A 144,179-nucleotide genomic window follows, 5' to 3' on the forward strand; every position below is an offset into this window, starting at 1 on the left:
ATAACATATCACATGAAGGCATTCATTGAAGTTACAACTGTAAGGTCACTGAAACAAAAACCACTGAACATGCTCAATCACAACAATGGTACATGTGTAAAGGTAATTATTTTGTCATCAGTGCAGTATAAATTCTGATTAGGTAATTTCCACCATATGTGTTTGTTGATTAGTCAATGACGAAAAGTCATTAGTAAGCCTTAAGTAAACATACACGAACACAGGATGGTTGTGGATGTTCAGTATTGAGCAAGCAAAGCTGCTGAATAACTTCCTCTGAAGTCAAATGATTCATTGTTCCAGCCACGCTCACTACGACACGTCCTGTGGCTCTGATCTGGATCGTTAACCGGATCACTTTAATCAGAAGTCCAACGCTGCCTTAGCAATTTCTTTCAACTGCACATTCCAGGAAGATGATCTGGAGGCTGCAGCGAGCAGTAGGCATGGCTCTCTCTAAAAAAAGGACGTGTTGCTCTGCACATAATTGGTCCTATCCTCTCATTTCCCAAGAAGATGGATTAGGCCATTTCCGAAGAGTCCGGCCTTCAGTTGGGAACATAAGTGCGCCCTGTTACTCACTTTAACTGACTCAGATTATTTAATCGATAACAGTGACCCTTCTCTAGCAGTCTGCTGACCACATGAAAGCATGCAGGGTTCTGGTAATCAAGGGCCCTGAAGGCCATTCCTGCCTTGGATTCAAACGATGCCCTCTTTGCCTTGGGCTGTGGGAAGTGACACCAGACAGAGGCGCACTGTCACTGCTGCTCTCTAAAGCTGTGGCTGCCTGTCCTCCTGAAGTTTCATTACAGACAACTGATACTAGAGAGGAGGCAGCTTCAGCATTCCTTCATCGTGTCTCACAGCTCAATGCAAAGATGTGTATTATACCAAAAGAGAGTGGAACACAGGTATCACACGGAGCGATCATGGACGTGTGTCTACAGCCACTCTCATCTCATCAATTTCTGAACTATCTTCAAATACGTTCACACCTTACATCCAGACAGATTTTTTTTTCAAAGATGGAAATGGTGTCTTCTGAAAAGGTGTCGGGAACCCACATGAGTTTGAATGGACACGCTTGCAGGATCATGAATGGTTCTTATCAGTCATTGTGTATCACAAGCATGATGCCAAAACAACAACAACAACAAAAACTGACATTGGCTTTGTCTATCAGCGGTTAATTGAGCGCGGAGAATGAATTACAGGGGTTGGAGTTGTTCCTGCGGAAAAGCAAGAAAACTCAGAGGGACTCAACATCTGTGAAATAACAAAAATGGATGAACGAGGACTAACGTAGCTTTACGTTGTAGTAACATACCTAAGCAGGGAGTGAGGACTCATCATCAGTCATCATCCGATGAAGCCCTCAACATCTTTCTGGGCCCAGATTACCTGAAAGTGAAAGATGTTTTTGTCATCGTCTTCCACAAATCACATGCTACCTCACGCTGTCTTTTATGATTTCATCCCTCATGCGTATTTTCTGCTCTTTTCCTCGTTCAAACCGCGAGCGATTGAACCATCGATGTCCCATCATGATGAGAGCATGAGAATATGCGTTTGCTTCAGTACATAAAGGCACTCGGTGCACGATTGGTGACAGTTCCATCAACAGTCCAAGCAGCAAAGTCTCTAGTCTCACTTTTCCTCTGTAGTATTTTCTGCAACTGACCACAAAAGTAGAATGTTTCCTGTTTGCACCAGTGCGTGCATAACCAGAATACCTGAACAGTCATGTGATTTCAGGTGTGTTACCACGGACGGAGGTTAATTCTTGAGTGGTGCTAAAGAGTGTGTTAGTTTTATTAGTTTATTAGTGTTGATGTAGCCCTCAGCTGCCCAGCCACTGTGATATCACCGGGGAGGAGCGAGGATTGAATATAGTTGTCTATGCTGAGGTTGACATATTTGAAAAGAAAATTTCATCTTGTGGTTTGGAGTTAACAGGCACCAGGTACACATTCAGCAGAGCTGCAGATGGTGGGGCCCGAGTCTGGCAGCTTGTGGTTCACTCCCCAAATGAGATTTACAACGTGTCTGACCAATATAGGCTATAAATACCATGTTCTCATGATAAACTGTGATTTTCCAAATATTCCATTGAATCAATATGGTAAACCAGAAAATTAGATAATACCATCTGTGGGATTTTAATAACACATTTAGAGAGCAGCAGTGCATGGACGGCACAGATAAATGTGAGCTTAATTATTGCTGCTGCGATCCCCCATGAGGAGTGTTGATTAGTTTTGACAGTAATAGTGTTTTAATTGAAGCCAGTCCCGACCACATGTATGTACGCCTGCTGGTATACATGCTATGTCTGGCTCATGTATGCACTCAGCAGTTCGGCCTCAAGTGCTGCAGTAATAGTGTGCAATTTTTGGTTTGTAACTCACAGGGTCGTCTGTGGATGTCCACTAAGTGTGTTTGCTGCTACTTTGACCAATAGCTGTTTCAGCAACTTCACTTCTTTTTTTTCCTTTTTTTTTTTTTTTTTTTTTTTTACAAGGGACAGACAATATGCTGTTTATGTGGAAAAGTACTCTGCAGGCGTTCTGTAGACAGGCCTGCTAAGTACGTTGATAGAAATGAAAAGTACATCCTAAAATGTGTCTGCCACAGATCTTAAATAGATTAGAAATGGAATTATACAGTAACGTAACCAGAGAAGTGTTTTACCAACAGAAAGTATGTGAAATGACCACAAAACCTCACCATGGCAGCACCATGGAATCAACGCCGACGGACGTCTTCTTCATGGTGGCCGCACAAGATCTCTAGTTCAGACAAACAACTGTTGAAAGAACCTTTGTATGGAGGAGCCCAGCACTATACAGTAGTAGGTTTCCAATTTATCTGCAATAAAGTTCCATAGTCATGGGCAGCACAGTGGTGCGGTGGTTAGCAGTTTGTGCAGTTTGAATGGTGGACAGTACCTTTGAGTTTTAGTCTAGTCCTGCGACCACCATCTTTTATAAACGTTGAGCAAGGGATTTTTTGTACTGGACTGTTAGTTTGGTTTTTGAAATTTCCTATTTTCTGCTATGGATGATCACCAGCTTTGATTTGTCCGTTGAGGATAATTCAAAAAAATCGATTGTGGATTGGGATGAAATTTGGGTAGGATGCTAGAGTTTAGACTGAGGAATAATCTATTTGATTTTGGACGCCAGATCATGGCTATTGCCATGGTGGAGGTATTTGCCCTGCAACTGCCCCCTTTCATGTTTTCATGGATTTAAGTCTATTTTTAGAGTCTATCGGTAGTTGCCTGTTAAGCGCATGTTAGCTCACAACAAAAACACTGATTGTTTTCCTTTTTCTTCATGAAAACTATTCCTGTGTATTATGACTCCCTCTAATTGAGTGTATTATACCACCCAGATTGTGTATTGTATCACCGAGGTCATAATCTGTGTCAGTGGATCAGAAACGAATCAATTTTTTTTTTTTTAATGAACAAAAAAACGATTACATGATTTAGGATTACAGAGGTTTAGCATCTTTCAGTTTATTGTTTTGGTTCTGTCTCACTAATCTCAGTGATAAAACAGATATATTTCCAAATGTCTCGGATGTAAAAAAAAAAAAAAATCAGCACAGCAACAAGTCAAGGTGAATATGTAATTTACATTCACCAAGAGTGAAGAAACACAACATAGGAGCAAGGACTAGAGGCTAACAGTGCTGTCAGTCCTGCTGCCCTCCGAGTGAGCAAGTTAATGCAGGTTTAAGGTTTAGTCAACAGAATGCTTAGCAACTGAGTGATGAATCTTTGTTACATAAGACTGTTGAAGCTGAACCTAAATTTGATACGCTGATTTGATGGAGAAAATGCCTCTGAACCCTGGACACAGTTCACATGCAATTCTGAGAAATGTAGTGCCATGTAATGTGTGTGTGTGTGTGTGTGTGTGTGTGTGTGTGTGTGTGTGTGTGTGTGAGTGAGAGAGAGAGAGATTTGGGACTCTCAAACTCCAAGTTCCCTTCTGGCTTTAATCTGACTGAAGATCTGCCCATCCTAAAAGGTACTTCTTTGTTGTTCCTGCAAGCCACTGTGGTGACATCATTTTTCTGTGATCACTAACTATCAGTGTTTCTGCGTCGTAGTGGATTGAATGACTGCCACACAATGCTCCATTGTCCCCAAACCTGTGATGTTGGTGCACAGGGAATCACGGAGGTGGACCTCTTTGTACATTTCAAGCATGGGTTTCTCTCAGAGTAATTCCCTCTCAGATCTTTTCATCCCTGCGACGTTTGTGACCACTCAGCCTGTCCAGCACCGAGGCTTCCCGAGTTGTTTTAATTCCTTCCACTTAATGCGAAACCGTTCTCGAGACGTCACGGGATTGATTTTTATTCAGTGTATTACTCTTTTTTCCACTCACTATTCGGTGGATGGAATCATTCAGTGTGATAAGATAAGGGAGCTACTTCTGTATATCAAACATCAACAATTTCACAACCGATATCTGAGTATTTAGATTATTTTTAAGTGCCATCCTGCTGTTCCAGACAAGTTCCCCCAATAATTTCCTAAAAAAGAGACAGCCAGTCAACAGACTGTCTTATTGTGTGATCCTACGTAGTGAATTAGGTAGAACAATGCTCTCTTTCTCTAGAACGTGATGTTACATTCTTACATTCACAATAACTGGGGATGAAACTACCTGGATGAAACTACAAATCTGGACTGGAAATTACATTTTACACTCATAACCAGATCAGCTCATTTCTGATGATCTGATTTATGACATCATCAAGCATGACTATGTAATCGAACAGAGGATCATGAAATATGAACTGTGACTTTCGTATTGGGACACTTTTGATATTTCGATTTCGATACCACATATATGCTACACTCTGCAAGCGTGTTTATTGTTCTCAATAAAATCTGACACAGATCGTGAATAATCTTTGCCTCACACCTGTGTTGCACATCAGTAAACAGACGATCACAGACGTCTGTAGCAATCACTTCCCACTCCTGTGGAAATGCATAAACATATTAATGTTGAGAGTAAAAATTGTTCTATTCCAACAACCTGTATCATTCATCCTTCATGTATTTGTTTGGACATGATAAAGCAACACAGGTCAAGCAGGAGGTAAATCCGTGCGCTCCGGGCTCTCTGGGTGTTGGGCAGTTCAGCTGTGTGAATTATTGGCCCCTGAAGGCCTGTTATCTCTCTGGACACCCACTTTTCTTAATAAAATAATCCTGCTGGAATGTTTCTCAAGCAGTGGGCCTCTAAAATTATCACAACCTTTCACCTTTTTTGCATCAGCAATATCCCACAGGCCCAGGACTTGGACAACCTCTGGAGGCCGTCCACGCTGCGGCGGTGTCAAATATTATACATCACAGATGAACGGCGTGTTTTTTATTACTGTCGTCCATCCTGGTTCGTGGTCTTTTTATCAGTTTGATGTGATGGGGCCAGATGTGTCTAGGTGTTAACTTTGACCTGGTGACACTTATTTGGTCTTGGTGCCCACAAGCCCCCTGCTGCTGCTGCTAAAAAAAAAAAAAAAAATCCTTTACATGGTAAAAGAAAAGATGAAGCTCATTCAAGTATGTTTCCAATTTATCTGCAATAAAGTTCCAAAGTGATTTGTATGCATTAACGGTGATAAGTAAAGCCTGGAAACTTTTGAAAGGCCATCTTTTGAGGAACGCTTCCTTTCATGTGTCTGCGGCTCATTACTGTACACTGTACACTCAGGGACGTTTCCGGGACAACAAGAAAATAAGGGACAGCAGTCTTGTTTCAAAGCCACCTGTTCAATTAGCTGAAGGCTTATCTTGGCAGCGCATGATCTCATCACTGGAAAATGATGCTTTATGACCATGTGGTGAGGTGCACCCTCTCCACTTACAGTGTATAATCATTTGCTCCTTTGTGCTGGACGGCTGTTTACAGTACATTTTCAGCATCCTCCTCCTCCTCCTCTTCTCGCCCTCCGACAAGCAGCTTTAGAGGAAACAGCAACCAAAAAACAAGAATATTCAAACCACAAAAATGTTTTAATTGAGCATCAACCGCAAGCTTCAAATCTTAATCAGACAACATTCTCAGATATTCAAAAATCAGGATTCCATGATATATGGAAGCTGTCATTCTTTGGCTTAGGAACATTTTTGTCTCCCCGTTGGGAAAATGGATTTGGAGGACCAGTGGCTTCTGTCTTTTCAATTATCCAAAGTCTTTCCTAGCAATGATGAGAGATGGAGCAGTGTTTTATGGTATATTGTTCTCAGTCCTTTTGATGCATTTATGCCTCCCTTCTTTGTCTCAGTTCTCTCCTTCGATCAAACATCTCGCCCGTGTTCTTGTTACTTGTTTGAATGAGGATTGGTCGGCAGTGACCGCAGGTGAAACATTCCTAACTCAAACAAAAGTTCAGCTAGTCGTGTAAAAGTAGAAGTACTGATTCAACCTGCTTACTCAAGTGGAAGTAAAAACGTAAAGGCTCTTCAATACATTCAAAAGTATTGAACACCAAGTCCGTTTACACTTTCTACACTCAGAAACATGCAGGAAAAACTGCCAAAACCAAGATTAAATAGCATAAAATAACATATAGAGCTGTGTCCAACAGCGCCTTTGCAGTTGCTCTGAATCTGCTCTGGGTGAACATTTGGTGAACGTCTTCTCCTTAACATTCACGCGTATGAGAGTGACCAAGTTATCCGCTGAATTAAATCAAACTCACATCCGTTTCTCTTATGTCTTTTATGTTGTTTTTGTCTGTTGTGCATCAGAACTAAAGTAACAAACCTGAAGTGAAAGGAGTAGAAAGTCTGCACTCTACTGCGAAATGCAGAGTAAAGAGAAAAAGAAGAAAGGCACACTTGAAATGAATAAAAAAAAAAGTACAGCTCTCATCCCTGCTATAGTGTCCCAGCTGATGTTTGCTCATTGCTTAGTTTTCTCGAATGACCTTCCAAAACAAGACAGTCATGTAAACAAACCTTCCCTCGCCTGCTACTACTGGACTAACGCGCACATGTGCTACTTCCACAGTGACTCACAGCTTGGTGCATGTAAACAAATCTGCTGTAAACAAACAAACAGGCAGCTAGTTGAGTTAACTGGAACCTGTCCTCCAGAGCAGATCTACCTCTACAATTAGCAACAATAATACCAGATCCTAATCCATTTCTGTTCACACTCTCCAGACTCTAGAATCCAAAAGATGGAAAGAGGAAAAATGCTGCGTTCATGTGATGTTGGAGGGTCTGAGTTCCTCTCAAACTCATTCCTCTGATTTTTTTTCTGTCACAATGTGGAGACAACATGGAAAATGAGCTGTATTTTAATTCTCACCAGATATTCGTGATTGCTGTAGCGTTATATTCTGTTTGAAGTGAAATATCGCTTTGAATGACTTGTTAATGCCAATGAATAACATTTAGTAAAGTCAGTCGAGCACACTTTACATGGACCACATTATACAAAGTCCTATTCAATATGAGAATTCATTTAAATAAAAAAAAACTATAAATCAGAAGTTGAATTTTGTCCACCATGTTTCCACATGGATGATTTTTAACTTGACATGTTGTGTTATGAAATTATCTCCGGGGTGGTTTTCTGTCAGGAGGGTCTGCTTATGTTAATTTTCCCAATAAGAAATTTATTATTCCCATTAGTCCAATATCATATAAATGCAGGATCATTTCAAGGTTGAAAAATACCAGAATTTTCTCTGAAGCTTGTTACAGACTCGGCGTGTAAAGTGCGTTCAATGAGGTTTCTGTGCTCACTTATAAAAGTCAAGGCCAAAACACTTGTCGCTTCCAGTAACGCCACTGGTTTCAAACAATGTGTCACTGACAAAAAAGACCTAATAGGGGAAAGAAAAAATGAACCCAAGATTCAAGATGAAAAGACTTGTAGACTTTGATTTACAAATAAGATCCACGTGCAAGACAGGAAGCTATGACAACGATGACTATACAATCTCTGTGATGCGGCGTGTTTATCACTGGCTCGCTGTCCATGTGTGAATCCAGCGTGGCGTCTAATAGATACCAGGTGTCCAGTCGCTGTCACATAGAAGAATAATAGAGAGTAAAAGACCAGATAGGGGGGGTGTGAGAAATGAGAAAATAAGCTAGCGGTGGACGAGCGTTGCTGCAGTGATGTGAGGCTGGTTAACATTTTTATGAGACGGCTTCTGTGACTGCATGAGAGGACGCCACAACACGATGAGTGATGTGAAGCGCAGCCGTGTGGGGGCAAGTGTAGAGGAGCAGATGTTGGACTTCGTGGAGGTCTGCTACTTGAAAAGACCACTGATTTACACAAACTGTCTCAAAAACATTAGAAAGCCTCTGAAAAGCACTGAATCAAATCGATGGTTTTGTTGCCAGCGGGAGCTCAGTCAAAGACAGTCAACTTCAATTTGTATTTCTAGCCAGCGTGCCATGAATGCACTGGAGTTCCCTGCAATATTTGCTACAATTTCAGTTGGCTCTAAATACGGAGCGGAACCAATTTTTCATGGTGGTTTCAAAAATGTTCCAAAGGGGTCTTGGGTTTTGTTTTGTTTTTTGAGAGGCATGTTGACCCATTGACACGCTGAGAAGCTGCTGGAGACAGATGCAATAATGTTTTCTACCACGCGTGTTGGACTGTTGCTTTTAAAAGGTGAATAAAGCATCACAACAAAGAGAAGATCAGCCCAAGACCTCAAGTCCACTCATTTGCACGTAAATGACCAAATATTCCCCCTTTATTCGTAATAGCTTCAGGCCATGAGAAATGGACTGAAGCTTCAAAAATCAGTGTTGCTGGGATAAAACTAAACTAAACTAAAGCATATAAATGTTCATGGTGTGTACATTACATCTGCTTACCATTTATTTGCCAAACCTTTTTAAATCAAGTCTTGCACAAGAGCCAATTATGAAATCCTTTATCCATTCATTTCAGTTGATACCAAACAAATATCATTAATTTGATTTTCATTGTAATTTTGAGGTGACGTGCATGTGAAGGCGTTCGTATCAATTACAGTGTCAAAGCGCCTGTGTGACCCAGTACAGCTCAACAGGTGAGTCTCATCCTCAACCACAAATCCAGAATATCATTTTGCATCAGCTGTCAGTTCATGTAAAGGTAGAAGCAGATTACAGGGATGATGTGTAAAATCTAGCTGCACATTCATTTTAAGAGAGGATAAAGTGTCAGCGTTGCGGTGAGGATGTTACACGGCGGTGTATTTAGGAGCTTCAGACAGTACGGGAAATTGATTTGGAAGTTTCTTTCTTGTAAAAAGATGAAATGCCTTTTCCAGGAAACACTTGAGAGGAATCCAAGTTTTCCATCCTGGTGGAAACATGCCAGTGAAGAAAGTGATGTATGTGGTGGTTCGTTAGCGGAATGGAAGGATTTGAGTCATTTCGATGGAAGCACAGGAAATAAGATTCAATTTTGGATCAGAGAATGTACAGCTATTGGCTGCATTTTATTTGGACATGTAATTGAGAGATTTTGATCAAGTGACTTGAATCCTTGTGAAATGGTTTAAAGAACATTTTGGCCTCTGGAAATCATCTTGATAGTGTTCTGATCTGGGATCCAGAGGAGCTACATTTGATTTTTAACGGCCCATTAAGCAGAAAAAATTTGAGCATAATTTCACAATGCCATGATTTTAATTAGAAAAATAAGTATTGATATCCCGGAGATGGTACGGATCGTGATCTGGATCAGTGATCTATAGGACCTATTTTTGGCAGTTGACAAGAAAATGTAAGAACAGATGACATCTAGTCTTGTTATACTGACTGAATTGTGTTGCAACTGAAGAGCGTTTTAATTCTTTTGTTTGTTTTTAAAGAAATAAATGTGATTTCCTTGCGTAAAACCAAAAGTTAAAAAAAAGTAACCATGCAGTTCAATCTTGAAAAGCCACCTGTGAGGAAGTGTCCTTGCTGAGCGCCAAACTCTCTTTGCTGAGCTGCGCGCACGCGTGTGTGCGTGCGTGGCGTTGCATGTTATTGTTCTCTTGCTATAACGTCATAAGTAATCATGTTGTCACATCAATTTGTTGGTTCGGAGAAATGTTCTTTCAAAAGCCAATGAGTGAGCGCAAGCATGTATTTTCATATCGTCAAGTTAAAAGGGAAACGATTATTCCTCCTATGAAAGGCTGACATGTTGGACAAGCAGCATTTTAGTTGTCAGCAACAACATTGGAACGCTTGTTATTGTCATTTCATCAGTAGTGTTTGGTTACCCCGCTCACTCAAAGTACTCACACTGGGCCCGTAATTTAGCTCACTACATCCTTCTGGTTTGTCGTTGTTTATTGTGAGGAATGGCCTTCTAACTTATAGCCAACTGAACACAGGAGGACTCTTTAAAATGCTCCGATAATAGAACACAAAGAAACGTCAACATGGCAAAGGAATGTTTGACGTACATCCTTGGAAATTCATTTTAGAAAAGAAAATATCAGTCCCTGCATGTTTAATATTTTTATAACATATCACAATACACTGACACATTTATGACCACAAAATCAATTAATTTGATCCAGATGGTCAAATTAGAAGCAACGAGAGCCGGTAAGTTGAGCTGTTACAGAGGGAATATGGTCGGAGTACTTACCATGGTCGATTTACCACAAACCAGCCATTCAGCGCATTAAACTCATGTCCACAGGCCTAAAGGAGTTTGACAGTTGGTGTAAATAAACATATTCACTTCCATGTTCAAAGAAAACATGAAGTCTATTCACTGAAGTCACAATTCTTATCACTAATGTTTGGCAGCGCCCGTCGTTACTGGTGGTAGTAACGTATTAAACCGTTGTTAGTCTCCTTCCTCGTCGCTCTGGGAGCAATTATAATCATTTTTTGTCCAACTTTAAAGAGCTCTAATCAGGACAAACGTGGATTGCGCAGAGCAAGAACTCCACCAATCAACATCATCATTGCTAAGTATTCTTGAGTAGTCGGTCCCCAATGATCCACACTGAACTGGAGAGGACGGCTGTCTCGGGTTCTGCTCCTTCCCCATTTGAATTTGTTGCAAAGGGACTTTGATGGCAGTTGAACAGATAAAAATAAATAATGTAGCAAAGAGGGCACAACTTTTTTTTTAATGAAAAAAAAGGAACTATCACTTCAATTTTTTAAATAAAAATTGTGAAAATGGTGCTTAACTCTGTGGCTTCTTTGGATCTGCATGGGTGCAGGTAGGTCTGTAATACAGGCTTTCCCTAGAAGGCAAGGTTCTGGTGTCCTGTGTGTTGTCAATCTGCTGCCAAATTTTGAAATATATCTATATAAAAAATCATTATTGTTATCGTTATTAGACATCTTTTCTATTAAAACAAAGAGAATAAAGCAGTCTGACCTTTAAAACCCCGACATTGACAGTGATTTTCATATTTTATTTGATTAGCTTATATTTCAGTACAGCAGGTATTAAAAATTTAATCATTCTTATTTTTATTCTACATCTGGCAGGTCAAATGTGGCCCCTGGGCCTCACTTTGAGCACCTGTGCTACAGAAACTACCATAAAAGGCTTTTTACTATTGTTGTAAGAAGCTTGTTACTACTACTACTTGTTACTTGGGGGGGGGGGGGTGTCAGTGGTGTCACTACCATCCTCCTCTATCGCCTGGAGAGAGGGGGATGCATGGTGGGGATCATGGACCATCAATCATCAGTGTTTCCTGGGTGTTTGTGGACCAGCAGCAGCAGACTGGGTGTTCATCCACTGGAGGTCTTATCCTCAGGCTAGCGCGGGGTAATATTATAATGTTGACATACTGCTGTTACACAACTGAGGATTGATGGAGCAAAATGAGCCTGAAGCAAAATACTCCCTCCACACAGAGCCAGATCAATGCTTTCTTTAGTGGAAAATAGTAAACAGAATCAGAAGTTTACACATGAACTTCCCAGTATACTGGAATTCATTTTAAAGCGGTTTAGAACATTTAGCTTTCGCGTCAAGCACTTTGCCTAATTTGTCCATGACTATATACCAGTTAAACAATATTTGGTATAAAATGCATTTATTGAATTTACGTGTTAGCTATGGTCCCCGTGCTTGTATATATAGGAGATGTAAAAGGTATCGTTTTAATGCAGGATTATCATCTGCAGCTCTTTGCAGGTATAGCTACAGGTTTTGTAGCATCTTACAGATCGTCGTCGTAATTCACAGACCTCGGCAGTTCTCGGCCATCCGAGAACGCCTTTCGTGATAACAAAATTCAACTTTCCTCACCAAAGTGCTGAACCTTACATTACAGTGAGAACACGATTGTCCTTCTCGCCACTCATGTGGTAACAGGCAAAGACAGAGTCCTGATCTGTGCGAACACTAAATCCCAGACCTGTCAAGAGTATTTATGTTAACCAGCAGTGTTCACTTGCAGAAGACAGTGAACAAACCATCGTGAGGTGGATCATTACACGTTGGCATCTGAAAATACCACATCATAAAGTAAAGACCTCCCTCAGGATACACATTTGATACTGTTGGTGGGTGCATGTTTCTCTCGTTGTGCACAAAGAGAGTGTTGCTCAATTCACTGTGAGCTGAAATCCCATTCAGTCTTGTTTACGTTCAAAATAAACTCTTAGAGGTACTGGAAAAGATTTATTCTGTCAACAGTCATTTAATTTTGAGGTTGGGTTATAGTAGAGTGTATTAAATACTTCAATAGTTCAGAAAGGACATAAACTGGACATCTCATCTCAAGCTAATATGCTTGGAATTTGGTTTGAAATTCCTGGAATTATTATGTTCCCCAGATTACCATTTTCCACTTTGGGCTCAAATCCCAGTATCAATGGTCAAATCCCAGTCATATTTCTGACATTGAATCAGTGTCTGTCTCAGCATGAGGTGGAATGACAAATATCAGTGGTATAATTTGGACTTCTCAGCATGGGCCGCCCGTTGACCGGTTCTGGGTCAGTCACATCCACTTTTCATCAGGTTGTTGTCGCCTTTTCTTTTTTCTTTTTTTTTAGACACGTGGTAAAGCCTAGCAGTTATTTTTGCAATTGTCTTTAAGAAACAGCTGACTTTGGAGAATAAGAATGACCCCCGAGAGCTCAACACATACACACACTCACACAGGCATCCGCAGAAAACACATGCAAGTTGACAAAACACAAGGAAAATTAGATCATCTTCATTAAATTTGACAACAAACATCCCAAAACACTCAGTAAATTTCATTCGATGACAAAAGGCTTGTTCCCAGAGGACACTTAAAAGGGATGAACACATCTGGATCAGTCACAATGTTAAAATAAACCAATAACATTTTCCAATAGCACTGATGGTGAGATGTATTCAATCAAAAGAGGTGAGCTCTGGTCACATACTCTGGTGAAAAATAGAAAAAATAAAGACCAATCATCGTTGCCTTCTGGAAAAACAATTGCAATTTTTGCTTAATGGAGTTTGCGGTGTTCCCTGCAACGTGCTGTGTGTTAGCTGCATTTTTTTTCTAACCGCTGCCCATGAGTTGTTAAATCAATTATGCTTTCTTAACGTGTGTGTGTCTGTGTGTGTGCGTGTGTGTGTGTGTGTGTGTGTGTGTATTTTTTGCCTTTCACCTATAGTAAGTCTGGTGATTTGTTTTAGCAGCAGAGCGACCACCGGGCTGTTAACAAACCTACGGCCAGGCACACATCGCCCTCGATTCTTGACATAGCAAATCATTTTGTAGATCGGAGAAAACAGAAGAAGTTGACGGACAGATGAGTCATGATTGTGTTTGCTTGTTCGATGATTGTGTTTCATCAACAAACTCTGAAGGAGATTTCTTTGGTGACCGCGACTGGAACGTCCTGCACCGCACATGTTGCTGTTACACGTAGGTACGTATTTAATGATACACAACATCTGCCACACGTAAGATTTTGGATTGGTTTATGCAAAGCAGGGATTTTTTTTTTCTTATTGTTTCCACCAACTTTTAGGAACTAAACATGAAAGATTGTTCTCAGACTCTATGAATGAAGCATTTAGAGACGGACCGGTGAGCTTGCATGTTTTCATGCCTCCTTCTCAGCCAACCACGTATTTGGATTATCTGTCTGTACTGTGTGTCCATCCCATTGTTGTTGAAGTGATATCTTAGGAATGACGTCAGGGAGGTTTCAAGTGTGGCCCAAATGTCCACTGGAATGCACAGATGAACCTTTGGTTGTCAAAGGTCAAAGAACAAGGTCAGTGCCAACTCTGTGCCTGCAATATCTGTCCAATGATTGGTAATATCAATATCTCAGGAACACCATGAGGGAAATTCTTGAAGTATGGTTGAAATGTACTCTGGGACCCAAAGATGAACTTTCTGAGGGTCAAAGGTCAAAGATAATCTCATCTGAAAACAATGTATCAGGAATGACACTTCCGTCAAATATTGTACCTCCTAACATCCTCTGGCACTCAAGGATGAACTCAGGGCATCTCCATCTTGATTTCAATCTCTCAAGTGCAATTTTGAATCCAACTTTCTTTTTTCGTTGCTTCATTATTGCGTTATTGTATCTTGTACCCTTATCGGTGTTTTTCAAGCTTTTTAATGATGCTCATCTATTCTACGCATATTTTCTTGTGAGATAGTTACAGGTTATTCTTTGAAATTCAATGTTCAACCATGTTCACCAGAACCTCCTTGAGAACAGTAAATGCATCTTTGGCTCAAAAACATGTATCCAGCATCCTCAGAAGCTTTATGGTTATAAATAGAGAATTTTGGGAATGTCTGTACCATATTTTTGGATAACCACGCTGAGGTTCCCGCCATGGCCTTGTGTTTAATTCCCAGAGAGGGAGATTTATGATATTCCAGGAAGTAGCAGCGTAGTATGACAAGAATTCTAATTACAAATTTTTAGCACGGCATGCAGTCGGAATTCAAACATGTTTGTTTCCTGTTGAGGGGAATCGAGAAAACGCACCATATTTGTGTGAAGTAGATGAAAGGCCATATGGCAAGTGGGGGGTTAAATGTGTGGCCCCTGTACTATTCAGGGACCGAAATTAGTCACACAGCCGGTTGTTAGTCCTGATTGCTGCTGTTTTCCAGACTCCATAATGAACAATTCCCCAGTCAGGTCTCAAGTTCTGCTCATGTATTTATTTGTGCTTAGAAACAGGATCAAGGATAAAAGGATCGAGGAGGCTTAGGAGGAGTCAGAAAAAGGTTTGGTTCAGTTACTGGGAACACCGTGTTTAGTTAGCACATTCGGCCTGAAGTGATCCGCCGCTAAGTGGCTGCACACTAGTAGCTGAGCAACAAAGTGCAGGATGAAAAACATAAAGGCTGCATTTAATCAGGCTATTCATCCTCTCACCAGCGCTCCCACATACTCTAGGCCTCTGTGTCAGTGTTTGTGTACACACCGGCTTCTCCTGTTCCATGCATTGTTTCCACAGGGAAGGATAAGGCCCGGAGTAATTACTGCAATTTATGATCAAAGCTAGAACAATGTCCAAGACAAATACAATTGTGGCATCGGATAGCAGTACATCTGATGATATGGGGGAACTTGAGATAGCCTGAATGAGCTGTGCCAGGGAGAGGCTGAAACCGCATCACCACACTTTTTGTGAGTAAAAGCGGCTGGAAGTCAATCACAGGTAGTCATTATGTCTTCATGTATAAGTCGACCTTGTGAACTCAACGTGAACTGCAGCATATGATTTATTACACCCTGAATTTGATAGGGAAACCAGCATATGGATTGTGGATTGTGCAAACCAGCTGCCATATAGAAAATATGAGAGGAAAATGTGTCAACATGTGGAGAAAATGCAAGTCTTTTTAACTACAAAATTACAAATAACTACGAATCTCTATTGCACATAAGTGGGTTGTCGTGCACAGCGCTAATTGTTATATTTACATATTAATACGCATTTTGTCAGGTTTTTTTTCCCCCTACATTGCACAATCACATGTTGCAAGATGACATGAAATGAGGAGTGAAAGATGATCACATACGATAAATGCAGGCGTGGTTGTTTGTTCCTCGCTGGCACCTTAAAGTGATATTTTACCCTAAAAGTGTATTTTGCCTTTCAAGTACTCACTAATAGGTGTCGTGACTTCACAAAGGCTTTTTTTTCCCTCCACTGTATCACTTCTTTGTGACCCCAGATTGCCGGTACACTTTGCCACATATATTTAGCTTGAAACTAATGTTGCCCCGTGGCCACCAACCACAAACAAAAGCAAAACTCTCCATTAGTATCCTCTGACAAACATGCTCATTCACGTTCGGTCAGACCAGAAGAGTGACAGCTTGTTTTAGCTTAAATCGATGTGTTTGGTGGATGACTGAGGGTACAACTGGATAAAGAAGACGTGAATAATACTTGACTACGCACTTCAGAGTTTGCAAACAGATGTTTTGGACAGTTTTTCTGTAGTTTGGTGGCTGTTGGGCGCCATTAGCTTCGAGCTAAATGTTTGTGTCAGGTTCTCTCTGCATTCTGGAGTAACAAAGAAGTAGTAAAAAAAAAAAAAAATTTTTTTTTAGAATGCAAAAGATACAATATGGGTGACGCCTCTTTTAAAGCCCACTTGCACATCATTACATTGTTCAAAAGCGATTTACAGTTTATAACGAAACACAATCGTAATGGCAGGAGGGGCAACCTCTTGTAACATCAGTTTCAGTGCATGTGATGTTTTTGTCTCTGCTGCATTTCAACTGTCATTTCATAATGAAAGACCACCAGTGTCCAGACCTGTGACATCATTGACCTGAGTGATGCATGTCAACAATTAGCTGATCAGCTGATATCTCCAAGGCCTCCAGTGATAAATGAAAGCAGCTAATAAGCTTGCGTCATTGTTTGAAGTAACTTTAGCTTTACAGTTTAGCAAACAATGAATTTTCCATTTGATTTATATGTAAACAAGTTCTTCGTAAATCTTATAAGACCAGTTAAATGTAAATAACAATAAAAATAATTCCTTGACGTTCATGTTATGTCGTCAGCGATCCGTCTCCAGCACTTCAGCCGCTTGGCTACAAAGTAACATTCCTGAGCATCAGCTGGGCTGGTTTTAGCCATTAATCTTGAAAAATCTACTTCAGAAACAAAGGCAACCTTTATCTGGATTATACTTGTCTTTGTTGAGTATTTTTTCATGATTCCTGTGTAGAGCTACAGCGTTAAATCCTCGCTGACAAAGACATTCTCTCTATGATTTCATTGTAAATGAGCAGAGAAGGAAGGAAATTTTACTCTCGGGCACAAAAAGGGGGGAAAAAATAATAACAGCAAATTGACAGCAGTGACAAATACATTTCCAAAATGGAGATGGCAGTATGTTTTGATTTACAAACTTTGATGTTGCTCTTGAATACATAGCAACATCATAAACACCACACGGGGAGCGAGGAAATCTAGAAGGGTTGCGCTTCTTAGCAAAACAAAAGAGTGGAGGATTGTGCCAACAGCAGCAAACATCTGCATACGGTGAATGACAGTGGGAGGATTTTTCACCAGATCAGCACAGTGAGATCGGACGGGCGTGGCTGGCAGTCTGTCAGCTGACTCAGCATGGTGTGATACATAACAATATGTCCTGCCAGAAAATATTCATTTAGTGCTGACAAATAATGCAAAAGACAAAAGACTACAATCGGTTACACAACATTGTATTAACCTTCTCTCTGGCTTCGCGCCCGGTCGGTCCATTTATTTATTTCACTTTTTGGATCAGTTTGTTGGTTAGTTTCTTCTTTAGCGACAAAGACTTTTCTTTAACTGGCTTGATTTTCAGTAAACAATACAAACTCATAGCAGCTTTTGGTACAAGCTGTGGAAAGACATCGCTTTCACTCTTCCCAGAATGTAAAAGCACCAGGAAAACATTTGATAAAGTTTAGAACACAAAAAATGAATATGATGTAGTTGTTGATGCATGCAGGTGTTTGTCAACAGTGTTAATGGCGCCACATAACTTGAAGCTGTCAAGTTTTCGCATAAAAAAGCTGATATAATAAAAAAAATACACCAGAAAAAACATTGAGAGGCCTTACAGTTGTCGACACATATTGTAACATAATGAAAGGTTGCAGTGTTCTTGCCTCTGCACGTAAAGTTGAGAAATTAATCTTCAAACTCAGAAATGAATAGACATTGTTGAACAACTGCTCCATTGTCTCAAAGTCGATGATTTGCGGTTCTACAGCATAAAATATACAAAAGTACTGCATTTGTGAATTTTGAAGCTTTTTCTGTGTCTGTGAAACAGCGGTTGCCCACAAGTATATAAACCAGACAACAGAGGTGGTCAGATGTCTATAATCATTCCAAAAACGGAGGAAGCGCTCAGCCACTCGTGGCGATGTTGAAGTCATGCTTCCACAGTGCAGTTTGTTCATAGCATGATGTTAGCTTCATACCTCTACCGATTGCGTCTATGCTTCTTAAAACATAAAACCGGTCTCCATAAACGGTGATCACGCTGAACGAAACCTGTACATCTCATAAAGTTTTGTTTGCCCCAGTGTTTATTTTCAGTGAAATCCATGGATCAAAACAAAACCCTGCCTGAAGAACCCATCGTGATGCAAACTTCTGGTCTGGACAACAAATATACAGCATCTCAGTGGCACCTTAGAACTTTCTGATAATCCACTCATTGAATGAAAAAAGACACAAGTCCTACAACCTCTTTAAGTTTCCAGAGAGAACTTTAAAAAAAATAAACAGTCACAATTTTGCTTCTATGAGCAAGACAATGCAGTATGTGGAGCTGCTGTCCTCTTCGTGAGCTGACCCCGCACCTGTTACCTCAAGGTTAAAAGCGCAGACTCAATCTCCTCTTAGAAGCTGCTCACTGAACACATGTATGAGTGCTAATTTGGCAGACACGCTGTGGTCCCCAGGCTGTTGTGTGGGTTTCCTTATTCATTTCGAGCCCTCCTGCATTGATGTCCATGTCCAGATGCTGCGATGCATTGTTCGTTACGCTGCTGTAAATAACACCGTGTGTTCATTGTGATTCATGTCCCTCTGCAACTCTCCCAAAATACACCGGCTATTTTAAGTTTGCCAGTGCCCACATGAATCAGATAAAATATTTTTCTCAACATTATAATTAAACTGTCTTTATAGTGCAGACACAATTAGTCTGAGAGCTATGGCTGTTTGGATGAAGTTTAAACTGAACCGCAAAAGTCGCATTGCTACCATGCACTGCAGTCACGCATGCTCTTTGTGCCCTGCCTCTCCTTAATTAATGCAACGAATTTAAATGCATAAATGCACATATTCATGAGTTTATTTTTCCAATAACAGTTCTGAAATTCAATCTGCTCAGAACTCTCAAGTTCAGCCAACAGTCTGTGGGTTTTTTTTACACGTTTAGGTGTATTTCACTGGAGGCTTTTAAACGTGATATAACTCAGGCAGCCAGCAGCCACTGACAGCTCTCTCTGGTAGGCTCTGTTCTGTCTCTGAGGCTAGGCTGGCGGAGCGTATGATAAGTCTGTTGTTGTTTTCTTTCTCTTCAGACGCTCCTCCTTCCGTTCTGTCTCCTCAACAACTTCATCCTCCGAGCTCCCTGTGTCTGTTGCAACAAAACCCTTCCCTCAGACCAAAGCCTCGCGTTCCTCCTCAGTGAAACTCTTCTCCTCTTTGTCCATTTGTTTGACTGTATTGTTATGGTTTTTGCTTCTTAAAAAAAGAATACATAGACAAAATGAGAGATCAAAACTTCTTTTTCTTTCAAATAGTAAATTTTTAACTTGCGTGTCTGACCAGGAGCCGTCAGGGCATCTTCAAGTTGTTTTGGTTCTCGTCAGGAAAAAGAACCAGGTTTACCTTTCCAAGTCTCCTGACATTCCTGAGATACTGGCACAAATGTCAATTATCAACGAGATGAACGACTGTTAGGAGACCCCACAGACATCAGAGTGACATTAGCTGCTGCACAAACTTGCTGTCAAACTCTTTCCTGAAATCACAGTGCCGTTTTTCTTGGGAAACCAAGAAGTCACTGGTGATCATTTATGTGCTTCAGGTTTGTTGGTATTTGGATGACTGAACAAAGCGAGTGTATTGGTCCATTAGAACACATATTTACTCATAAACACCTCTACATTATTCCAGATGTATGAGGTCAGCTGAGACCACCTGGAATGGATGAGTGGTGGCAAAACTCAACATGGATGCCTGTCTGTTTCTTCTCTTGCAGACACACATGTTTGTCTCAAAGTGTTCTATGTCTCTTTGCAACTTGGGCCAAAAGAACAATGCCTTATCAGATGTAATGTCAATCAGTTTTTCAATTTCCTTATGTAGCTCATTTAAAATGAGTGGATAATGCACGTCAGGGAGCACAAGCTGACTTTTTCTTGGAGTCTTGCAGGGCATGGTCCCATCTGCTCTGATCTCCAGCCAGCTCCACTCCCCGGCTGGTGGGTTAAACTCAAGATTTCACTTCTTGTGGAGCAGCTCTCTTATTTTTCAATTTGTGGTCATATATTTTGCCTATTACAGGGTCTTGTTTTTTTTTTTTTAATCTTGTCTCTGGATAATGGCTGGAGTGTGGTGAGCAGATGATCAATTTGTGTCTTCTCCTGAGGCTCATTAGATGAACTGAGGAGTGGACTTTGTTCTGAGCATTGCACCAGCATGGCCCGATCTGACTGAATCTGTTGGCCTGTCCTTCACTTTACTCCTCTCGTCTAACTTTATTCCTCTATTCTGTCTTTATCATCTAATCTAACTTTATTCCCATATCCCAATTATCTGCTTACTCAGCTGCCATCGCTATCCTGCAGCATTCTAGTAGCAACATCTTGAACACATCATTTGTGATGTTTTTTGGGGTCATCAGTATTTGACACCCTCAACAGGGTGACCCAGGCTGGGTTGAGGGAGTCCCACCTTGAGCCCAGGGTGCACAGGTGGCATGGCTCACCTTTCCTGATCCACATCCACCTTGATGGACCCTCTGCTGCCTCATTGCTAACTTGATGACCCCTTGCTTCTACTGGCCCCTGTGATGCCTGGCATGCTTCAGGCCCTGGAGACCCGATTGGTCTTCTTCTCTGGCCAGAGGCTCCCCGTCTCTTCAACTCTACGCTAAAGGATTCATCTGGGGTTCATTTGGGGTGGTGAACTGCTTTTTCTTTTCCTGGGAAATCTCTTTGCTGTTTCTCAGTCCTGTGAACTGTTCTCAGTGTCAGCAGTTGTTTCTGCAAAATATTTCTTCATCTAAGTCGTCATATTCTATTGATCTTACACAACAGCTTGATGGCTTTTTCTGCTTCACTTACGGTATACCTATATCAAGATGTATTTTTTTTAATCAGTGTTGTTCTCTTAAACCTGATGTGCACATGTTGCTGTGATGGTGAAGTTATTTTAATAAATCTAAAACACGAAAGCAAAAATGGAATTTATTACTCTGTTGGCAAAAAAAAAAGTGCAGGGATTAGGCAGGACAAGAGGGATTGGGAACACTGACTTGATCATTCTTTGGGGGGGGGGGGGGGGGGGGTCACATCTCCAAAAAGTTACTGCTATAGATGGACTGTTGCAGTTTGTGCAAACAAGACTATATCAATAAACTTGTCATCGCAGTTCAATTTTCTCCACATAATAAAAGCCAAGAGCATCTCTGAGTAATTCTAATGTGGCTGGCAGCGATGTTTCTCAAGCCTCAATTCTTTTGAGACGTTACAGGCTCGTGTCATGGCAAATGTCATCTCTCTCTCCACTGATTTGAAAAAAGGAACGATAGCTGCTAAACCTCTGGCTCAGCTTAGCGACCTTAAAACCCAAGCGCTGGTCAGGGTTACACTCTGGCAGCATGTGGGGACTGCAGTCTGAGACATGTTGGAATGAAGCTGTCCTGGAGGCCGGGATGGAGAGGTTTCATGCCAGCAGTGTTGAATTGCACCTGTCAACACTTATATTATTTTAACTTGGTTTGGAAAAAGTCATATATAGGAGAAACATGCTGATTGTTTGAAGCTGTCCAGGCTCCACAGATCACTCCAATTAGGAATTGGTGTGAATAATTTGAAAAGGATCGGTCTGGCAAAGGTTCGGCTCATTTAAAATGCATCCAAGAAAAACATGCAAAACAGCGAGTTACTCCAGTGTTCACTCTAATCATGTCCTGTCCAGCGTTTGGTAGAACACTGCAGGCTGGGCCACTTTGAGGGTCACCAACCACCCTTACGACCAGGGTAATCGAGGGCGAGTTGGCATGCGCAACGGTGGACAAAAACTGTGTCAACAATTGATAAAACTATGTTTGTTTGTTTTTAATCAGTGGTTAGGTTTAAGGGTTGGACTTGATTAGATTTTGGTTAGGGTTTGTTTTTGTCCTTTGTTGGGTTTTTCATCTTATCCTGTTAATCCTTCTTTCATGCTTATGTATTATCTTTTTGAGGAGCCATTTTATAAAGCAGATCCTTAAGTTTTAAAACTCTGTGTTTTTAATAAAGATGTTTAATGGTTTTGAATTAAGTTTTAATTGTTTTTTTTTTTAAAAAAACAACTGTTCAGCTGCCCCCAATGTCAGAAACAATCAGTTGCACTTTTAGATGTTTTTTTCAAAAGCTGGAGGCTCAACTGAACCCCCACTAATCTCCACAAATACATATAACTCTCTTAAAGGACGGAAAAAGCCATTTAAACACATGTTTGAACTGCATGCAAGTCCAAATCGAGTGGAGGTCAATTGTTCTTAAAGCGGTGTATTAAAAGCACAGCAAAAATAGTTAGGTTTAGGTTTAGGTTTTGGGTAGGTTTGGGTTTAAGTTTGGCATAGGATTTGGTAAGTCCCCAGGACATTAATGTCAGTCTATGTAAATAGCCAAAAGTGAGTTAAGTAACTGTGTGTGTGTGTGTGTGTGTGTGTGTGCGCGCGCGTGCGCGTGTGCGCTGCCGGCGTCTGCACATCTTCACAGTTAATGGCTGCTCTGTCACGCTGGATATGTGTCATATATTCTGAGCTGTGTTTATGTGCTTCAGGGTCTCGCTGCTTCCACACCTTGTAAAAGCTGACAGCAGTGTTCTGTTTGCGTATGAAAACCAACAGCAGTAATTCTTTATTTCAAATATCAGCCGGTTTTGAATGGATCTTATTTTGTGCAGCTTGCACAGCTGAGTCTGATATATATGTGTAATCTGTAGATCTCTGGACTCGTCTTTTGTACATTCCTTTGCATTTTTAAGCTCAATCAGTGAGCACTGACTTCTTCCAATAACCTGGATTTTTATTACTTGGTAATCTACCACTTAAGGCATCGTGCATATCTGCAAATATCTCCTGATGTGTTAGAAATGTGCCAGGTTTTGTCTGTATAATATTTCATCAGAAATAAATGAAAATGCTGTTTTTGTTCCTGTATTTTAAATGCAGTGTCTTGCAGTATTATGGAAAGTGAGATGACAGCTTTTTGCATAATCTCGCAAACAGGCAAACTAAACTAATCACATGATCTCCTTGACAGAGGAGATATGAATTAAAGACAAAACCCTCCACAAAACCAGCAAAGTACAGGTTGGATTTGCCTCCTCAAACTCAAAGATACTTTCTCACTGACCGAGGAGTGTTGAACATCTTCATATCACTGCAACATGATACCAAAAATACCATAAAATGACACGTCTTGTCTCATGTCCTCCCCAGCTCCCTGTAATTTGTTTCTGTTGACATACTTGTCCATTCTGTGTGTTAGTGACAGGCACAGATATACTCTTTCCTCTTCCTCAGCTGAAGCATCCTGGGGGACCGTCGCTGAGGAGGGTCGCGCTACGGAGGACGTGATGGGCTTACAGCCCACCTTTTGTGCCTGTCAGTGTATCTGTTGTATAAGAGTCTGGAATTACTCTTTTCCAGAGTCCTCCGAGGTTGTGAAACAGATGCTCTCCTTTGATCAGCTCAGGAATCATTATTTGATGCATGATCTCTCTCTCCCTGTGGATGATATCTTCATGTCGAGCCTCTGGCTCTTGAGGTTGTGTTCCTGAGGCTGTCTTGCCTCAATCTGACATGGTGCTTTGACAAGAAAATCATAAAGCGTTATGTTTTATTACTGGCTGTGGAAGTCATGCACAGATACACACACACACACACACACACACACTGTTAGTTTGCTGCTGCTAGTGAACATAACTGGACGGCCACATATTATCTCATTGGTTTGGTTTTGTATATTAATTTCCTGTCCTTGTGTTGGTTCCTTCATACATTTGCATAAGTAAAAACCAAAACAACCATCACTTGTTTGCTGACAGTATTCTGTAGTTGGCGATCCCCAGGCTAAGAATAGAGAAGGAGTGTCTAACTATTCAGTTTGTACTCGGATTCTGTACAGAAGAACCTGAAGTCGTGTCAGCTGATCACTTTGGGTGCATTTGAGTCCCTTTTAACAGATCAAGAAATTAGCAGTTTTGTTTTGTTCGGAATTCAAGTTCTGATAGGTGCTCCACATGTGTTCATTTGCTTGTGCCTCTGTGCGCGTTGGGTGGTCCCAGTATGACATCATGAACCAAGAACATTAAAATGTTGACAGTCATTATTCACAAAGCCATGAAAGACTTATTGCATGATGACAAAACAGCAAATGTTCACACTCAGTGATTTCAGGAGCATTTGTGACAGAAGTGAAATGTTCCTTAGTTCTGCATCTGTATCTGTTCCATTCACCCAGTTATTCTGTAATTTTAACATTTTTTCTTCTCAAGCAGTGGCTACATAGGACGACGTGCCTTCTGTCAATACTGTTAATAATCCCATCAGAACAACCCAAAAACCTAAACTGGTTCGTACCGAAGCCGTTAAAATTCATCTTGGAACAAGTCATTCCTCGACCGTCGTGAAGGTCCAGATGACCACACATCATCTCTGATGAGCACTGACTCCACGCACCTCAGAGACATCGCCGAGCGACGCCGCTTTAACCTTGTCCTGTATCACCGTGTTGTGTTCGCCAGAGTAAAGCCTGTTTTTATCAGGACTTGCTTTGAATAGAACTCAAACCAGATGGAAGGAAATTGGAGATAAATGCAGCTGGAGTCCATGTAAGAGCAGAACCTTTTGGTAATATGGGACAAGACGGGCGATGATGTCACTGGAGGTTCTACGTTTAATGCATGTGGACATTATATATGGAAAGAAGAAAAAAAAACATTTGTGACATCGTACAATTCAGACAATTTTATATTTTTTGTTTGTGTCATCGTCTTTGTTTGTCCCAAGATGTTTCCTGGGTAGAGAACTTTGAGATTTGCTACTCATTGGATATTGCATTACATAGAATGTACAACCGCTTTCTTTTGAGGTTTTACAGAAAGAACAATAAAGTTATGTAGGAGCCATGATTTTTAAAATGCCATATGGTCAATACACATTTAATCTGGGAATCTACTTAGAATAACTCAATATTCCCAAAGACATCAATGACGACGACTGAACTGCGTTGTCTATGGACAATCAAGTCTATCACAAGTGTTTTTACTTGGAAATATTATGTTAGGTTATTATATCATTTGTGTACATTATTATTTCAATTTTCTATTTCAAACACAGATTTTACATTTTGACATTTTTGATGTTGTGTTGAGAGATTCCTTCATTAGAAATTAATCGTTGCCATATATTTCGGTTACAGTGCCAAGAGTGGCCGTCTAGCAACTGAAGGGTCGCTGGTTCGATCCTCACTTCCCCCAGTGACCACGTCCAAGTATCCTTGAGCAAGATACTGAAGCCCTAATTGCTCCTGATGGCCCTGTGATGGAGTGGCGACCCGTCCAGGGTGAACCCCGCCTCTCACCCAAGGTCAGCTTAGATAGGCTCCTGTGACCTTTAACGGATAAACGGTATAGAAAATTGATGGATGGATGGATTCTCAACAGTAAAGAAGCTCGAACATTAATTCAACAATAAGCAAAACACATTTCTAAGCGCGAAGAGATTTTAAGTGCTTTCTAAAATGACCAAAAATGTCCTTAAACCATTAAAACTTCATTTTTCCTTTCTTTCAATGGCATGACATTTATCTCTACCAATAACATCTGCATGACTAAATAGCTTTCAACTCCTCTGATCAAATCTGGCTGTAAACTGTAACTGGCCTCAGACTCTGGGCCTAAAACACTTCTGTTATACTGGCTGTGACAAATGTTTTGTTTGACTGTCTAAATTTTCTGTAACAGCCATGAGAGATTATTAAATTAGGTGGTGCAGGTGAGTGGATGGAGGCATAAGTCATGTAAACAGTAGTCAGAGCTCTACAAATTCTTCTGGCACCTTCGGCCTTTTTCTCTGGCAGCGTGCCACACTGTAACAACACCCTCAGACGGATGAAGCGTTTCAAAGCGAGACCGGATTACGGAGCTAAAATACTCTGCGCAAGGCAAGATAACATCAACAGATGAAGGATACCCACAGTAACAGGCACCAGTATCACCCAGAGAACACCGATCTCCTCCAGACAGTTAAGACAACAACAACAGCAAAAATCATCTCCAAAATCATTTGATCATTTTCTGTGGAAAGAAGGTTCTCCTTTGCAAGTACAGGGGTCCCGGCTTGATTACCATTTGAGATCTGGTGAAAGGTAAAACAAAAATTGCTGCTGGCAGGTCTCTTCATTACATCTTGAAGTTGGATTAGATGAAGTATCCAGGGTATTTCTGACAGAGCCGCTCTTCTCAGTCTGGATTTAACCCTGTGTGTTCCACTTTCACTGCGCGGCTGCATCTGGGAGCCAGCTGCAGTTCATTGTATACAGTGTATGAGTGTGTCTGAGACTGATTGGGGTCACTAGGGGGTCTGTCGAATTCAATATACAGCCAACAGACCAAGTGCGGAGGTCACATGTTCCAATAGGAAAGGACCTTGAAATATCAGCAGAAATGTAGTTTTTAGGAGTGACGCATTTGAAACAATTTCAAGGAACACTCAAACTTTTTGGGAGATGCCATCTATCACTTTAAGAACAAGACAAGCAGGTTGACACCCTTCTCTCGCCCGTGTGTGCAGCAGTGCTCCAGACACCCAGCAAACGGCTAACTGCTACTTAGCTTAGCTGCAATGAATGCTAGCACTGGAGCACAGGAGAAAATCATCTCAAAAGTCATTAAATACACTTTTCTCTTCTTTCCCTGAATTAATAGAATTAGTGCTGTGCTTTCCATTTACTGTAAAAAAAAAAATAGTTGAAATTTTAATTTTATTTAATAATAAAATACATAGCTGGAACTACTTTCCTGACTAGGCGATTTGACACCGCACCTCAAAAGTCCCATCTTAACTTTGGTCAACAAAACAAAAGACTGCTGCTATTAGTTATGGCTGAATTTGTAAGAGAGGATTAGGAGGAAAACTTCTGAACAGACCAAGACCCTGACACTGATCTATTCCAACCAGAATCCAAAGAGCAGGAACTCCAAACTTTGTATCCACAGCGGCTATGCTAACTAGCAGTCAGCAAACCAGTGGGGGTCTGGAGCTCAGTCGTGAACAAAGAGGAGAGAAGGGTCCCTGTTTGCTTGTGTGGCTCTAAAATGATGGAACGCATTTCCCAAAAAGTTGGCGTGTTCCTTTGAAGCCACTGAGACGTCACAGGCAGCAAAAACTTGACAACTCATCAAGTTTGGGTTTGGGAAAAAAAAAAAAAAAAAAAAGCAACATCAAATTCAAAGCTGTCACTTAAAACGACGTGGAATCTTTTGAAAATATGTTACGTATTTAAAACTCTTTGTGTTAGGAACCCTAAGATTAGAGAAAGAAGAAGTAAACAAACTGCTCTTATAGCTAAAAATGGTTTATTGGACAAGGAAGATTACAAATCTGATCCCTTGATGGTAACCATCAACCATCTGATTAAACAGACCAACTCTTAAATATGAAATAGCACATGGAAAATATTAGCAACTTCAAAAGGAAAGAAAGACAATATAACAAAATATCAAGACTGTAGAGAGCTTATAGCACAGAAGAACATGCAAAAGACTGTTAAAAAGATAAAACATTGCAGCCTTAGGAAAATATAGGAGAAGAAAAAAAAAAAGTTTGAAGTTTTCCTGAAAGTTTAGGAGGCTGGGGTTGTGTATCCTAATAAAATGCTCATCTGTTTTGCACATTACTTGTTGAGCTACTGGACTGTTCCAGCGTAACAATGAGACAAGTGGGACAAAAAGCAGGTGCGTTTCTGTGACCTAATTCAAACATCATGCAAGTTTTTGCAGAACGAAATTCAAGAAGGACCAAGGCACTCAACTCTCACGTCAAACACTCGAGTACAGCAGATTTTGAGCAATTTACCACAAATGTACAGTTACAGGCAACTTATTTTAGGTTTGGTTACAGTAACATTTGACATGGGGAAAACCACAAGTACTCAACATTCATCTCCGCCGCAGTACTGGTCAACAGTACTCTCCATAAAGATGCTTTGACCTTCAGGTTGGCTTGTTTTGCAGACACATTATTGTCATTAGTATACACAGTTATTAAATTAGTGTGAAACATGAGTATCCAAAGACTTTTTTTTTTTTTTTTTTTAGCTCAGTCTCTTGTTTAACAGTACACCAGTCTATCAGTATGCTAGTATCTCCCACCATTCACAGTCCATGTAAGTTCAGTTAAATAAAGCACGTACAGTCCAAACACGTGATAAGACTAAAAAACAGCTGTGTGATGACTGACAGTTGAGTGTAAAAGTGACATACAGACAGAAGCCAGAGCGTGGTTTTTAATAGTAGCTGAATGGTCCCCACATTCATCATTTTAACATCAGCAGAAACCGCTGTGTTCCCATCTTGCTTTCCTCATAACTCAACCTTTAGGCCTTCTCTAGCAACTTATAGTATTCCTTCAGCACGGCCCAGGCCTTCTGAGCCATGAACCCGTCCGGAGGATTCTCTCCCTCGCGAGCCATCCTACGCATGCGTGTGCCCGAGATGAAATCATAATCTTGATGGCTGCAATCAAAAAATTAAAAAGACAAAAGAAGAAGAAAAAAAAAAAATAAAGACTGTAAACATGAAGTGTAAGATATATGTTGTAGGACAAAGAAACCACGCTAATCAAAAGCATAACAATGACCAGCAGCTGTGATAGATTGAGTTCAAAGAGAAGGAAGAAGGTCAGGGAGCATTTCTGCCTGCAGTCTGAGAGCAAGCAGAGCTCATCCCACCCAGTGGAAAAGACATGTTCCTGTATGGGACCATTAGTTCATCATGGCATGATCATTTCTGGCAACCGCTTCATTAGTAATTCCTCCCAAACCACTGTAGCTCCAGAACCATCCGGTAACACCACCACTCCCTTGCAAGGATTTAAGAAAGCCCAGTAAAGGGACCACTTAGTCTCCATATTTGCACCTTACTTAGACTCACTGGTCAATTTATTAAGTAGTAAAAACCAGTGTGGTATAATAAGACAGCCCCGAAATAAATCCTCCCTTCAACATCACCACAAATGACAATATATCAACTCCTCTCTCCAACAGCTCTTGACAAAAAGCTGAACATTACAATCCTCACGAAGGGAGAATTTACGGCAGAGGTGTTGTATTATACTGCATTTTATCTGAGTGTGACTAATAAATTGGCCAAGTGTGAACTCAAGCATGACTAATCATGTGCGGCTGAGAATTTCCCCGCTCACACTGCTCTTTCTACCAGAGCCAGGACTCCAAACCTGCACCGAGGTGTCTCAAGACAAACTGTGTTCGCCTGTGTGTACAGATGATACAAATGATTCGTACAACTTGATTTGTCAGTTCCTATTAAATATGAAAACTAGCACTGCTTCTAATCTAGCTGAGAAACACAAATGTCATTTTGTCAACAGAAGAAAGTTGTTATAAACAGCTGTAACTTTAAGTAATAAGAAAAATACGTTGATGAGGGGTGCACAGTTCTGAAAATATATCTAAACTTGATTATTTTGATTAATACTGCAATTGCAGTGTCAGAAGTAAGACTAATTTTTACATTTTAACTGAAAAAAAAATTGAAATGTTGATGGTGTGATTTTTGTGGGGTTCTGTATAAAGAAAGGTGTTTTCTTTAGACTGTCGAATATGATTTGTAGGCAGGCAACTGTATTTTGGTATTTGTCGTCGTATTTATTGGTATATTTAGGTGATGTTGTAATTCTAGTACATGTCAATTCATTGTGCAAGCCCTGTATGAGCTTAGTTAGAATTACAAGCATTAGGAGGACTCATTGCTGCACACCCTACCAAACCATCTGACCCATGATGAAACATTCAAATGTCAGGAAGCTTTTTTCCAATAATCAGATTTTCCTTGCACACATTTTTCAAAATTAAATAAATTCCCTCTCCCTGTCGCACGCTGGGCCAAGCTCATCACATCTTGACTTGTAGTCTGAGAACTACTATTTTTACTGATTTTGATAACAATCCCGCAGCAGAGAATATCTGAGAGGAGGACAATCTGCGGTGAATGTTTAACCAGAGGCAGCTGATGTGAATCCTTCATCTTCAGACTGAGGTGCATTGCTGGTGATTAGGCTAACGTACATGTCCCTCCTGATATTTGGCAGCGTCCCCTCAGAGAGCACCAGACAGGAATGCCGTAATTGGAACCCTAACTCTAAGTGAGAACTCCAGACTTTGGAAATCCAGTTAACCTCTTGGATTTGTTCCCTAGCTTTAGCCTTAAAATGAAGACGGAGTCACAGGGTCGACGGGTTTTTATGTTTTTTGTTTTTTTTGTTTTAAAGAAAACACTGTTGTGTTCAGGGAAGGGCTTAGTGATGTTGATGGAAACGGAAAAGTAAGCTGAAGGCCAACGAGGTGATTTTATACATTTGAAACAAGTATAAACCATGTTAGGACATGAGAGCAGTCAATAATTTAGACAGTCACAGAATACAACCGCGTTTTAATTTGAACTGTGTTTATCCCCTCTCTTTTGAAATAGAGGATAAACACTTCTTTAAAAAAAACAACAACCTCCAAGTATAGAAAAAGGTAATATTGAGTTCCAACCATGTGGTAAAGACTGTTTCCTGACTGATTCAATGTTTACTGTCATCATTTGTTATCATTTCACAGCCTGGAGTAGATAAACTAAAAGCTGGTTAGATTTGAAAAACATTCTCATTTTAGTGGCACTATTATGTCTTTCCAGTGAGGTACCAGGAGGTACTGTGTTCCTGATCAACAACTGGCTTTAAACTCAACGTCATAAATATGCATCATGGAAAACAAAGCAAAGCTTTTGATTAGGCATATTTATTTTCTACATTCCAGGCCAAGTGCAGCTACAGTTGCATAACCCGATGGTGGAGGTCACAGCTAATCTGGAGAATCATTATTTTGATTTTTTTTAGGGGGGGGGGGGTGGGTGTTAGTGATTGTGTGTCTGTTTGAAGTTGCTCAAAAATCCCAGAAAACTTCTGTTACAAAGAGGATACGGAGCCACAAAACTTTTTACTTTTTGACTGTCAAAAAAAAAAAAAAATACAACCACAATTTATGTTGTTCTCGGCCTGGTGCTTTACTACAGATAGAAGGAAAGAAAGGATTTATTTCAAACCGACATGCTAAATGAGTAATTAATCCAGAGAGTGTAATTTGTGACTTGGCTGCTGGTTTTAACTGGCCTAAGAGTGACAGAAGAGCAAGGACAGAGTTGATCAACCCCTGGATTCCTATAACTCCCAAACTGTGAGCGAAAGAAAGCTTAAAAGGGAAAGCACAGACAACCATGAATTAACTGGTACTCACTTCTTGGCGTCGTAAAAGTCCATCGCTCTTTTGACCTTGTTGTAAGCAGCAACCTTGAATGGAACGATCTCCAGGGTGATGAGGCCTGGAGCCATGGTGAGGACCTTGGCCCCGTGAGTGGGTTCATACAGGTCCTTTCCGGTGTTAGGGTGCGGCATGCCTGCGGGGTCACGACCAACGATGTAGAAGTTGGCACCAGCGACCATCCGAGCTCTGCAATGCCACTGAACCTGGAGATGAGACCAGAACAAAAACTAAAAATACTTGGGAGAGGATTTCAGTTTGAGTTTTACTGCTGCACGTTTGCCACCCGTGGTACAACATCACTAGCCCCTGCACTGAAACAATGTCTCAGATGATTAAAGCGCAAGAGATGAGGTTTACAACTGAACATTTTATGACACTTTTATTAAGATTGTTTGGGTTTTGTTTTGTTGCCTCCGAGCAACAGCAGTTTCAGAAGTTGAGCAGTGTTGGTGGTGTTGAGGGGCCCTAAATGAACTCGTCACACCGTGGAAACCTGCTGCTCTGCTACGTCTCCGTGTGTGCTTTGTATGGTCTGATTTTATATTGATGCAGTCAGGAGTGATAGTTCTAATGTAATCACCAAATATATAATACTTGTATTGCAGGTTGGGGACCTGCTTTCTGCGGCTGTGTGTGCTGCAACATCTCATGGGAGCGATGACCCGAAACCTTCAAGAGAAACTGAAAATAATAGAATCGATGTTTTAGTTTTTTTGGCTAACTTCAATCCCCGTTATGTGAGTTCAGCGGACTCCTCCTGCTGATGCTGGTAACCTGCACTTACCATAAAAAAAAAGACAATAGCAATTTTAAAATATTTTTTACATGAATATAAACATCGGTTACTGCAATCTGTGAATACTTTCTTATTTACAAATAGTCAACAAGACAACTATTAGCTGATATGTGGGTACATCCTTACTCATGGTAGTTGACTACACAATTCTGCCACGATGCTGTGATCACCACTCTGCCGAGGCGACCACTGGAGGAGAGACAGGCAGACCGGTGGTACATCAGCTGAGAGCTGTGACACTATTTCAGTACCTCAGTGGGCCCCGCATACATCATGGGTGAGGGGAAGATAGCAACAATGGTTGAATCTGGATTCAGGACACCCTCCTCCAGCACGGCAGCGTGTTGCTTCATTCGCCAAGGCAGAGGTACGTCATCGTCCTTGGTCCAACCCCCCAGCGGGTGGAGCAGCAGCACAGGCCGGCGGTAGCCTCGTTCGATGAGACGCTTGTGGGTGTCCTGCATTAGGAGAGCGTGGCCGTTGTGGACAGGGTTTCGCAGCTGGAAGGCAAATACAGCATCTGAGAGGAGAGAAAGGAGAAGGTCTGTTAAACTAAACTGCAGAACAAGACAAACAAACAGCAGCAGAGATAAGCACACTGGCTGACCACTACAACCACATACAGCCTCCATCGACTTTCCCTCTACCCGATGCCCTTCCTCAGAACAGCTGAGGAGAATGACTTTCCTGTGTGTCCTCTCCATTTCAAGATTAGAGTCTTAGATCTCATCATCATAAATACACTGGGGTGATAGGACCAACAGAATGTGACTCCATACCTGCATTCATCTCTTTAAACTTCTGTTTGAGCTCAGTGGGTGTAAGTCGGTACTGGTCCAGTCCGTCGTTCCAGTAGATCCTGTCTAGAACCTGCAGGTCTCCCCCTACCAGCCAGTCCCCACTTTCCATCACCATCTGAAATCAAAGCCACAGTGATCATGTCAGAGAACAAAACTCAAACATAATCCAAACTAAAGCCACTACGCTCCATAAAAGCTTCACCGTCCTGGAGTTCTGCCAACCTGGACTCCTGTAATAAAAGTCCAGAGTTATTGCCCGGTTACAACAGAGACACACCTCCATAAATCAAGCTCTCTATGTGTCGTTAAACAGACGACAAAACTCTTGCCGCTCTGCTCCTCTGCATTTAGACACTTTTTGGTTTTTTTAAATCAATAAGAGAGCAGAGACAAAATCAGATTGCATTCCACAATCAAACCTGCTGATGAGCTCATGACCACATTGGAGAGATGATTCCCCTCACGAGCTTAATCGAATCCTCTCACCTAAGTCGTCAGGATACAGGCAAAGGCTGCTATTGTTTCAGGTAATATCTTTATCCAGCCTCTAATGGTATTTATGAGACCCATAGTGAGACCAACTGAAAACACAGGCCTGTGCCACAGTAATGTGATATTAAGTGACAATTCTCTACAGGCGGGGCAATAAAAGAAACACAGCAGTGGCTTTAAAACAGGACCAATACACACAACAAATGAGACCTGAAGGATACTGCAAAAAGGAAAAATCCAACAATGTCACTTATTGCAATGGCATAAATAATTCGGTACATTGTTTTTATAAAGATTATATCAATCTGTAAAAAAAAATACCTATTCAAGAACAGAAGAATTAATTAAAAAGAAAGCAGAAGTAAAGATGGTGTTTGTCTCTGTATTTGGGATCAGGTTGTGGTCTGTTTTCCCACATTATAATTAATCCATCCCGTCTACTGCCGGTCTGAGAAGAGTCCTGAAAGACGATTAACAGCCTTAACCTTTGGAGCACAGACCAGACAATTTATTTTGGAAAAATGTTGGAAAATCAAAGGAGCAGGCTTACATGTACACATGTGCTCTGTTTAGTTATTATACGTACCCCATGGCTTCAAATGTGAGCAGGGTCTAGTCAAATAAACAAGCACTACACGATAGGTTCCGCAGAAAAGGGGGCTCCTGTCTGACTGACGGACAGGTAAACAGGAAAAAGTGGATTAACTACGTGTAATGTGGAGCAGGTTCGTTCAGGCTGGGAAGAGACGAAGTAAAAAGTGGGAGCTACCAGCGATGAGGTGTGTTGACAGACTGGCTCCGGCGTGGGGGTTAAACACACACCCATGTATACATCTTTACTGAGTGACACCTTAATCATAGCAAGCTGAGCACACACACACACACACGCACACGCACACGTTCAGCTGTGACAGGTTAGGATGGATACAGAATGACAGTTGTGGAATAGAGAGTTCTCCACATGAGTTTAAATGCAGAGCAGGGACATCAGGTGCTGACACTGGAGAGTCGTGTTACCAATTTATGATTCTGGAAGCTTCTAATGCATCTTCAACGTGAGGGCTGGACCCAATTTGATCATAAATGAGGAGACATCTGCTAAAATTAAAAATGACGGCCAACTGAAATACAGACACAGCTGTTGTCTAATGTTCATCTCTATCTGGACAGACAATTTTTAGCAGGAAAGGGCTTTGAAATGTGCCAGAGTGATTTCGTCTACGCCAAGCGAGTGAAATCGCTACATACCACAGAGGTCGCTGGTTTTGCCAGTGTGCCACTGGCACAAATCCTAAAAACAACGAGACATAAATTTAACCAGAGACTTTTAAAAATAGCCCTTTTTATATTTATGTACCCTCTGTGAGAACAATAAAAGAGTTGTACTCTTTTCCAGCTTCAAATCAAACGCCAATTTCTGCAGGGTGTGTACTTCAGGATGGCTTCAGGACATTATCTCGCCGGTTGCCACCAAATGTACCTGAGGCCCTCAGAAGCCAATAGGAGACAGATGGAAACCATTTGTGGATATATTTAGAGAAGGGTTGTATGAGCGGAAAGGTGGAAGTTGGCGATCTCGTACACTTTCAACGGAGTAAGACAGAGCGAGAAAGTGAGAGAAAGAGAAAGCGCAAAAGAGACCAACAGAGACAGACAGAGAGACAGAGAGAGTCAGCATCCAAATATAACACCTGTGAAATGAGGGCGGACAGGATGGATCAAGTGATTACAGTGACTGGGCGCCCCGACAGACTGTGAGAAAAGCTCTACCTCTCCACCTATTCACTCTTTCCATGAGCAAAGTGAAAAGGCCAACACGGATCTGGGTTCTATCACTGCTCAGTGTTTATCACTCTGGGACAGACAGTCTGGAGTTCTGCAGATGCTGCTCGGTACTTTCATCAAGGCTGAGTTGTTTTTTGTTTTGTTTTTTCCTTTTCTAAATTTTCAACAGCGTTTCTAAATTTAAATTCATTAAACTCCTGTCATTTTCGGAACTGACCTTGATGTAGGGATGGTCCTTGCAGGTGGTGCCCCACTGGCGAGCACAGCGCTCCTCTTTACGGTGCTCGTAGAACTCGGGGTTACGGAGAATGGCCACTCGCCTGCCTTCATAAACCAGAGCCATGGCCGTAACACCGTCCAAACGCTCTTTATCTGCAGACGACACCGGCAACACCACAGGCACCGACAGGTTGATCACACCGCCTGGGTGAAACAGAGACATTATGAAAGACCATGTTATAGTCTGCAGAGTGTGACAGGCAAAGGAAAATCACTACAATGTAATTTATCAATCAAATGGTGAGACTTTCAGCTCCAAAATAAATCAAAGTCAGATTTGAATGCCCTGATTGCTAGGGATGCCTGATAAAATAAGCATGTCATCAGTATCAGCAGCTTTATAATGCATTGTAACAGTCCAATGGCAGATATTCAAGCCGGCACAGTTGTGCTCATCTTTTTTTTTCCCCCCTTATCTGTATATAATAAACAGATGAGAAAACAATTCAGAAAATATATAAATTATGGGCTTTTGCTGATGTTTTGGAAATATAGAAAATGTTACTCTTTAAATTCTACAATGTTTACATGCGTTTGTCAATATGTATAAAAATGTGAATATTGTATAAACTTGTTTGTATTTAGTCAGTACTAATATTGGGGGAAGGGGGGGGGGGGGGAAATCAGCCGTCGACCAAAATTGGTTGTAAAATATCAGCAAGTATAAACCCAATATGATTCATCCCCACTGATTGGCCGAGTTGCAAAGACGAACAGCACCATCCATCATTTCTGGCTATGCTCATATCAAATAACAATCCAACAAAAGTAAGGAGCCCAATGCAAAGCACAGAGACAGTGAGATCAGATACTACACTAATGTTTAAAAGACATCACAAAAAGCTCAACAGTCCTAATAAAGTTTCCATTTTGTACCCAGTCAGGCTTTAAGTGGCATATATGGCTAAACCACAGACTAGAGAGTCCCAAAGGCTGCAATTTTAGAAGCAGAGGAGAAAACTACCCTCTTAAGCTACACTGGATCTTGACCCTTTCTCATTTTATGATTTGAGTGCTGCAGTTAGAACTGGCACGCATTTCACATCAAATTATATCAAATGCCGTGGCGACAGGAGGGCACGCTGGCTGGTGCTCCCAGCTCCCCGCGGACCCTCCTCCGGTCCCGACTGTCACTGTGTTGAGTGTACAGCTGGTTCTAATAAGACACACAAGACTGCCAAAGGTCCAAACGAGGGAGACACAAACTTGCGTCTGTTTATTTTAGCAGACTATTTGATTAGTGCAACACGCAGTTTTCTGCTTCCCTACCAGTTGGAGGGTTATAGCACGGGTGATCAGGCTTTTCAGGGTGATAACATTTTTCCTCATTAAATCCCTAAAGGGAATGTACAAATGGTGATGTGTGTATGGGGGGGGGGGAGGAGAGAATCACCAAATACAGAAGCCTCTCCCTTGGGACAAACACGGGAAAACGAGATCAAGACGTTTTAATATATATTTCTGCTTCTGTCTGTTTCTCAGTTTCTCGCTGTGTTTCCAGGCACTGAACTGAAGTTTTTTTTTTAATCAAGGTTTTATCCTCCAAAGCAGACAGGAATTGTAATATGTACTGGTCTGAAAATTACATACAGCCAACATGTATCTATTTTTTTACTTTTACTGTGTGTGTGTGTGTGTGTGTGTGTGTGTGTGTGTGTGTGTGTCCGTCTCGTCTAATAACATTTTTTGGCAACACAACACAGCACAGGAATTGAGAGGTTTTCTTGGAATTTCAAACAATACATGAAAAATTGCTGTAATTACGCGGAGGCACTCTACAGCTAATATGATTCTCATTTTCTACAAAGCACCAGAAAACAAAACTAAACACACGGCATTCCTGAGCCCTCGCTCGTCTTCCTTCACCATCACAACACACATCATCATTCTTGAAAAGCTGCATGTACATCAACTTCGCTTCTCCTTCTGTCAATATTTTACTCCAACACTTCAGCCAAGTCGCACATCACTAATGTGAAATTCTTCTGTCAGCCTGCAAAAATACTGCGTTTATGTACCCAACAGTGTAAAATATCCATCGCAGGTTCCAGGGGCTCATGCAGGGAATATTTGTTAAACTAATTTAACGCTCCATTTAATCAGAGGACTTTTTCTCTTTCAACTGGAATAATAATAAAAAAATCTTCAGAGACATCAAAGTATAGGTTCAAAAGACAGAAATAAAGAAAAACAATAAATGTCAAAAAATGTTACAGGGTTCATACACATTTTTACCGATAAAGTTCCACCTTTTTGTTTTATGTCTTGTCTTTATATCGGTTCAGAACCGTAAATTCTCTGAAGTTCTTGTCACGTGAAGAATAAACCAGGTCAAATTTTACCAGTGTTCATAAAATGAATGCTTCGTGATATGATATGACATAAACACATATAAAACTAAATCAATACTAACAAAAAGAGATTTTCTGGAACTTTACATCAACTGAACCACATGCACTCTGATACTCAGGTATTTGGGAAGCTAATTCTTAGGAATTTTTTTCCTAAATTTTCTGACTTTGCGTACTTTGTGTAATTTTCCAATCCTGCTAATTGAAATTTTCAAAGGCTTTCAAGATTTTCAATGAACTCGTGAACCCTGATATTAAGACGTTATGGTTTGGTTGGAAGCTAAGAATTAAATTTAGCAGATTTGGAGCAAAACTTGCAGCTCAGTGCGTAGTTCAGGTCAGGACATAGCTTTCATGTCAGCGCACTGGTGGCAAAAGACAAAGACATACATCCGCCTTTAAGTACTGCTGAATAGAACCCTGCTGATTTTTAACAGAGAGCCATGCAGTGCTACCAAGTGAGCTGTTCTGTGAGCTCTTAGCTCCACCTGGTGGTTTCCTTATGTATTGCTGGTTCCCCATTAAAAGGCGTTTTTTTTTTTCCCCCCCAGAGTGAAGTTCCAACATCTTACCATCCAGCAGGCAGTCAAAATGAAGACACTGTAAATACTCTCTCTCTCTCATGAAGCCATTCAGAGGTGTGGCCCAGCCTTCAGCCAGCACCTGCACCCACTGCATGTCCACCTGAGGGTCAGAAATATACATTAGTACAACAATACACACCAGTTAGCAGAGTTATAGAAACGCAAAAGCTTGTTCTTCAACTTAATTTACAAGTTAAGCAAATCAATAGCAGATAATATGAAGCACCTTCCCAATTTGTACAGCAGGCAGAGTCTCTGCATCAGCCTTGGCCAGGTCCAGTTTGTTCTCCTGAACATAAAGTTCTTTCACTTCATAAGAAGCATCAACAGGCACTATATCCTGCAGAAATTAAAGAACAGCATATTCATTACTCAGCTCTTGCAATAAACAATATCAATTATAAATACAGTATCATTTGAGACCTTCTCTATTAAAAACTCTAGTAAAATCAATACAAGAAGTAACATGATACAGAGAACAAACATCATGATGGACTGATATCAGGCAGGAAGGTTCTTTACCCTCTCCTGCAGCAGATCAATGAGCTGCTGGATGCACTCGTTCACGCTGCACGAGTCAGTCTTCAGCACAAGTTCCGGAGCCTCTGGTTTCTCATACTCAGAGTCGATCCCAGTGAAACCTGAAAAAAAACACACACAAAAAAATAATAAAATAAAAAGTAAAAATGAAAGTTTTAGCTCAGTCTCAAATGATACCGACAGGTCTGAAAAATATAAAATGCGTTTATCTGATTTTCAAACTAACATTCATGCAACACTCTTGGAATCCAGGGCACCTACGACAACACTGACTAAGCGTAAAATCGTCTCTATTCTTATGTATGTAAAGGAGTTAAGGGGTCAGATTATGATTGAAGGGCTGATTTCAATCAAACGTGAAAGAAAAGACACACAGAGCCTAAAAACACCATTTCACCTCGAACAAGAGGGAAACTGTCATCGGCTCAAATGCTCTCCACAGTTGACACAAATCTCTGGAAACTGGGTTGCGATCTCACGCTATCAAGATGTGACGACACACTGTGATAAGAGAGACTTCAAAGAGCGATGTACCAATTTCATTGGAACTGTCATTTCTCTGACATAAGGTTTAGAAGAAGAAGAAAAAATAGCCATGAAAGGCTATTTACACGTGACATGAAATTGTCAGAAAAATGAGAATGCCCAACACCACGTGTTTGCTGAGCAGCGCGGAATTCCCAGCTGAAATCTCTCTCTCTCTCTCTCTCTCTCTCACGTAAGGGCCAAAGCGGAGAAGAACAATGTCACGGGTATCAAAACATAGTTCTGTAAGTATTGTTTGGTTTATTACACGACCTTGAACCTAATCTTGGGTTGTGATGTTTACTAAAATGAAAACTTACCTCTTATCTCGCCTGCTCTGGCTCTCTTGTAGAGTCCCTTCACATCCCTCTGCTCGCACACGTCCAGCGGAGCATCCACAAAGACCTCAAAGAACGGCAGCCCTGCAGCTTCATGGATCTTTCTGGCATTAAGGCGGTCCTGTCAGACAGCAGTCGGTCATTTAAACGAGGGATTTCAGCATTTAAGCAAAAATGTCCAACTTTGCCCAAAATAGTGTAATTATTTGAATCAAAATGGACAATGACATCATCAAGAAGGTCATCTCCATTGGCCAAGGTCTGTTGCAAAAGTGACAAGAATTTTAACTTTGCTAACTAAGTAACTACTGTAGACTATAAAACCTGTTGAAATTAAGTCAGGCCTAATGTAAATACAAGTAAAGATTAAAGGCAGCAGCATTAAGGCCTAACCAAATGTTTTTGGTCTGCCCTCATTCAGCTGCTCGTGTGTTCTTTTGACAGTCACTCACCCTGCCGTAGGGAGAGATGAAGCTGGCGATGCACACCAGCCCAGCATCAGCAAAAAGTCGGGCCACCTCAGCAATACGTCTAATGTTTTCTTCACGGTCCTCAGGGCTGAAGCCCAGGTTCTTATTCAGGCCTTGTCGGATGTTGTCCCCATCCAAGGTGTAGCAGGGGATCCCATGACAGACCAGGTACTCCTCTAAGGCCATGCTAACTGTGGTCTTCCCTGCACCGGACAAACCTTAAAAACAGAGGAAAACATCCACACCATTAAAAAGCTTAAAAGGGATAAAAAAAAAAAGTGCAGAAACCAAATCTTGACATGTGTGTCTGCAAATAAAAGCTGGTGCCACTGTTCAAACCTACCAGTGAGCCAAACGGTGCATCCTCGGAAGCCTCCTCTGGTGCCCACAACCTGCCCGCGCTTGTTTCGGCTGACATGGTGAGCTTGATAGGTGACGTTAGTTGCTCGTTGCATTCCCTGAATAGATGCAGATTTTCTGAATTAATCCATTTCTAAGTTATTGTGGACATAAAAAGAACTCAAAATTAACACATCAATATCACCACAAAAACTTCAAGAATGACTGAATTGATTGCACGTGAGTGTATTAAATTTGAGCTGACTGACATCTCCCTTCAGAACCCAGCAGTCTTCTGGACGCACAGGTAATGAAGCACGTTTTCAAGCACAGCGGGAGCCATGACTGCTTCTCTCATATCTGTGGTATTTACCAATCACGAGCGATGGTTCCGTCTATCTGAACATGGACTTTTGACCACTTTTATTGTTTCTTTAACGGTCACAACTGCGCGTCAAACAGGATATAGACCCAAAAACTGCTACAACAACTTATGAGACATAAAACGCTTATGGAAATGGCTGGAATATACTTCCATCATAATGTGATAAGCACTTACACGCTAGGGATGCACAGTACTGGCCACATATTGGCCCATAAATGAAGCCACTTTTTGTAACAATAACAATAGTAACAATCCTGAAGGCAATACCTGCATTGAGCACTGTTGTTATGCATTCCTATTTTACACTCTAAAACTGAACTGACACCAAACAAAAGAACACCATCACCACTATCACTAGAAACACCTGACAAAGTGCCAATCCCTGCTTTGATTACCACGCCCATGCCGTTGGTACATTGTGGGATGTTAAGGGTTAAAATAAGACCCGTAAATTGTTCAATGAGTGTCCCCGACCCAGATGTATACTGCTGAGGAAACACAATTCAATGTTCAAGCGCTTTTCAAACCTCGGCAAATCCCACATTTGAAATAAATAAATTAAGTAATAAATCAATTAATAAAAAATCTGGCATTTCCAAGGCATTTCAGCACCTGTGGGACCTGGGAAGAGTGATGCATTTCCATTAGCTGACTAAGTTAGTTAGCCACTGGCTGCTAGCAAGGCAATCAAGCAAAAGCCAGCTTTAACTGCACAGCTGCATAGTGACTTCTGTTTTTAAGTGGCTGTGCGTCATGGTAGACAGTCTACGCTCAACGGCGGGTGGTCACAGAGAAAGTGGGCGAATGTCGTGATGCGATGAATTACCACAACTTGGCGAGAGAAACTCACCCAGCTCTCGGCGGCGTTACTTAGCTTCTGCTTCTTGTGCGAGTTTCCGTACGTTTCCATGGCTGCCGGTAGTCCGCGGCTGATTCAACCGGAAACCGTTTCTAAATCACACAATGCAGCAAACCGCTCAGCTCTTCCTTCTATCGAACAGGTGTAGCTGAATTTTTCAGCACAGGTATCTCCTGTAGATGGAAGAGCCCGGAGCCGAGGACACCGTCTGCCACAAGAACCGGGAAGAGCTTCCCTGGACGCCACGTCACCAAGTGACGTATTTCCTCAGTGGACATGAATGGACGAGCTGATCTGAGATCAGTTTTGCTCATAACGTGTACAGACTGGTCGCCGCACACTGTAAATGACTCAAGTATTCTGCCACCAGCACTTCAATAAGCATATAATGAGATTTTTTTTAAGTATTGTTTTCATTTTAATTCAGATTGAATAGCTGCAAATATATTTGCGCCTTTCATAGTTTATTAGGCTATATAATAAAATAATAATATATTTGCATGTTGCAAAACAACTAACCCAGAATGCCTCAAATATCGTGCAAGTGGCTGACGCCGAGGCAACTAAAAACGAGCAGAGCTCCACGGTGATGCGTGTGCTGATTACAGGGCAGGACACTTACTCTGCATTAAAGGGGATGCTAGACTGGGGGCTGGAGGCAGAGGCTGGATGGAGCAGAGAAAAGGAACGACTTCGGGGAGGAGCGCTCCCATCAAAAGCCAGTAGCAATGCCGTGTAACGTAACAGTCCAGCCGAGGCAGAGCAGCGATCAAACAGGGCGCAGCATCAAGGATTCAAGGACCTGCAACTACAGGAAGAGACACCGGGAGGCCCGTGCAAAGAAGGTAGGATGCTGTAAACTGAGCAACATGTGAGTCTAAATACACATCAGTCGCTGTGTGTATGCGCTTTATGGTGTCATTCATAAATGATGTGTCACAGGTTGGTGTAGCCACGCAGGAATTTCTGGTGATGACATTCAACTTTTATAGCCGGCGTTTGCTCACAGATGCTGAAATACAGCACGGATGCCGTTGAACGGTCATATCTGGTGAAATATACTTGCATGTAAAAAGTTGGATGATGAGAGATGGTCTGAAGGATCCGTGTTTAGTGTCATGATGTCATCAACAGACGGCAAGACGTTACCTTGAGGAAATCAGATGGCAGATTGTCACATTTAAGCTAATCTGAAAGCAAATTAGATTTCTTTTCTCTTTTAATTCCATAACGATAATCAAATTATCCATTTCCAGCTGCAATTGCTCTGACTAAAAAGAGAGGGCTTAATTACAGAGCGTGCAATGACCTGTTGCCCCACCCAGTAGCCTCATGTGGAACATGGGGTTTAACCCAGTGTGAGTCCACCATGCTACACCCCAAATGTAAACTTCAAACCTGGCTGTACCACATGCGTGCCACACTGCTGCCCTGTTGGTTAATGCATGGGAGGCTCCCGATGCTGCCTGCCATTACTGCTAAGATCCACCCCACATGTGGAGAGTCCGGGTGGCTCCGTGGATGTCTTTGCAGGATCTTTCTCAGTAGGTAGTATGTATTGTGTGTTCTTGTGAGCAGCCCTGAGCTGTAGACAAATTACAGAAAACAAAAACAAAACAAAACAAAGTTTGACCCCCATCGTGAGGTGATGTGGTGGCTCTGTTATTGTGGGAGCATTTGTTTGGCATGGTTTGGGTCCACTTAGAGGCAAGAGACATTGCAAATCAATAGAAAGTTGTTTTGAGTCATCATCTTGATCCAAAGATGAAATATTTTTCCCCTGATGCAAGTGGTTTCTTCCAGGATGACAGTGCCCCCAAGCACAGGGCAGGTGAGGTCACTGAATGACTACGATGACGACTTCGGTCACATTTTACAGCCTTCACAGTCACCAGATCTCAGCACATTTTGAAGCGATACTTCACCCCGAAACTGTGACTGACAGAACTGACTTCATAAAGCAGAAAAAGCAGCTTTAACTTCCCACTGCCATCAGCCGAAAACAAAAAAAGTCTAAAAAGGTAGGAGCATTAATCCATAGACACTTGAGTAGGAGCGAAAAGAAAACAAAAAAAACCTCTATAGCATGAAATTTGTCAATAAATACTGCAGTTTTGAATGTCAAAGATGTGTATGTGTTGAAAAAAATAGCAACCGCTAACAAGTGACTACATGAGACTCCAGAGGTATAGCACAATGTTAGCCTCAGTCTAATTTTTAGCTTCCCTCCTGAAAGTCTTGGTTTCACAAAACATTGCGGTGGGCAAAGCTATAAGAGGCTACTTTCCTGTCACTCTGGAGGTCGTGGCGCAAAATTTCAGTTTTCAGCTCAGAAAGTCATAAATGTGTGAAAGAAGACAAATTTGTCTTCATTCAGGCAAAAAAACTATGAAGAATGAAAATTATAGCCACGAGGACAAGTTTAACACCTTCTCTAATTGAAACCCAGCTAACACCCACGAACATCTGGCTTGGATCTACAATTCTACAATTCTACAATTTCATTTGGCAGACGCTTTTGTCCAAAGCGACGTACAACACAAGCAAGAATTTAGACTTGCGATGGGAAAGGGTTTATCAGCCATCCATCCCGGGTTTAAGGAGCGTTAATTTGCGGCCTGCTTCCGCCCATAACTTCTGTGACATCATCTAGTCCACACATTAAAACCTGTCAGCACTCTCTCACATCATTCACTCATCCTGCTGCCTTCTAATATATCTTTCCTTTACCCGGTTTTCTGGTGCCTTCCTGATATGAGTGTGACACGACAACAGAAAGGCAACTTGTAACAGCGAAGGGGTCAGTCAGCATCCGTTAGTGCGTTACCTCGAAGTACAAAAATGGTACGACCCACTCTAGCCTCTGAACATGCTTGCAGTTACGTACCCTAGCACATAATGTTCACATAAGCTGAAAAAAAGATTGTCGTGCTCCTCCTCTACACCATTTTTTTGTTTGTAGAAATCCACTTGATAATTTGGCTGCCAAAAAAGCTTAACCTGAAGATTCTTTCTCCTGTCACAGGGGGGAGGTTTGATTATGTAACACCGACATAATATTGTGAGTCACACCCTCTTCGTTGGCATTGCACATATGTTCGTGCAAACTATGTATGTAAAAGTTTTAGTGTGTGTCACAACATAAAAACTAAATGTGGGAAAACCGAGCTAAAACCCGAACACGCTGCAGTGTAAATCACACGGTTATGAAAGCTTTATTTACAGAGAGGAGATGTACAGCACATACAGCCAGCTCCTCCCTGGAGTGTCACCAGTTCCCAGTGGGCTGGGCCACCTCTAATGGGGCTTATTTTTAACTCTGACTTTGATGAAGACAATCCACATGGTACCACGGAGAAAATGAGTGGACGGCTATAGTAGCGTGTTATTATGAAGTCCCCGAAATGGAGTCAAAGCACCGGTTCCCCTGGAGTAAAATACAGCCTTTACAGGGTTCTCTTGAAATAGCTTGGATGAGTGGAGGCAGCCAAGTTATCCATTACAGTCTGTGACCATGCGGAAGAGTTATTTTTTTTTCTGCCAGTTTTCCATCACCACCCATCCCTTTATACAGCACCGTGTGCACCAGCTGGTGGGAAAACAGCATGTACTGTACGCTAGGGAGGAGAAGACCAGTGGAAAACTATCCTAATGGAGACACTCTGCTGACCTCCCATGTACAGTAAACACAGGGGGAGTCTCACAGTCAAAACAGTCAAACATAAACCTCACGCACCTCGAATCAAAATGAACACAATGTTTTGTCATGAAAATAAAACAAAAAAACAAAAAAAACACAACAGTCATTTGTTCAAACACAGTGAAAATAAGCGAGACTTGTGTTTTCACAGCTGACCTCTTATGGTTATGTGAACGCTGACCGTGAGGAAGTGTAGCTTTGGAGGACAGACTGCGTCCTCCCAACCTCCTCTCGCCTGCCAACCAGCCGTTGAGGTTTTTTTTTTCACAACCACGTGTATTTGGTAACCATTACCGAAATAGTGTGACCATTCATTCATCTTCTTCTTCACCCCGGAATAATTTGAGAAAACAATCCCAACCAAATGTCAATGTACAAGCTTTTTTCGACACGTCGGTAGCTGCAGTAGGTTTCCACTGAGGAGCTCCATCCACCGATGAAGGTTGCCTGACATGTTTGAAAGTTCTGTAAAAAAAAAAATCAAGTGAATGAAATCTGAAAACCTTGATATCACTCTGTCCAAATTAAAGTAATTTTTTTGAATAGATGAATAGATGCTAATCCGCAACGAAATGTTTCTAAAAATGTCAAATACCTGCATATCATAAGAACAAGCCGGTCATACAGTGTCAAAGAAAGTAAAACTTGCTTTTTTGAATATCTTCATAGTACAGTCGCACAAACAGAAATGCGGTTCTCACATATTGGTAGTTTGTGCATTTACCAGGACCGTGATACTCTAGTGATCACCACTAGTGCTTTCACTAATAACTCGTTATTCACAGTCAGTGGAATAGCGTCAGCATTTGTGTCTAGATTAAGTTTAAATTAGGTTCTTTAATGTTTTTGAAGTAAACTGCATAAATTCTGCATCGTTTCCACAAAACCAGACGTATTATTCGCCCGTCGAGTGACCTGTAAACGTGCCGTCATCATTGGGAGTCCAAACTCGCCGTGTGACTGACAACAGAGCTGCACTGTCATCTGACCAACAAGCGAAGGGGCACTGTAATGACCTTATATTGTGAGCCTGCTGATCTTGTTTGCCATCTGCGTCAGTATTAATTTGCTTTACGACTGGTTCAAGTCCAACATTGTCTGTAGACACCAGCTGCATAACACAGTGTGAATCTTTGTTTCTCCACTGTAATGAACCCCCCCCCCCCTCCCCAAAAAAAATTGATTCTGAGGAACCTGATGCGACTCCAGCCTCTATTTCTATCCAGGGGCCATATTTGTCTCCAAGTGAACGTGCTATTCCCCTCGTGTCCCAACTGACTTTCATTGCGATTCATTTCAAGAGTGGAAGCAATAATCCCAAAGCCATTAACGGAGCCGTTAAAGGGACGAGGAGCCTTGTGAGAAAGAATGGAAGCAGTGGGGCAGCAGGTTGGTGTACGCGCTGCAGTCTTCACTCTCAAGTTCAAATTCTCTTGAAGTGAAAAGAGCTCAAAAACAAACACGGCGCAATCTCATCAGAATCTCTGTTTGTCCTCAAGTCGTCAGTATTATTTCATTGTGCTGAATATCAGTTGACAAAATAATATCAGACACTATCATCTTCTCTGTTGGCATATATATACACATATATATATACAGACACACACACACGCACACACACACACACAGCGGATATTGTGCCTTCCTGCAATTTGAAAATTGTAATAGAACTAATCTCAATTAATTGTGCAGTCCTACTGTAGTGGATGTGTGAGTGCTCGCCTCTGGCGCCTTGCTGTCGACAGGCCTCGTCTTACCTTCTTGCTCCTTTGTCCAGGCCCATGTAGTTGCTCCTCCACATGTCTATGGACAGTCAGATGATGCTGTTTGTCATCCAGGGATGTGATGACCTTCTCCTGTAGGATTTTCTGCTCTTGGTTGCTGGCTCATGTGGACGCTGTAATCAGTGTAGCAGCACACGGCCCTGCCGTCATTTGATTTTAGCATTTTTCGCCATCTTGTAAACAACCTCCAGTATAGCGCTGCTGTCTCCGGGCTGAAGGAGATGTGAGATCATGTCTGTGTTTCTTTTTTTACTTTGTAAACCCCTGAGAAGGAGAGTTCATCTCCTTTGACAAACTGTACACCCCATGCAGTGAACTTCCTGTTCACTGATATGCTTTTCTAACTTCTGAAAATGTGTCGTGCACCGATTAGTGCTTTGTCTACATCAGTCTTCTGTTTTCTCTCAGTGCAGTCATAAAGCCTGAATCCAGAGGAGCAGCACCTGACTAGAGCAGGCACCCATGGCATCGCAGGAGCCTGTGGATGCGTCAGACTCTGCCACAGATAATAAAACCTCCGGTGGTGACGTGCTCAGCAGCGGTAAAACCTGCCCTGTCCACACCCCAGGAGGCGAGGATACAAAGCGGGGGTTTAGGAAAGGCATAGGGAGACATAATGACTACATGAAGATTTCTCTGCCGGAATGTCACGGCCAGCCTTTACCCATGGAGTGGTGGAAGACAGCCATCGCCTTCTTTTACGCCTGCTTTAACTTGGTCCTGACAACGGTCGTCATCACAGTGGTCCACGAGAGGGTCCCACCAAAGGAGAGCAGCCCACCTCTTCCTGATAAGTTCTTTGACTATATCGACAGAGTCAAGTGGGCTTTTACAGTGACAGAGGTCAACGGGATTGTTCTGCTGACCATATGGATGATCCAGTTGTTCTTCTTCAAATACAAGTAAGCTTCTTTTTTTTTCTTTCCTTCACGTGAAAAAGTCATTTCTGTGAAAAGTTACAGACAGTCAAAGTGCCCCTTGCTGTGCTTCTAATGGATGTTTTGGCTCACTTTATCACTCGTGTTGCATTACCAGAGGACAACAACAGTTCTGGATTCATCTCACTGCATCTCTTTCATTTTCCATCTGCAGATCAATAGCAAGCAGGCGGTTCTTCTTCCTCATTGGCACACTGTACTTGTACCGCTGTGTCACCATGTACATCACCACACTGCCCGTACCTGGCATGCACATGACTTGTGCTCCGAAGGTAAATAGCATGCTAGCATCAGAAGAGGTATCAGCTGTTTTTGCTCAGCGATGTGGACTCTTGTAGCCTCTGGGATTCAATTTGGACAGCCACGCAAGAGAGGCAACTATATACATATATTTTTTATATATATATATATATATATATAATAAAAAAAAGCCATTTGGGCTTTTTACTGCCTCAGGACATCTACAATATTGAGGTGCATTAGTGTTTTATGAAAAACATGCACTCTTGGCAGGTGCTGTGCAGAAAGATCAGGGACTGGACAGTTTGATACTGGTCTCGGCCCAGGAATTTGAAGTGTTTTCAGATAGCCAGTATATTAAATTTGTTTACTTGTTTGAAAGAGGTTTTCCTCAGCTGTTTCAGGGCACAGGATTTGTTCACGTCAAGTGTATGTTTCCTTTTTAATTGCAAATTTTTCATCACATTGTGTCTGTAGATATTTTTAATTGTCTCCGATCTGCTCGCTATCAGCTGTACGGAGACTCCCAGGCAAAAATTCAGCGAATTCTGCGGCTTATAACTGGTGGAGGACTTTCCCTCACTAACTCCCATCTCATGTGTGGGGACTTCCTCTACAGTGGACACACAGTGATGCTCACTCTCACCTATCTGTTCATCAAGGAATGTGAGTATTAAGCAACATCTCATTCCATCGCTCATGTGATAAAATTATGACAGGTTTCCACAAATAACATGAAGTTGTGTGTTTCCATTCTCATCCTACAGGGCCCACAATATTCTGTCCTACTTCTGTAGAGACTAATAACACACAGAATAACTGCTTCTATTTGTGGTTTGTCAGTGGTGATTTTCTAAAACTGTATACTGTTGGGTTGTGCAAAACATTTGAAACTACAAAAATGTATGTTTTGGATGGTGTATGAGCAAACATTGCTGTTTTAGTCTTTGCTATTATTTATGTGTTCTTTTCCTTCCTTTCCCGCTTCAGTAATGCGACAGACAGTTTCTTTTTTCTTGACAGAAGATATACACAACAACGGACCACAACTGGATATGTTTATGTAGTTAACACTCTTGTCTCTCCTCTCTCCAGATTCACCGCGGTCGTTTTGGTGGTACCATCTGATGTGCTGGCTGCTGAGTGCCGTGGGTGTGGTGTGCATCTTGGTAGCACATGAGCATTACAGTGTGGATGTGGTTGTGGCCTATTTTATCACTTCCCGGCTGTTCTGGTGGTACCACACCATGGCCAATTTGCAGGTTTGAACACAGACTGTGTGTTCACAAGTGCGTGTGTGTGTGTGTGTGTGTGTGTGTGTGTGTGTGTGCGTGCGTGCGTGCGCGTGTGGTTTAGTGCATGTAGAGGCATAACTCTCAGTGAAACCTCTTCCATGTGATTTATGTTGCCGGGTAGAATTTACTGCCCGTCTGATGAAACATGGCTATATTTCGATCAGCTAAAAGCTCTCGCTAAAACTTTTATGCCAACACAAGAATTGGTTAACTTCAAATGCTCCATATATTACACATGAATGTAGACATATATTACATACATTTTCAAAATGTCAAACTGCCTCCTTCCCTCTTTATAAATCATTCACTCTGCTAGTAAAAATATTTTTTTTAATTTCTAATATGAACTCAGAACTCAACATTCTCTAAAGATCATCAGAGGAAAAGGTTAGTTCTATCTTTTATCTCCATGATTCAGCTTCCCAGGGGTACGTGCAGTTACATCAGGGGGTATGTGGGAAAAAAAGTCAGTAACCCCTCAAAATTCTCCAACAAAAGTTCTTCTCACATGCTTTCTGTGAAAACTTCCTCTGAATCTTTCTCCGATTGGATCTCATTCCATCCCCCTAAACTAGGCCGCCAGAGAAGAGGAAGGCAGCTAACTTGCTCAGATATGGATAAATGATTGAAACCATCTCATCTTACACCCATGGGTGCAGCAGAAATTTTTTAGAAGATACAGTAAAACCGCTGAAGACTGAGCCCTGACAGTCAAAAATATCTGCCCTGGGGCTTCCAGTACCACAACTCAGAGAACTAGTGATAATTTTTGTGGCGCAGGCCTAGCCGCTCATCGTGCTAGTGCAGCTCATGTCAGTGCATTCCTCACTTTTTTTTTTTTTTTTTTTTAGGAACCACCATCCCTCACATCAAGCAATTCTGTAGTTCAGCAGTATCCACAATCTAAAATACAAACAAATCAAAAGCTCACAAATGTGTATGATAGAAATCATAAAACAGAAATGACTGATGATCATTATGATAAATGGTGGTGTTGTTTTATTAACGTTGACTTATTCTCTTCGCAGACTCTAAAATGTTCGCCCAACAACTACCTCACTAAGACCTGGTGGAACCCCCTGTTCAACTTCCTGGAGAGGAATGTCCAAACATCTGTGCCGTGCTCGTACACCTGGCCCATCACCTGGCCCCCCACCTGCCTTAAGAACCCCTGTAAGAAGTATTCCATGGTATAAAGCAGGAGAGTGAGAGAGGACCCTGACACCCAAACAAGTTTTGCTTGATAATCCACGGAGGTGGTTTTCATTCTTTCAGTTGTGTCAATTGGAGAGGAATATGACGGCTGCATAGCCACGAAAGAAGTGTTTCACCAAAAATACGTCTTCAAGGATATTCATGTTGTCCCCGTATGTTCTTTGCCACTGTAACTCATTTTCGAGAAGCCCTTCTATTATCCTTTCATACTGTATTTGTTCACAGGGTTTACCTCAATAGCAGTGTGCTCAAGTCACAAGGTGCCTTAGTGTGTTAAATGTTGTTACGTGAACCAAAACCACCTTTTTAAGTTTTTTAATGATTCATTTTGAATTTGTTTTATTACCCTCAAGTGTGTATATCCAAGCTGTAATCTCAACATTGTACTATTGTATTAAAGTTAAACCTCATTGTTTGTCTTTTGCTTTTCAAGGTATAATATTTTAATATAAACATGTAAAAGAAATGTTTTACTTCAAGTGTGTCTGCAAGTAGAGGAGCAGCAATCAATATGTTGTCATTTCACTGATTATGATACATTTTATCAGTTCTGATCCGATTCCAACACGTACCTCCCAATACGAGAGCGTTTTCTTGAATATATTCCTTGTTGTTGTAATGTGGTGACATCATGCGTTTGATGTGTACCACACAGACTTTCTTATTAAAAGAGCAAAAAAAACAGACACACATGCATTAAATGAAAATGTGTTGCAAATCAGTTTATTTGAGCTGTTTGGATCCGTGACGTGTTCAATGTTGTGTTCATAAAATCAGGATTAGAACTCGGATCTGCACCATTATTCCTGTATGCGATCTGTGCATGAAGTCAGCTGACAGAATGATGTTATTTATTTAGTAGCCCTTCTGTCAGCCTCCTCTAATCCACAAAAAAATATGGTACTCCAAACCCAAATTTGTCATTTAGACATGAATTTGTGTTTTGTTCCCACAACATCACTATACTGGTTACAAGTATAGAGGAGCTGCAGATGAATACTTTTTAAATGTATTGTACATAGGAAATGCACCGAATAGAACAGTCAGATAAGAGGATCGGCATCTACAGACTGGGTTGGATTTACATGAAAGAGTAAAATGAGAAAATATAGAAATAAAATAATACAAGAGATAACAAAAATTGGGGCAGCATAAAAATATGGAAATATACAGATTTGGACAGAGGTAAGACCTTTCCTGTTAGTGGAGGGATCAACTCTGACAGAAAACGTACAGTCTTAGGAAATGATTTAGAAAATGTCCTTTTGTGATTCAAGAACTTGGCAGGATAGGTGCAGCCAGATACTTAAAATAAACATATTAATACAAATTCCCTAATAGTCATACATAGTAAGATGTAAGGACAGAACACAACATGAGATCAGCCCCCCCCCCCAAAAAAAAAATCATGCATAAATAGGCAATATATGCAATATAAAATATTATTCAAGTGACAATCTTGTTGAAGAGTAAATTAAAAGTAATAGACAGGGATTTTAATATGTTTCCACTCGAGCTCCAACATTGTCTGGGCTTCAGTGAGGAGTTAACAACCTTTTAGAGCATCTTAATTTGAGCTGATGAGATAAAGAGGTCGACAACTGCGCTCCATGTGTTATCACCACGCTCAACACATTTGTTTCTTATCTTCAAAATCGTGACGATACTCCTCGCGAGATCAACGCGACGTCACTGTCGGGACCAGCCAATCACAGCGGGCCGCTGTTCTCGCCACCAATAGGAGGCCAGTAATGGGAAAGCATCACAGGAAGAACCTGAACTCGTCTATGATGTGTCAACAGTGATGGAAGTTTGGTTAGTTAACATGAAGGACCCGTGACCCCGGCGAGTATCGCTGCTGCGTGAGTTAGCATGGCTCTTCTGTCGTGGCTGGAGCATGTGTGCGTCTCTCTGCTGTCAGGAGGAAACATTGTAGCCCTGCTTGTCTTCTTATTTGTTTACCTTTTAGTTCATTTTTACAAGAAGCGACGACGTGACCTGGCAAATATTCCTCCGGGTCCGAAGCCACTGCCGGTCGTGGGAAACTTCGGTGTCTTTCTTGTTCCGACATTCATCCTGAGGAAATTTGGAAAGGCGTCAGAGAGCCCCGGTAAAACTCCTGCGATCGCTTTAACGGAGCTGGCCAACGTGTACGGCAACGTGTACAGCCTGTTTGTAGGGAATCAGCTGATCGTGGTGCTGAACGGTTACGAGGTGCTCAGAGATGCTCTGTCCAACCACCCCGACGTCTTCTCCGACAGACCGGATATCCCTGTAGTCACCATCATGACCAAACGCAAAGGTGACACAATACCACCTCGTTTCTGCGCTCTCATCTGTTCCTAAATAAGCACGTAATAGCACGCTCACTCAGCTAGCTTTATAATTAGATTCTTATTAGTTGAGTTGTTCTGATTGGACCCACCAAGGAGGTGTGGCTGTGTTTGTTCTTTGTTTGGGATGCAGCTGAAGATCAGTGACACCTAAGAGAACAAGCCAATCAGCCGCTCAGGTTCACTCACACGATAGAAACAATAAAGCTAACATCAAACATCCATCCATCCATTTTTTACTGCTCATCCTGTTAAGGTTCGCTGGGGGGCTGGAGCCTATCCCAACAGCCTTCGGGTGAGAGGCGGCGTTAAAAATCAAACAAACAAAAATTGTTAATTTTACAGATCAACTGAGGAATCATTTTGTCATTAAAATAAGGAGTTTTAAAAAAAAATTGCTTTCAAATGACTTCTGTGACGTGTTGTAATTGTTTCTTTTGTTTATCAGACAGTTGAAAACATAAATATTCTTTTGTTTTCAATGAGAAAAGGTAAAAGAGATGTGTGCTTGTGCTTTTGTTTGTTTTTTTTATGTTTGGCCGTGCCATGTTTGCTTGATAAATAGAGAGAGAGAGAGAGAGTGTAGAGTAATCCTTTGTTAATCCCTTGCGGTATACTGAAAAACTGAAACAACTACTTGATTAATTCCATGTTATCAACTAATGAAGTGTTTCTCAACCACAATTAACACATGTAAAGATGAATTTGAATTATTATCATGTAGTCAAAATCAGGTAACATGACAAGAAAGAGAGAGAGAGAGAGGCGGTCTCTGACCGACTGTTTTGAGTGATTCAAGGACTAATATTTATGATGGTTTTCTGCTTTAATCTGAATTGAAGGAATAGTCTTTGCACCATACGGGCCAGTCTGGAAAAAACACCGGAAGTTTTGCCACGCTACTCTCCGAAGCTTTGGCGTTGGGACACTGAGCTTGGAGCCTCACGTCCTACAAGGTCTGACTAGCGTCAAAAGCGAGCTACTGCGACTGGAGGAGGAGTCCGGAGGCACTGGCGTGGACCCGGCCCCGCTGATCAGCAATGCTGTTTCCAATGTCATCTGCTCTCTGATCCTGGGTCAGCGTTTCCACCATGAAGACCCTGAGTTCCGCACCCTGCTGGACCTGATGGTGCGTGGGCTGGAGATCTGTGTGAACAGCCCTGCAGTCCTCATCAACATCTTTCCACTGCTGTACTACCTGCCATTTGGGGTCTTCAAAGAGTTACGGCAAGTGGAGGGAGACATTACAGCTTTTCTGAAAGGGATCATTGCAGATCACCGGGACACACTGGATCCTGATAACCCACGGGATCTAGTAGACATGTACCTGATAGAGATGCTGGCTCAGCAGGCAGCTGGAGAGGAGGACAGCACCTTCACCGAAGACTACCTCTTTTATATAATCGGAGATCTCTTTATCGCAGGCACTGACACCACCACCAATTCAGTTCTCTGGGTTCTGCTCTACATGGTCCTACACCCCGACGTCCAAGGTAAGAGCAGCAACAGTCCTTTGTTTGCTAACTGGGTGGGTTTGTGTCAGTTTGAACGTGTAAAGGTTGATTGAGCTCTAACGGACACAAATGATACTAGAGGAGTGAAGTTGCAGGACCATCCCCACAAATACTCCAAATATCCTGTAATATTATGGATATCTCTAACCGAGCACTCAGAGAACACAACCCTCTGCTGAGGTGACCTTGGAGCCCCTTACACTTTCATGCTTGGGGCCTAATTAAAACTACAAGTGGTGATGATTGGGCCCTCGCATGATTTATGACTGGAGAAGGCGGTTAAACCTGTTAGTATGTGGACTGCACTGTGGTGCACGCATCACCTCCTGTGGCCACTAGATGGTGCTGTAGTCTGCCACTGCATGATAAAACTCTTAATTGAAGCTTCCTGCTCAAAGGATCTTTATCTTTCTTCCCTTGATCATTGTTTCAATCCAGCATCCACTTAGAGATGAGCACTCTCTTGCTATATTCGAGGTTACTGAAAAGTGAAGAAGAGGCACGGTGGTGCAGTGGTCAGCACTGTCGCCTCACAGCAAGAAGGTTCCGGTTTGATCCCCGGCTCGGACACAGGATCTTTCTGTGTGAGTCTCCATGTTCTCCCTGTTCCTGTGTGGGTTCTCTCTGGTACTCCAGCTTCCTCCCACAGTCCAGAGACATCAAGAAGGGACGAGGCTGATTCCATCCGTCGTCGTCGGCTTATTCCTTACGAGTAAGGGTCACGGGGGGGCTGAGCGAGAGGCCGGGTTCACCCTGGACAGGTCACCAGTTCATCGCAGGGCCAACATAGAGAGACGAACAACCATTCACACTCACATTCATACCTACGGTCAATTTAGTGAATCCAAGGGACAAGGCTGATTGATACTCTAAACTGACTGTAGGTGTGACTTAGAGTGTGAATGGCTGTCTGTCTCTATGTGTTGGCCCTGTGATGAACTGGGGACCCGTCCAGGATGAACCCCGCCTCTCGCCCGAAGGCTGCTGGGATAGACACCAGGTGGCGCCACAACTAATTTTCCCCTTCTACGCCCCCTCCACGCAGCTTGGTGTAAATTAGCCTCATAGTTTTTGCATAATCCTGCCAACGGACACACGCCACCAAAAACCAAAGTAATCAGAATCTATAAAGAAGCTTGAATGAACTGAATAAGCTTCTTGGATGAGTGGAGAAACAGCTTCCCTAACAAGAGGTGAGTCCAGTTGCAGATATTGATTATTTTTGAGAATTACGACGACCTGGATGACTGAGAATATACAAAAATAGACTTTAAACACTCAGAATTAATAAAGAAATGAGATCTTTTGTCAGATAAAGTCTGCTAAAAGCAGATTTCTGATGGGAGTTTCTGGTACAATTTTTGATTAACAAAGAAAAGTAACAGAGTGAAAAAAAAGTAACGATCCACTAATATTCCCGACAAGATGATTTGTCAACCCATTCTAGAATACTGAATGTAAATCAAAGATGCAGTTCTTGGGCAACTTTGTAGGTCTGGTTTAGGTGTAATGAAGATTGAAACACTGATGGGTGGAGCTTACATTCTCGGACACACTGTCAGGTGTTTTTAAACCTGTGAGAAGAGTTTTCTGCTTGCATGCACTCATTTGCAGCTTTGACCGGCCTAAAGAGCCTGTCATCAATATTCTTTATGATCGCAATGTGACAATGAGAACGGAGAGGATTATCTCCTCCTCTCTGCTTTGTGGGTTTTCAGATCCGAGTCTCAGCTGCTTGTTTAACAGTCAGGCTGCAATCTCTGAATGTCTATTTTTGGCCGCAGCGGGCAACTTTTTTCAGAGGGGAAAAAAAAAAACCTTGTAGAAATCCACAGTTCACAATTGGCTGAGCAACAAACTGCCAACACACAGCTAGCTACTAGCAGTTGGACCAAGAGGAACATTTACAATAAAGAGCCAGATATTTCTCTCTGAAGTTGATGGAGATTAGAGTCAGTGAAAGACAAGAGAACACGGAGCTCACGTTTACCATCTCTCCAAACGTGGCTCTTCAACCCTGATGCTGTGGTGGTTTCTGCTGCCACCAAGTGGACAAAAATGGTAGGTTTGATCGGCACCCTGCAGGCTGCTTAAACTATATACCGTATATATCTTGTTTTTGTGTCTCCTGCTCCAGACAAGGTCCAGGCTGAGATTGACAGTGTGGTAGACAGACATCGGGGCCCGTCTCTGATCGACAGGGTCAGTCTGCCCTTCACAGAGGCCACCATCATGGAGGTCCAGAGACTGACTGTAGTTGTTCCTTTGGGGATTCCTCACATGGCCTCCAAGACTGCAGGTGACGTGAAACTCGATCGTTGCTCCAATCGACTTAACATAAATAAAACAGACACAAACTCATTGTTTCACAGTAAGAATGCCAGTGACCTACCATTGTGTTTTTCTTTTGAGGCTTAAAGTATTGAGAATACTTTTAAAATATTTCTCACAATCTAATTCTTATTAGATTGACCTCAAAGTCTCGGACAGTAATTACATCTCAGCACTGTCAACACTAGGCTCTTTAATGTTGTTGACTTGTCATCTGTGAGTGAGGTGGCTCCATTATCACATCGTTCCTTCTTGCAGATTTCCGAGGCTACACTATTCCCCGAGGAACAGTTATTCTACCCAACCTGTGGTCGGTCCACCGAGACCCCTCCATGTGGGATGACCCGGACACTTTCAACCCAGAACGCTTCCTGGATGTGGAGGGGAAGTTACTCAGGAAAGAGTGCTTCATACCATTCGGGATTGGTATGCTAACCCTCACTTATATAAGCCATATTATTTCAACACTAATCTATTGATTAACCACCCCACCCCCAAATCCCCACCCCGTGTCCCTCAGGTCGTAGGGTGTGCATGGGTGAACAGCTGGCAAAGATGGAGCTCTTCCTGATGGTTACCAGCTTACTGCAAGCCTTCAAGTTCAGACTACCGGAGGGGGCGCCTGCGCCTCCCCTGCATGGACGCTTCGGCCTGACCCTCACCCCCTGCCCTTATGCCGTGTGTGTGAGCCCCCGCAGTTGAAACAGTTTCCCGACCTTATTGTTTTTAGCAGTTTGCCTTGGGAACGGGGGCGGCACGGTGGTGCAGTGGTCAGCACTGTCGCCTCACAGCAAGAAGGTTCCGGTTTGATCCGTGGCTCGGACACAGGATCTTTCTGTGTGGAGTCTGCATGTTCTCCCTGTTCCTGTGTGGGTTCTCTCTGGTACTCCAGCTTCCTCCCACAGTCCAAAGACATCAAGAGGGGACGAGGCTGATTGATACTCTAAATTGACCGTAGGTGTGACTGTGAGTGTGAATGGTTGTCTGTCTCTATGTGTTGGCCCTGGGATGGACTGGTGACCAGTCCAGGGTGAACCCCGCCTCATGCCCATGGTGCATGTTGACATGGACTTCAGATGTTCGGTCTCCTGGGGGGACCGAGGACAGTGTGTCCTATAAAAAATATAGTACTTAAGTATTTTTTTTAATTGGAATGTTACTCTTCTGCTCAGTCTGGTTTGACTGTGCATATTTAATATTTTATTACTACAGCAATAATGGAATCAATTCAACGGTCATTAGAGGTGACCCGAACAGGAGGGATGTTACATTTTCATTGTTACGATTCAGAACTGATTTAAATCATTTCATTTAGAAGCTGCACACAAAACATGTGTTATGCCTCCACCTGACACACAAGTGTATTGTTCTATTTTCAAAATATTATCTATGTCTTTTTGTTGTTCAAAACTGATGACATAATTAAGGCCTGTGCTTTGCTCTTTGAAAATCCTGCTGGATCACTTGAGATTTTATCATTGTATTGAGTTAAACAGCAGTTTAAAAAAAAAAAAACATGTTGATGTTTTTTATAGAAATATTATTTTAATAATAATTTCTTCTTCTGCCAAGGAGGAAATATTTTCTCTTAATGTAAACAGCGTTAGATAAACACTACGAGAGCTGATGAATATTTCTCTACTAATTTAATGTCAATAAAAAAATGTTTGAAATGCCCTGAAATCATTTCATTTTTTTTGTTTTGGCTGTATGGTACAATTTACAATAAACATTCTAATAGCTCAGGTCAGGTCTTCATCTCACAGATCTGAATTTATGGTCCGTCTGTCTGTCCGTCCGTCCCCCAGCATCCACTGGAACTGAAGGATGAACTGAAAATATGCTGGAGGTCAAAGGTCACTGTTACCTCAAATGAACACAATATCTCAGGAATGCCTTGAGGAATTTTCTTCCTAAATTGTCCAAACATTCACTGGGGTTCAAGGACAACATGAAAATATTTGGGGGGGGGGGGGTGTCAGAGGTCAAGGGCCACATCTTATGGAGACATGGAAGTACACTTCTGCAATGGTATACCCATTGTGTTTGTTGAGATAAATGAATGAAGATAAAAATCAACAGTATTCCTGTGAGCAACAGAGCTCTGAATCTGAAGTGACTGATCTAGTTTAGTGTATTAGTGCTCCGACACCTGTGCAAGAGTGGATAAATTACCGTAAAGTTAAGATCAACTGCGCAAACGGCTTACACCAGAGAATACATGAGTCGAAGGATTTGTACTGAGAAACTCTTTGGTTATCGCCTAACGTCCAGTTTCACCTCTGTCCTACCTATCTGTGTGAAAGGTCGCCAAAAGTTTAAAGGACCACGTGATTGGCGACCTTCCTGATCTATTCCTGCTCAGTCCGACTGCAACCCCCCCTTCCCTACTTCCCTACCTCACTTCACATCATGGCTTTCGTTACTCACCAGATCTGCAGAGGTTTCTCCTCCTCGGCGGTCAGGAGGGTCGTCATTAAACATGTCGTGATCATCGGCGGAGGACAGATGGGCGCAGGAATCGCACAAGTACGGAATGTCTCATGTTAGCCAGACAACTACCACACGGCTAGCTAGTGTAGTTAGCGAGTAGAGCTAGCGCGTAGCTAGCTGTGGCAGTTAGCCGGTGTAGCTAGTGCGTAGCTAGCTGTTGTAGCTAGCCAGCTGTAATGTCTCACAATTTATTAGCCTTATCATGGAGAGCTCAAAGGGTCAGCGCCTACTGTGCTCATGAATATATAAATATTACAGTTTACTTAAAAGTAACAACAATAAAGCTGACAGATCTGACTTTATCACTGCAGAAATAGATTTTCTGTTTTGTTTCATCGCGTTAAAAAATGTGGGGGAAACGACAGCATGATAATTAAACATGTAGAAATAAATATCTTTAGTTTTGTTGGTTCATATCATAAGCGACCGAGTCCCCTTCAGCTCCACAGTCACACTCCAAATAGACAACTTTTATAGTAAATCGTCTTATATGTGTTATAAGCAGTGGTTTTGTTACAGCAAACACACCGACAGTCCTCACTAGGAAACTTTTTTGTTTGTTTGTTCAGTTGTTGAGTTGCAATTCATTGTACACATTGAGAAAGTTATTTAACAAAGAATTGTTGATGCGCCGTAGGAATTTCCTGATATGGCCACAAGGTGTCGCCCCTCCATGTTTATCTCCAGTCACCTGTTACCAGAGAATCATTGTACAGATTCTTGGATCAGTGTTTGTTTGTTTTGTTTTGTTTGTTGTTGTTTTGTTTTTTTTGGGGGGGGGCAATCTACTTGTTTTTGCTGTTGTAGAGGTCTAATGCTCTTGCGTTTTTTTGTAGCTGTTATCCAATAAAACGTGTTACTTGAATTACTTGAACCAATGGACAGCAGTAAAAAGAGAAGTTGTCTTTCAGAGCATGTAGATTTTCTCTCTCTTTTCCCAAAATCATGCATTGTATTGTGGGACAATCAGCAGCTCACACTCTTCTTACTGTGGGGATGTTCCGGATGTACCACACCTGGTCCGGCTGCAACTGACTCTCATCGTGTCCCACGTTTCTGAAAGGTTGCTGCATCGACCGGCCACACAGTGACGCTGGTGGACACGTCCAACGACATCCTACAGAAGTCGGTCAAGGGGATCGAAGGGAGCCTGAAGAGGGTGGTCAAGAAGAAGTTTGCTGACAAGCCCGAGGTGAGTCACGCGCGTCCAGACAGTGGGAGTGGATCGTCAGGGAGATAACTGGTGTTTGGTTTGTTTTCAGGCAGGGGAAGAGTTCATTCAGAAAGTCCTGAAGAATATTTCCACCTCATCAGATGCTGGTTCTGCAGTTCAGAGCACAGACCTGGTGTTGGAGGCCATCGTGGAAAATCTGAAAATCAAACAGGATCTCTTCGGGGGACTCGACAAGCTGGCACCAGCGTGAGCGTTGTCTTATTTCTGTTTATTCTATCAATCTCATTTCTTTTACGCTTGAAAAAAGGTATCAAGATATTGAACATTTTTCCAAGTGCATTCAAGTGATAAAAATCATGACACACATACATGGAAATATCCATTTTAGATTATATGTATATGAAATATGGAATGGATTATATTGTTTTTAGACAGTTTCTACCAGTAACAGCTGACTTTTGGTCATGTGACTGTCCCAGCTGTGTCAATCACAGCTTCTCAGTTGTCCAGAGGAAGGCAGATTTTTCTTTAACTGTCCATGTTTTTGGGACGTATTTTAAATGTGACATACATTTTTCTGATGTCTTTGGTTTCGGAGGGTTAAATTACCACATGATCCCAAATCCCGTCATTGTCACGCGGCGTCTGAGGAGGGAGTGAATGTAACTGGCTGTTGTTGTTGTAGACACACCATCTTTGCCAGCAACACGTCCTCCCTGCCCGTCTCTGACATCGCCCGCTCCACCAGCAGACTGGACAGGTTCGGCGGACTGCACTTCTTCAACCCTGTCCCCATGATGAAGCTTGTCGAGGTGCGTCTGGAACCGGGGCCTGCTGTTAGACGGGGACTAAGCGTGTTTACACGGGAGGAAGTGGGGCTACAGGTGTAATATTTAAGTCCAAACCATGAGCTCAAGATGATTGGCAGCTGCACGTCAGAGAGATGCAAACGTGCAGCTGTGTGACTTTCACATCGTTAAAAATAAGATGACAAAATTGTTTTTGAAACTGCTCTGTGATTGGAAGGCAAAAAAAGCAGGGTGAGAGAAGAAAATTGGACAGGAAACAGGAAATCTACCAAAGATATTGATTGTCGGTACGACAGCATACTCTTTTCCATCACAACAAACTATGTCATGATCCTGGGTGTCCTGTCAGTTTGGCCTCAAGCCAGAGAGCCCTTGATGATGTCAGCTGATGATCCACAGGTCATCGGAACCTCAGCTACAAGCCAAGAGACCTTTGATTCCCTGCTGAACTTCAGCAAAGCACTTGGGAAAACTCCAGTGTCCTGCAAGGTAAGATGAGGCCGAGCAGGAGCTCCGTGAGGAGTTCCTGTGCTCCGCTCCTCAGCTCTGTGGTCCTGCTTTGTTATTCTTTAGTTTATTTATTAGTTTCATGGTCCTTTCAAAGCCCAGAGCTGATATTTCCCTCTAGATGGATGAGAGCAACTCTAAAACCATTCATTTCATTGACTAACGCGCGTGTGGCGCTACGACGGAGGGAGCATGGCTTGTGTTCCTCACTCACGTGTACCACCACGCAGTGAGGAGGGTCGGTGGGATGTTGTCGCACTCCTGCAGCAGTAGAAGTACGTCTGGATTTCCGCTGCCAAACTTACCACCATCAGCTTTGATGGCGAGAACGCTGGATCACGGAACCTGCTCCCTGATCATGTGAAAGGCTTAACGGCGTCTGTGCTGAAGCAGTTTTCTTTGCCGAGTCGTGGTTCTTTTGCAGCCAAGACACGTAGAACTTATTCCAGATGAGCCATCAGCTGCGGAACGGGGTTGGTCAAAAAAAGAACGAGTAACAAGAAGTTCCGTTCAGTTCAAGTAATCGATATGTTGTTTGTTGTCGGCTGTCTCTTGGTTCAGGACACGCCAGGGTTCATAGTGAATCGCCTCCTTGTCCCCTACATGATGGAGGCCATCCGCCTGCATGAGAGAGGTACGCGCACCATCGCTGATCTTGACTTCTCTACTTTGGTGTAATCGTAGCACTGGACTCAGGCTTTAGGACATATTAGTAAGTCTTCACTGTGTCCTCGTGCCTGGTGACAGCAGCACTGTAAGTCATGTGATCAGAGCGGGCTGCAGTCAGGAGACGCACCAAAATACTGTGATTGCTGCACAATGATTCATTCTGCATGTGTTTCTCTTCCTCAGGTCACGGATCCAAAGAAGACATTGATATTGCCATGAAACTCGGTGCAGGTTACCCCATGGGACCCTTTGAGCTCCTGGACTACGTAGGATTAGATACAGCAAAGTTCATTATGGATGGTGAGTAGAAGTTGTGCTATAATATGAGACTGCGTCAAGGAGAAACTGAGCGATCTTACTGTTGTGTGTCATCAGGCTGGAGCGCCATGGACCCTGAGAACCCGCTCTTTACCCAGAGTGAACTGCTGAACAAGTTGGTCGCCGAGGGCAAATACGGTAAAAAGACTGGAGAAGGATTCTACAAGTACAAGTAACTTGAAATGAATCAGAAGATGAATCCATCATGAGGACTGAGGAGGAGGTGGAAGGGTTGAACGTGTCACGCCAACATACTGCTGTGCCTTTCTGTCGACATGGCGGACTTGAGTCTGCCGGTCCACGATGCTGCGGAATGTCCAGCTGAGTCTCGTCTTACCGCGAGTGAAGAGATGATCCGATGAAACAGATTTTTAAATAACGCCATCATGTCCGGTCTGGTTTTATAGTGTGAAATAAAAGACCAGGGTCAGGCTCCTTGACCACGTGTGAAAGTCTCATATTTGCCAGGTCACGAAATTTATAAATGCATCGTTGTGGTTCGCTGAACAGGTAGAAAACAACATCTGATTGGTTGGTAGCTGTGATGTAATGACCATATATCACTGCCACTCGCAATATATTGCTGCGATAAGTAACTTTCATTAAGCCACCTCACTACTCAGATTACTTTATAAAAGTTGATACTCAGTTGAACATTTTCATTTGTTAAAATGATAATTCACGATAAACTTATGCAGCCAGTTTTCTGCAGACTCTGAGGAGGGGTGAAACATGGGCCAAGGAAGAAGCCGTTCAGTTCTGGGGCAGAATGGAAAAAATGTTAACTTACACAGCAAGGGTGTGTGTCCTCACTACTCAGGTTAGTTGGTTTCCCGCCTCACCACCGTGTACTGACAGCGGAGGACGACCGCAACTTTAGCTAGTAACATCCTCTTTTGTCTGCAGCAGGTGTGTGAGCAGCATCGGGAGAAGTACTCTGGTGTGGAAGTACTTTTATGAAGACCTCATTTTGTACTTACACAGTTTATCTGGCAGTTGGGATCCTCGTCAATTAGCATGCCCCTGCTCTCAGCAGGTTCGTTATAAAAGGGGTGAATCACGCTTCCACACTTTCAAAATGCCCTGCTGAAATCATCCTTAAAATGTAGACCGACGTCTTCCTGCTGACGCTCCCCTCAAACAAAGCGTGTCGCACGTCAGGACACCCGTCTAGTATCTGCAGGGGTTCTTCCAGCGATGATGTCAGACGCAAGCTGAGCCTGGCAGGAGCGAGCAGGTCCTCACGCTCGTGATACACTGCTGCTCCTCGGTGTCGTCAGGTACTACTGGATAGAGTCCAAGAGAAGTGCCCAGAGTATGAAGAAAAAAAGATTTGTACTTAATTCTTGTCTTTCTGTCACCATTTTTATTCATGTTAAAGGTCCATTTGACGTTTGTAGTTTTTTTTTCCCCAGGTAAACTGCTGTGTGTGTGTGTGTGTGTGTCTGTGTGTGTGTGAGAGAGAGAGAGAGAGACTTTACTGCAGAACATTCACAGATCTTTATCATTTTAAATCCAGAATCCTCTCGGTTTTCCTCCCATTAACCCATTAAGAACACAAGGTGGTGCTGTTTTACTTGGATAGGAACATACAAGAGGTCACATTTGTCTAGAAATACATTTTCCTTTGATGTTGCTTCTTTCATTAAAAATGTAAGTTTTTTTTTTTACTTCGACACTTTTTCAAAAAAAAAAAAAGAAAAACCCCTGAATTGAAAGTGTTTACCTGATGATTATTTTCGAAGAAGACGGATCTAACCTCTGAAATGATGCATTACACAACCGAATGTTTTAAATACTGAAACGACGTAGGTTTCTCTTTCATTTTTATTGCAATATGTGAATCTTGCTGCGGGCGTCGTGCGTTTTCTCACACAAGCAATTGCTTGTCAATTTTTATTTTTTTTTTTTAAAGCTTTTTGAAGTTTCCACAAAGACTAAAAAATCATATTCTCCTCAATTTGTTCTCCTTGTTTTACAGCAGCGCCTATGTGTAACTCCATTTTAACCTCCAATGATGACACACACACTGTTACATCTGGCACATCCAGCTCTGGTCTTTCCACCACACCAGTGATCAAATGAGCCAATGGTGCCATTTTATTTTTCTTTAAAAAAAAAAACCAAAAAAAAAAACATGTTGAAACAGTTCAAATATGACCACTTGGGAAGCAAAATGCTGCGCCAAGATAACAGTGACCCAAAATATGATAAACAAAAGAGGAATTCATCGAGGAATACTAAAATAGAGCATTAAAATCAAAATATTACAGAGATGCTTGCATGGGGGAAAAAAAAAACCAAAACAAAACAACATGGCTAAAGACCACACTATTAGCTACCAGAGAGAAAAGACAAAGGTCCATTGCAATAAAAGAATGACTGCCAAGTGCTGGGGTAAATATATATATCTGCTTCATTTGTCATGTTTTAGAACAATAAAATATAGGCCTCTGAGCTATCACTCTCGCCTTTGTCCTAATGTTGCCTGCAAAAATACCAAGAAAATTGACATATCCTGACAGTTTTAAAAAGTACACATACTGAGCATTATTTTACATCTGAGCAAGACTCGAGGTCACTATTTGTTACAAATAGTTATCAAAAGAAGCCTTAAGTTTCAATTTTCTGCAAGATGCTTCAACAAGAAAAATGGCTTTCCTGTGTCCAAAGCTTATTTTCATATATACCACTATATAAAAAAAAAACAATATTTAAAAAAAAAAATCACTAAAATATACACCAAGAAATTAAAACAAAAGGGTTTCCAGATACAAAAAGCATTCAAAATAAAATTCAGTCGAAAATAAAAAGCAAATCATAATGTTGATCCTTTTTTGCACCAACTGGTCATCAACAAACGGCGTCTTGAGGACGTTTCTTAGTCAAGATGAGATCCCTCCATCTTCCTTAGTGCAATCTAAAAGAGGTGTTTGGTCAGTCGGGCGAAACCCCAAAATGGTCTAAAAAATCCAGTGAGAGAGTGAGAAAGGAGGGAGTGGGGGTGTGAAAAGGGAATGTTGGCCTGATGAACTGTACAAAAGGAACAGATGTGACAAATAACTTACAATAACTTAGAAACACGTGTTGGTGCAAGGAGTGTGTGTGTTTTTGTGTGTGTGTGTGTGTGTGTGTGTGTGTGTGTGTGTGTGTGTGGTGGTGGGGAGGGACGTTAGTGTGCACATCCAAAATTGCTGTTTTTTTTCAGTGCAGTGACTTAGATCGCAGTAAAGCTGTTTGAAAAGAAGGTGACAAAACCACAGACGGATCTTTTCTGGGTGAGCGGAGGTGGTAGTGTGAGGGTGCTCCTACTTATCATGATTGTCTTGTTCAGTTCAGTGTCTTTACAGCAGGCGCCTTCAGGAAGGAGTTAAACAGTGAAGCGTTTTTTTTTTTGTTGGGTTTTTTTTGGGGGGGGGTGGTGGTGGTGGTAGTGGCGGCATGTGACTGTAGAAGAGCAGAGTTATGTGGGGGTTAGGAGGAGGAGAAAGAGGGTCCTCTGAGAACTGGAGGCTTCAGTTTGGAGATTTAAGGGTCTTCATGGAATCTAACAGGCCTCCATCTCTAGCAGAGGCCCTGAAGCTGCTGCCTTCGCTTTGCATGTGGAGAAGTTGTTCCGCTTTCCTCCTGAATGAGAAAAAAAAAGAACAAAAAAAAAAACAAAAAAAACACGTTCAATCCAGCACATTAACGATGATGTCACTGCTGCAGAATCGATGCTGGAGATTAAAAACATAACATTCCTCTAATCACATCCACATCAACCAAAACTAGAACCACTAGAATCACTTCTTTTTTCAGATTTGGGTGTTACGGCTGACCGAATGAAGCCTTGGCAGCAGTGTTGAGCCGAGCGCTGAAGTACAGAGGAGGTTATAGGTCAGTGACAGGATGTGGGCCGGCCTGCTTTGATCTAGTCCAACATGGGGGTTGCCGTGACCCAGCTGGCAGCGGTTCGCTCTTCTTTGCCCTCCACAGAATGACTCATTCCTCCTTACTCTCTCTAGGGCGAGCGCCCAATTGTGCAGCTTCTGGTTGACATTTGAAGCGGTCGCTGTAGGTGGGCGATGGGAAAACAAGACAAGGAAGTACTGTCCACGGGAAGATTGCCACATGACCCGGTTGGTTAAAACCAGCGCAGTCGATCAAGAGATGTTGGCAATTACATGAAACTCAGGTGCAGGGTGACACAGATGTGTAAAAATGCTACCTGACTATTCGATCCACTTCATAGGACTCATGAAATTGCCCCCCCCCCCACCCCCCAACAGGGAAATTGTTTGTCGTGCTGCAAAAATATTCTTTTCCCTCTTGTGATCTGAGCTTTAGCTAACATATCAGTTAACTTCAGCCATTGACAAGCCAAGGAGAGTTATTTTAGACCCGAGCGGCATCAAATAGAATCTGTGATCAAAGAAGGGAAGCAGAGACAGAGGTGGATGCCTCCTGCGACTAAAAAGATGGATGTTTTGTGAAGACCAAAAAAAGCTAAAGAAATGGTATTAGTTTGCTTCTCCCTTGTGGCAAAGCCAAGCGTGTGTTTTTTTAGGCGAGAAGTCAGCTGAGTCCTGCTGCTTGCTGCATCTCCAAAGTCTTAACTCACACCACCCTGCAAACTGCTTTACCACATGTGGATAAAAGGGAACAGGACAGAGGCCACCTTTCCCAAAGAGAGCTGACCCAGAGCTGCACGGAGGAGAAACTGAAAGGAACACAGCGCTCCAAGAGAAAGAGAGAGCCCCTGTCGCTTTTATTTACCTCCGCCGCCCTCTCCCTTTTCATCCCAGGATCTCAAAGCGAGCCCGCACGCCCGCCACTGCACCCTGTTTCCTGGGGAACATTTTTCCTTCCCCCCACCGCAGACATGAAAAGCGCTGGCCTTCCTGCCTGGGGAAGAGGCCTGAGGGGCTATGAGCGAGGTGTGTGTGTGTGTTGGTGGTAACAGTAGAGGTGTGTGCTTGCGTGGTGGTTGGTTGTAGGGGGCACCAGGCCAACGCTTCACAAGGTCCAGCCGACACAAACACTGGGATTCAGGAGCAACTTGACCCCTCCTCTCCCCTCCAGCTCCTCCCCCTCCCTCTACATTAGTGCTCAGGAATGCCGGCTGGACTTTTTTGCAGGAAATGAAACGCTCCTCTGTTCAGAGGGTTAGCGAAGGTTTGCCCCCCCCCCATTCCTTTCCCTCTACGGGACGGAGGGAGGGAAGGAGGGAAAAGAGTCCGACAAACTCTCACCCAGCTTTTGAAGTGTGGGAGGTTAAGATAACTGGCACAGCCTCGCATCTCAATCGCCGCTTTCACCTCCGAGGCCAAATCAAAGAGGCTGCAGCTGGGGACCGCCCGCCTTATAGCCCCCTACCCTCCAAATTCACCCACCCACCCCTCCCTCCCTACATGGAACTCTGGGGTTTCTTTTGGTGCCATTAAAAAGGAAAACACTGCTGACAAATTACTCTAAAAATAAGCAAAGTGGAGAGAGGTGTCTCCAGTGCAGGCTGAGGAACAGACTTTACCATGGCAGAGAGGGAACGACGATACGAGCACAGAGGGATCTGGCAGAGCCATCCAAGAGAACCATTTTTCATTTATTTCAGCTTTAAACTTGCAAAGATGGTCTTTTCAGAAAACTGGGCGTCCTATGCAGTAGAGAGGCACAAATATTTTGGAAACCGATGATGTGCATCCTGCCCAAATGCTAGAAAACCTCCAACTTTCATTTCTCTTTCAAATCATCTGTCAAATTGTGGCAATTTTTTTTCATTAAGCAAACATTTGTCAACCAATAACTGAATTAGTTAATGATAAAATGACAGAAAAATTCCAAAGCTAATGACGTAATTGTTTTATCCCCCCGTCCGTCAAACATAAACCTTGCTATGTATTAGAAGCTGAAATGTGTTTGTTGTTGCGGTTTCTAAATCATTAAATCAGTCATTTATCAACATTCAACCTAAGAGCCGACCCTCTCTCCACAGGGACCAGTCGGACCAAACACTAGTGTGAGGTCTAGAGAGGAAAGGTCCCCTCTTTGAGATTAGTCTGGAGTGGCGGCGTGTCTCGGCAGTGACCTTGGTCCTGATCGCACAGCTGCCTTTGGTGACACCTTCTCAAAGGAGCCTTCACTCTATAAAATTGGTGGTAGTGCCGCTCTTGAAGACACAAGGGGAAAAAAATGAGAGGGGCAATAAAAAGAATGGCACCTGGTAGAGAAAGCAAAGTTGAAAACAAAATGCTTTGCACGGTCAGCGCTCTTTTCAGCTCTGAGTCATTCATCATGAAAGAAATCCCTCGCTCGCCGAAAGCTTTGAAATTTTTAACCTCCAATCAAAGAGTCAGTCAGGAAGGACTGAAACTCGGAGGGTGAAAAGAAAGAAGTGGGAAGACGGTGTCTGTGTGCAATATTTGAGAGAAGGAAAGGGTGGGGTCTAGTTGTGGTCAAAAGGGGAAAGGGGAGGGGGAATTCACCAAAACCCTAAACCTCAGGCATGTGTGGGTGAGACTCGGGGAGTACAGACCGGTGTGGGAGGAGGGGGGAGGTAATGGGAGGCATTGCCCACATCTGAGGCGGCATTGCTAGGGGGAGGCGGTAGTTGAAGTCTGGCCGTGTGCCCCCCGCACAGCTCAGTCTGAGCTGCTGCTGGTGAGAGAAGGAGGAGGAGGTGGGGAGGTGGGGGCACATTCAAAGAGCCTGCTGCACAATGACTGCTCCCTCTACTATGGTCTCGCTTCAAAGGCCTCCGAAACCACTCGCATTCACCGTGAAGACAGAGGAGAGGAGCCGGAAAAGACTAGCACGAGAGGTTGGAGTACAGAGGCCCACGTCAAAGTTTTACCTCTTCCAACAATAATCAGACGGAGGAAAACCCAAATGAATGCAGCTTCCTTCAGCCCTGCGGTCCCCTTCCTTTCTGTGCCCACTGACACCCGAGGGCCTTTCATTCACAGATAAGCATCGCATGAAGGGAGCGTTTTATGAGGTCGCACATCTCCGCCTTTCCCAAAAGAGCTGCAGTGCCTCGAGGAGCCACAGGGGGAGAGGTGGAGGGAGAAGGTGTGAGGGTGAGAGAGAGTGAGAGAGGAAGTGGAGAAGACATCACAAAACAGAAGAGAGACTGGACCCACATACTGTTACTGCAGCTGGCCGAGCCACAACACAATGGGGCCGTGACTCAATCAAAACAAATTTCGAGCGCCAGTCTAAACAATAGGAGTGCTGAAGCTGCGTTTTCTCACATGTAAACAGACCTGAGAGAGGGTTATACCTGCTCTTGTTTTCTAGCTGGCGAAAAAATTGGGGTGCCAAGTTAAGAAGAAGGGATTCTTCGCATTGCAGGTTTGTAACCGTCTGGAAGTCCATGCACTTGAGTGCTGCGAAGGTCGTTTTTCTTCACAGAGAAGGCTTTGTGGAGGTCAGACGAGTGGGAGAACGGGAGGCGATCAACACGTCTGATTTTATTTCCTTCCCAGAGCGACACTCACCAGAGCTGATTTACACCCAAATCTCTCTCCCACCCAAAACTAAAAAAAAAAAAAAAAAAAAATTAAAAAGAAAAAAAAGTACAGTTCTAAAAATGTACCCTCATCTCCTATTCGCTGCTCTGGGCGAGACCCAGAGTCAGTTTTGTGATCCGGATCCCTTCCCCAATTATCCCAGGTCACTAATAAGCAGGGTGTGGGAGGCACTGGGCTGTGCCGCGGCGGGCTGGAGGCTCCGTGCCAAATTGAAACGACTCGGGGAATAGAGGCAGAATCTTGCCTAATTGCAGCCAGAGTGTGTGGCTGGCTTCTTGTTTGTGTGTAATACCAAAATATGATGGGAGAGTGTGTGTATATGTGTGTGTGTGTGTGTGTGTGTATGTGTGTGTGTGGGTGTGAGAGAGAGAGAGAGAGAGAGAGAGAGAGAGAAGATGAGAAGTAACAAATAAAAGAGGAAAAAATAGGAGATGGAGGCTGAAGGATGAGTGGCAGTTGAGTGAGATAGGCTAAAGTCTCTAGGAGGAGGGATTTTCTTCTGGCCCTTTTCTTACCCTCGACACACACACACACACACACACACACACTCTCCCTCTCTTCTTCTTCTCTCCTCGCTCATCAAAGTCCTGACAGCTGACTTCTGGCTGCACACATCAGAGGGAGCCGAGCCAGAGAACGACAGCAAGGAGGCCACCAACAACCCTCTTTTTCAGTTTTGACTGACATGACTGTGACCGTAGTTACTATCATTTTTAAAAAGCTATATTAGCTATAGATATCCTGAAAAAAATTGAAGTTAATACTTCATTAATGAAACACAAGCTCCTGCACAAGCTAACACGCCCATTTTTGTGTGTCAACAAAGGAGTATCTTCATAAGCATGAGCCCCTCATGCAGTTTTGTGATTTTTGCCATTCTGTGGCCCCTCACTAGTCAGATTAAAAAGCCACCTTTGTTACGACCGTCTTCCCTCCTGAGGAAATTTTTTTTAAATGGCCGAGACGGGAGAGAGCCTTGAGGCCATGTATGTGTCTCGGCCAGATAACTATCTCAAAAGGTGGTGAATCAGTGGGCTTAGTCAGACAAAAGGCCAACGGCACAAGAGGAAGCAAGAGAGGGAGAACTTAATAAAGACGGGAGCAGGAACAGAGAGCAAAGGAAGAGTAAGAGGATAAATGCTGCACATTTATAGTCTGAGTAAGAAAAAGAGCTGGGAAATGGAGTGACGTGGGGAAACCCTAATTTCGCAATGTCAAAGTAATGACTTGAGCTGTTCCACTGTGGTGAGAGCCAGCTGTGTGGCGGGCCCACTGTTTGACTTACCAAAGATAACAAAGAACCGACGTCAAGCCATTAAAAAAAAAACTGCTCAACATCTCAACTCCTGGTTTGCCTCACAAGCAGCTGAAGCCATATTTTAATATGGAAATGTTTTGAAGTCACCGCTCACGTCATAAAATCTGCCCAGGCTGGAGCATTTCACGTGGTTATGCGGAATATTTTCGTATAAGTAAGATGTAATGGAAAAAAATGCAGTGTTTGAAATGTCACTAAAACAGATTCAAATTCAACTCATTAACAAATTTCCTTCCAGTTTTTTTTTTTTTTTTTTCGAGTAGAGTAGACACAGATGGGGTAGAGGGTAAGGCAGATGAAAAGAAATAGACAAACGAGTTCATTTAAAGATGTTTTTTGGCATCTAAACCAAGCTAACCTCAATCCAGCTCTTTGGGATCTGCATAAATTGAGGGCTTGGGGAGTTGTGGCAGTATCCCTGGTATTATGCATATTAGTTTAAGGCTGTCACTGAGAATCAGCAAGGGTGTCCATCCCGCTGCGGCTAGGCGCTGCTAATTATTGGATCAGAGATAAAGTGCTTTTTAGCGCTCGCTCTCTGCGCTTTGAAAACCGGCTGCGTGGTGGAGGGAAAAAAAAAGGAGAAAAGAAGCCCAATTTTTAGGTTCAGAGAGAGCCACTAGGTCAGGAATCCATCAAGTGGAAAACCTTTGTCTGGTTGGGGTGATTTTGACGTAAGACCAGATTTGTCACATCTGACCGGCTTTTTCGGCAGCAGAAAGGGCGTGGAAAACAGGATGCTACCAGACTCACGGGGAGGGAGATGGAAGGAAAAAGATCCAGTGAGAGTAAAAAAAAAAAAAAAAAAAAAAAAAAAGACTGAAAGAGAGAAAATAGAGTTGCCTTTGCCACATAGTGGGAATGTTAATCCTCCTTTCAACAAAAAAAAGGACAGGTGACAGTAGAGAGGAGGCTCGACATGTCATCTGAATCAATAAATCTCAACATGTAAAAAACACTATGGAGTGCTTTTGTTATGGAGGCATTATAGACACCCTGAAACCCCAGATAGCATGAAATCTTATTAAGGTATAGCATCTCATTAAGTTCCAGCCACACAAAAAAAGCTTCAGAATCTTTCTCTGCTTCACAAAAGATGCAGAGACACAACACATGTAGCCCATATGGAGCCGAGATGACGTCCTGCTTCCACCAGCAGGAACAAAAATGTTCCGGGCTACTAAATCTGTTTTCACATTCCTGTTTTAGTCTATTTTTAGGAAACAGAAAGTGGACGAACTCTCTGATTCATTAAGCAATCTTATTCAAACCCTGTTGTATTGTGAGATTCTTCATACACACACACACACACACACACACACACGACAGAAGAAAAATGACCGCTGACACACCTCAGACCTTTCATCCACCAGTGTTCAAACAATTCACCATACACACACATGCATGTATGTATGTATGCGCACACACGCAGAAAATCCAATGTCTATTGTGTTGAGACCATTAAGCACACACAAATACTCCCTCTTCAGGCCTTTACACTACTGACACAATGACTATGGCAAGGTTAGGGTGGACCTTTTTAGGGATTAGTCTGTGAGTACACACTCAAGTCAGTGTTGAGCAGTTTAAAAAGACTTGACATATATCGTCGACCAGACATGGAGGGGATAGAGGGGTTTCTCTTACCATTTTCTCAGATGTACGCCGTTTTCATTCTCTGGCCTGTACCTGCAGAAAATTGCATCTTTTTTAAGAAATTTGAGGTATCTGGATGGCAAATATCTTAGCCATCTGTTTGGTCTACATAGACCAGAAAAAAGAAAGGAAAAAAAAAAAACCTGACATTTTACTTAAGATGTAATTCTCAATGGATTATAGTGGCAGTGGTGAGAAGAGGCTCAAAAGCGCAGCTAAACAAGGTCAGCAGAAAGACATACTGGAGTGCAGCAGGCAAACAAACAGTGCAAAGCCCAGAATCGGTAAGTAGTCGTATAGAATGGACAGACTAATCCCAAAGTAGGTGTAATGTGTGAAAACAGGGATGAGAGAGAGGCAAGGGACAAACAGATGGGGGGGATGGAAACAAAGAAAGTCACTAGTGACTATAAACGGGTGAAGACAGTGGGTGATTTGATTAGTGTGTGTTTCTACTTCTCAGCGTTAAAGATGCAATAGAAAGTCAGCAAAAGTGTATCAAAGCAAGAAAAACGGTGCCAGCTCAAAGGGTGAAGAACTGGCTCTCACCTGTGGCCGATTCCTGCATCTTCTCCCTCTTCCGCTTCTTCTTCTTTCCCTAAGAAATATACAGAGGAACACATAAAGTGTGGCTCCAGCACTCACGCTCACTAGACCACTCTGATATCCTGCTGCTGACTGCCATGTTCACTCATCCCCTGCTGGGCACCCGAGCAGCATCCCCCAGACTCCGAAGTCCAACCGCAAAAAAGCCACGCTGAGAGAGGCAGACTAATCTAGATATGATGTCAGACTGTTTCATTCTCTTGGGATCATGTGTGGTATATAATGACTTACAACCATCCCAACTACATGGCTGGTCCTGCTGCTGTGGCCAGTCTGTGTCATTCCCAGCACTACCTTTTAAGTCCCTCTCATGACAAATATTAACATGAAGTGCAATTAAAAATGCTCACTGTAATTAGGCTAGACTGGCTCAATGACTATGAAGAGTGCCACTTCTATTTTTTAATTCAAGTGAGGTGCTGGGAGTATGTAAGGATTTATAGCTGGTGCTAAATCCCCAGGGGGGAGACTATAGGTATAGATAGCTGCGTGGAGTCGTTCTAGTCAAATATGAGCAGCACTTTGGTTTCCTGCTGCAAAGTCTGCTAATCCACTTATTCATGAGCTAATCTGCCTTCCACTGCTGCGGCAGACAGGGAAGAAGAGAGGCTAAGTGAGAGTGGGTGAGAGGAAGGATGAGAGACGGGGTACACAGCAAAACTATGAATGCTACACACTCGTCATGCCAGTGTGTTACCTATTTTGGGTGTTTCCAGGCATGATGTGCTGCCTGTTATAAATATATTGTTTGTGCCTAATTGAGAACTATTCCACTACTTTCTTTCCACCTGTCAAACAAAGCTAGAAATTAGCAGGAACTGGGCTAACTGTCACTAGCTGATACGGTGTATCTTTAGCTTCCCCCTCAGCGAGGCATTTTGGTAGCGGAGCAGTGGAGGCAGAAGGAGGGGGGATGCTGTCGGTGTCCGAGGGGAGGCAGATAAACACCACAAAGCACTTTGGTGGTGGAGTGAATGTGAGTGCCGGAGCCACACTTTTAATAAAGGCTGGTGCTCTCTCGCAAATTCACGCACACCACATTCTCAGAGACAGGTTTCGACAACTTCCAAACCACATACACAGAAAAACAAAAATCACACTCAATGTCCTGCATTCACAAAGAAAAATGTGTAGCTAGGAAAGGCAAAGGTTGCTAAATGCTATATGTATGATCCAGCTACAGCTTTGAAACATCAAAGAGTAGCATAACCAATACCAAGCAATTTTCACTCACTATGGCAATAATAGTGTCCATGATACTACAATCCATTTTAGTGTGGATGGTAATATGACAGTGAACCAGTGTTATGAATTACACATTAGGTTGAAACAAAGAGTCCACAAATGGACCCTATTAGCATGCAGAGTGTGAATTAGTGTGTGTGTCGGTCGCTATTGTGTGTCATTTAAAGAACAAGCCACGCAATACTGACATCAACAACAACAACAACAACAAAAAACCAACAAACACACACTCTCACGCGCACCTCTGCAAATCTGTTCTGTTGATACTTACATAATTGTCTCGAGCAGACCAGCCTGGGTAGAGCTGCATGTGGAGCTGCCGTTCCTTGCGGGCTAACTCATAATACTTAGCTTGCTCTTCCCGAGATAAAGCATGCCACTGTTTCAGTACAAAGGAGATTAGGGGAAAAAATAGCATACAGTCAATTACTGGCATGCACTTGCATGTTCCCTGCAATGGAAAGTGTGCTGGTGTTTTGGTGAAGAGAGAAATAAAAGCCTTTTCAACTTTGGTGAAGAAAAAAAATCGAGGAAAAGGAGAGACAAAGAAGAAAGGGGGAACATGATGAAGAGATTAACATACACACGAGTCAGCGAGAGGGAGAAAAAAAAGAAGGAAAAAAACTTTGATTTCATATCAAAACACTGGTTCCAATTTAGCGAGTGCTTTTTATTCAAACTATGTCAGTGAGCAATTACCCTACACAGGCCACAAACTCGGCTTTGCTGTGGCTGGCTGCCTCAACCGCCAGGCCTATTCGTTAAGGCTTTTAACATGGCTCTGTGGTTCCACTCTTTTCCCAATCCTCAAAAGGAACAAATTTTGTCATTTCCAACCGTGCCATTATCCAGGCATATTTTATTAAGGCCAATTTGATTAAATGTCAGTTCGATAGGCAGTCTGTATCTGTGCTGCTAAGGGAAGTAATTGGCTGGGGCAATCAGTATCAAAATAATCACAACGTGTTCATAAAAGACTGAATGTCAAAAGAAAGAGGGAGCTTTGTACTTTCCAAACTAAGTGGACCTGGAAAAGGCAGGCTCTTTCTTCGTGGGTTGGACTGTGATCTCTCGGTGATTTTACTCGATCAACAAAGATGAAGGAGAGAGAAAATCGGGGAGAGCAAGAACAAGTATCAGGGTCCGCCAACTATGTGACCTACCCTTCGTCCCAGGATCTGATTGATGGCAGCGCTCTCCTTCAGCGTGCACTCTGCGACCACATTTGCACGCATCTCTTTCATGTAGAGCATGAAGGCGTTAAGCGGCTTCTTGATGTGCGGTCTTTTAGGCTCCTGCTCCTTTCTCTGTTCGTGCTGGGGTTTCCTAGAGAAACAAAAACCCGACAACAGCACAGAGGAGGTAAAGATGAAGGAACAAATTGTTGAATCTAAAACAATGGAAACATGGAAGAATTGTAACAGAAGATGGGAAACTGTGGTGGTGCAATGGCGACAAAAGCAGCAAGGGTCTGGTTGCTCTCAGCCAATGGCGAGGCAGCGTGAGCGGGGCTGCCACGCCATGGGCCCCTGCCTCTTTAATCATGTACAGTCGCAGCCCATCATGCGGAGAGATTACTTCACCAGTAATGGCAACCAAACCCTCTTATCCACAGCACATTGGCAATTGCTTAAAACCAAATGCTCGAACTCACACACTAAAGCAATCTGCTTCAGCTCTGAACTTACTTTCTAATACTTTTTTTGATACTATTACAGCCTTGGTATGAGGATGGCCATGAATAATGGAAATATCAGTGATCACCACTTCAGGGTGCTCACAGCACTTCCTACTGCGTGACACTGGGAATGTGAATTCAGTTGAGCATTAATCTTGGACCTGTATCTGTTGCTGGGTAAGTGCGCTGTGATCCCTGAGGCCAAATGAAGCAGAGGCCTGTTATCAGCAGAGCACGGGCCCTTGCTGATTATCTGCTCACATCAAGGGAACAAGGCTCTGACAGAGGGTTTGTTCAGCAATGGCAGACTGTTGTGATGGAGTGCACAAATACCTGGAAGTATGTCGTCTCTGAATATTTCAGGGTTGAAGGGAAAAAAACAGTGGCTCAAGCTTTAGAAAGTGTGTTGAAGTTTACAGGACTCACATGTGCATGATGTCTGTTTCATGCAGAGGCTCGTGTTTGACCTGTGGGTTGACGATGGCCGGGTGGGGGATTCCTGTGGCGTGAGGACCCGGGGGTCCTGGCACCATGTGGTGTGAGAACCTGCAACAACATGTCGTTTCATTAGCCAGGAAAATAAAGACAGGGAGGAGTAAGTTACAATCCCTTAGAGACAAAAACAAAATCTCTCAAGGAAACAAACCCTTTGCAACAATGCCAGATACTTGAAATGAAGTTTGAATGATACAACATTTAAGATAACGATGCTGGGAACATTATCATTGACTGTAGTTCCAGATATTTAACTTTAGAACTCTGTCTTCATGTCGTGAAGCACGGGTGTCATCAACCACTCTCTCCATCTCTCCACAATGAAATGCTTGAGTACTGTTGTCAAGATCACATGCTATACTGCACATCAAGTAAGAAAAACAAAAAAACAAATGAAGCATCGAACACTGTTGTGGTGACAAATATGTTGTGGAAATGACTGTGGTCTTAAGTACCGGTATTTGTTTCAATTCTGTTTGAAATAAGTGATTCTTGAGATACGGGAAGAGAAGTTATCAGCAATGTTTAGGATTGATAAGTCGCTTCTCTGTCAGTTCCAGGGACTGCTGTGTTCATGTTATCACTAAGGATCTAACATCAGAGGTTCTTCAAGTGTAAAATCAGGAAGGTTCCCAATTCAAACTGCTAGCTGAAATACAGTAGGGTTTAAACTTAAAAGGTTCTGAGGAGGACTGAGGAGAACTTCTGGGCTTGACGTCTGATCCTGCAACTACATCTGGCTTCATTCAGCGTCTTTCCAAACATCCGACTAACATTAGAAAGAGATAGTGACAAAAAGGGGGTAATTATGTTGATGTGTTTTTTTTAAAGCACAGAAAAAGGAAAATGCAAAGAAGAAGTCTGAAAGAAAAGGGGTCCTAGATACGGAACTGTGTTTCACAACTATGAAGAGAGGCTCGCAGAGAGAAGTGCTTCCAGAAAACTCTGATGGGGCTAAGCAGCCATCTGGTTATGCGGGGGCACGTATGTGGTGATGTGTTTGACATGTGCTGGGCACACAGAGGAGGAGTGTGGCTGAAGCTGCTGCAGCATAGCAGGAACAGCCAGAGGGAGACCTCCCCATGTGGGCTGCTGCTGCCGCAAGCTAGCATTCCCCCATTCACCTCACTAAGTGTTTGTCTACATTGGATGTGAAAAAAATGATCGCAATTGTGTCTTGTTTACATGAATCAACTGTGCATGCATTGGTTTTCATCTGCCTGACTCACCATCCAAGTGGTGGCGTGATCTGTCCCACTCCTCCAGGAGACAGGGAGTAGAAGTTGGGCATGTCTGGTCCAGGGTGATGCCTCGGCATTCCTACACAAACAACGGCAGCCATATGTTAGAATCTAGAGGTATAGACATAACTAAACATCAAGGCTGGTTATCAAATCCCTGAACTGTTTAAGAATTGACCAGCATGAGTTTGGAAAACCAAACTTCCACACCAAACTTCTTGAGGTTATAATAACTTTGCAAATTATATACCAGTTGCCAGCAATGTCTCAGTACAGCTGCTTGTGTCAGAAAGGACCTCACGCTCATTTCTATCTTTATAATTTTATTCTGGGACTCAAAAAGATCATTGTTAATCTTATTCTGGCTCTTTATGTAGCTCCTCAATGCATCCTGTGTCTGAAACAAGCCTGTCACTTTAGACCCCTCCCCCTTCTTCTGATTGGCCAACTTCCAGAAGACTGCTGAGGGGCAGCGGCCCTGTTCTTTATGTCATTTGCAGAGCAGATACAGTAGGAAGACGTGCGACAAGCTGAGATCAGCTCAACTCAAAAGTAGAAAAAAAGGGAAATCTGTGTCCTCAGAAGTCTGAGGAAGATTTTCATGCATCGATCTCATTCATTGAGATTTTGGCCACATTTTCTGTGGCCATCCCATATTGTAGAATTATATAGAAACTAAAGTATTAACTGAAAACAGCTCAGAGGTCAAAGGGCAAAGTTACTGAGATATTCACCCTTCTTGGAGGCATCTGGGGTTTTCTTTTGTTAAACAGAGTCGAGGGAGAAATATCTATATTTGTCTGAAATGTTGTCTTTAAGATGGTTTAGATTTGCATTGGAACTCAGTTACTCTACTGCCATGAGTCTTGAAAACACAGTCCTCATAAACTAAAGATGCCCTGATCTGATAAGCATTATTAGACTTTTACCAGATAATGATGTGGCTGACAAGTCAAATTGCTTCCACAATCAATTAAATTCAGTCTATAATTTCACTCATTACACTACATTTCTAATTATTTCAATGAGTTTCTAAACAGCAAACTACACTAATTTAAACTGTAGCATTTCTACCTGAGCCTCACTCAGAATCAGGAGAAAACCTGAGGTATGATGAGTAGATTTTTATGGACTTTCTATCTGACAATCGATCGAAGAAAAGAGCTCCAAAAACACTGGATGATTGTGATTTTTCTTCAACAATGTTTTAAAAACCTTACAAATCACGGACAGCGCACATGTCAGTACTTGAACATGCCTCTTGACTTCATTTTATCAAATCAGTAGAAAAGGATCATATTTTCCCTGCTCAGCTTAAGTCCTTCCCAGTGTGTTTCAGCATCTTAAAGCTGGTTAATTGAGGCTTCTTCTTTGTGGCACAAGCTGCAGCTCTCCCTGTAGACACGGGATTGACTTGGACTAACCGCCGGTGGATCTTCAGGACTAAGCTCTTCCATCTCCAGCTCGCCTGTTCCTACTGGGTTTCAAGGTCAAGGGGTCCTTTTTTGTAAGAAGACTTAGTGAGAAAGGGCCGATAGGCTCAGCTGAATTGAAAAAAGTCTCCAATGAATTGAGTTTTTGTGTTCAACATAGCTCTGATCTTAAATGTAGATGTTGATAGTCTGCAGAAATCAGAATATCAAGTGCTCAGACATGGACAAGAGGAATGGGTCCACACGCGTGCTCACACACATACACAAAAAACACACATACATAAGCATGCATGCATGCGCACACACACACACACACACACACACACACACACACACACACACACACACACACACAAAGAAAAAAGGGCAAATGCCTCCAGATTAGCACCATCCTCTAATCCCTCCTGGAGCCAGCCTTTTCTCCCGGTCTCTATCTTTTTCTCTTCCTCTTTCTCTCTCCACGCTGTGGTCTGAAGGGGCCTACCTCCTCAGAGAGGCAGGGCGAGTGAGGGGCTTATATTTCTAAAGCCAGTGTTGCAACGCTAGATTCATAGCGTGCATAGCACTACCCCCTGCCCACTAATCCACCCCCTCACCCTCCTTAGGGCCCTCCTGAGGGCAGGAGAGAAGGAGGCAAGGGGTGAGGCGGCCGGGAGGAGGAGAGAGCCCCAGTGTGTTAACCTTGTCACTCACACCCCTAAGGTGGCTAATTACTCTCCCACATTCACACCCAGCATCACATCACACACCATCATCGAGCAAGACAAGCAAGATGATTCTCATTCAGTGGGGTTACATGCAGGGTTGCAGTTGAGCTGTAGTTAAAGCTCCATTAGGCCATTTAATAGGAACACTGTCATTGTCCCAGAATACAAGAACCAGGGACGAATCCACTGTTGTACTGGGAGGTGGAGTTGTGCCCTTGTTTGGCTGGCAATCAGACTTTCTTGTGGCTTATTTGTTATATCACATGATGAAAAGGTCACTGTTCATCCCCGTCAAATGGCTAAGTTTTATTCAAATATTTTTAAAGAAAAATGGACTGCTCCTTAAACTGAGACAGCAGTAAACTGCTCACTTCATCTGTTCTGGGTTGTTTTCACAAGAGCAAGTGGGTCGTTAGGAGCACATACAACCCGGAATTAGCAATTCCCAAAATAGTGTGTTATCCAAGTCTGTTTGTCCAACAAAGAAAAGTACGATTTTAGTCAGATTAAAATGTATATTTTTTTTAGAACAGTTTTTTAGTCAAATTAATACAGTAAGTTGACTTTTATCGCATTGTGTCAACGTCCTGATTTAGTGGGGTTACATATGCCAGTTAAGTGGACTACTGTGGCTGTCCCACAATGCAAGAACCGAGGAAGAATAGAAGAATCTCTCGTATGTCCCCTTACAGTACAACTGGTCAGGCTTTTCTGGTTGATATTTCGCACCACATAACAAACAAGTTGGCAAGCTGCGTGCCTGACTTTGAACAGAAAAGGGTTATCATATTTTTAAAATGTAATGTGTAATGTGTCATGTAAAAGTACTGACTAAAACGTGCATGCGTTCCCATGGAAAATTCCTTTTAATACCATAGAATAAGGTTTAAATGTAAAATGTTCAAAGGCCCTCTGCTCGACCTTATACCGGCGATGCAGCCCTGCGCATATTAGCTCTCCTAATGAGAAAATCCATGATTGTTTTTCATAATTAACGAGCAGATCAAAGTCTGAGCCCACTGAGGAGGGCAGAGCAGCTATTGGTCGATATGAGAGAGAGGGAGAGAGAGAGACAGACAGAAAGAGAGAGAGAGCACAAAGAGAATAAGTGAGGTTTTTGGTTTAAGCATCTTGAGCATAGTTTGACACACATGAATATATGTCTAGAGAAATCATTTGCAACTAATTTTGCAACTGGATCGCTTGGACACGGATCGCTGTTGGGCTTCGAATGCAAAGATTGAAAATAGCAAGAAAAAGTCCTGCAGGGGCCATTTCTGCTCCTCAGTGTTTGTTAAAAACTTGGATGTCTCCAGAGTTGCAACAAGAACAGAAAAAAATTAAGGTTAAGGCTTCATAAATTCAAACACATTTCTAAAATTGTACATGTGGATGGTCTATTAAGTCGCTCACTTCGATGTCAACACAATTATTTCCTGCTTCCAGTTGAAAAATATTCAGCAAAATGTGTCTGATGCATGATTCCTCTGACATTTGTGGAACACAGTTTCTTTATGTGTCTCACTCCCTTCATCTCAATACACTGTGATCTCAGTTCTACGTTGTTATTTTTAGCTGGTCCCTCAGAACCTCCCAGCCTCATCATCATCATCATCACCTTCATCCTGTCTGATCCCTCCTCTGCTTTTCAACTAGGCAGCCGCAGGAGAAGAAAGCCAAAAGAAGAGAAAAGGTGTGGGACAAAAACTATGGAGGGCTCACGTCTTTTCGTATTCGTGAGAAGCTGCCAAAATCTCCAGCTGTGCAGGGCTGAGGAGCTCATCCAAACTGCCGAGGAGCTCCTCTGCAGCTGTCAGTGGTAGCTTGATGTTGTTACTGAGAGGCAAAGTGTAAAGAGGAATAGGGCAGCAGAGCTGTGTGTGTGCCATCCCACAAGCAGCTTCAAATGAGTTCATTGAGCAGGAACAAAGGATGACTTAGATGTGACATATTTTGGTTTGATAATCTATTTTTGACGTTTGTGTTTTCAGACCGGGGGGGGGGGGGGGCAATACTACACTCAGGTATTGGTTTAGTTATATTTAGATCATCATTCAGCCTTTTTAAAATGATGTTTTCATTAATCCCTTTATTTTTAAACTATATAAGCTAGAGGGCTTCATAAAACCAGTTTAATCCCATTTGCTTTAGAGGATATAAAAGGCTGTTAAAGCTCGGACAATCAATCCAGCACCTCTCTGTATCAGGATCACTATTCAGGGCATTTTTGCCAATTCCCAAGAGTAAGGTGGAAGGTTGAGTGATGAGAAAAAAAACAAACCCCGCTGATTTTCACTTTGCTGGAATCAGTATTCATTCACCTTTTTTCACTGCAAGGTATCAACTAGGTTGTTTTGTGTTCCGGTAGAGTTAGTACCTTTTTTGCAATCACCTCTGTCCAGGTTCCAAGCAAGCTTAGACGATACTAAAAGGTGATGTAAGAGCACTACGGAACTCATGCTGCTTGCAATTTGCTTTAGCTCCAGCCGGCGTGACCAGCAGTTCAGCCATTGGCCAGAAACCTTGGACCCGGCTATACTGTGACATTTCTTGTCAGCGGATACAGAGAAGCTGCAGCAGGACAGCAGATTCCAGGAAAGGAACAGGAGCACAACACACTGCTGGGAGCTCCAGAGCCAGGTCTGACCAGGTAGACTGATGGACACTGCTGCACTAAAATCATTGATTTTCTAAAGGGAGTCTGAACACGAGGAACAACGATACCACAAAACTGAAGCCCCATTGCTATGACCAGTAGTCAGTGGTCAAAGCAAGCTTCTCTGTCTTTGCCAGGTGGTCTTGTAGCTCAACCTTTGTGTATTTCTCAAAGCACTCAATCACAGCTTTCAATGGCATGACATCCAAATACTGGACTTGCCATTTGATTCATTGTCCCCCACCACAATGATTAGCAGCAAAACTAGCAGTCTAGCAGCAATGTGATATTTGGCTGCGAGCCATCCAGACTCAGCCAGGTGCTTGTTCTTAACGTGGTAGCATAGTGCTACAACTACTACTAAACTGAAGAGAAACAGCACACAATTTACATGTGACTTTGTTGCTTTTTCTGGATGAAATGGTCCCTCACTGAGCTTCGTTTGGCACACTTCACGTTTTACCTCAGGCTGCTAAGTAGCAAATCCATTAGCGGAGGGTGTATGCAAATTAACCCACAGGCCGACATGCATAACCTCTCAAAAATGCTCTAGGTAGTTAACCGGTTAACTATGGATATCCCTCATCATCAGTGGCTTTCATTACTTGGTGTCTACCTTGTTTGTTGTTGGCATCCTGGGGGTGATGGCCAGAATGGGATCCTGGAGCGAAGTGCTCGTCACTGTACGTGATCAGTGGGGTGAGTGGGTGGACTGCATGGGACGGCTGCACCACTGGAACTTTGTTGGACTGTGGAGAAAAACATGAGAGGCTTAAAAAAATATATGTGAAAGTGATGACATTATCTATGAGTTTGAAGCTGCATAATTCCAAGAATATGTCCCATTCCCTAACACATGACCTGGGAACTGGTACAGCACATGCTGTGCGGGTGGTCTATTGTGCCTCCGAGCCTCTTTACTGATGTGGGTGTAGCTTAAGAGTATAGTCAAGAAAAAAAGCAGCTAATAAAACATTCCTACAATTGCTTCTTTTTTGTATTAGTCTGAGGCCAGCACCTCAAAACTTTGTTTTGTCTAGGTCAGCAGGAGTGAAAACACTGTTCCCTAAAGAAAGGAGGAAAAACTACTCAAAGAGGTGTGTGAGCATGTTTGAGACAGCTGAGGAAAGACGCAAAAACAGAGGGAGAAAACAGGAGAGAGCGAGCAATAGAGCAAAGGGAAGGGAGAAAAAAAAGGAGACTCGCAGGGTAGAGTTAGAGCAGAGGTCTTAGGCGGGAGATCAAAGGCAGTCATTAGCTGGTGAATAAGGGGAGTTCATTACAGAGCAAGAGCCGGGGGAAGTAGAGATGAGGGATGGAGGAGGAGGAGAAGGGGGGTTGGCTATGGAGAGAGAGAGCACGAGTGAGACAGATGTCTGCAGCGGTACTTAATGCAGGGGTATAATCACGTCAACAGTGGCCTGGCCACAGGCCCCCATCCCTGGCTGACTCAGAGACCTGCCTCCTGACAACTAAAATAGACTGAGCCTGGCCCAAAAATCCTGGCCCCAGCCAACAGTGCTTACATGCTTCAGCAGCAATGAACACATGGTAATGCTTAGCCATGCTAAATGTACTATTTACCATCTGAGCCCAGAACTGAGCTGCAGTCAGAATATCACCTCCACAGGATCTTTGGCTAATCACAGAGACACCAGTGCATTGCTGGGTGATGGGTTCATGGAATGTGATCAAATTCTCTTGCGGGTCCCGTCACCTGATTTATAATGTTGCTGGAGGTACATGAAAGAATACAACTCAGGGGAGATGCATTACTAAGAGACTGTTCTTTATTAGTTTTATTACTGTGTTTTCCTGGTGACGTGTTCACCAAGGCGACATTCCTAAGTGTTAGGTGGCGATTGCTGCCCCTCCTCGCCCACTCCCACCATACACTCACACACACACCCTTGGACAGAGCAGTGACTGGAATGTCTGCATTTCCAAGAACCTCTCACTGACTGGCACCGCGCTCAACTTAAGACCCCCCACCTTCTGGGAACGTCCTAACTGGGAACACAAAGTGCACTATGTGCGGCATGGTGAGCTTCCAAAGATTTCTTAAACCACATGAAGCACCGTCCATGTCCAACTCATTACTGAGCTGAGAAGCTCATCTTCCAGGGCCAATCCCTCTCCCTCTTTCTCCTTTTCATCATCTAGAATGACGATTTTCTCACCAGCTACTCCCCACTGTACCTTTTCGGACTGCGAATACTGCAAGTTTAAATAAAAACAAGAGGAAGTCTCTTCTCAAACTTCAGCCATGATGCGGAGGCTTTGACGCTGGCACAGGTGAGTGAGGTTGCTTGACCCAGGTCAGCAAGAGTCAAAGGTGACTGGATAATCTCTTAGTGTGGGAATGTCAGACCTCATCCTCCAGAGGGGAAGGCTTTAGGGCTGTTAAGCCTAAAGGAAGGCTGACCAGACCAAGGCATCAGGGACAGGCCTCCACCAGAGGCTAAATGATAGCATTCTCGCCCATATTATTTTACGCCTCTCCACTCCCATTTGTTATCCTGTGGGAATGTGATAAGAACCAGTGGGATTATCATTTCGGCTGGAAGTCTTCTTGAGCTTGTAGGTGACAGAACAGAAAATAAAAGAAAAGAAAAGAAAAGAAAAAAAACAGGTGGAAACTAAAGTTAGTCTCTCGTATTTGTTCAAAGAAAGCGGCGATGGACTTCGGGGCACCTATGAAAGCGAGAGCTTCTGCCACAGAAGAGACGGCCTCTTTTGTGCTTTTCCCAGTTATAGCTGTCAAATCTCATTAGACTCAACTTCTTCATAAACTGCCTCCATTGTAGCAAAATCCACCAGCGAAAAACTTTTGTGGCCAATTTCTGGCTATTTAGATACACATTTTCACAAACTGCATGCCCTAACTAACCATGGTAAACTTCTTCAAGAAAAGAATAAATTGCCATTTAGGAGTTTTAAGTACTGAAACACGATGTGGGTTCACAGGCCCAGTAGATTCGGTCAACTATCAATTAGGCCATTTAGTATTCCCAGTTACACGAACAATGGACGAATCGATTTCTTGATGGAGGTATGTCTGCCTCTGGAGCTGTAAGAGGTGGAGCAATGAGGCTTTCTTCCAGTTGGCCTTACATACGAAACAAGTTAGCAAGCGTCACAGGGCTGCATATTTCTCCTTGTCTGCCCGGTCATGTCTTTGTCCTTGCTTTAGCACCCAACGTGATGATATTGTGTGCTGTTTGACTTCTAGTTTAAACAACCACAGTGGAACCTACAGAACATGAGCCTATTTTGGGCCTTGGCATTGATTTTATAGAAATTCAGTTGGACCTACTGTATGTGAATCTTTAAAGTCCAGTGAGACTATACATGAAATGAAACATTTCCAACCTCATGTAACTGACTAATCAATTAATTGACCCATTCGGTCTTCTATAACTGGAAACAGAATATCCGATAATTACGTTGATTACAGATTCATGGATAGTAAGAAACAACAATACAGATAACTGTTAGCTGGAATCCTCTTACAACTTAATACGACAGTAAAAATGTCAAAAATATATCAAGATTGACACAGCTACAATTCACAATGCGCTAAAATATTCAATTTTATCCTTCAAAGCAGAGATGTACTGACATGCTGGCCTCTTTGCAGGTTTTGGCAAATTCACACACACAAAGGCAGGACATCATTTTATCTATTTTGTGGCATTTAGTTTGTGACAATCAACTGACCACAACCACCAGAGTCATGCCAGGTTGCAGCAAATTGATCCTCATCCCTACTCTAAAAGCCTTCAGCAGCTGCAGCAGCAGCAATAATGTGGCAATGGAGGGCAGCCATATTGGAGGTCCCTTTATTGTATAGGAGAAATAATAGGCTTAGGATCTTTCTATTCATATTTTTCAGGGACAGAAAAAAATAGAGGCAGTGAGGATTGAAAAGAAAACGTTGCATTTGGAATTTCATATCAAGCCTTGGCCGGCCTTTTTAAAGAACCCCTCAGATGTGGTTTTAAGAGAAATTCATTGTGCGGAACCGAAGCTGGCAGGGAGCCCTCCGTGGAGGAGACACTCCAGGATGTTTCAGCACAGGGAGCCAGTGACTTGGCGTGCAGTCTGAATTTGGGGGTGGGGAAGGGAAATGGGACGTTACATTTTTCTTTTCTTTTCTTTTGTTTTTTTCTGAGGGTGGATTTACTGATGGCACGCCCGAGTCTGAGCTGGTATTCTGTCAGATTCCACCAACATCCTGCAATGGTTCCTGAGCACGTGTCCATGTGGTATAGTTAGTAACGAAGTATCCCAGTTATATTGCCTTTTAAGCATCTCTCTCCCTCTCTCCCCTCACAGCTCGGCTTTTGTACACCACTCAATTATACCACTTCTGCCGAGTGGAGTGGAAAAAAGGGAAAGCAGGAATTTTATAATAATCACTTCCCACTTCTGTAATTTATATGCAATGAGGACTCTTCGCGCCTGCAGCTACAATCAAGTGTGTAGAAACCATGTGAGGTGTTTCACAAACAGCTGGGGAGATGGCAGCACGAGCGGTGGCTATGGATTCCCATGCTGCTAAATCTTTTCACTAAGAAGCCCTTCTCACCCCTTCTCCTTCAAAACTCAACCTCACCTACTCGTGGGATTTTCTGCACTCTGGAGGAAAAGGGTTCACAGAAGAAAAAAAAACAGCTTGGGATATGAACAGGAGGAAAAAGATTAAGGATGAAATCTGTTCAAACTTTGCTGTAAAGTTCCAACAAAATGAAACAATGGCTATCTGTGGAAATTATTTAAAGCTGTTGTTAACCACTGGCAGAAGGAGCACACCTTCCTCAGCTTGACTGATTAGCTACTGTTTCCAGTGACGACATTTCCAGTAAAGATTACAGGTGGAAAGTGTTGCTCAAAATTACTGAATGAAGAAAAAGGTGTGTCCAGGACAGACCCTCAGACTAGGTATTCCAGGTGTGTTTATGTGTAACTTTTCCAACCTTTTCCCAACAAAGTAAGCAAAAATTCCCCCATAGTACAGTAACTTTACAGCATAGGAAAGAAAGCGACTGTATTAGCCTCCTCCCCTCTTTCACTACCAAATCCAGTGGAGACCAACCTGAGGAAGCTTAAATAAATAACCAATTACCATTCGTAGAGCGGGTTGAACCTCACCAGCTTTGAGTGGAGTGCTAAAAATGGAATGTTTTATTGGCAGGATGGCTCTTTGTCCAGGGGGCTTAATGTAACGAAACCCAATTAATGGAGAAGAAAGCCCGGCCGCCAGCAAGTGGAGGAGCGCCACGTGCCCGGGGTAATGAGACGAACAAGCGGAGCCAACCACAGGGACGGGAGTGGAGGAGGCTACAAATAACAGGAAAAGCCTACCCTGGAGAGAAATTTACATCTGTGAAGCCCCCAATCTTTCCTTCTCCCTCCTCCCTGCATTTTAATCATAAATCCCGCAAAGTAGTCGGTTGAACATTTTAAGGGAGGCAGTGACACTAAAGGAGAAGGCCACTCCGTAAAAATGTGAAAAACACAAAAGGGATGAAAGATCAAGTCACAAACTTGAAATGATGGTGAATGACATAAATAAGCTTGTATCGCTTATTCAACATTTTAGTGGATAAGTTTCAGCACTAATTTATCATGTTAGGAAACTTCACGCTATCCTTTAGAAACATTTCTCAAACAAACGGACAAACCACATGTCAAACACTTCCCCTCGACACACCCGACCAACATATTAGGCATGGAATCCACACACACACAAAAAAAACAACTCAATAGGCAAATAATGTAAAATACGGTCATGCTGCATGGTGAAAGGATCAAGGACTAAACCACGCATTTAATGAATTTAACACATACATGCTACATATGAACACAAAGGAGTTATTAACAGCCACGTGTCTTCTTTCCCACCACCAGCAGCACAACTGAATAGGACGAGGTGGATTACCCATCATCCTTCAGCTGGCATGGAAAGCGTGTGCTCCGAGCAAACCAATCACGCTAGTTCTCGTACTGACATTCAGCACAGAGGATAATTTGTGTGAAATGGAGCTACCCCAAAGGAAGAGACTTTATCCGCTTTTTAAAATGTTCAACTCTTAATTTCTATATGTCGCGGAGCTATTAAAAACTAAGAGAAGAGAAACAGAACATTACAAATGATCCAACTGCTGGTTTTCCCCCTATCAAGCTACAATGAATTAAGCAGAAAGAGTTGAGAAGAAAGAAAAGTTAGAATCAATCCGTTTGTTTTTTTTTTTTGAAGAATTTGGTTTTGATGTTGAAGCTGCTATAGGAAGTGGAGTTGGACAATAATTTAGCACCTTTTTATAACACTTTTAATGTAAATTTTTGTGGTGATATTTTTCTGCTACTGAGAAAACTGGTATAGATTTGGGGATTGAATTATTTGCTACATGAAGGATTATTGCTGTGCTCACACTACTCGAGCACCTTGTGGAAGTTGATCAGCCCTGAGTGAGGTTGGCTCTTCCACTGTTGTGCTTGCACGCTTTGTGTGAGTGTGTGTCTGTGTGTGTGTGTGTGTGTGTGTGTGTGTGTGTGTGTGTGTGTGTGTGTGTGTGTCTGTGTGTGTGGCGGGGGTTGGGCTGCAGCTCTGGCAGAGCCCTGGGCGAACTGCAGGATGTTCACCTTGCGGCGGGGCACAGGGCTCATTATCACAGCAGGACCTGGTCACATCAAAGGACTGAGGAAAGGGCAAACATTCTGCTGAAGTGCCACTGTCGGCAGGCCTGCAAGCACACACGCAAACACATACACAAAGGCAGACCGCACACACACTTGAGCCCCCGCTGGGCATCTATACCCCCCACAAGAACATGACTGCTCTAACACCACATTTCCTGAGTCCTATTGAGATTTGCTAACTGAAAATTGCTACCATGATAGCATATATGTGCCATATATGAGCACTAGGAGCACAGACCTCTGGTGTACCTCGGCATCGTCAGTCTGTCAAACTGCCTTCAGCTGCGTCACAGGCTCCTCTACCTGATCAGCTGTGTGTTTCAGAGAGTGGGGAATTTAAATCCCTGGGCCCGATGTTTGAACTCAGCCTTTAAAGCTGACCACAAGCAGAACACTTTTAGAGCACGCTTTATTTTTCTTCCTGAATCAATCAGCAAGCCTCTCCAGAACTATTTATAGCAACTCCACTGCTGCATTAACACACTGCATGATTTATCATTAGAAGCCAGCTCTGGTCTGCTGAGTAGCTACATTCATGCCAGGCAGCACTCTGGTGCCAACATCCACATTCAACAACAACACTCGAAGGCCCTGAGAGATGTACACAAATAAAATCGCAGCACAAGCTAACTTGGTGTGGCTTGTGTGCTAAAGCGTTAGCCTTGGCACAATGGCGGCGATGGAGAGAAAGAGGGAGCGAAAATGCGCTGCAGAAAAGTGCTGATGAGTTGCCTTATGCAGAGGCTTCATAGATCTGTCGAACAAGAGCGGATTTGCCTGCTACACCTAGATAGTGCCCCCCCCCACCACCACCACACACACACACACACCCCTCAGCTTTCGCCCAGGTATTCTGGGCATGAATGGCTGTCAGTTTGGATTTGGGAGCTCAGCGTTGAGGGGGAAAATAGAGTCTGGTGGGGGTCTTTGTGTGTCTCTACCTGTGGAGACGAGAGCTAGAGACAGTGCTCTAGTCACTAAGCGCTAGCTAGTTTCATTGCAACATTACCCATTACATCTATGGAAAGGAAGCGGTAAATATTAGCATTGCTAGCTAGCAAGAGAGTTCGAGGAGGGCAGACAGTAAGCAAGCCAGGGCAGCTGTGCAGTGATTGTGGGGAAGGTTTTCTATGGCACACACAAGGAAATTGTGGCTGGCGAGCTGATTTGAATGAGAGCTGCTTCTGCCTGAGCTGTAGAGAGTATTGACCTAGTTTTCCTTCTGTATTTTACTGAGACAGATGAACACCCACCCACATAGTGTGTAAGAATAGAAAGAATTAAAAATATTGATAGTTTAGTGAGCCTGCACTAATTATTTATATTATGAAAAACACGATCACTTACAAAAAAGTCTGTATATTGCAGATGACATTTCTTTTGATCCAGTCAAATCTGTTGGTTATGTAATGTGTTCTGAAGCGCAGGTCAGCAGGAACCCGCTTGCCTCAGGTGTTATGACACCTGTGTCCTGGCCTTGTTCTGAACTCTTCACCCCTTAGTCACATGACCAATGCTCTTTTCACCTTCTGCACATTCTAAACACTCTCTCTAAATGATGCTTGTACGCTACATGTCAAACAACAAGGCAAAGCAATACATCTCAGGACAGTATGGCTGCTTATCATAATGAGGCATGATTTACTTTTACAGCACATTCATGGTTGTGGATCACATGGCAAACCTTATTCACATTATGGACTGTACAACAATACCAGCAGCCCACTGTTCGGGTGTGATTCCACGTTTTAAGGGATTAACTGGTAAAGAGTATCAACAACTGGCTTTCAGCTTGGAATTAGTCATCAATCAAACCGTGCGTTTTAGGGGTTCTTTCTAACAAGGCACACATGCCCCTGCTAAGATCTGAATGAAACACACAAAGCTATTCAAATCTGATCCTCTTCGAACAAATAGCTTTTCTCCATCCCCATAGGAGCAGGAAACACATCAAGAACCTCTCGAAGGAGCTGAACGGTCACATGACAGGTCCGCCCTGTCAATTAGCTTTGTGGCAGGGTTTCAATACATACAAAACAATGACCATGTACAACATGGCAACAGACAACGTCTGCTTATCCCAATACCTGTAAAGAAATGCTAATGATGACTTTCTGGAGCACAAAAGGGACTTCTTAAGCTCAGGGCAAATGGTTACAGCATCATTAAAGGATACATTCATGCACCTGATGCCACAGATCTACATGATAAGCTACACAATGCGCACGCTGGGCTTGTAATTTAGCTCTTAGGTGCACTTATTGATAGTGGGAGCCTCATGAAGGTCTACCCTTGGTTTTTATGTAATTGTCAAGGAAACTTTGGAAATGCCCCCCTCCCCCCCCACAAAGAAATGTGGATCAGGTGCATTTACATCAAATGATTTGAAGGGAGTCTATATAATGTGTTCTTTCATCGGTAGATGACATCATAGGCAAAATTACGTACGTCTGAAAGAAAAAGTAAAAGAAGACGCCATCGTGGCCATCTACTCTTGACAGATACAGAGAAGTCTTGAGAAATTGCTTTCATTTGGACAAGACGTAATTGTTCTTTTGCGCCACCTTATCCTTTTGCATGCTGCACGGAGACTAAGACAAAGTTTGTGTACATCACTTATTTGAAGAACTGATTTCAGATCCCACTTTGTCCATGCACATTTATTCTTTTTTTGGAGAAAGGCAAAAAAAAACAAAAACAAAACAGCTCCCGCAAGCACACGAACTTCTGTAGCCATTTTCATCAATGACTTTTTTGAGCAGATAAGTTGAAATGATCATCAAAATACGTATACAGACACGACTTACAAGGAAAGCAATGTTAGACTGGTGACCCCTTGCTTTTTGACCTGTTTGTACAAAATTTCTTCTTTTGCATGACATTAAAATCATAATGATGATACATTGCAGATGCATCATATATTCCTCATTTTCAGCAGCCTTCATGGTGAAGATGGGTTGAATTTGCTGGGTAGTTATAGTGTCCCGCTATGTAAATTCCATATGCAGGTGCAATTCTCAGGTCTGACACTACTTAATATTTCAAACCAAAAACAACATGGACAACTATTCTGCTGTTTTGTTGTTTTCTTGTGAAAGAAGATGGTCTACGATGGGAGAATGGAAAATGTAGATTTGAGGTGCGGGGGTGCAGTGGTCACTTACATTTCAGCGTCTTTCATCTCAAAAGATAGGGGTACTGTGGAGGTGGATTGATTTGATGTTTTGATGCATTGTTTGATGACGGGCAGCTCAAAGTGGAGGATGCCTCTGTGATGTCTGTCCATTGGAGGACATGAAAAGCGTCACCTGGCCCCTGAGCCGTGGGTTATGGCTGCTAGTGGATTTAAGGGCTCCCGCTGAGCTGGACGGTGGCTCCATTGATGCCACATAATCCATTCAGTGTGACCTTTATATTTTTAGAGTCATCTCCACTTCCCTGTTGTTTAAAAGGCTTGAAGTGCCTGATCAACTACATTGATTCTATTAATAATATGCCAGTATACCTGATAATGTGTACACCCCATGAGGAAAGTAAGAACCTCCCATCACCGACTGAGCAGTCCGAGGATCAAAAGAAACAGAGCACAAGGCAAGCTCATCAGATGAGCAAACACGTTCTTGCTAGATATCTTGGTGGGTTTCATCATCCTGCATCAAGTGACTGCTGAGGAAAAAACAAAGCCTTGTTCTCATCCCTGTGACATCAGTGCACACACACACACAGGGAGGACTAGAAACAGAGTGATCATATATTTCCAATTAACAGGTCCAATAATATGCTTCCTTTGCCCTCCACACAACCTCCAAATAATTGTTTCTCAAATCCAAATAGCACGGGCTTTAAAAAACATACAAATAACTAATCTCATAATGTACTCTGGGTGGTATTAGTCATGAGCATCAAACTCCTACTACGTTTTAGATTTGCCTAAACTAAGAGCAAACATAATTGGGATAAATCTCCTCAGTAAGCCATATAAAAAGCAGAAGGGTGTAAATTGTTACACTACTGCGTGTTAAGACGCTGAAACAGTTGCACAGATCAGACGAAGTGCAGCAGCAGCAGCAGCAAGGAAAGAGGCATTCAGCTCTGTCGCTTTCCTCAGTGACTTGGGGCCACAGAGTTTTTCTCCAGCCGTAGTAAATTGGGCGCCTGGGGCAGGAGCCTTGGCCAAGCTTGCGTTTCAGAGCCGACTGTGGAGGGCATGAGGGATAGAGATATGGCACTGGCGGGGGGACGGGGTAGTGAATGGGGGAGGACTGGGGCCGCAGTGGAAGTGACATAACGCACATGTTTTAACACAAAGGCGACCTGGCTCGTTAGCACACTAACTAGCGAGCTCCATGGCAATCGGCACTCATCATTCTGTCTCCATCCACCTCGTCATAAATATGGCTACATCTGCAAGAGTAATCACTCCATTGTGCTACGATTTTCTGCTCTGCTGGACAACAGCATGGCAGCCTGCTTTTCAGCACCTCTCCCTATTCCCTCATTCCCCTCCTTCCCCTCAAGTGCCCTCGCCTGTTCCTGGCTACTCCTTTACCGGTGAGGCCCGTGTGTCTCGCAGATTACAGAGCTCCAGTCGCTCAGGTAACAGGAGTCACTAATCTGGCTGGGGTTGAATTACACATAATTGCCTCGGCACCGTGATTGATTTCAGCCCTGGAAAGGAAAAGACGACGGCTCCCCCCCCAAAAAAACACCCCCCCTTGCCTCTCTCCAGCGCTCGCGAGCAGCAGCCAAGACTCTCCATCTAGTAGGAGGCAGGAGGCTTTGAAGAGATCAAAGCCAAGGCCGGGAGCAGTTGCGCGCCCTGGGAATACGGGAGAGAGGCTTTCTGCTCCTCAGCCCTATTTTCTAGCGTCATGTCGGATTGCAGCTGTATTGCATTTCGCCAGTTTTCTTAATGCTCTTGGTTTTGACTTTGACATCAGTGATCCCTCTCGGTTTCTTCAAAAACAAGAGGGGAGGCGGAAAAAAGAGTGAACAAGGAAGAAAGAGAGAGGGAAAGGGGGGCAGAAAAGAGAAGGGGGAGAGATCTACCGACTGATTCTTATTTTCACAACTCCATAATTGGCCAGTTCAAAGGAGAGGAGGGGAGAATGTAGCATTTGTTTTCAATTCCACTGCCGATATGAAAGGAACGACAAAACTTTTATGGGTTTCCCAAAAATTGAAGACAGGCTTTTTTCACAGTCAAAGAACAGGGTGTTTTTTTATGGTGAAGACCACACAAAATGAAGTGATAGCAAAGCCCTCCTCTTTGTCCTCCCACAGAAAAACCCAGCACAGCTCTTACATCCATGCATGTGTCTGTGCATGCACATGTGAGAATGTCTCTAATATCCGTTTATGTGTTGGGGATTGTTTGACGAAAAAAAAAGCGGTTTGATGTTTAGCGTAAAAACAGGAGGCATGAAGAAAGATCGCAAGCTATATCCATCTATTCATTTAACAGCTTGGCTAATAAAGCCTAGTGGCGAGAAGGCACCCTTTGTACTGTAACTATGCCGTCTTATACCAACCTCCTACACTGGGGACCATTAATATTTCAGAGCTGTCAGATACACATTGCATGTGAGCCTTTTTAGCACTCACACCCACAGCAGAAAGAAATAATGAGCTTCTGAAAAATATGAAACAGTAAAGAGAAAGAGGGAGGGTGAACGCACCAGAGACTGACCAACTTCATACAACAGAGCAGCTATTGATCATAGCTCTATTTCTTAGCTGGACAAAGTGAGGGCTGTTTCAGCTTCTCTGAAGTCTGGACACAGCCGGCAGGATTTGCACCCATGTTTCACTCCTGTGGTCCTATTGTTCCCTTTGCTGCAGTTTACTAGCTAGAACACTGCTCGCCTCTATATTAGACCTACACGCTGTCAAGATGAAGTCAATAAAGCTATTCATGTTTTTACTCATTTTATGGCTGTGTCAGGGAACAGTGAGGTACTGTGATCAGCTTTCAGGGACTACAGTCAAGCTTCATCATGCTTTAAGACTAAACCAGACCAATTAAGTGAAACTTGTGCTGCCGGGGCATATTTATTGTATTTTTAGATAAAAACTGAAGCATGCGTGTATTCATTTTGCAGCATATGTGGTGCAGAATTGGGATAAAGATCCTAATCTCTAACAAAACATATTTGCAAGAGACAACTTCTTCGCTGTCTGTCCTCTTTAACTATATGCAGCCATCACAGAGTGAGCTGCGCAACAAATGGGCAAAAACCCACCATACAAGCACACGCTGCTCACTTGACTCCTTTTCTGATCCTCCCTTACAGGAAGTCCACACCCAGGCCATTCAAACAGAAGGGAGCATAAGGGACAACCTTGGCCAGACCCCTGGAGACCAGCAGCAAGCTGCTGGTGAAGAGTGAAACCCTCCGAGCAGGTGTTGCAGGCTTGAGCAGCGGTCTGTCCATGGAAGCCTGACTGGCTGGCTCCAGGCGACCCTGCTTGATTGGTTAAGCTACAACCGATTCAGTGGGAGGATGGGGAGCATAGAAAATGCCATCATATACGAGTGCTTCGAGCAGTGACACATGCCCCAAAATAAACATCAACCGGGGTTAAGCGTGTGCCTCCATGTCATGCTCACAACCGTGACCATTTCAGTGCTTTTAACACTTGTTATTCACTTTTATTTTCATCGCATTTTTAAATATGCATTTTGCCTCAACATTGGCATGTTTGCATTTATTCTATTCGAGTCCTACGATTGATTTTTTCTTTTTGTTTCCACAGACAACATGTTGGTGCACAAACTCTTTTGCCTTCAAGTTTCACTTAAGGCTTGGGTTTTGATTGCTCTGTCTCTGCATCTGAGTCCCAGTTTTGAACTCAGTTGTTACAATCTAACAGTAAACAGTGATCAATAAGGTATTAAAATGCACCAAATATAATGTAATCCACATGCCATCAAATATTTTAAAAATCCAGACAATTAAAAGGTTACATTTTTGTTCCTCCTATAAAGACAACAACTCATACATGTAGCTCTTGCTGGAGAATAACTCTGTTGAGCTCCATTTCACAAGATGAAACACACTGATAAGGTGATTGCAACCACATGGCGTCATTATCGCCATGCATATGGAGTAAATGTGTCAACCAGCATCACCGTACAGTGGAGGACGAGACGAAACCCTGGCGTTAATGGCACTGTTTATATAACAGCGAGACCCAGCAGCACTACAAAGAGTTTAAGGGGCCAAGTGTTTCTTCTGTGTGAGGTCCCTGGTGCGGTACTTTATGTGTGCTCACAATTTTCACTGTTTGATAGAGCTGCACAGCAGATGACATCAATGTCAGCGTGGCTCTTTGATATATACACTGCCTAGCTGGGGAAAAAAAAATACCGATTTGGTGTCTAGGTCATAAAAAAGGCAAATATAATGCTGTCTTTTGACAGTTATCATCTTGATTTATTTTTAGACTAAGACATATAAACATAAAGGCGGTTCTGCACGAAAGAAAATGAAATGAGCTGTAATCATATGGAACCCAGCTGCTTTAAATGCGTGCTGCAACATTCAGCTTTAGTAAACTTGGTGCAGCAAGTCCATCCTGTAGTGACACTTAAGGGTGCTGGAAGCCGCCATCCAGAATATTTAGTGTGGACACAGAAGACTGCTGGTAAATGTAGTATTCTCTTTAACAAGGATCTTCTACGGTTGAGCTGGGGGCATGAGCTCAGGACACATGGCACTGAGGGACACCAGAACGGTCCTACCACAATCCCGTTAGGTAAGCCTGGGTTAGTGATTCCACGCTGCGAGACACTGGCTAGCAGATCCGTCACGTTCTCACTACATCAAAGGAAAGTGCGGCGCTGAACCCACCACTCCCCGACACCCCCTCTTTCTCGCCATGAGGATCTGCAATCGAGGGTCCAAAGGGAAAAAGAGTCCACAGCACTGGAGAGGAAGCGCTCTGAACCCCCACCACCCCCATCCCCCCAAACACTGTAGAAAAACCCAGCTTTAAAAAAAAAAAAAAATCAGCATTCTATCCATTTTCCTCCTCAAGCTGTTGGCTTAGACGACGAGACCTTTCCAACACAGCTGGAGATCACCTGCACATCTTCACAGTTAGGTGGAGAGCCTTGCTCGCTTCCTTTATTAGAGCATGTAAAACAAGAGCAGGTGTCTACACAGCAGCAGTAACATGCTCTGAAAATAGATTTTAGGTCATCTAAAAATACGTGTATTGATCTATATTTAGAATCTGTCATTTCTAAACCCCGGCTTGAGTTTGGACGGCTAAAAGAAACAATCAATCACAGACACAATCCTCAGAGGTCCTCTTCCTCCACTCGTCAAAACCACAAGCGATGACATCCAAAATGCTTTGAAGACCAGACTTCACAAACACTCTTTGACGCAGCATTATGACAATTCTGACCAAAATTGTAAACGCATGTGTCATTTGTCAACTGAACAGTAACACAAAAACAGAAGCCGGAACACAATCATTCCTTATCTTGATAATCTATCAAGGTTTTACACATCAATGTCCCAAGTAGAGACTTTTAGATTTGGCATTAATGTGAAATTACTGCGTTAATCTAATTAAGAATGGCCTGAAACTGTACGGCGGATGCACGGTGGAGACTTTTTGGCGTTAGCATGGACGCAGGTAAACGCCTGGCTGCTGAGCTCCAAGCTGCAGCATTCGGCAGGCACCGGATGGCATCTCCTGGTCAGCATTGATCACTGGTTGTGATGTATTGATACTGGTTGTGAAGCAGCATTCAAGACAAGTCGCAAAATTGAAATTCCAACCTGAATATTGTCCTTCCGTTATTACTGCCTTCACACTATTGGTTAAATCAGAAGTGTCAAATATGCCTGCCAAACAGAAGACAATTCATTAAATTTCACAGATTGTATCAGTCCAAATATCAACAGCTGCTTACTGTTGAAGAAGTGGAGTCGGGAATCTGAACTGAGTTTCTGACCTGTAATTTCTGAATTGAATTTATTTTTTCTTAACTCTGAGTTTGTTTCCTCCCAGACTTTGAGGTGTCTTAACTGCAGCTTAAGAGCTGACCAGCAGTCAGTGGACAGAGCTAACTCACCTGCTCTGGTTAGCTTGATTTTAAACTCATCTCACTTGTCGGAGCAGTTTTTTTTTCCTCCATGTTTACTCACAGTAGCTCTCGATGGCATCATGTACTCAGGCACGCCTTCTACCACGCTGATTGACAGCCATCATAATCGATCTATCAGAGATGTGATCTTCAGCTGTCAGGCTCCCACTGACTCAGCTGGGTTTTGTTCTTAATGTGGTACAGCACAGTGCGAGTTCTATGGCTAAACTGAAAAGTAGCATCACCCAATTAATATTATGAATTTGTTGCCTTCCTAGATTAAATACTGTCACCCAGCAAAGCCATTAGAACAGTTTGTATACAAACCAAGTAACAGATTAACTGGTGTCATCAATAAAAAAATACATTTATATCCTCAGCAGTTAAAGACTAAACTTTTGACATAACTGGCCCAAAGTTTATAGCAGCAGAAAATAAGCATTACACCACAAATCTCCATTTACTGAGAAAGAAATACCAATACAGACAACTGAGTGTATTTACATGCAGTTAAGTGACCAGATTATGGGCCGCTTTCTGCAATAACTTGTTTTCTTTAACTATGTAAATAAACAACATGGTATTCATAATTGGGATGGAAGCTTAGGAGAAACAGACTCTAGGCTTTTATGTCCATATGAGCATGTTAAAGATCAGGACGGAGAAGTTGTAACAGCAGTGTGATGGCATGATAGAACAGATTAAAGCTGACATCAGTTTAGTGGATTTCTAAAGCCAAATAGTGAGCCACTTGTAAAACATTTTACACAGTCAAAAAAGGAGAAAGCCAATCCTCTCACCCTCGAAATGATCTCAATCAAAACAATTAAGGTGAAATCTATAAATCACTAACAAGGTATTGACATTATTTGCTTTCACCTGATTTCTCCAATAACAGGTTTCTGGCGCTTCGTCTGTGGCCGGGAACACAGACCCCACAAACATGTTTAGAAGGATATTCATCAGCCAACTCTCTCAATAGGTTGTTAGCTCGTCTGTGATTGGTCGTTTTGCCCCACCCTAAAGAGGATACTGTTACCTCGATAAAATCCACTATACTCCAACCAAATACTTTTTTGTCTGTAAACTTAACTATAGTATTTAAACACTGTGAAACATCAAAAATTGAAATCTTCTTTAACTGCATTTGTTGGATTTGTTTAGCGTAGCCTCGTAGGCTCCCTTCCTTTGTGTGAGTGTGGCTGCACATCGTGGCACAACAGACCGTAACAGTCATGATGGTCGGCTTTGTTGCATCACACTTCCTCCTGCACATCTCCACGCATAAATTAAATGTGACTATTGGTAATCATTTATTTGCTCTTAATGGCTTCACCCGCCATTATTTTAAATACACAGAGAAACTCAACACAGTGACAGACGTCCAGCTGTCAGCGGTGTTGTATTTGTACACACAGTACACTGCACTTGTGCCAAAACTGACACAAATGCCCTTTGCTGAGCCTTTATACTTGCCTAAGCGCATAACGTTCAGAAGACTCCACAACAACCAGTCACAATGAAAAGCATAGCCGCCAACCAGCAGTGGAAGAATTAATGAGCTCCATTCTTGGGAGCAGCAAACACCTCTGTTTTTGTTTGCATGGAAACGAAGACAATGAACAGATTTTGATTAATATAAGCCCGACACTGACAAGAGTGTAAATCACTATATAATTACACAACAGTTTCAAGAATCACGTAACGCCAGTGCATGTTGGCTCCCTCAAGAAAGAGTGCACATCACATAATGAAGAGATTGTAAGCTCATGCTGAACTCTGCTCAGGACAGCCAGACTCCACATGCTAAACAGATACAGGTTTAGGGTTAACGTCACTGTATATATTCATAACACAGAAGCAACTCTCTGAAGTGGCCAAATCCACATTAACCATACACTACATGCAACTGAACAGCCTCCAGCATCTTCCCATCACAATCTCAGCTCTTGCGGTGAAGGAGATTTATCAAGCTAGAACCACCTAAAAATCTGCTGACAATCAGCAACTCGCTACAGCTCCATCGTGACTGGACGGCATGTGCAGGAATGTCATGGTCAATAGAAATCAATCTAAACTACTGGGATTGGGGGTGGCGGTGAAGCTGGGAATGGAAGAGAATGAAAGAGAGAATTTGCCTTTGATCTCATTGAAAACCGATCCCAGGCCTGCCGATACTGTGGCTGAGGTGGCCAGCAGCGCGCTGACATCAGTGAGAAAGCCAGAGGACTGTTCTCTGTGTTTCTGTGTGTTCCTGTGATCCTTCCACCAAACTCTGGCTCTTTTTATTGGATAAGTGAGAGAATCGTATATAAAATGACTACCGTTTTATTGAAGACAGGATGAGGGGAAAATTGAGTTTTTCAAAAAAAAGAAGAAGAAGAAGAAGAAGAAGAAGAAGAAGAAGAAGAAGCAAGCACGGTGAATAAAATGAATGTGGGGCTTTAAAAGTTTTGGCAGCAAGTACACCGCTTAACTGCCTGGCCTGAGGGGTAATTTCCTCTTTTACTGTCAGCTGGTCTCCATACAGACCTCTTCAACTTTTTCAATGTGTACAAAGGAATAATTGACAAAATTGAGCAGAAAACAAGCCATAATGGGAGAATTTGGAAAGCATCATACTCTAGCTTTCGTAAACGATTCTATCAGTTGAGTGAAGAGGGTGAATCATGAGGTAATGAGGATCACGTTTTCTCCACAATGTCACATACTTTTAGCCTCTGAAACTTTGGCAAAAGAGTGGCAATGCAATTTTAACATCATAGTTGCGTGTGAATAAAAATCCTTTTCACACAGCATGTGGCATCTGCCCCCGACAATCACATCTGCCTCCTAGACACTTCTTGAACTAACACATTTCACAACTTTGCCCTGATGAAACCAACTCAGATGCTATGCAAAAGCACAAACAACCCAGGGCTCCTGCTTCTTCTGCACCATGTGTGAGTGTTTCCTGCACAGAGACACCAAACGGAGACTGGTTGTCTTCCCAAGTGTGATACAGAGACATGTGCATGGACATAACAGGATTAGAGTGGACAGCTGCTAGTGTGCCCTGCGTTTTATGTCTGTCTTGAGAGGAGAAATTTGCAAACGGGACAGACACAGGAAGCCGCCAGTGAAAGACCTGCAGCTGGCCCAGTATTAAGACTGTGACAGGGACGATATCTGCGACAACACACGTCACCCCTGGATGGTACCACAGGCTCATCTGCAGGGCAGCCTCAGAGCCTCGGGGCCTCCTCGGTCACGCTGGGTAACTGGAGCAACCAATCATTTCAGATTTGAACAGACTGAGAAATACTGAATATCTCAGGTATATACTGTGTAAAATATGACATGAATTTTGTTTCTTAGGTTACATTAGATGGTCAACAATCCTTTTTTGCGAGGAAAAACCCTGAGGCACAACACAACAGGAACGCAGACTCACACAGGAAGAACGATAAATAAACATTTGGATTTTTATTCTACCTGAAGTGCTTTCATTAACTAATGCCTTTATTTTGCCCAATTCACGTTCGGATAAAACTGAACAGCTTGCATTTTTACAATTTTACAGGGAAATTTCGCCTATTAGATGTAAATTTTCATGTGTCAGATTTATTTCTTGATAAGTAAAAGTTTACAGGAGACAAATTTGAGCCCAAACATTGGCACGATAAAAGCAATTTCATACTTGTGGAGGTGCCACCATGAAAATTCCTGGCAAGTTGTTACATTTTAAAATAACCGCAACAAAGAAGTACTTGTTATGATGTTTTGATTTTTTTAATGATTATTTGGGAAATTGTTTGGTCAACAAAAGATAACAAAATAATAATGATTTTGCACCCCGAAACAAATATAAAGGCAAGGCACGATTCTTTTGTTAAAATGTACAACTGTTACTGAAACCTTAAAGTATTTTAAAATGCCATTCAAAAGGAGAATAACGAGCCAATTTTTACATTTGAGGAGCTCATAACTGCAAAATGTGTTTTTTCTGGTGCTGATTTTGTGATACTGCGATTATTCAATGTAATTTGAATTCACTTCTTGTATGTGCTTTGTAGTTTCAACGAGTTTTTTAATAACAGACCAAACATCCTGTTTTAAAAGGAGCAGGTCAAGCAGAGGGCCGACTGGTAACGTTTACCGAGTCATTGCTGTGACAGCATCTACAATCAGCACCAGTCTTCCCATTTCAGCTCATATTCAAAAGGTGGGAACTCAGAGAACTTTAACCTGAGCAGGTGCAGCCTGACATCAAATCGCCGCTTATCTTTCATCTCGTTGCTTTGCTCTCAGTCATAATAAGAACTAAACCTATAATCAATGATTTTACTGATGTCATATAATTACCTCACAATTTAGCAAAGCTCCATCAGTACCTTTGTACTCTTTATGGCTACTGAGTGACTTCAGATGTCCACCTCTGTTGCAGGCGTTTGTTTCAGAGGTTTTTACTCTCAGTTCCAAACAACTGTTCCACAGTGAGCATTTAACGTCACAATGTCTCGAATTTAAGTGCGTTGAATTAAAAAAAAAGAGAGAGAATAACTAACCGTTCTGGGCATGGACGGCGAGAGGGAGCCATTGTTCATGTAGGAGTCATTGCTCATGTTGCTCATCATGATATAGCCTGGGTAGCCCGAGTATGGATGGCCTTTACTGTAAATGTCTTGATGCTTTCCTGATGAAGATGGGAGACAGACAAGTTAGTGAGTATTTGTAGAAGAGATTTACAAAAACAACAGCAAGTCCAGTCAACATGTTATAAATCACAAATTTTAAATATACTTCTGTCAATGAATAATAATGGGAAAGCTGAACACAAAGTTCACCCGGCATGTTCAGATGCGGTTATGATATCGCTTTAACCCGTGCCCTATTTTGCCCCAGCCTTTTGTTTGTGCCCTTCCTTGCAGTCTTGGAGAGGGGAGCCGTATTATGCAGAGGAACAATGGAGCCCCTCTGTGCCAATTAGCACCAATTAGAAGAACATACAGACTGTGTCAAAACAGGAGACGCCCCAACTGTTCCTCTATGCCTTTGACCAGAGAGAGAGGAGGGGGGCTTTATACAAGAGGCCTCAATACAACGCCACTCAACTGCACGCTGTGTAATAAGGCCAGGGGGGTTGGGAGTGTTTGTGGTATTTAGCCTGATGGCAACATGGATCTTGTTGTGAAGAAAGCCTGTGTTTGGTTTCGAGGGGGATCGTATTCACAAGTGAAAGGGGAACAAAGAAGAGGCACACTCCTCCTCAAAGTCCTAATGATGACCTGCAGCGGCGAGGTCAGACAACAATAGAGAGAAGGAACGGGGGCACTGTGTGGCCTTGCAAACGAGACCTGCTGTATTTGGGGAAAGATTTTACTGGGGTGCTTTTACAATAAGACAGCCTGACAGATATGTAGTTCTGCACTATCTTCACTAGGGTTCCCTCATAATGATCATTCCCGCTTTTAAATGTGAGAGTTAAAGTGATTATTCATCCACTCTTTAGTCTTTGTGCTCCACTGGTGCAGGCACCCTCATCTGTGATAGGTAACAGGTAGCTGTGTCCATGAATGTGGAGCAAGTCTGGGCAAGTCTTGGATCTAAATGTCTCTGGGAGAAGCAGAAACAGGGACTCTGATAAGATCCTTCACCTCAACTTCTCCAGCTTTTAAGGCAGCTAAATGACACATCGTCCTATAGAGCATGCTGACTTAATGAGCTCTTATTGTGGCACTTACCATCCTCCGGATGGTCTCTGTGTTTTTCATGGTATGAATCTTGCGGTATTTGGGACTGTCTAGCTGCCTGGAAGAAGAAAAAAAACAAAACAAGAACAGGAGATATTAAATGATGGTGAAGAGTTTAAAAAGGACTTTAAATGCAGTTAGATACACAGACAGGTCTCTGAAGGGCCAAATATTGTCCTTTTGTTTGTCACTTAAGCGGAACAAGCACACACAAACACACCCAAACCAATATCTTTACAGGGGTGATGGAGCATCCTTCCTCAACGCTTCAAAAGAACCACTCAATTAAGCTTCTTGTCCTTAAGGAGATCTTAATAACATGGGCCGACTCTCATCTTATTTCCCCTTCTAAATTCTAATTGTATTTTTGTTAAAAAGCTCTGCAGGAATTGAAATAAAATCATCCCAAATTCATCAAGGAAAAAAAATCAGGAACTTTACATTCAAAAATCTCCTGTATTTCACACATCCATTTTCTTTCTCTACTCAGTTCAGAATTGAGGAGAAGACCTCTTTTTTGGGAGTTCAGACCCCTCAGGATGCTTCAAACTGAGTGAAGCAACTTCACTGGATTCCTAATTAACAGTCAGCCTGTGTCTTGTGTGTCTCCAGGACATTTGGTGGATGCGTACAGCCTCGTTCAGCCCCAAATTCCATTAACACCGCGGTTAATGAGAGAACATCCTACTATCTTGGAGCTGGAGGAGCAGCATCCTGCGGTCGGTGCACTGGTACATGGATGCTGAGAAACACAATTTCACCTGTGTGCTGTCTGCGCTAATAAAATCCTATTTATGTCATTTCAAGTGCTGAATATTCAGCGTGTGAACACATCAGATTGTGACAATTCTAGAAATATTAAAAATGCATTATTTATAATTCTTCCGTTGAGATTTTTTTTTAATGAATTCACATGCTTGACACATTTATACATTTCACTGAAAACATCATGTGGCCTCTTCTGATCACACACGAGCTACACAGATTAAATGCATTAACAACGGGAAATTATAAGATTAAAATTAACAGCTATTATTATTGAAATATGTCTCATAATTGTAAGATTATATTTCAAGAGCTGGGACCTCTAGAGTAAATTAACGATCCTGCTATTTTTTTTTTTTTGTGAGTTTAAAGATTTGTGTTTTATCATTGCATGTGTGTGTTTACAGCTGCTGGAGGTTAAACACAACGATTAGCCTTCCTTTTACAGGCAGCACAAAAGGCCCCAGTCCTTTACATCTTGAATATTTTTTCTCTTCATATTTTACTCATAAATTCATTGATCTACTGCTTCACAGGGTTAAGTCAACACTGGGGCCTGCAGAGTTTCCAATTACAGGGTGCTTCTAGGGCGGAGTGTGGAGAGGAGCATCTTTAGGGTTTCTACAGCTCAACATCGGAGCTAAAGCTTGTGTTTTTAAATTAAATAGCTTAAATATTATTTCAGCTCATGATAAAACTAATACTATATAAATACAAGGGGAGGAAATAATTTGTAGGTTTGTTATTTTCGTCCATCTGTGTAACTATTTTGACTTTATTGACTATAAGAGTAAAAGGCCAAATGAAAAGCAGGTATTTGACTGTTGAAAATGATCCAGTAAGTTTGTTAGGAGGTTGTTTGTCCTCTTGGATGGAGTTCAAGGTTGATACCCACCTTCCTCCATTCCTCATCATTCAGCACATCCGTGATCACACACACTCACTCACACACACACACACACACACACACACACACACACACACACACACACACACACACACACACACACACACATCACTTACATCGTGGCTGTTGCTGTTTGGGCTGCTCTCCGACTCGTTGACCAGAGATGACTTGATGTCCGCCAGGTCTCCCTCCTCCTCCGAGTGACTGAGCTCGGCGAAGATTTGTTCTTTCTGTGGGTCTCCTTCGTCTTTGAACGGGATCATTTCGTCTGTGGCGCACAGCTCCGGGTCTCCGCCGCCGCCGCCGCCGCCTGATAACTGGGGCATTTTTGGTTAACTCTGGTCGTTTCACCGAGAGAACACACACCCAGAAGTGTCAAGAGACTACAGGGAGGGGAAAACTCCCACTAAAATCCGAGTGTGAAATCGTCCCTCTGCTTCACCGGAGCGACGAGTCACCAGGAGGCGAGGCGGCGTGCAAACACGCTGCCGGTGCGTTTTCGTGAAGCAACAGGGGGAGTGTGTCAGCGTCCTTCCTCGCCTCTAAAGTTCAACTAAAAGCACGGAAAGTCTGACCGGAAAAACTTGAAATGTGAAGGGTCAGAATGAATGTCCGGTGCACGCCTTAATGTCATGAGGTAAAAATTAAAAAAAAAAAAAGGAGACGAACCACGAGTTAAAATCTCATCAGTGTTTGCTTGTTTTTTCAGTCAATACACAGAGTTGATTTATCCTATGAGATGTCTCATTTAAAACGAAAAAGAAAATGTATAATAGGAGAAATATTTCCTCGGTGGTCCAGTGAAGCAAATGCGTCCTTAAAAAGTTGAGAACAGCAGGCGAACCAAACCAAAACACCGTCTGGAGGTGATGGACTGGAGGAAAAAGCGCACAGTTTCAACTCTCGGATTAGTCAAAGAGTGACGCAGAAATACATCCTCAAAGATGCTCAGATGATGAGGGATTAAAGCAAAAAAGTCGTAAAACAATCAAAAAAAGAGAGGAAAAAACACGCCGTGGAGCGACTTCCCACTGCTCCCGCAGCGCGTCCACAGTGTAATGTAACCAGTGTGTGTATGTGTGTTGGTAATGTAGCCGTGCTCCCTCCTCCTCCTCCTCCTCCTTCTTTTTCTCTTTCTCTCCCAGTCACCGGGAGGAAGGAGAGATGAAAGGGAAGCCGAGGCTCTGATTGACACCGCACCGATTGACACTCCTCCTGAGAGAGAGATTTATACGCAGCTCACAACAAATGGGCAGAAGGGGGGGGGGGGGCTGACACTGATGGGTTAAAACAATCAGGATAAATAAAAATGATAGTAGAGAAAGAGATAAGAGTGATCGGATCTACACGCAAGGGCTGGTAATGCTGTGATTTTTAGTGCGCAAAAGGTGAAACAAAAGGCGTTTTAGTGCGCTTAAATATAAATGTATACGGTATTTTTTCTAGTCTAGCTGAGTTACATATATATTCATATAAATCTTTGTGTATTTTCTTTGCCTCGTTTGTTTGAATCAGGGTGTTTTAAAGGTTATTTAAATATTAAAAATGTGCCATTCCTTATGAATAAAATACTTTAGTTGATTAAAACAATAGAGGGCAGGCCAGAGGTTTCTAAACTTTGCCTCAGACTGATCCATTACCAATAGGCTGAAAACATGAATATTCAGTCATTAGCCCCCATACACACACCTGCAAAAAAGAAGGAAATGAGTGTATGGCACGCACACACCCACACACGCGCACACTGAATTAATAGGCCTAATGTGAAGTGTGCAAAGCAAAACAGGCCATGTGGTAAAAATGTTAAAATAACATCCCAACTTAATACTTTGATTATTTCATGAGAAAATAAAATAAAGCACATATATATATACATATATATATATATATATATATATATATATATATATATATATATATATATATATGTACATGTATGTGTGTGTGTGTGTGTTCGTGTGTGTATGAGTAGTGAGAGGTTGCGTGAGAATCACAGTCGGGATGGGGAGGCAGATCTTTATAAAGCGCGGAGGTGGGGTTAGCGGGGCGGAGCCGCGGCTGCCTTTGATCTTGCAGCGGCTGGCTCTTTCATCCCCAACCCCCCCCCCCTCCTCCAACCCCCACCCTCTTCCTCCCACCCCAACCCTCTCTCCCCCTGACTACCCCTCTTCTCCTCCTCCTCCTCGCTCTCCCTCGCCTTTGTATGACTAAATTTGGTCCGAATGTGGAGCCGGGCCAACATTTCCACGTGTGCGTTCATCCCAGCTGAGAGAGAGAGAGAGAGAGAGAGAGAGAGAGAGAGAGAGAGAGAGAGAGAGAGAAGGGGGTTCTCTTCCGGGTAAGGAGACAGAAAAAAAAGATCAAAGGCTTTTGGGTTTTGGAAGCCGCGTGTGGATTCGAGAGAGAGCCGGGACTGGCTGCATTCCAGAGAGTAGCGGAAGGCGCGCGCTCCTACGCACACAATCACGTACATACACTGGGAGCACGCACGCACGCGGTATGGAGGCACCAACACGCGCCCACTGCAAGAGAGAGAGTTAATTAGAAAGATTTCGCACATGCAGACCAGAACAACCAAACCTTTCATTAAAAGACTCATATTTCTTGTTTTCAGCCAAAAAAGAAGTCTGCGGTTCTACCTCATTAACCGTAGTTCTTTAATTTAATTAGCCGCAGTTTTCTTTCTGGCACAATTCGAAATCTTGTTCCTAAAACCACGCTAATAGGAACAACCACAATTCCTTGAAATGTATTTTCTTCCATATCATTTTCACCTCGGATATGCTTTGAATCATAAAATTAAGAGGATGGGGACATCAAGAAAAAAATTCATTTCTGGTATCAGAGGCCTATTAAGGAAAAGAGACTGGCAGGCCTGCAGGGCCTGAGGTGAGAGCAGATCCAAATGTAACAGATTAAATAAAACACAGGCCTTAAGTGCTTCATGTTTGATTCCTGGCATTTTGATATATTATAGAAAACAACAAATGAGACATTGTCATGTGTAGAAATGACGCTTCTTCAGATGTGAAGCTGCTTAAATGTAATTTCTATAATGTGTTTCAGAAGCTCCAAATTGCCTTCTGTTTAGGGTTGAGTATCATCAGAAAGGTTTGATACAGCCCTGATATACTGACTCTGATACCAGCTCCTGCCATTTTATATCGACTAAACCCTTTTAAGGAAATGACAATAACATTACACGTTACAAATCCTAGGTTTTTAGTCATTTTCAGCAGTTTGAGAACATAAACATATAAATGTGGTTAGTTCATTTGTCTTTTTGAGCAGGTTAGCATTTTTCTATTCAAAGCAGCTTTACATCCCTGAAAAATCAACAGCAGCTTGATTTTTCTCCTCAGATGTTAAAATGTGGTGTTAAAGACTTGGCATCGTCTGATCCTCGACAGGAATGAAACATTTCCATCAATGCCATAAGAGTCCTGTTTGCTGCTGTGCTTCTGTTTGGTTCGGAGACTGAAGGGCGAAGAGCCTCAATCAGAACTGATGAAGTTTCCTTCACAATGGCTTTTACTGCATTTAAAAAAAAACACATACAGATAATAAACATATATTTACGGGGCAAACTGGTTGGAAATGGTTGAACTGAGGGAGCTTAAACAACAAGGTAAGTTAATGCAGAGGAGTGGAAGCTAATCAGGATGTCGCGTTTCAGGTCTCATCCATGAAACAGAAAAAAAGAAAACGTGATAATAAAAAGCAGACTTTTAAGAATGAAACAATGAAAGAGCAAACAAAGAATGAATAAATTTTTTGAAATTCATCGCAGCTTCATTCTTCAAATATGGTTGTATTTATCTTCCAATATCTGATATGCAACTGATTTGATAGCTGATATTTAAAGATGGTGAGGTATATATTTACTTACACACACACACACATATATAAATAAAATATACATATAAACAAGTTTATATATTTACATTTTGTACATACTGAAACACACATGTTAACATCCTGAATTTGAAAAAGTAACATTTAAATTTAATTCTAAAACATTTGGAAAAGCCCATATATCATTATTTTGCTTCATTGTGTCCTCATCATTAATATTAGCATGTATCTTTTAAAAAAGAATCAATATTTGCAGATATTGATCTATCCCTAATTATTCAAGAATTGCCCTCTGGGGATCAATAAAGTATTTCTTATTCTGATTACTGCTGTTGTGTATGTGACATAAAATATTTTGCTGTGTATTTCACCCAGCGAGAGAAAAAAAGTGACAGAAAACATAAATTAAGAGAGCAAGACAGTATTAACCCATTCATGCATTCATTCATTCTGCGCCATGGAAATTTCGTACAAGAACCCAAAAGTTGAGTTTAATTTCATATTCTGGTCTTGCAAGTGGAGGGAGTTTGAAGAAGTCTTGGGTGAGTGAGAGATTCATTATTTAATGCCCTCTGCTGCTCGATGGGAAGCTGCTGCGGAGAAGTTCATCTTCCTGATTAGAGGGCCTAAGAAAAGGGGTCATTTGTTCACCGCCGGGATACTACTGTGATACACATATTACACTGTGGATTTTCCTTTCAATATCTGTCTCATTTACCTAATTACTTTCAGCAGTATAGCAGCAAATCAAAAGCGAAGATGAAGATGAGGCTTTTGTTTGCTGTGCGATGATTCTAGTTTAGTGACTTGATGAGGAGGCAACCGACGACAGCCTCGCTAATGAAGGCCAAACCACCTTACTGACATCAAAATATTCTCCAGCGAGGCGCTATAGTATCACTGTGCTGGTTGTTAATATAACCAGGAAAGTTGGATATGAGATAAACAGAAGAAAAGGAAGGAGGGTAAGAAAAAAGAAACAGAGCTACATTAGCATTTCTCTTCTAATGAGTTCATAAGAGTGACCCCTCTGGATCTCACATGAAAAGGAAGAGTTCCTGCTGCGTTGTGACCTGAATTCAGTTGTCTCTCACTTTAGATACTACATTTTGCATGTTATATAAGGGCGAAATATTCTATACACAGGGCATAATTCATCATCAGCGGATTTCTCATCCTTCTCTTTAAAGACCGGAAGACATTCGGAGGGATAAAATAAATGTACTAATGGTCTACATATTACGTTTAAATGTAGTGCGTATGTAGCAGATTTTGTTTTATATGACTTTCCTCCAGAGTTAAGGGATCATATCAGTTTAGCAGACAATACAAATTGTGTCAAACAAAATGCTCTTTGTTGGAACAACACTCAGTCAAGGTCCTCTTTAGATCTATTATTGTCTCATCTTTTATCTGTGCTATTTTCATTGCAATGAATAATACTTCAAACAGAAATTAGCCTAATTATCTCCAGTTGCATCTTGTGTGCACGCATGTGTTTCTCCGCGAGCCTGTTCAGTTGGATGATTTGTCAATATCGGTTCCTAAATCACCTGCCAGGTGAGTTCAGCAGTGAAATCTTTCCCCTGCTGTATATTCCACCTGCTAGTCATTCATAACAACTTCCTTGATGTAGAAATTACAGCCCTGCACTCACAGCTATCTCCAAGAAAACGACAAGAAACAAACATCAAATTATGATGAAAAGAGCTTGCAATTAAAGTCCCTCCCCCCCAAAAAAAGACACCATTTATCAAAAGTGCAAATCAAAATCCGGGGGAGGTCCGAGGTGAGTGATTACTCGTGCTGCTTTGGTTGGTGGAAGATGAGTCACCCTTTTGGAGGGGAGGAAAGTGTCTTGGGGGTAAGGTGAAGGAGGACTGGGGCAGACGTGTGATCTGTTGATTTATGACAACACTGTCAGGAAGGCTGTCTCCGACAAACTGTCATTAAAATTAAATTATCGCCCTGATGGAAAGGGAGGGGAATTTGTCATGCAGTGTATGTATTTTGGATGTGTCCACTTTGGGAGAGATGGGAAGAAGGGGGGGACAAACAAGAAGGAAATAAATGTACGAATTAAAATTGATATGCTACAGGATGTTCTATGAAGTAGCATGCACAAATCCAATCAGCTGACGCCTCTATTGTCTGAGAGGTAGAGACTGATTCAGACCAAGAGGCACCAGACTCCACCCTTCTATCCTCACCACTCAGGGATGCTGACAGAGGAGTGAAGTACTGGGAAACCTTCTCAGAGACGGAGAAGGAAGGTTGGGGGGGGGGGCAGTCTGTGTGAGGGGGGGGGGGGCACTTTTCCCCTGTGACTTGGCTCGCTCTCACAGGAGAGGCAGTATTAGCTTACATGCTCTAAGCTTCAAAAACTTGCTTGCATACTGCCACCATGGCTACACAACATTGGACAAACATGCACAGACACAATCTCTGACTTTCCCCGCTGTTTCAATACACATCGTGTCCATAAAGCACAGATAGATGCTGCAGCCAAAAGTAAAGTCCTCTGGGGCATATAATATCATGACAGACAGTCTTTCTCGTGTGTGTGTGTGTGTGTGCGCGCGAGTGTGTGTATGTGTGCAGCTCTGTCCTGCTGTCACCTGTGAAGAGTAATGGGCAGATTAACACTTGGCTGACCCAGGAGCCTTGAGGGAAACTGATGGTGAGGGTGTTTACCCACAAACTTCACCTAGCTAGGATAGCCGCCATCTCTGGAGGAATAAGTGTCTGCTGAGCTTGCACATTTGGTACCACTGACTTTCATTATTGACAGAGGCAGGTATTCAATTCTGTGTCCTGTACACATGATCAGCAGCAATCACCAAAGTTATTATAACTCACCTGGGGATGCATGAATAGCTAAACCAGATTCCACGACATCCTGTCCAACATTTGTCAAGATATTTCACTGAAAGTCTTCATGGCGGCTTAGTCCAGAGAATTTAACGCAACTCTAGATATGTTGCAAAAAGAGAACAATGAATTAACTACGTTTCCTTTCTGTCACATGGTTGGGGATGAATAAACAAGACTAGGCGATGTGTATTGATATAAATTAATGGCCTGTGTTGCACATGGCTGTAACAAACAGTAGAAGAAGAGTTACCTCGGCTATTCAACAACTGTGGAGAGATCAATGTTAGGAGGTCAGTGTTAGATTCCTGTTTCAACCATGACCCAAACGGCCTCTGACCCACATGCTTTGGATGTCAGACAGCGTGAGACAGCTATTTTCATTCTCAAGTCAAGAAAACAATTGTTCTGTAACTTTAACAAAAGCTTTGGATGGAGGGTTTTGGAAGCCACATTAACCGGCATATCTCCTGCCATCAGATTTGCATGGTTGTTTGAGTTGGAGCTCTTGAGCATTGCCTTAAAGACACAGCTGGACTGACCAAAAAAGCACTTGCCAGTTAGTGACAGTATAGAAGCCACCTGTTAGGCTGTGGGAAAGGACTAGGTCTCAACTGGTGTAATTGATCAGGTTTAAAAGGTTTGCCAAGGCTCCCTTTTCATGGAGCAGCGCTGGTATGTTGAGAGACCAGCCAAACTTCTCCACCAGCCATCCTCCACTCGGCACTGTTGTGCTGTGTTGCATTCTTCAGGTCCAAAGGGGAAGAGCAGCAGTCCTCTACGCACACACAGCTTCTCCTTTCATCCCACTGTGTTATTGAGGAAAGTATTGAGCATTGCGTCAAGGCCTGCTGTGTCAGGGTCAAGGGTCAGAGCTGACCTGCTAAGGGGTCACGGGGCCCCCATCCAATCTGTAATCAAGCACACAGCACACCTCACTGACCCTACTCCTCTGTCTGTGCCCGTCGGCCAGTTTCACCCCGCCTCAGATGCCTGAGATCAAACACGGAGCGGCAGTACCTCTGGCCCTGTGTTATCAGCCTGGGTGTCTCATCACATCAACACGCGGGGCTAAACAGTAAACACAGCCAGCCTGCTTTGACTCACTGTGTGTGCGCATGTTTGTGTGGAGGCCTGTGAGTGCCTGCATTTGTGTGTGTGTTTGTGTGTGAAGGTTATCAATTCGGATTTTGATGAGAATTGATGCCAATGCTGCTCATCAATAATAATTATTGGCTGCGGGGAAAACTTGCACCTTCACGTTGTAGTTTGCTGTGGCTCCTTTTCCTTATTGAACTTGTTTAACATGGTAGGAACCTATTGAAGCTAGGGCGCGAGTCCTGCTGTTTTTTTTCATGGTTTCTCCCACAACGTTGTTAGCTGCTGAATGCAAAAGCACATGAATGTCTTTTTTTGAAGTTGTAGCAATTTCAACATAAACTTGATCTATTTCTCACAATTCAATCATATCAACAACTAAGTAGGAAACAGCAGGCATCCAGCCAGCGCTACAGGAAACAGCGATGAAAGTCGTGGCAGTGTACCCTCGGCGGCCTTTGATTTTGCAAGGATACGGGACTTCCTCAAGTACAACGGCAGCTATACGTTGGTGATAGAGGAAAGGGAAAAAAAATGGCATAAAGAAATGGTGTCTCTTCTCCTCCTATTTTACGGACAAGAGGGGTAAATATGATACAGGTAGATTGTTTACCGTGAACCATCTATGACGTGATGCTTTCTGTTACAGTAAGACTCCAGACTTCCCAACACTTTCTTCACGCAGCGAAAGGGTACCTACCTCATGCAAACTTGAAAGATTCTGTACAATTTTATGATTTATTTTAAGAGCAAGTCAATCGTAATATGGCCAAGTGAAAATGAAAATGATACGCTGAATTTGACCAGGCCTGTTATTACTGTTATTTTGTTAATTTATGGCTGCTATAAACAGTTGCAGCTGTGTATATGTCTGTTCCTTTTCTCTAAACCTGCAGAATTGATAGCCTCCTATTTAGGTTTGTTCCAGTACTAAGATCTCCAAATCAAACACGTCCTTTCCTCCAGCTCTCCCATGAATGTCTCAATTTCACATTTGATGATATTGCTCTTCTTTGCCATTGATTTTATTTCCATGTCTGATAACTTATGGCGCGAACATTGATTTTGTATGCAAATGGGTGGGTCAAAATCCTTTAACGGCTGAAAACAAGAGCCAACCTTAGGCTTAAGTACTAAGGTGTTGTATTCTAAGATGATTCGTATGCGGTTTTATAGACACCATGATAAGGACACCTATGCACATTTTGTGAATAAAGTTTTAGTCATTAAACTTAACACATCTGGCCTAAGGACACTTTGGATGAGTTTAAGCAGTTCCATCACAAATGTGACAGGCATCAAGATGTAGAGAGCTGATGTAACGAGTCTAAGCAAGAAATATTTAACACACTTGGTAGCTCATTTCTTGTGCGCTCCAGCTTAAACCATCAGGTTGTTAACTGTTAAAACCACTGGAGCGTGATACTTACTCCTGCTGATTGATTTCCTCTTGTCTCACAGAGGAAAAGTCCACAATTCCCTGGAGTTGTTACTAGAGAGGAAAGCATTTCCAGACACAGGCACATGCTGCCAATTTGACAGGTTTAGTTAGGCACCTTGGCTCCACTGCTTTGTTGTATTTAAAAAGTATCAGATGAGTGTTTTTGTAGGCAGGCTCTGTTTGACTGGGGAAAAACTAATTTCTTTCCTTTGTCTAAGGGTTTTCCCCTCACGTCTCCCAACATGAAGAAATTGTTGCAAATGAATCATTTCTTCTTGGCAGGCTCCAGGCATAGGAGAAAAAAAACAACAATGGCCATATTCATGAGTAGACAAAAGTGATTTACCTATCACAGCTGTAATTATGTCTGATAAAAGTTGCGATTAATAACTTTTAAATTCATTTTCTGGAAAATCCAGAATAACACAGTTGAAATCTTTGCTGCCCTTCACAGCAAAAAGATGTTTTCAAAATGATTTGCATTTAGCTTTTTGGTAAAAAAAAATCTGTGTTGGGGTTTATTTTTGTATGCATGTATGACTTCATACGTTGGTAAATGGGTGGTGTTATTGTTCTTGTCGGCGTGGGAGTCGAGATCAAAGACAGACCCCATCTTTATGCAACTGGCTCTGATTTTTAGACTGACTCTAAACTGGAAATGTCATATTTTCCCCTCCCAGTTCTTTTGAGCTCCAACATGTGGTTGCAGGTAGTATTTGTGTGTGAAACACAAAGTATGAGGGGGGGGCTGTTTTGTCTAGTTGCTCATTTTATTTTGGAAGAATGATATGGCCAGGAGGTCTTTTGAACTCTTGGCCCTATTCTCAACCAAGTCATGGCAAAATTTAAGCCAAATTTGAAACAGTGAAATCCCAAAGGATGTATAGGGAAGCGGCTGTGCCAAAATCCTTCTTGCCATGCCTCGCTGGCCATCTGCTTCTTAAAGTGCAGTCATGAAGGGCCAGCGAAAGTTAGATTTAGACTCCCCACACCTTAAAGAAACTTGACAGTTTGCTGTGTAGTCCGACCACACTGGTATATTTTGTCAACATTCATACTATTTTCCCATATTTCTACGCGTGTGATTTAAATAATCAAGACAATGGAGGGTGTGGTGACCTACTGCCCTTGTTGATTTTTCCAGTGTTTGTGCTTTCCCTCTGCTCTTAATGTCATTTGCCACCTTCTGATGTTGATGCTCCCTTTGACTTGCCCTGGCTCTGCTTGAGCGATGCTCAGAAACAAGGAGCCCCCATGTTTTCATCTCCATCAAGTACATTTATTAACTAGAAGTTTGATATGTTTGGGAAAGCCAATTCTGTTGGGGTCACCATTTGTCAGCACAACAATGTCACATACAAAAACAATGAGACACAGAGAGGCGAGAGGGGTAAATAGATCATCGGAGGCCAATCCTTCTGGGATGACGCCCAGAATGTTCACAAAGTTACATGGAAAGAAATTCCTCCCCATCGCACCTAAAAAATGAGAATGCTTCCTCTCTTTGTAGACTGTCACTGGTCCAGGTTCACACTAAAAAGACATTCCCAACCTCTTTATCATGACTTTGAGCCTTACTTTTACAAGCTTTCTTCCTTTAATCTGATAAATTCAAAGAGAGTTCACATGTTATGAGAATACCCATGATCAATGATGAAACGACTGCCATGGAGACGCCTCACTCCTCCACAAACTTACACAGCATGCACAGCAGCTTTAACACAACAAATGTTATAAAGCTTTCAGATAGTAATAAGAAAAAGTACTGTCTTTTTGTTTTCACCTGGGGACTAACTTCCCAATGTGTTGGACTTGAAACGATAGAGACCAAAGTCATTTGAAACGAGCTTTTCATTTGAAAACGGCTACAACTAGTATGCAGTGTCCCTGTCCATGCACAGTAAATCAGTGTCCAATTATAGTGCTTTTTTTTGTCACTGACAGGCTACGATTGCTAGTATCACAGTCTGACATCATCACTGAAAGGATCCAACTCCCTCAAAAATAGGGGTACCAGAAAAGAACTGTCCTGTACTTAGAGGGCTTTTTGTATTTAGGATGTTCCCTTGTGTACATTTATTACTTAGAAAGTGCAATATTGATCCTCAAGGGACCAGAAGTACATTTTTCGAACTGAAGCGTACATACTCATCTTTCAAAAGACACAGTTGTGGCCTTTTAGGTGCCTCTGTTTTCCTAACATGCAACTGAAGTATCACTCTGAAGCCCGCTTGCTCACTGCATGGATAGTTTCCACTGATCCCTCTGGTCTTGGCTGTCTCTTCCAGTTTATTTTGGGCAAATGAAAGCATGTCTCAAGCACAGCGATGTCATTCACAGGAGTGAAATTCACTGACATGGTGACAGTGTTGTGTTGTGTTCTCACCACGATGAACTCAGATTGCAGATCATTACTACATTAGTCAAGTTCCATGTTCTTTGTAGCCGCTTTTTCAGACCTCGCCATCTGTTACTCTGCATCTATCTCATTATTAAAGAAAACAGGTGTGTATCATATTCAAATAACTAATCCACATTAAAATCACCTACATATTTGTCTGGGACTTTGGAAATTAATTATTGGTAGCTTGTGAGAGAGCCTTATTTATTCAAGCATGACTTCCCCTGCCCTCCTACTTCTAATAACATACACAATGATAATGAAACTTAAATAAGAAAGTCAGTGAATGGATCCTTTCAATTATGCCTTTGGTATGAATAAAACTCTTGATGAATCAACTTGGGTGGCACGGTGGTGCAGTGGTCAGCACTGTCGCCTCACAGCAAGAAGGTTCCGGGTTTGAGTCCCGGCTCCAGCACAGGATCTTTCTGTGTGAGTCTCCATGTTCTCCCTGTTCCTGCGTGGGTTCTCTCTGGTACTCCAGCTTCCTCCCACAGTCCAAAGACATCAAGAGGGGACGAGGCTGATTGATACTCTAAATTGACTGTAGGTGTGACTGTGAGTGTGAATGGTTGTCTGTCTCTATGTGTTGGCCCTGGGATGGACTGGCGACCTGTCCAGGGTGAACCTCACCTCACGTCCGAAAGCTGCTGGGATAGGCTCCAGCCCCCCCACAACCCTTAACAGGATAAGTGGTAGAAAATGGATGGATGAATCAACTTAAATGAGGACAATTGCATGATTTCATTCATTTGCAGCTGTTTTGTGGTTGCCATTCATAGCATTCTCAATCAGTATTAGAAAAATTAAATTATTTTGGTCCCTATCAACCATTTTGACCCAAACACATGAGAAGACAGGGCCCAGGTTGAAAAATATCAGATTTTCCTTTCAAATAACTGACCAAGTTGACATCCAAAAGAACCGCAAGAGACATTTTGGCAGGATGTGGAGGCGCATCAGTCTTACTGAACTCTTGATCTATAGCTTGCAATTAAATACCAGAACCACAGACAGAGGAGAAGAAAAGTTTCATGTTCTGGTGAAATACAGAAAACAATCATCTCTGTTTATAATAAATTCAACATTCTCACTGGCCAAAGTGTCAGAATGGAGATATTGTTGGTTATGGTCTCCTGAGACAGCGTTGGCGAACCAGCATGCATGTTGGAGAAGTGAATGTGTGTTTTCGACACCCTACGTGCTGCTTGGCTTTGGTGCATTAGTAGATCATGCCAGATGCTCAGTGTGATCTGTCACAGGGGATCGGCTGGATCACAGTGGGTGAAGATGAAATTAATCTTGGTCCAACAACATCGCACAACTGTTTCTTCTCATGTGTAATGAGAAATCAGTGGATGAGAGGGAAAAAAACTAAAGGAAACTGTGTGTGTGTGTGTGTGTGTGTGTGTGTGTGTGTGTGTGTGTGTGTGTGTGTGTGTGTGTGTGTGTGTGTGTGTGTGTGTGTGTGTGGTGGACGTTTGATGGTGCAAGAGTGACGGGTAGGAAATTCTTTGTTCTTGCAATTAAGATCAAATGCAGCGATTAAAAAGAAAACACTTTTTCAACACATGGTGTCATCAAGAGTTTTTTGAAATTTTCCAGGAAAATCCAATTAAAACACCTTTTTGATGTATAATTAATATTGGTTAACGTATAATCTAGCCATCCATTTAGCATGATTCTTTCATGAGGTTTAACACCTAGAAACTCTGAAACGACTCAGTCATTTGAAGTAGAGGACACACAGAGATGTTAACCTTGGGTTAACGTCCAACCTTAACTTACTTGATAACTGCAATGTACCAAAAGTGACTGAAAGTTTACGGGTGCTACAAAGCAACAGCAGAGGGGGCATCTTGATATTTGAAGATTTCAGAAAATGCAAAAGCTACAATTATAAACAGACACGATTCGAAAACTGCATGAAAATTTTTCCTAAAAAACAAAGCCCCTTCCAAATCTACTGTACTCTTCTTATTTAGAGCAGATGACACTTTCTTAGCATACATAACATATGCATATTATCTTCACTAATCACGCTATTTGTGAGCGTGATTGCAATGTTGCTTAAGACGGCGCAAGCAGGGGGTTTCTTTGTGCTGGAGCTAATGATGTCCCTTTGTAAACTGGCTGGGTGTGAGGGTTGAGGACACCGGTATAGACTGCGAAGAGCTGTTGTGTGGGTCTTAGTGTGACTGGCAGCTGCAGTAATCCGCCCTTTGTGTCTTCAACAGGGCCCCACTGAGCTCCCCTGACAGGGACCGATGTTCCCAACTCCACCAGACAGCCCAGATGGGCCGAGTGACACAGAAGGAGAGAAGGAGGGAGGGAAGAAAGCATCAAGAAGGAGGGAGAGAAGGGAGTAAGTCAAAGAGGAGGGTGAAAGGAGGGAAAGGACGGGGTAAAAAATGAAAAATGTGGCTGAAAGGAAACATTTGGTAAGAAAATCTATTGAGGAGGAGTGGAGGAACAGCTCCTTAAAGCCTTGTGACACCTCAGAGGCTTCAGATGAGGGCTGGTTTGTTTGCTCACCATTTGTTTTTGAGCCTTTGTGATCAGCCTGACTAAAGGCCACTTTGTATCTTTGCGTTGAAACGTCGAGCCTGACATGCTCCTATGCACTGTGGTGTCACAGACCACAGCATCACATTTCTTCCAAACATATTTCCAATGGCTCCTTCCCTCTGGTCTGAGCTCTTTTCTGTAATGAACTCCAATTCCACAGTGATTAGCTCAATTTCATCTGCCATTTTTTAAAGTACTCAACTTGTCACCACCGAGTGCGTCATCGCCACACCAGCACAAATGTAATGTAAATGTAGGTAACAGCAGCTCTTCTGTGAGATTCCTAATTTTTGCCTCATTTATGTAGGTGATTATAAAATGATCTGAAAGAAAAGATTTTGTATGTTCTTACATTTTGGTCTTTTCTGTCTAGAACATTTACTGACAAGGTATCCAGAAACATTGTACTTGTACTTTGTACTTTGACTAATGGTCAACTCGTATGGATATGGAGTTGAAGACAGAAACAATACTAGTGACATCACTCCTTAGGAAGGTGCAATATTAAATGTATTGAGACAAGGTTAGTCAGTTTCATAATGTTACATCAGTATGTATTTCAGCTAAGTTTCACACAGTAATATTAGATTTGGTTGAAAGTCTCATAAATTTCATTACATAGAATTTTAAAAAGGTTTAGTCGGAGTGAAGCTACTTCTAGCTGGTTCTGATGTGTTCATTGCCATTTGTTTTACCTGGTGCTCATGTACGCAAGTCAATCCTACTATTTGTGTAAAATAAGAGAGAGATGGATGCTTAAAAGCCCATGACGTTGTTCGCCCATCCATACTAAGTGTTATAATATGTTGTTCAGCAGAAAACGAGCAAAAAAGTCACACTTATGCAAATAAACCCCCCAAAGGAAACAACAAATTTCTAAGGGCTTAAAAGTGAGCCTATACCTAAAGTCCGGCACTATGATATTATCCGCTCTTACTGAAACCAAGACGACGGCTCTTTGATTTTAGCGTGAATGAGCTCTTTACTTGAGACATCAAAAAGAACACAAAGCAACATGGATTTGGGAGTAACAGAAGCCCCATTGATCTTCTGTTTCTTCTTAATTTTTGTTTAACCATTGGCTTGGCGTTAAAAAAGATTTTGTTTATAGCCTTCTAAAATCCATTATTAATTTTCTTATTGCTAAACCCAGGCTAAACAATGTCATAAGTAATGATAATTGCAGATGAAACGCCTTGATTTCACCATCAACTTTTCCTCAAACAGCAGCGTATTTACCCCAGGTCCCATAACAAGCTGTTGAGTCTTGGTAATACACTGCAAGCAGAGGCAATTGTCTACATTAAATTGCATAAGTTCAAATGAGAACTGAGACAGATCTGTTTGGAAAGTAATTTGGAGACAGCAACAGCAACAGCAAACAACTTTGATGAAAGTCTGGTCAATGTAAATTCAAACAACCCAAATTTCAGTTTAAATAATATGAAAGGCATCAGATCAGTCAAGTGTGTGTGTGTGTGTGTATGTGTGTGTGTGTGTGTGTGTGTCCTTGTTTGACTACTGCATTTGTGGGGTCCAAAGCCCACGTTACTTGTGCCGTGCGTTGGACATGATTTGTTGGGCCAAAAAAACTAGGCCCACAAGTTTAAATGACTGTTTGAGGGTTAAAACTTAAGCTGTGAATCTTTTTTGTTTGTTTGTTTTGTCGGTGAATTACAGTAATTCATTAAAATAGCATGCTAACAAAATGTCTCCCATCAGGAATCAATCAAGCGCAGACTGACCGGCAGCTCATGCAGCAGAACTCAAGTTGTTGTTCCTTCCCCATATTTGTCTAACACCAACATCAATACAACACAGCCTCTGAAACATGGCATCGTTGTATTCACCATCGGTACTGTACTCACCCTTGCTGCCATGCCACTAGCTCAAAGTAATCCTGTGGTTGGTTTACAGCAGAAAACTCTGTCTCAACCAAGTTTACGGTCCTCTTCTCTCCATCCACCTGTAGGCTTTGAGCTGACCATGGAGGGGGAAACCAGTATCATTGCTCTCCACGCTGCTCTCCAAGTGAGAGCTAATGAAGTAGGAGCCGAGAAGCTGAACATTAATGTTGTACAAGTTCTGTAATACTGTGGTAGAACCAATAAGATTATGATTATTTCTGCCTATTTGGGACCCTCAATTGATCACATGGCCTAAAGTACAATGAGCTGTGTGTCTGCATATTTAATGTACAGACAGTTTGCCTCCTTTTTTAGACAAATGCACTATGCAGAGGTGTACACGCTCTGGTTAACGTGCAGATAACAAAATTTACATTATATGCCATGAAGCTTTGGCAGTTCTTACAAGAGACATTCATATTTCTTTTCATACAGGTGGGATTTTGCTGCAATTTGGCGGGGGGGGGGTGATGCAAACACAACATTAGGCCTATTTTCTTAATCTAAATCAGATTGTGATTTCAAAGAATTTTTTTTTTCATAACACTTAACTGAGTGACATTTTTAGAGGAACCAACTATTCTAGAGACACTTTCTACCCGTGTGTTCATCAAAACATAAATCCCTATGTTAAATGACGGATGTATTAGATGAAAGGCGGAAAGTGAATTAAATCTGATGCTTATTAGAAAATGGAGACCTGCCTTTATCTTCCTATGTCAGTGTAATTGGCTTGTCATAATTGTGATTCAACTAAACCCAGTGTACTGTATTCCGGACACTGGTTGCCAAAAAAGTAGGTGTTCTCCCGTCTACAATTTTGGTGAGGAAATGTGGTGTTAGAGGCATGCAATTTAATATTCCAGAAACAGAAAAGCTCAGCTCAGGGTTACAATTCAACATAATTAATGCCTATCACTATACAATTACTCATAGTGCCTTTTCCTTGAACTAGAAACATTATGTACATTCATGAAGATCTGAAGATAACCAGTTGCAAGAGTAAAAACAAGCAGCAAGGGCTGACATACACAGCACAGGAAAGCAGAGTAACACTATAAAGGGTAAAAAAAAAAAAAAAAAACTTTCCAGGGAGTTAATGCTAGTTTCACATAAGTCATATTTGAGCTTGGTCTCAAGTGCTGCTTCATGAACATGATGAAATGGCCTTTTAAAGTACTCTCAGAGGAGCCAACACTTCAAGGGCTTCTTAGAACCCTTACCACTGCCTCATCTCACCCCGGGAGAAGGAGAGAAAAGAGGGCCAAAGAGAAATAGAGAACGCAAGAGACAGCGAACATGAGGGAGAACGCCCTAAAACAAAAAATGCAAAAGAGTTATAGGGGCTGAGATGAGCAGAGAAACCCTCACAGAGAAAAAGAAACTTGAAATGAAAGAGCATTGGGCCAAAAAAAAACTTTATTCTGAGCTGATCCTCTGATCAGATGAGATAAGAGCACAGTAAATTCACCCTCTGTTGGCAGCAGAGTTCAGGCATTTCTTTTTCCAACTTACTGAATGTAGGACTAAAAGGAGGACCAGAGGAAGAAGAAGAAGGCAAGAGCAGCATGAGCGTGCCCACTAGTTTTTAGTCAGGAAGCCTAATGAGTTCCTGTGGGATGGGGGCTGGCTGTCAATCATCGTCATTCTACCCAACGTTATGCAGTGTTGTCCTGTACATGTAGAACCAAGGGGCATGAAATAATTAGGGATGGCCAAGCAGCCACAGTGTGACTTGGTTGTCTGGCAGACAGAGGAAGTCACAGCTTGTCTCTCTCATATGCGGGGACATTTGAATTTGCTGGATTACAATGTTGGAAGACATCGTAGCCGCCATCATGACGACGCTTAATAGTGACAATGAGGCCATAGTGTTACAGCTTATTGCATAATGTCGCCATGATTCCTGACTTATTGTGGAGGCAATGAAAGAAAAATGGTGCGCAATGGATTCCGGGTATGATGAAAGGGAGCCCCTGCTGACAGGGCAGCTGCGAGCATCTTTTTAAAGGCGGGATGGCAAAGAATAAAAAGGAAATAAGGGAGAAATGGATGAGCGGAGAGAAATATATCAGGCCTATTGTTCAGATGATTTTTTAAAAGCGAGATTACACAGAGCTGAAGGAGGGGATGCTGTACATACAGCTTCACGCCTACAATGAAATATTTATCAGTCGTCATCTACACTGTCATCCAAAGCGTGCAAGGGTTGATTATATAGAGCGTGCAAGTAATTAACATTTCTGTAGTATCCACATTTTAGCTTAACCTCTTTTTTTGGGGGGTGGGGGGCTTTACACAAACAAGGAGACATACAGAAGAGGAGAGGGAGTAGGGGGTGAGCCATGCTTGAAACAAAGCAAGAGAAAGATTTGGTAACATCTGCATGTGAATAGATCCAGGCGAACATCGGCAGCAGCAGAGGGCTTTATGTAATTGCTGATGAACAATGTCATAGAACTAGCAGACTGGGGGAGGGACAGCTTAGAGGTTGGAGAACTATCTTTAGAGTTGAAGCTGTGTTTGAACCGTGTGACTGTGCAGATCTAAATTTGACACTAATAGCTTCTCTCACCAAAGGTGAAGATGAATGTGGTCTTTGTAGAGGAAGTGACGTGTGCTACTGGCAGTCTAAATACACTGTCTTAGTGCTATTGTTTGCAGTTTACATTGCTGCGATTCATCCAAAAGCCCAGCCTGAGTGAGAGGCCAGCGAGCCACAAAGGTTAATGGATGTGTTTTTTCATTAATTTAGCACCCCCTCCCCACCCCCCACATGCACTGCTAACATTCCTGATTGTTAGGTAACCCGCCTTCCGTACCTCTCCACAAGTCTTGACAGGGAGTAAAAGCACCCACGGTCCAAGGTTAATTGCACGTCCATCTCGGAACAAAAACACTGCATTGTATCCTCTTCAGTTTGTGTAAAAAGTTGGCAGTGAATACAGCAGTGTCTGTGCCAGGGGTGATGGGATGGGCATCAGCTCAGGGGACGAAGAGTGAGGGTACAGAGAGCAGCCAAGGTTGGCCTACGAGGTGGGGCAGGGGAATTGGCGCAGGATCTGAGGCGGTGGGGTGAGGATGCAGGGGAGCTGCTCTATCCGCGGGAACTGAGCCAGATGTGATTCTACGTACTTCCCTCTGACAAACCAGTAGCAAGTTGACGCACAGAGGTGAGGAGAGTGTAGTTCACGTTTCAAAGACGGGCAACACAAAAGGGAAGGAGTTGTGTACGGCAAAGGTTTAGAGAGTGAGGCAATGGTGAGTTCATTTTCTTATGAGCTGTAGCGGACATTATCAGGGCATTCTCCCAGACAGTACATGAAAGGACCACAACCTCTAAAACTTGCACCAGGGCCATTTCATGTTGTAGAAGTATGACAACGCCAGATGCAAAAATTTCTTAGCTAAAAGAAATCGTGTGATGTGTGGTGGTTACTATTCTTAAAACACAAGAAAGTTTGCCTCTAGATGCAGGTTTGGACGGTGGTTGGTACCAGCAAACAAGACTTACCATGAGCAGGAAGGTGTTGGAATCCCGTTTGAGTACAGTTCACCGCTTCACTGGAACAAGGAAGGAACCTTTACATTTTAGGGAAGAATCTAACTAAGGTGCAAGATCCAAGAATTTTTTGTCGTTGTCGATATTTTCATTCAGTTCAGGAAATCTAACCTTGTGGGAAAAAATTATGCGTAATTAAAGGGATATCAAGTCTCCTCTCCCATTGCCTTTCTGTTTGACCGTGTCAGGATAGATTCCCGTGTTTTTTTCTCCTTAGTATATTTGGGAAATCAGATTTTGATGATTTGTATTGTTATGGCCCTGCTTACTCCTGAGCATTTCCTAAGAATAATAAGCTGTTCAACCTTAATAACAGGAAGATAATGTCCAGGATTAATAGTATCTGTCTTCATCAAAGGAATTAAATGCTCTAAAACACACTGCAGCTCACACGCGATATCTCTTCCCTCCAATCAGCAACTCCTCGCTTTTCTCTTTCTCTCCTTTCCCAACATCTCCTATCAGTTACTTCTCCCTCGCTATTCCCATCACTTTCCCCGTTTCTCGATTTCTCTCCCCCCTTTCTCCTCAGCCTCTGCTGTCCCCAGGGGGTATGCGACAGGCTAGGAGACTCACTGTATGTGCCGCTGTCATGGCCTGAGCTCCCAAGTTGAGGATCCTTTGATGGTGTTGAGGATTATTCATCCTGTTCATTGGGCCATATACTGCTGCCACACAGCACCAGCGGCACATAACATACAGACAGACACATGCACTTAGAGACACACTCTTGAAAAATCCAGTCTTTTTTTTTTAACTCAGGAATTTTTACTTTTAACACTGCTGGGCTTTGATGTGGGAAGTGCCATTGTTGTCAAGATGAATTTATGCAGTGCAATTATTATTTACGATGCCTCACGACATTTACGAATTTCAATTTATTCTATGATGCAAGAAGATGGAACAACTCAGGACTCATCACAGTCCAATGATCATTTTGTCATTCTCTCCACAGTTTTGTGGCTATATATATCTATATGTGTGTGTGTATACATATATCAGAGTGATTTAATTAATGCTGAGAACACTGCAGGAACATGATTACAGTCCTTCTAGAAGAGGACAAATCAAAATGATCCAATTCAGTGACCTCCACTGCTCAGTGCTGCCTGAACTACCCTGTCTGTTCATGCATCGAACTGCCAAAAGCAAGTAATGATAATAAGCTTTTAGAAGAGCACCTTTCAAACATAGTTATAAAGTGTTTTATAACAGCTAAAATAAAAGGCCGAATCTGATTTTTTTTTTTAAATGTCAACGGGGTAAATGTGGGAGCAAAGATTCTGGGGAATAATCTCAGTTATCAATATTTCTCTCCTGTTATTATACTCTCTTTTCTAGACTGAAACTAGTGTTGGTCAGGGATGAGTTGTGTGTAAATGTGTGTGTGTGTGCGTGTGTGTGTGTGTGTTAGGGTGGGTCTGCTGGCAAACTGAAGCGTAGTGCTCAAACTAACTCCTGTGTGCCAATCTTGAGGGCTGTGTTTTGGGGTTTTTTTCCCTCTTTTCTTTTAGGGTCCCTAGAGGAATTTGGGAGCATCTCCTTAATGATCCTGAATGATGAAGCAGTGGCAGTATGTGGGTTGCTGATGTGTAGGCGAAGGGAGACGGAGTAGCAGAGCTCCACAGCACCTCATTAGGGCCAGGACTCACGAGCTGGAGCCACATTAAAGAGCAGCCATGTCTTTCAACATGTGCCGGCTGGTCTCCCTTCCGCTTTCACCACCGATGGGGTGCGCGCCCACATTTCAGATGCATTCACACATCCACAAAATAGAAGGGGGAGAAGATGGGGACATTCAGAACATGGGACAAAGTCAGCTGATCTTAACTTTCCTGCCGTTTGATGTGTTGTTTTATTGTTATATATTCAATTTTACAATTTACTAATGACTTGCTGTAAAATGTACAAAAAAGTGACAATCAGTGGATTTACATGTATAGTTTCATAAATGCCGTGGTCTTAGCTCAGCTAGGCCATTTACCTGGGCTCCTGTCATCCTACGATACATGAAGTGGGGCAGACTTGATTTAGTGACGGAGGTTTTTCTGCCTCCAGTACAGTAGGTGGCCATATGCTGCCTTGCAGCTGGTTACAACCAAACTTATTTCTGACTGACCTTTTGCATTAACAAACAATTTAGCAACGACAGATTTTAACTACGTTCTCTAGTCTCACTCTGAAAAAAACAACATTGTAAAATTTGAGCCTGACGATTGTCTTTGCATGTTCCAGTTCTAATGGGACTAATACAATAAAAAAAAGCTTTTACTCCCATCTTGTTAACATACTGAATGATAGCAGTGATGGATCCTCCCTTTATCTCAGCCAGGGATCATAGTAATCCACAAAAGTCCTCCTTGTCTTCACACACTTGACAGAAGTGGAGGGATCTAATCACCCTATCTAGTTTGGCTCTGGAGGCTTCATGAGGTCAGTCCCGTTGTTAGCATTGTCATATTGATGAAACACTGAGCTAACAAACGTGTTGCGGGCTGCCCATATTTCACTTGACAACCCGGCTCGCCTTTAAAAGGTGGGAGATTAGTTGCTCCCTGTGCAAGTACGTTGCAAGAGTAAAAAAGGTGTTTGCTGAGGATTGGTCTTCAAATGGCTGTAAGAAATTTTTCATGCATGTTTGCCATCTATGTTTACAATTCAGATGAGTTCTGCTGTAAACAAGCAGCCATGAGAGAGTTATCTGCACGGTATGATAACATATACGTTTTTTTTAAACTGCTGGAATCAATACCCCATATCATCATAAACATGAGAGCATTAAAGAGTGATGTTCTTCTTTGGTTGGAAGCACGCGCATATGCCATATTAATTCAGTTTAATTCAATTAGCACTTTGCTGGGCGTGTCATGGAGACCCAGAGGGATATTTTGTTGATGGTATGCAGTGAGCAAAAAATGAGCTGAAAGAGGATTTCCAGTTAATATAATGATATGATGGGAACATTTGGAGCCATAACAAGCAAGAAACGGAAAAGTTTTAATTAAGAAAGAAAAAGGAGGAAGAGGTTTTGGCTGGATGGAAGTAATAATTACAAAAGAAAATCTGTCTTGTCGGTTTCTCTGACAAACAAGGAACAACTCCGAAGAATGAAACTCGGTGGAAGCAAATTTAAGTGGAAAAAACACCCCAAAAAAAATGTTATAAAATAAAACAAAGGAGAGCCGAAAGGTTTTCCTCTCGCGTGAGTCCCTGTCACGAGTGACACAGGCAGTTATTTTCCTATTTTCACAGTATTTCATTTAAATTTCCACTCTGTGTCTTAGAAATGAATATTTGATCTTTCCCCCCCCGAACCTGTCACCAATGGGCCTTTGAAGCTACGAGACACTGTATTGTGTTTGTGACACTGCGGGATATACAGGAGAAAAAGATCAAACTCCTCTGCGGCGAGACAACATGAAAAGGTAAACACTGTGTCCTGGCGGTTTACCTGTTTAGAGGCCCTCTTTGTTTCAAATGTTCTGACCACAAATGTTTTGGGGCAACAGTTTTGTACAATGTTTGCTTTTCTGGAAATGACTGTGTGCTTTAATCTTTTTTCTCCTGACATGCACTGCATTTGTTCCATGAATGCTGCTGCAGTTTGCAGAAAAACTTTCTCTCTGAGACGGTCACTGTTTAACTGCATTTAGTAACTTTTCTTACTGGTCTGCATGTGTGTGTATAAATGCGTGCTTGTACTTGAGTGTATGGCAGCAGTACTGGAGGTCTGCGCAGTAGCAACTTGTGGAATTCCCCTACCTGAGATCAAATGGAGAAAAAAAAAAAAAGATATATGGCCTCTTATTGCTTCCCAATTAATACTTCACCTGTGTCTGTGATAAGATGAAAGGTGATAGCAGATGGGGACGGACGGGTTGAAAGGAAAAGTGAAAAAGAGATGGGAAGGAGTTTTATAGGGTTTTTTTTTTGCCCTCTTGTTGAGCAGCACACTCCAACATAAAAAGTGTGAAGCAAATATACTTGAAGGTGTGTAACAAAAATGTTGATTCTATGCTCCAGATTATAGGCCTGTGTAAAAATAGAGAAAAACATGATAAGCATGGTCTCATAAAAAAGTGGAAATTGAGCATCCTAGTTAGTCATAATTGGCTAATTTTGTTTGTAAGGTCATGATAGCACTTAAAGCCTCTTTGGAACCCTTCCTGCAGAAATGCAACATGCAACACAGGCAGCCCTTTTGTGTGCCAGCGAGCACTGATGTGCTTTCTGTTTCCATGCCAACTCACTTTCATCTTTCATCTTTCTTACAAGCTCATCCTACGCTTCAGATGAATTAGGTTTGTTACAAATTCTTTTGAAGTGCACACACAACCCCCCTTTACCACCCCACTTCAGTGAAACAAAACAAAAACACTGAGGAGCTACAAACGTAAGCCAGTAATCTTGCTCGTTTCAGCTCCTTGGCTAACCAATGGCGCCACGGACAGGATATTTACACTTCATTTCAATTTAGAATTCGTCCCTCGCTCCCTCTACCTCTCGGCTTCCATTTTCTGCTGTTGTGAGCTGTTCTGTGCCATACAATTCATTTCCATTATGGAGACAGTCGCTGAGAGGGTTGCATTGAGCATTAATGATCTTCAATTACATTGATGCCAGTACCGAAGGGGTAAAAGGAAGGTAGGGGTCTCTTCAGGATCAAAGGTTTAGACCTGAAGAGGACTTCTGTGTCCTTGCAGATGTATTTTCTCAAGGTCCTCCAATTCTGCCTCTGGACACAAAAAAGGCAATTTCAAACCCTGTTCTGTGTCAGTAATAGAGGTGCAGGGAAATCTGGTATCGACAGGAACCCTGGCCTTTGAGATATCAGTGATAAACACTTCAAATTTCCTTTCTTGCATGTTGTCATTTCATTTTGAGCTTAATTATCTGCACAAATCTATAATTTTATCTTAACGCTATTTTGAGATCAATAGGAAGACCAGTTAAATTCAGCTGTGCACTTATTTTGTCTGTCAGCTTATTGTTTGGCTAGTTTGCTCGCAGCTACACTCAGCAAGTTAACATGAAAAGTCTAGAGTGGGAGAAGTGTAAAGTGCAGTCATTGTGTCCTTTTTATCTAAAACCTTTTAATCCAGGTGTGTTTTTTGACACTTTACGCTTGCTAACTTGTTTGGCGTGGGACGCAAAACGGGAAGCGTCTGGTTGCATCGAGCTGAGAAGGCATACCACCACCTGCTGCTCTGAAAGTGGAAATACTTCTGCCAACACAGAAATTCTTTACTGGTTCTTGTATACTAGTACGATGGCTGTAGTCCAATTAAATGACCTAATAGAGCTGTTACTATGGCTATTGTGAATGGAAACCCTCTGGTTCAGTCTCACCATTCTCATACCTTAAGCTATAGCTACGTCATACAGTTCTTTGGTACCTGTCCAGCACAAAGTAGCATACAGACGAAGTAAGAAACATTACAAGATAATTACAGGGAGCTGTGTCTGCCAGATCTCTGTTTCATCATCAAAAGAAAAGCAAGAAATAAAATGGCAAAGGAAGAATCTTTATTGTTCCAAAAATGAGTGTTCCTGGAAACAAGCAAACCATGTAGATTGTCTTGAAAAGCACATCTATGAAAGAGTGGTTTCAGATGTTGTCATTGACACACATATTCACAATGAGTAGATTTTTTTTACAAAATGTCCTCCAGGTAGAAGAATATTGACCCATGTTGTGAATGCAAAAACAGAAACTACAGTTCCCAACATGAAACAACTTCTACCACAGGTTCCACCTCACGCAGAGTACTGTGCTACCCGCTGGACATGTGACTGGAATTGAATCCACGTGGGTTTCTGGGACTTTTGTTGAGCTCCAACACCTATCCACAGCAGGCTTAACATTCAGTAGTGTGAACAAAGCATAATGTGTGCTTGCATATCACCATAATTACTTTGTATTTCAGGACTTGCTTAAAGATCAATTGATAAGTTATTCATTCAGATACCCTGCACATGTTGTTAATAGACTGATGATTTACAATGCACAAAATAATCATAATTCAGCATAAGAATTCAAATATGAAACAGTGGTTCCAACTGATTGAATCTGGGTGTCACCCAGAGTGGAAAACTTGTGGAAAACAACTGGATAAGCTTTAGTAAAATCCAAGAACTATATTTCATGGTGGTTCAAACAGGAAACCTATTGCCAAAATTTCAAGAAGCTCTCGTCATTCCCTTCCCACGTTAATCACTTTGAGTTCAGTCTTACATCCATGTCAATTGGATTTTTTACTAGAGAGATGAACATGGTTGACATGGCGATTGAAAGAATAGACAACATAGAGATTAATTCAGCAGCGTTATAACTTCAATTCAAACTAATTTCTAACGCAAAGATACAATTTTGTTTTCCCCAAACTGATAGATTAACTTTGAGCTCTTCAGTGCACCAAACTTCTCCGATGCAATATTTGTCCCCGGTGACATCAAACATGCTTCACACTGTCTGTGTGTTCTTTTGAAGTTCTCCAAACTCAAGAAAAAGAAGATGAAGAAATAAATAACATGTTTTCTGGAATTTTGCACCCAGTGTATCTGGACATGAAGAAACAGAGATGACAGCTTTGAACAACTGGAGGTGAGAAGGGGAATGAAGGAGAGTTTTTAAGTTACCTCTGCGGTTCAGTTCTTATGTGACCAAAACCTAAAAAAAAAAAGGGGCATGAGAAAAAAAATCATACAGATAAATACTCTCTCAACTGAAGATTCACGCAGGTTGAGAAAAAAATCGCAGCACACACGGTTTCCCAGGCAGATATACTCTAATCTGTTCATCAACAAGAAATGCAAATATATGTACAGCAGTTGGCATTATTGGACTGGTTTGCTACTCTGTGATTCATTCTACCCACAATGCTGAGCGTTTTAGGCTCCAATTATTTTCCTATCTGCTTTCAAACACTGACAGCATATGGACAAGAGGGCGATGCATGCACGACAAAGACGGAAAGCGTTATAGCGATGCCACTGCCAAGGCACATCAAAACACATACAAAGGAGATGCATGTAAACCAGTGAAATGCATGTAGACCATGTTGTCAAAAGATCGGCTCATTTAATGCTTGATTATGCCCGGTAGTTTGTGACAAAAATTAGAGACACTGAAATTCCTTGGTCAGCCTTTCAAAACTGGGATGCTGTGGTAATTTACTTGATTGGAATACAATTTCGAGGTTCAATTAATTCTAGGCTGAATTAGAATACATTACAGGAAGACTGATTTATTTAGGTTAAGCTTCCATTGGTGCTGTGCAGTAGAGTAAGGAGGTTTTAACAGAATGATATTTCATAGTGCAGAACTGAAAAAATATTCACGCCCGTTAAAAAGGCGTTAAAGGAGCATGAAAGGAGCCAAGGGTGATACTATACCCCTACAACATTTGGTTAATTGGAGATTGGTCACGGGCTGTAATATTTGACTGTAATCTGAAAGGCCTGTGAAAGCAGGAGTGTGCAGTTGGAGAGAGAGAGAGAGAGCGAGAGAGCGAGAGAGAGAGATCAGCCCAAGCTGTGAGGAGCACCCAGTGATAAGATTAAACCCATTCACATCCTGTAATGAAAAATGAGCAGCTCTAGCTCCTTTTTATCAGCCTCATTTCTTACACCGTTGCTCCTCTAGGTTGTTTTCATGTAAATAACTAAATAAGAGCCTCTACAACAAATGCTACAATAACCCTCTCCCTTGCACAACATGCAATATCATACATTCAATATGTTGTCGAATACCAGGAGGAATCAGAGGAGGAGAAATAACAGCATAAATATCAGCTCTGGCCTTATTTTCTCCCTGTTCCTCCGCATAACCAAACTGACTCATTATGAACTTCAAAGACACAGATAGGAGTTTTAATTAAGAGAAATGCTGCGCAGCAGTGGAGATAAGTAACATCCCCCTTCCCAATTCCCCCCGTCCCCCTTTCCCACCCACCCACCCCCACATCCCCACCCCTTGGTGCTCAGACAACATCATTAGGACAGTACAGAGGATGGTGGTGCGCAGCAGCCAAGCATCATCTCACCCTGTGAAACCAAAAGCACCGCATGGCTTCGATGTGGTAATCCTCACATCACAGGTCCTTTGTACTGATGTGGAGTGACACTGTGCATGTTTCACTATACACATGCAAACATAAACACTGGATTATCAGTAATCAGTAGAGGTAGTCGTGTCACTGCTTCCACGAGTGGCATCAGCCAGTTGTACCATGAATGGTGCAGAAGCAGGAGGCTTGGAAGGCAGGAAGGAGGCATTGTTTCTGTTTTTCTTCTGTTTTTTTGTTTAAATTGATGAATGGGATTTTCCCCTATTCTTTTTTTAATGTAGACCCCTCTATGATTACAAGTCACCACAGACAGACAATCTCTCTCTCTCTCTCTCTCTCTCTCTCTCTCACTCACACACACACACTCACACACAAACACAATTGTGAATGTTGTGTGTCTTCCTTGTGCTCTGCATGGACTCCTGCTAACTTGCTCTCTGCACCTGTGGTATATAATCACAGGCCCACAGCTGGTCAAGGTCTGCTATGTGGGAAGTGAAGAATTAAACCATCCTGCTGTAACACACAGCTCTGTGCTACAGGAGCCATCACGACTCACTAGCAGAAAAGAAGAAAAAGAATGAGCGCTAAAAGCCAGTACTCAGGAACTGATGGGAGATTTTTTATCATGCATTGATTCGCTGAAGCTGACCAGAGTTGATCAGAGTGATGACCTCCACCACCAACTCAGCATGCTTGCCCAACTGTAAAAGCTGCTAACAACAGCGAACTAGAGCCAACTATCAGGACTCACTGCAGTGACTGAGGCCCCAGATGCACAGGGCCCGTTGTTTCAGGGGTTTAGAGATCAAGGTCTTCTTAAATGAAGGGGACTTGACTGCATTGCTAAAATAATGGCAGTAACGAGAGTTGATTTGAAGAAACAATGGTTAAAAGTGTGTCTGTCAGTGGTGTTTCAAAACTTTGTGCCTCCACTCCTTGTGGTTCTCATGTTGTCGGATAATTTGAAGAATGAACCGAGGCTTGAGACACTATCAAACTCTGGAGGCGCTCGTGATAGACTTTAAAAAATCCATCAGATAATGTCAAGATGCATATTCGTCAAAGTTAAATCTGGGCTGTTTGATTTGGAATTTAGAAAAACAAAGTTTTCACATTCAAGATTAAACCTTCATTTAAAACAAAGAAACAAAAGAAGCCAACGTATGAGAGGAAGCACTGAGAAAAACAAACATGTCATGAGATCACTTTAAGTCCTTTCTTATACTTAATTACCTAACAATTAAAACTAGTCTTACATCACACTATATACCTTGCCAAGAGGGGTGAGTTGTGCCAATGCTCTCAGGAGGACACCTTCCTGCCTGAGTAGACTGGGTGAGCTTTCAGACCGCCCACACACCCCCAGGCTGGCTGTGCGGCAGAGATCAGTAGCAGCAGAGAGAAATCTGCCCCCCTTTGGGGAGGGCCTGATGTCGGAGAGATTAATTGCAGACTACGGCACAGCAGCATGCTGTGAGCACACATCGCTTGCAGGCTCAAATATATTCATCTGCGTACACGCACACAAACATACAAGCCCAATCTCCCTCTCCCCCACACAGGCAGGATCCATCAGCATGTTGAATCCCAGATGAACATCAAAACCCCCAGAGGTGCTGCTCCTTTGTCTCCAGGTAGTGCTGCCTGGCGTTCTGCCCATCGACTCCCGCTTTCATGTGGGCAGGGGAATTATCCTCTCTCTTGTGTGTGTGTGTATGTGTGTGTGTGTGTGCGTGCGTGCATGCGTGCGCACAAATGTTGGTGTGTATGGTTTGCACTCGAGTGTGACGCCTTCACAGGTACTAGCTTTCATATCTGTTTTCTGTTCTGGCTCCAGGCCAGTCAGCCAACCTCACAGGTGGCTGTTTTCCTGGAGGCTCCTGAGCAAGGCAGCGCTGTGGCTGAGACTGCAGCCAGCCAGCGATTATGAGGAGGAGGAAGACCATAACCCTCAGACTGCTACACTCTTAGTTAGTGGTAAAGGGTTAGGAAGCGGTGGTTTGCCATGTGTTTTAAGTGTGCGTACATGAGTGCATGTACAGTAAATCTCTTAGGCTTTTTCATGTATACAACATACCCGTGAATCCTGAGTAGTTTTAATGTGTGCTCATGCATGGCAGTGTGTGTTTGCATTTCCCCCATGTTTAGTTTTATTTGTACAAGGAGAAAAATTGAAGGTACAAACCCACAGCTGCTTATTTTGGGGAAACATAACAACTGGTATTTCCCACTCTTCAAAGGACGCTGCATAATTCTTGGTTTTGCTGTCTTCTGAGCGTGCTTACTGGAGATCCCCACTGTGAATCCAGTTTAAACGCTTTTCCATCCCGCAAACTCTTCTCTGAGCACAGCGGCTGACTGAACCTTGAAGATGGCAAAAGAGTCTCGGCTAACTTTTCACAACAAAGATCAGTGGAGCTTTAGTATTGCCATTAGATGAGTATGCTCATGTTTGTGTGCACAGATTTGTCATTTCGAAGTTATCTGTTGCTGTTTTTCAAGCTAGCGCTCTCAGCGTGCATGTTGTGGAACAAGCGAGCAGATGAGGAGGCAGCTGCAGTCTCACCACATTTAATTACTCTATAAACTGGTCCAGGTGATTCATCAAGCAAAAAAACAGGAAAATGCCTGAACTGCAATGAAAATGTCTACACTTGGTAAACTATTGCATGTTAATTGTTGATTGCTCACACAGTATATGCCATAAATGTGACTTGACCTTTTAAGTGCTGGAGAACTGCATGAAAAAACAACAAAAAAACAAAATGTCTGGGTTGCCAGTAGAGCCTTTCCTGGCATTGCAGTGTGACTCATCACTGCACTTCTCAGCAATTCCTTACTGGAATTAGGCAAAGCAAATCCTTGTTGTGACCTAAGCTATCAGTACGATCAGTACCTGTAGGACTGACTACTGCCGTGTGTCTGTGTGAGGCTAGCTCTTCCCTGATGTCCCGGTCCCCAAGCAGTGCAGGTATGTTTATGCTGCAGCAGAATGGGCCTGCAGGATAAGCAGAAGGTGGCCTTGGTCTCTAGGGACAACAGCTGGATCCCGTTTGTTGATACAGGAGGAGGAGAGGCCTGCTCAGTATTCGTTCACTCCCAATCCAGCCTCTTAAAACTCAAAATCCCAACATTAAAATGACAATGACTGGAAGTCAAGTTCGGGAGTGCATATCTGCATAAATGGAACATCCTCCTAAACTATTATATTAACCAATTCAATTTAATGAATGACCCATTATTCTGCAAAATAAAGTGGCAAATATTTGCAGGTCTCAGCTTCTCAAATGTTTGTAACATTCTGAAGTGACAGTTTCTTCATATGACCATTATCAACTATGCTAAATTCCTCTTAATTTCATAAGTACACTACATTCAGTCTGACAGCTACATATAGTTGCCAGGTACTAAAAGTTTTTCCATACAAAGTAAACACATTTCAGTCTGTCCTACAGCAGAATATTAAGTCAAATCTTTATATTAGTTCCACCTTTGCCTGCTACATTCTTACAATCCTGTTTACTTGTTACAGAATACAGTAAAACAGTAACTAGAGCCAAACATGATAATAAATAATAATGAAACACATACAGGGCACAAGGGCTGAGCAATTTTATCAATTCTGTGATATATATTGATTTTTTTTTTTCCCCAGAGAGTATAGATACATTAAGCCCCATTCAAATCCCCGTGGTCCGCACTTTGCCGGAAGAGCAATTGGGTCTGCCAGCCGCTAGTGTCGCTGGAGAGCATTTCTAGTTACCCAGACACTGATGCCTTTCTCATCCAGTAACAGCTGAGAGATTCAGGAGAATGGCGGCAAGCATTGTTCCCTCTAATTTTTCATGTGTCTGGGCATACACACAAGCTCTCTGAGCACACTGAGGAACAGTGTGAGCAACATCAATTGTGCACGCAATTGTGAGGCCACAAACCTGTTCAACACCTGGGAGCATAGCAAGGTACATGGCTTATTAAAAGAATCAAATTACAGCAGAAATTTCTATTAGTTTACTTTTAATATTTTTGGGGGTTTACAACTCAACCACTGAGCTACTGTCGCCGTCTCTTATCTCTGCCGCACAGCTGTAAGTTAGCTAACTTGCACGGTGCCACGGTACATATGGGCAGGGCACATACGCAAGCACTGTCAATGCTATGATTGGCTGTGTAGCCTAAGAGACCCTTATTGTTTCATTGGCTGGACACCTGTCACTCACTGAGTCGATGCGCTGCATAGATTTTCTTGTGCACTGAGAATGTGTGAGCAGTGCGCGATTGCGCAAGCGCGCAGCTTCGAGAGAACAATGCGGTGAGTATAAATCCTGCACTTGCATGCTTAAACACAGATGTGTGGGAGCATTTTGAGTTCAAAAACAAAAAGGAAAGCAACAATTTAGACAAAAGTAAGGCGGTTTGCAAACTGTGTCACACAAATATTAAGTACTCTGGAAATACCACCAACCTGCGAGCCCACCTAAAACGTCATCACCCGGACAAGGTTATGCTAACTGAGACCAAACCCAAGAAGCTGCGGCGCGACCCGAAACAAACCTTCTTCCCATCTTCTTCACCAAGGTCACAGAAAATTACAGATTCCATTGCCTACTTTATTTGTCAGGATTTGAAACCTTATTCGGTGGTGGTAAACGCCGGCTTTCGGCGCATGGTGAACGCGATGGACCCCTGCTATGCTATAGTCACCCTGAATTGAATTATTGGTTGCCATGGTTCATTTTTAGTTAACCTGGTGGCTAGACTGGCTAGTAGCTACCTCATATGTTCAGTATCAAGCTAAAAAAGCTGCCAAAGAAGGCCACTTGCTGCACTTAAACTCTTCATCGTTCACTTTACTTTTCAAAAGCTTGCAAGCTACAATTTGCACTCAGTGTCAATAAATGAAACTAATTTTCTCACCACATCTTTGATTCATTTTGTCCAGCATTTGCAAGCTGCCAGTCAGACCCATATGTTGTGTAATTGATGCTTTCAGTTCAATTAATTCAATCCAAGTCAATGGAACACTCACAAGATGTCACCAAAGTCACTTTGTCCCTTCAAAATCTTTCATAAACGGATGTGAGTGTATCGAATTGTATCGTGAGCTGAATATCGTGATATATATCGTATCGTGAGCCAAATATCATGTACCGTATTGTATTGCGAGATTCGTGTATGGCTACAGCCCAACAGGGCACCTATACATTTGAGCCTGAAATACATTTTTACAAAATATATTTTCTGTTTTACTTTTTGAACCATTGCTTCCAAAGTATTTTGTTTTTTACACTCCTTTCGTCACTTCATCCATTCCTCCATCATTCACTGCTTATCCTGCCACTTTAAAATAAGCAAATCCTGTCAGTACTTCTCCTTATAGCTTTTTCTGTTTATTTCTTTTTTTTTTGTAAATTTGTAAATTCAACTGGTTGCCAAACTAGACCACTTGATGTTATTTTAGGCTCATGGAAATGTGAAAGGATAGTTTTCACAAATACTACTACAGCATTTTTTTTCTTCCAAAATTGTATTCATCTGGATAGATCAGTGCATCATGCATAATACGCAACACTACAAAACAAAATAAGCTTGTAATGGGTTTGATCTTTGTAGAAATGGACAAATAATGCAAAACAGATCCAATTCATGTTTTGGCAACCGAATTCACTGCCCCTCCACCACGATAGTTTATGATGCTTGATTGAAAGAAAAAAAAATCAATTTTAGATTCTGTAATATCACATAGGATACGAAAAGCTGGATGCCTCATCACTTCAATGCCTAAAGTCAATATTTCTTCCAAAATAGAAATCCATTCTCCCACCCCCCAGTTGCCTTTGATGTGTGGTGTCTGGGTCTTACATCAGACATCAGGGTCAAAGCCTGAAAAGCAAGTCAATTTACAGACAGACATCAGAGGGAGAGGCTTGTCCTGCCCAGGTAGGGCCAGGAACGCCATGGCTGCAGCCTCACAACCTCCTCATCTGTCAAATTTGAATTGAACGGACAGCTTGTATAAAGCAGGCTAATTGTTGGGTTTGTTATACACATCGATTTACAAGCACGAGTGCAAACAGTTTGGTCCTGAAGCACAAGTTTACTAAGGTGGTGTGTCCACCAGAAGCCATAAAGGCTTGTATGTCAGCACATCAAAGGCCTGAGAGAGCGTGGTCCGACAGCCAGTAAGCTGCTTCACGGTATTAGCAATTTACGCATGTGCCTTTATCTTCATGGCTGTGGAATATCACTGAGCTTATTGAGAGAGATATACGAGGGATGACAGGAAGTGAGAGCTCACTATTGCAACATCTCTTAGTCCCTAGTGGCTGATTCCTAACTTGATGTAGCGTCCACAGAAATAAACCGACCTTATTTACACGCCTATGGGAGAATTGGAATCTGAGTTTGACCAAAGTTAAGATTAAACTTTTATGTTTTGATCTGCAGTATTCTAACAACTGTAGGCGAGAGAGAAAAATATAGTTGACTTTGAACTGCATTGAAGTCAAATGTAATATATGTCTTTATATGAGGAGTTGTCAGACATCAATTGAATGCAGGAGCTAGCAATATCTTTTCAAGATCAGATTTTATAAAAGTTTTTTATCTGAACTGACAGAAATGTTAAGTGAATAAATTACTTTTATTTAAAAAAAATTCAAAATATGACATGTGCATGCAAAGAAATTCAGAATTGTTTCACAAGACCTAATTTTATGTACATGGAAGGTCAATTTCCAATCACCACCTGAACACAGCCTGTTTCTGCATTTCTATCATATGTTAATATATCATTGCATCTGGAGACTGTGAGCATTTAAAATGAAGGGTATTAACTTAAGCTCTGGTGTGGAATATTTATGTCTTAATGCTCAAAGCTGTAACAGCGTCTCCAATCCTTGGACAAACTTCTGCTGTTGCTCTACAAAATGAATATTAGAATTAAACTCAACACATTTTCTTATTACTTTTCTTGCTGAGTGTGTGTTTAAGTTAAAAAAGAGTAAAGTGTGATGCAGATTACCCTATACTGTCTCAAAGGGAGCAACAACAGGACCTCAAACCTGAAAACGCCTGCACCACCACCCCCCCCTGCAATGATCTGGGCAGGTACACATCAAATATAAAACAGATGAAAGACGGAGGTAAAGCACCTCCAACACAGCTCCTGTATGTGCTCTTACTTGCAGCAGAGTTCATTAAGCTGAGCATGTGAGGAGAGATAAAGGCCACTGTCGGGGGATTTCCCCCTGCTAGTATACTGCCTGAACTTGACTTCCAGTGTCTTTGAATACCGTACCAATGCATAACTGAGGGCGTGTTTCTATCAGGCCTCAGATCCCAGATCCTGTCTCATTTACACACACACAGATGGAAGTTGCTACTCTTTCACAATTTTTTTTTTTTTTACTAGAATGCTAGTTAAACAGTACATACAGCCATTGAAATATGCCTTTGATAAGGATGCAGAATTGATTTATGGCAGTACTTTTATCACCGTTAACTCATAACCTACTGCCCCCAAGCACTCTATCCTGTTGAGAGGGTTTTCAAGGAGGAAACCACCTGGTTTGATTTATAATCCACACTGATTGAAAGTTGTAGTCTGGACTGCAGAGTATGAAATCCATAACATCTTTTCTAAGTTCACTTACACTGTCAGGCTGTGAGCAGTCCAAACTTTGAGCATGTGCAACATTACAGCTTTAACGAGGACAGGTTTCCTGGCTAATACAAAAATATATAAAGGAGACAACTGGTAAGAGTTACAGTGATGTACTGTGAGGTGGAAAATGGTTGTCAGGATTGGTGCTAATTAAAAGTAACCTCAAGCTGTATACTATAGAGCAGCAGCAATGGAAGTTTGCTCCTCCCCATCTGAGCGCACACATGCTGCTCCATAAACCAGAGGCTTTGATTGAAAACACAATTGTTTCCAAAATTACAGCCATATTATATCCCAAAGATGATTTTCTGTATTTTGGGATGTAGACGAGTCATGGAGGTTTAAGTAGTATCAAATGGAAGTTTCCGAAACTTGCTTAAACACTGACTTTTAAGGTATATTATGTAATTTCACATATATATTGATTGGTCAATTTAACCTTTATCTAAACAGCTAAAAATATGACTGACATAAAAAAAATCTATTTTTCAATGACCTGGCTATGGCAGCAAAATACTTGTCAATTACATATCACTGCATATCAAATGATACAGAGTTTAAAAAAAAAAAGATCAAAAGAAGAGAGTAAAAAATAAATAAAATATACAAAGGAGGCATCAAGACGAGTAAAATTGTTCTGCAATGTTACAAGAGCTGGTATACTGCTCAAATACAAGCTGGATAACAGGCTTGTTACAGCTGCAACCTGCACAAAGCACATGAAAACTGAGTGCTTTAATTTGCTCATGTTAAAGCCGCATGATAAAGTGTGTCAAATTTGGTCATAGATGCAGAACAAGCAAATCCATGAATGTATCAGCTTCTGTCTGACTGAGACAGAAATGGGCCTTTAACAGATGTTTACATGAGGATAGAAAGAACGGTTTAACAACGTCTTCCAATAATCCTCCTTTAAAATTTGCAAGAGGGACTTTTCATTGTGGCTCAACTGGAAAAGAATTGCTTAAGAGAGGTGAGCTGCAGATCCGGATACTTTTGTAATTCATCCAGACAGTTAGATGCACTGTTTAGTGAATACACTCAAAAATGTATTTCCAATTGAAATTTCTATCATTTAATATATGCAGAGGTGCATGTATGTATATTTATTTACAATATATGTAATTTTGTTTTTATGTGGACTCATAGATGCAATCTCACTTTATGTGCACATGTACCCCTTCTAAGTACTCCTTTAATGGTTGCGAGCATACATCAAAGAGGAAATTATGGGAGACCAAGCTGGGTGACAGCACGCCACAAGGGTCCTCAACTGCACTTAACCCTGGCAGTTATGTGCACTATTTTCTTAT

General features: G+C 42.4%; 5 protein-coding genes across 10 annotated transcripts; 3 read left to right on the top strand and 2 right to left on the bottom strand.

The window, feature by feature from the left end:
- Nucleotides 1–28,545: 28,545 nt before the first annotated feature.
- papss1 (3'-phosphoadenosine 5'-phosphosulfate synthase 1) lies at nucleotides 28,546–42,599 on the bottom strand. The gene is made up of 12 exons (XM_086211667.1): nucleotides 42,339–42,599; nucleotides 41,108–41,222; nucleotides 40,747–40,982; nucleotides 40,277–40,415; nucleotides 39,414–39,532; nucleotides 39,118–39,231; nucleotides 38,880–38,991; nucleotides 35,895–36,100; nucleotides 33,380–33,515; nucleotides 32,852–33,120; nucleotides 31,778–32,007; nucleotides 28,546–28,994 (listed from the first exon to the last, which is right to left on the bottom strand). Exons 1-12 carry the CDS (start codon nucleotides 42,396–42,398, stop codon nucleotides 28,856–28,858), a joined length of 1,875 nt encoding a protein of 624 aa, XP_086067793.1. The 5' UTR covers nucleotides 42,399–42,599; the 3' UTR covers nucleotides 28,546–28,855.
- Nucleotides 42,600–42,704: 105 nt separating this feature from the next.
- Nucleotides 42,705–52,147, top strand: sgms2a (sphingomyelin synthase 2a). Its single transcript, XM_086210233.1, has 6 exons — nucleotides 42,705–43,192; nucleotides 48,240–48,733; nucleotides 48,924–49,041; nucleotides 49,522–49,675; nucleotides 50,105–50,271; nucleotides 51,333–52,147. Exons 2-6 carry the CDS (start codon nucleotides 48,294–48,296, stop codon nucleotides 51,498–51,500), a joined length of 1,047 nt encoding a protein of 348 aa, XP_086066359.1. The 5' UTR covers nucleotides 42,705–43,192; nucleotides 48,240–48,293; the 3' UTR covers nucleotides 51,501–52,147.
- A 1,152-nt stretch (nucleotides 52,148–53,299) lies between these two features.
- On the top strand, nucleotides 53,300–59,372 carry cyp2u1 (cytochrome P450, family 2, subfamily U, polypeptide 1). Its single transcript, XM_086211668.1, has 5 exons — nucleotides 53,300–53,821; nucleotides 54,695–55,345; nucleotides 57,504–57,665; nucleotides 57,956–58,123; nucleotides 58,218–59,372. Exons 1-5 carry the CDS (start codon nucleotides 53,392–53,394, stop codon nucleotides 58,397–58,399), a joined length of 1,593 nt encoding a protein of 530 aa, XP_086067794.1. The 5' UTR covers nucleotides 53,300–53,391; the 3' UTR covers nucleotides 58,400–59,372.
- A 655-nt stretch (nucleotides 59,373–60,027) lies between these two features.
- hadh (hydroxyacyl-CoA dehydrogenase) lies at nucleotides 60,028–64,111 on the top strand. The gene is made up of 8 exons (XM_086210234.1): nucleotides 60,028–60,226; nucleotides 61,254–61,382; nucleotides 61,453–61,610; nucleotides 62,050–62,176; nucleotides 62,573–62,662; nucleotides 63,242–63,314; nucleotides 63,533–63,649; nucleotides 63,725–64,111. Exons 1-8 carry the CDS (start codon nucleotides 60,110–60,112, stop codon nucleotides 63,841–63,843), a joined length of 930 nt encoding a protein of 309 aa, XP_086066360.1. The 5' UTR covers nucleotides 60,028–60,109; the 3' UTR covers nucleotides 63,844–64,111.
- Nucleotides 64,112–66,845: 2,734 nt separating this feature from the next.
- lef1 (lymphoid enhancer-binding factor 1) lies at nucleotides 66,846–108,528 on the bottom strand. 6 transcript variants are annotated; one of them, XM_086211674.1, is made up of 11 exons: nucleotides 107,542–108,527; nucleotides 105,745–105,811; nucleotides 104,569–104,696; nucleotides 84,830–84,962; nucleotides 79,406–79,496; nucleotides 78,108–78,227; nucleotides 77,167–77,329; nucleotides 76,275–76,382; nucleotides 74,702–74,741; nucleotides 74,144–74,185; nucleotides 66,846–67,294 (listed from the first exon to the last, which is right to left on the bottom strand). In XM_086211674.1, exons 1-10 carry the CDS (start codon nucleotides 107,749–107,751, stop codon nucleotides 74,151–74,153), a joined length of 1,095 nt encoding a protein of 364 aa, XP_086067800.1. In that variant the 5' UTR covers nucleotides 107,752–108,527; the 3' UTR covers nucleotides 66,846–67,294; nucleotides 74,144–74,150. The 6 variants fall into 6 exon arrangements, with proteins under 6 accessions (XP_086067800.1, XP_086067799.1, XP_086067798.1 ...); XM_086211673.1 differs by having other exon boundaries at nucleotides 74,702–74,744; XM_086211672.1 differs by having other exon boundaries at nucleotides 74,702–74,750; nucleotides 107,542–108,525.
- Between the last annotated feature and the right edge of the window lie 35,651 nt (nucleotides 108,529–144,179).

Source organism: Aulostomus chinensis, chromosome 8 (genome assembly GCF_037954235.1).
Source record: "Aulostomus chinensis isolate RoL2024-O1b breed Wild chromosome 8, RoL_Achi_v1.0, whole genome shotgun sequence".
In the NCBI taxonomy this organism is placed as follows: Eukaryota; Metazoa; Chordata; class Actinopteri; order Syngnathiformes; family Aulostomidae; genus Aulostomus; species Aulostomus chinensis.

What these genes read in the sequence shown, in the direction of transcription:
- papss1 (XM_086211667.1), bottom strand. Translation starts at nt 42,398, where the DNA reads ATGGAAACGTACGGAAACTCGCACAAGAAGCAGAAGCTAAGTAACGCC. An exon ending in TCATCTCTCCCTACGGCAGG is followed by an intron (nt 40,416 to 40,746) that starts GTGAGTGACTGT and finishes GCTGTCTGACAG; the next exon opens with GACCGCCTTAATGCCAGAAA. An exon ending in GTTTAAAGAGATGAATGCAG is followed by an intron (nt 33,121 to 33,379) that starts GTATGGAGTCAC and finishes CTCTCCTCTCAG; the next exon opens with ATGCTGTATTTGCCTTCCAG.
- sgms2a (XM_086210233.1), top strand. Translation starts at nt 48,294, where the DNA reads ATGGCATCGCAGGAGCCTGTGGATGCGTCAGACTCTGCCACAGATAAT. An exon ending in ACATGACTTGTGCTCCGAAG is followed by an intron (nt 49,042 to 49,521) that starts GTAAATAGCATG and finishes GCTCGCTATCAG; the next exon opens with CTGTACGGAGACTCCCAGGC. An exon ending in CTATCTGTTCATCAAGGAAT is followed by an intron (nt 49,676 to 50,104) that starts GTGAGTATTAAG and finishes TCCTCTCTCCAG; the next exon opens with ATTCACCGCGGTCGTTTTGG.
- cyp2u1 (XM_086211668.1), top strand. Translation starts at nt 53,392, where the DNA reads ATGGCTCTTCTGTCGTGGCTGGAGCATGTGTGCGTCTCTCTGCTGTCA. An exon ending in CATCATGACCAAACGCAAAG is followed by an intron (nt 53,822 to 54,694) that starts GTGACACAATAC and finishes TCTGAATTGAAG; the next exon opens with GAATAGTCTTTGCACCATAC. An exon ending in CATGGCCTCCAAGACTGCAG is followed by an intron (nt 57,666 to 57,955) that starts GTGACGTGAAAC and finishes TCCTTCTTGCAG; the next exon opens with ATTTCCGAGGCTACACTATT.
- hadh (XM_086210234.1), top strand. Translation starts at nt 60,110, where the DNA reads ATGGCTTTCGTTACTCACCAGATCTGCAGAGGTTTCTCCTCCTCGGCG. An exon ending in CTCGACAAGCTGGCACCAGC is followed by an intron (nt 61,611 to 62,049) that starts GTGAGCGTTGTC and finishes TTGTTGTTGTAG; the next exon opens with ACACACCATCTTTGCCAGCA. An exon ending in AAACTCCAGTGTCCTGCAAG is followed by an intron (nt 62,663 to 63,241) that starts GTAAGATGAGGC and finishes CTCTTGGTTCAG; the next exon opens with GACACGCCAGGGTTCATAGT.
- lef1 (XM_086211669.1), bottom strand. Translation starts at nt 107,751, where the DNA reads ATGCCCCAGTTATCAGGCGGCGGCGGCGGCGGCGGAGACCCGGAGCTG. An exon ending in ATCAGATCCTGGGACGAAGG is followed by an intron (nt 76,383 to 77,166) that starts GTAGGTCACATA and finishes GTACTGAAACAG; the next exon opens with TGGCATGCTTTATCTCGGGA. An exon ending in GGTCTGCTCGAGACAATTAT is followed by an intron (nt 74,751 to 76,274) that starts GTAAGTATCAAC and finishes TATATTTCTTAG; the next exon opens with GGAAAGAAGAAGAAGCGGAA.